The sequence below is a fragment of the Opisthocomus hoazin genome, chromosome Z (assembly GCF_030867145.1).
Source record: "Opisthocomus hoazin isolate bOpiHoa1 chromosome Z, bOpiHoa1.hap1, whole genome shotgun sequence".
NCBI classification, from domain to species: domain Eukaryota; kingdom Metazoa; phylum Chordata; class Aves; order Opisthocomiformes; family Opisthocomidae; genus Opisthocomus; species Opisthocomus hoazin.
The window spans coordinates 19,555,607-19,692,652 of NC_134454.1; the positions used below are offsets into that span (position 1 = coordinate 19,555,607).

At 39.6% G+C, this 137,046-nt stretch overlaps 3 protein-coding genes and 1 long non-coding RNA gene across 11 annotated transcripts; 3 read left to right on the forward strand and 1 right to left on the reverse strand.

Annotated features, from left to right (window-relative positions):
- Positions 1-1,478: 1,478 nt before the first annotated feature.
- Positions 1,479-6,563, forward strand: MLANA (melan-A). Its single transcript, XM_009936032.2, has 4 exons — positions 1,479-1,562; positions 3,863-3,959; positions 5,470-5,571; positions 6,495-6,563. The coding sequence occupies exons 1-4, from the start codon at positions 1,489-1,491 to the stop codon at positions 6,561-6,563; spliced, it is 342 nt and encodes a 113-aa protein (XP_009934334.1). The 5' UTR covers positions 1,479-1,488.
- Positions 6,564-15,152: 8,589 nt separating this feature from the next.
- BRD10 (bromodomain containing 10) lies at positions 15,153-77,514 on the reverse strand. 7 transcript variants are annotated; one of them, XM_075411521.1, is made up of 12 exons: positions 77,495-77,514; positions 76,340-76,977; positions 73,640-73,840; positions 64,985-66,414; positions 50,261-50,284; positions 49,815-49,891; positions 43,983-44,072; positions 41,672-41,751; positions 33,355-33,487; positions 28,826-28,941; positions 24,356-24,543; positions 15,153-22,150 (listed from the first exon to the last, which is right to left on the reverse strand). In XM_075411521.1, exons 2-12 carry the CDS (start codon positions 76,843-76,845, stop codon positions 18,513-18,515), a joined length of 6,483 nt encoding a protein of 2,160 aa, XP_075267636.1. In that variant the 5' UTR covers positions 76,846-76,977; positions 77,495-77,514; the 3' UTR covers positions 15,153-18,512. The 7 variants fall into 7 exon arrangements, with proteins under 7 accessions (XP_075267636.1, XP_075267638.1, XP_075267635.1 ...); XM_075411523.1 differs by lacking the exon at positions 77,495-77,514 and having other exon boundaries at positions 28,899-28,941; positions 33,360-33,487; positions 76,340-77,091; XM_075411520.1 differs by lacking the exon at positions 77,495-77,514 and having other exon boundaries at positions 76,340-77,091.
- Positions 77,515-77,624: 110 nt separating this feature from the next.
- On the forward strand, positions 77,625-78,465 carry LOC142358908 (uncharacterized). The gene is made up of 2 exons (XR_012761941.1): positions 77,625-77,803; positions 78,084-78,465. It is a non-coding gene; the product is annotated as an uncharacterized LOC142358908 (long non-coding RNA).
- A 15,335-nt stretch (positions 78,466-93,800) lies between these two features.
- Positions 93,801-115,687, forward strand: LOC142358829 (uncharacterized). Of its 2 annotated transcripts, XM_075410967.1 has the most exons (8): positions 93,801-93,841; positions 97,614-97,778; positions 99,813-99,935; positions 101,985-102,032; positions 104,504-104,592; positions 106,085-106,177; positions 107,904-108,011; positions 115,499-115,553. In XM_075410967.1, the coding sequence occupies exons 2-7, from the start codon at positions 97,667-97,669 to the stop codon at positions 107,985-107,987; spliced, it is 549 nt and encodes a 182-aa protein (XP_075267082.1). In that variant the 5' UTR covers positions 93,801-93,841; positions 97,614-97,666; the 3' UTR covers positions 107,988-108,011; positions 115,499-115,553. The 2 variants fall into 2 exon arrangements, with proteins under 2 accessions (XP_075267082.1, XP_075267081.1); XM_075410966.1 differs by lacking the exon at positions 107,904-108,011 and having other exon boundaries at positions 115,499-115,687.
- Positions 115,688-137,046: the final 21,359 nt, after the last annotated feature.

A 137,046-nucleotide genomic window follows, 5' to 3' on the forward strand; every position in this document is an offset into this window, starting at 1 on the left:
TGAGTGCAGGCAATTCACGCAAATCCACAGGAAACCGGGCTAGGTTAGCTTTGTGGCCCATGGGACCGACTATTTTGTTGCAGCATTTGCTTACCAGTACAGAATTAAACTGTGCTTGCCCGAATCTGACACTTCTATCACAGCGTAACAGCATCCATCTGTGACTTTTGCTCCAACTATACTAGTTTCCACAGTGTTAACAATGGTGCAAAAACTGTGTGTAAACAAAGCTATAGTTAAACACACGCAGAAACACCAGCCCTCTGTCACAAAATAATCGGCCCTAAATCAAAACATGTTTGAATTTAGAAGCCGTATGCTCACTCTAGGAGCTTCTACTGATTAGGCAGGTAAAACGGTGTTGAGCCATTTCTCAGAGAGTAAGTAATAAATGAAGAAATAACAGATTTTTGAGCTGCTTATTAGGAGGGAAGGATGCAGACTGCAAGAAGAAAACGAAAAGTTGTCTCCTTGCCTCTTTCATGCTAATTAATGAAAGGAATTTAAACCCGTGATAGTCATAAGACAACAGACCAAAGGAAAAAAAAACAGATCAAGCCAAGGAAAAGAAAGCTGTACGTGCCTTTCAGTTAACAGACACAATACAGGTCTGAAGGAGGTAAGATTTGTATTTTTTATTCTACCCAAAATTTTCTGTGTTGCTTCAAAATTGTGCTTCAGAAGAGACTTGACTAAGTGAACTCTGAAAATGTTTTGTCTCCTTGGCTAGAATTCTCTTCAGTAAAGTCACTGGGTTTTATACTCTAGCTGTGCAAGGTAGGTAGATTAGCTGGATACCACCAAGTAGGATCTGTTGTGCTGTTTAAATGACAGAAACATGATTATTTGTGGATTTCTTCTTCACTATATTTGATCAGTTAGATTTTTAACTGGTCAGACGGCTTTTAGCTGGATGATTATTCCCTTAAGACTGGAAATTAAGATTATAATAGAAATTCCTTGCACATCTAAGTATAGATTGTCAGCAGACATAAATTTAGTATAACTATCTGAAAATGCACAGACCTCTGAGAGTTTATGCTGCTTGAAAACCTGGCCCTTAAGCACTTACAGGGAATAACAGAAATAAAGAAACAACTACTTGTAAGGACAATATTATTTTTTCTTCTTCGGAATAGTTTTTCTTTTCCAGGTAAATTGTCTTTCTTTCTATATTCCTGAGAGATTTTACTTCAGAAGTCTGCCATCACTTAGTACCTGAAAAGACTACGTCAAATTCTTCTCTGTTGCACTCGGATGCAAATACCTTGATGTCAGTGGAGCTATTCAAACCTAGACTACAGTTATGGAGTTTTGCCTTAAATTGGGACAGCTGCATATGTATATGGATCTACTTGATTCTGAAGATACCAGATTGTCCTGCCTCCCTAAAATGGTCCCATCAAAATGAAAAAGATAACAAATTATTTATTGCACTGAGGCACTGTATTTCTATCCTGTAGGTTTGAGCAGGACCAAGCTCACAAAATGCCCAGAAGAAACTACCATCCAGACAGGAACTTTTTCAGAGGGAAAGGACACAGCTATCTTGCAGCAGAAGAGTAAGCAAAACTTATGTTAGCATGTAAGCTGGTGAAAAAAATGTACATTGAAAGAAATGTACAAAATAGTATCAGAAAAAGTCACTGTTGTATATAGATGGAGTGCAATTTAGCTATTCTGTAGTTGTCTCTAATGTTTGTCAACGGTTAAGAAAAATCAGAATTGCAGAACTCAAGAATCTACAATTTCATCATATGATCACAAGTCATTAACCTTTGTAATAAAATTACCAGGTTTATTGAGGCTCATTTAGAATTTTCTTTTGAGGCTGTTGCAAGGTGACCTTTGCACTAAGTGTTATCTCCAGATCCACATACCTCTCTTCAGAACCTAAAAGGGACATTGTCTCACCCTGAAGAATACTATAAGTGAAAATTAATGCTGTACAAATGTGACTCTCAGTAAATTGTTTCTGGGTGAGACTCCACTTAAGCAGAACTAATTCAAGCTAATACTTTGTTAATTTTGTCTTACCATTAAATATGTTGGGTCCTGGATTACTAGAGACGCTATTCCACTGGTGATGTTTTATTACTTTAGACAAACATCTCCAGGGTGCTGGGGATATTTGTATGTTGAATGTTCTTCTGGTACTGGTTTACTGGCTCCCAGCCTTGGTGGCTTTTCCCATACACATGCATACTGCAACATAATTATTTCTCCATGTTCATCCCTGGGCAGAGAGAATAAACAAAGAGGAAGGGTTTCTCATAGTCCTTCCAAATCAGTTCACGTCTCCAAAAGAAAAAGCTGGCTAGTCATGTCTCATCATTTGAAACTAAGCATGCTCACCTCTAACAGCCATGAACTGCAGTGGCTGCAACTGTAAGCAGTTTTTCTAGATAGGCGGGGGGAAAAATGACTCTCTCCTTCCAGTACCAGAAGGAGCATGAAAAATGAACATAAACATGCACATGAAAAGCAGAAAGTAGTCTCAAAATGTAGAAAAGGCAGCAGTTGCTTGGAGGAGTAGTCTCTCCAAGTTTTAACTGTGCTGGGGACAGTAAGAAAACCAGTGGAGCCATCTCGTAACTTTGCAGATCAGCTGCAACATGGCTGCACCAGTTCTTGGGTTAAACAGATCTCCAGCCACCACAAAGTCCTGAAGTGCAGGAGCAACTTGCAAGATTCAGGTATTTGTGAAAAAGAAAATTTCTTTCACTCCAAGGGGCTTCATGCTTCAAACAGCACACAGGCATTTCAGACAAAAAGCCTGTTCTGCCACACAAATCTGCTTACATCTTCTTTCAGGCTTCACAGGTCACAAGGAAACACTTTTTTTGTGAGATTCTGAGTCAGTGAAAATGATAGCAAATAGGTATAAGAGATCTCTGGTAAGTCACATACCTCACTCCTCAGTCCCAGGAAAAGCCTGCTGGTAATTACTACAGGGCAACTGGATATGAGATATATAAAATATGTTAGAACGGGTTTATCCCGACTCGTGGTCATTTTCTTTCCTGTCCTCTTTTCCCTTTAAGCATTTTGCAGACTCTTCTATTCCTTAACAGGCAAAGAACAAAAAAAAAGGGAAGTGAATTCTGTATGTCTCAACGGGGAGGATATTAGCACAGGAGGAAGGGTTTTTCTGACTAGGAAACTTGCAATTCCTTTGTCAGCTTGCTTTCTGACAGTGGAACTGTGCTACTTCTCCCAAGCCCGGGGTCAGCAGTGGGAAGGATGCCTTATAGCACAGTCTGCAAAGCCTGCATTCCCTAAAATGACCCACTGACACCAACACTGTGCCTAGTGTGTCACGGAACAACCACTTAAGGATTACAGAGCTCTTGATGAATAATTCAAAGTTTCTTACTCGGGTTTTGAGGTTGTGTAGTGTTTTGTGTATCCAAAAAATCCTGTCACCAGCAGTTGTTGCAATATGATGCAATTAGGATACATTTCTCAATACTTGCTGCTTAGAAAAGTTTAACAAATAAACATGAGCTGTGTCTCTGCAGGGGTGGCGTTTATTTCACATGCTCTTCAAGTAGCACAATGCTGTTTGCTGGATTTACATGCAGGGATTTTTTTAGAAGCAGTAGTCACTGGTACATTATTATCTTCGAAGATAATTCCTCATTTTTAAAACGCTTAAGAACTTGGCAGATAATTTAGCTAACTGCTTAATCTACAGAGACTGGCTGAAGTTACTGATACTTTGTCTATTTTCTGAGGCAGATTCTGCTCCATGCCTTCCTTTGATAAAAGGCTACCGATACCAATTTTGCTCTAACCATTCTTACTCCAGATGAATGCATCTAGTTCTGGTGTTAATTATTTTGTTTTGCTTTCCCAACAGAGCTCTGGGCATTGGACTCTTCATTTTGGTGCTGGCCATTTTACTTATCTTTGGCTGCTGGTATTACAGAAGACGTAGTGGCTATAAAAGTCTGCGGGTAAGCATGGCACCTCACTGTCCAGCATGCCATTATTCTGACAACATATCTTTATTTGTACTACATTAATGCAGAGAACCTCAAATCTGTAATAGGACATCATTACATCAGGGAATATATACGCCGACATATCCACAGGTAAAATCACACAACTGAAGCATGCCTTGCCCTGGAGAACTTGCAGGTCAGGCAAAGGGGTAAAAGGAAGCAGAAGCGCAGGGCGATGAAGGCAGTTGCCGAACTTCGCACAACACATCAGTGCAAAAACTGATCTCTAGGAAGTGTTATATTTAATATTTACACAAACCCAAAATGTGTTCTGTGTATTTTCATTTAAATAAAAATAACATATTCACTACTCATAAGACTTACTCCTAAATAAGGACAGATATAATTAGAGTAAATCTGGGAAGCACAAAAAGAAAAAAGCCTGTTACAAGTAACTAAGTAAATAATATGTTCATGTACAGGTGATGCATGACTTATTTGTACAAAAGTTGACTTGCAGTTTCACGATTTATAAAAAAGCAGGGCAGGTTTGAGGTTTTCTTTCTAAACACTACTTCCAAAAAATTCTACTTTGTGTCTTCTTAAAAAATATTTTTAAAAAAGGTACAATCCTTCTCACAACATCTGTTGTTAGAAGTCTCAAAGCTTTATCTTCAAAGTTCTGCTCTCCTATGAAAGGGGGGCCACTTTTAATCCTTTGAAGTGAAAGCTTTATCCAATGCATTTTACAGTAAATATCTTTCAGTTATCCTAATATTTTGAAAAAGATGTGACCATTTGGAATAAAAACCCATACCTCTCATCAAAGTCAGCAAATCCTTTTCCTTGCTGTTTACTGTTACCTTTCCAGTGATCTATCTAACACGTATATCAACTGGCAGAATACATAAAACCTGAACTTTCATAGTGAAGTGTTGCAAAAATGAAGGTAATACTCAAAAACGCTTCAAAAAGCAAACCAGAATTCTTTCATGCCTGGTTTGTGCGTCATGGTAAAAAGCACAATTTCTTTTTTAATTCCTTTTCATTGCAGATTGCTGCTTTCTGGTTTTGAAACTCAAATTTTTGTTGGGCTTTTTGGCTGGGGGAGAAGTGGTACAGAATGTATACAAAAGAAATGGTGGAAAAATGGAGAAGGAAAAAGTTAGAGACTAGAGAAAGAAATGAGTGGGATATAAATGAGGAAGCATTCAGGTATGTGAGAAGGTGTCAGTTCCTGCAGCCGTTCTGGATCTAAAAAATGTGATCGTCATTTTTCTGTCAATGTAATTGGATAATACTGGAGAGAAAGAGTATGTCTCAGCCGAGACAGCAAAAAGTGGCAGGCAGATCACCTGTCTGACTTGCTGGCACTGTGTCTGGCCCCAACCCCAGATTCTAATACATACTGTAAATGTGCTGTCAAATATTAAATTTAATAATAATAATGACATAATTTGCTCCAGCTTCACATTCTCTTCTTCCTTTCATCTTCTCTGCATTTCTTTATGATCTGTCACAGAGTAAAAGCTCCAGTGTGGGCACAATACGAACCATGGTAGGTGAGGGAACAATACCAGACTGCAAAATAGCTCTGCAGGAGTACAGAAACTTTAATTCTGTGGTAAGTTGCAACTCAAGGTTTCATTTACTTACAACATAATAAGACATGGTAAGACAATTTTAGTTCACAGTCACTCGTTAATGATTACTTTCTTGGGGTGTGCTCTCTAGATTTCATCTTCAATGCCTCTACATTAACTAGCAGCATTTTTAAAAATCTATTATTAAGAATTCTTTTTCTAAAAAATGCTCTCCTTTCACCCACCTTTATTGTTAAGTTGTATGATCATTATGCAACCTATTAGAATGATGTAACACCTGAATGCTGAAATATACTGAATGAACAAACGTCTCCCTAATAGATGTTCTGTCATTATGACAAACAAGAAATGGAGTGTGTCTGTTATACTATACCCTGACAAGGATTGTCAGGGATCATTATAAAACTTCAAGGTTTTAGGTCCTCTGATCATTATGGAAAGATTAACATTCAAAACCATAATTTTAAAAAAGTTAAAATAACTTAATTGATAAATATATGTGTCAAGTTGTAGTGTGGTTAAACACTTTTAGAATAGGAAAAAGGCTAATTTACAACCAGTTTTAAATAAGCTGCCCAAATTGTTAACATTGGAAATAAGACAACGTACCTGCATCAAGACTCTTAAAGAAAAGTTTCAGTATTAGTTTGAATTCTCAATATAAAAAAAAATTTCCTTTTCTTAAAAATTCCTGTCTCTGTAGTTCTGAAAATTCTCTCTTTGGATGAGTTATATGACCAAAATGAATTTAATCTGATGCAAAACCAAAAAACTTTTAGCAAAAACTAACCTTAAAAAAAAAAGACATAATGAAGGAGCTCAGCTATTTTAAGCTGTAGTACTATATCTGATATGAAGGTAAATAGCTCACTGCATCTTTAATGTAATTTTCTTGTACCTCAATTGTTTTTTCAATTTTTCACACCCATTCTGCTTATCATAGGTACCTGATGCTCCACCAGCTTACGACAAAATTACTGCAGATCAGTCACCACCACCTTATTCACCATGATAACACTGAATCTGAAACACTAAACATACTGATTCAATTTCTTCATGCTCCTTCTTAACTTCCTGTACATGCTTAACTTTCTTAAAGGTAAAATAATTTAAAAAAAAATCACATGCTTTCATTAGCAGTTGCTGAAAATTATTCCTGCTTAGTTTACAGAACTGGTTCTTGAAATGCTTCAATAAATCTGAAAGTGCTTTTGTTTTAAGTTTTTCATTTCATGTGATCAGATTAATACACTATACTCATTGGGCATCTTGCATCCGTCATAGATCTACCAAGAGTAAGTATATACCACTGAGTATCAACCAGAGCAGAAAGTGTTGGCACCTTTGTTTTAATCTTCCCCACTTACTCTCCCTTTCTTGAAAAAAGAAATAAATAAAGTATTCCCTAGAATGTAACGTACAAGAATCTGTCATAAAATGGGACAAAACCATTTGACTACATGTCCTGTTACGAAGAGTAACCATTTTCCTCACCAGCAGTTCTACCAGCAGTTCTAAAATTAACTTGCAAAAAGTGACTATGTTTTACAACAGACTCTACTTCACATCACTTGTTTATGTACCAGAAATGAAATAATTACTCATAAAATACGATCCAGGCAACCCAGGAATTTCTGCTTAAAGTCCATATTATTTCATAGTGGTCAATGGAAGTAATGACAATCACTTCTAGTCTCCTTCTGGCAGTCTTGTAAGAAAGGAAAAGACCTCGGTAGATACAGACCTTTACGTGTCATCTGTTTCTAACATGATGAAACAATAGGAGAAAATGTGTGAAGCCCACATTCCTTCAAGAAGACAGAAGACAGCAGACTCCAAGATGTTAATTCTTCCAGGTTGCCAGAACACTATCAGTAACAGAAAACAAAGAATTGATACACATAAAATAGGCTACGTACATTTGACAGTTATTGTTTACTTGCCAGATTATTACTTAAGATTATATGCACATCAACAGATTTCTACACAAGGCCTGATATCTCACAGCAGGAGGCAGCTAAAACAGTACATTTGTTAAACTGAAAAGTAGCTACAGAAGAAAATTATTTTGATAAAACAATTATTAACTGCTATTAGTAAAGAATCTAGTTCTTTGTAACTAAAAAAGCAAACACTAACACCTTAAAAGAAAAAAAAAGTTTTAAATACAAGGTAGATTTACTTGGCTAACATAAACTCCATATGTGCTAATAAATAATGACACAGATTTTAGAAATGTTTCTTTTGCAACAAAAATGTTTATATAGATTAGTAAAATTAGATACTTTTTGGAAGGTAATAAGTATCTGTAACTGGCTGTGAAAGGTTATAATTAATATTTACATAAATTCAGTTTTTATTTGTATTTAGAAATTTAGAGAGAAACTTTAACCTAAAAGGCTGTCTTACACCTGTTGTTTCCAATATACACCTTCAGGGAAAAAATTCTGTGGACTTGTTTAGTGACAAGAAGAATAATACAGAGGAAAAGATACAAAACACCAGTTTATAGCTAGTAAGTGCCAGAGATGTAGAACACAATGGCTGACTAAATTTTTTGCAGAACTGGTAAGCTGAAGCTTGGGGCTAATAATCTTTAGCAACCCCGTACTCTGGGGCAACATCCTTTCAAAAGACTGTGTGGTGCTACAATTGAATGGAATTGACATACACACTCATGGCTGAAAAAAAAAAAGTTATTTCTATAAAGATTAATTACTATAAAGATGTGAAGTGCTTAGAATTAAAAAAGTTTTACTTGATCACACAAGTTTTTCAGTAGTATCAGCACTAAATATGGTACTAGCCATTTCAAAAGCTTGTGAGGTAGTTAACAATGACCAAGTGGAAACATTTTTTTTCCAGAACTACATAAGACCAAGTAGTTGGAACTGCTCAGCAGCCAGAGCTGGAACTATTGAACTTTGACACTAATTTCTAGATACTTAAAGGAGAAGCCCTCTTGAAAACCTATCCTTAGTTTTCAGGAAGTCCTTCAATTTTTCCTCCTTGTGAAAGCAGTATTCTTTCTTTATATTCACAGTCAGACAGTGGTCTCAGATTTTAATTAGTGCATGAAAAGAGCAAGAAATGGAGGTTCATAGAGCACTGTGTTATGTAGGTGGAAGCTTCATCACTTGTGCTAAACGCCTTCACAAATTCAATTTTTCAAGTCTGGCTCTATACCCAACAAGAGTCCACTGGAGAGCCTGGCTGCTGATCCATTAGAAAATATCAATTCCGGGCAGGCCAGAACTTCAAAGCAAGAGACCCGTAATTGCCAAAGTTGCATGCTGCAAGAACTGGCTATGTTACGTACTTTCTGTATTACACTCCTTCACACTGCACTTGACTAAAGACAAGCTAAAACTCTCTAGGATGTCTATCCCATTAAAAAGCAAGAGAAATTTATAGAAACTTTTCAACTACCACACATGTGGAATGTGGTATAGAGTTTTCAGATTTCCAAGAAAGGCTTTCACATTAGACAGTCATATGATCCCAGAGTAATAAATAGTCACCAAAATTTAGATTTATAATTTCTCTGGTATGGTCATGTATGTACAGGGAGGGTGTAAAAGTCAAAGATCTCCTGCTCCTCTTTTTTAACTCTCTGTGCCATCAGGCTGCAACCAGATGCCTTGTATTACAACTATAATTGTCAATAAACATGATCTTTGCACTTCATCTTTTCCCACCAAATGAGCAAACGAAGAAACCCATGGACAATCTGAGTTCTCCCCCAGCTGCTGATGAACAGAGGTGGCTGGTCACAGCTGGATTATGATGCTCAGCTTGCTATGGGTCTGCATGAAACTGCTTCCATCAGAGAAGCAGATACACAATTATTAAAGCTTATCTATCTGTACAAGAGGACCTGAGCAATATCTCTATAGCTATGCATGCAACCCTTACGTGGATACAATGGACAACTTGAAAACCAGGCCTTTCATTAATATAGTGTGTTTTGGTCAGATTGGTAAATTATAATGGCAGTAGCAGTTGCATTGCCTGTGTTTGGATTCCTGGTGTGATCCTGCTGGATACCGTACTTCCTAATGAGGTTACAAGCCTCAATGGAGCCTTAAAAGATTCCAGAATATTGGTCAGCCATCGCAGCCATTGCAAAGGTAAAATGCAGCAGGTCCTGATGAGTGCAATCTTCCTGTCATACTGAACGATGCAGCAAGCACTCACTAGGCCAAGAGCCACAGGGTACGCACCACATATGTCAGAGAGCTATGATAAAAGAAAGTACCAAAGACTTTCCGCAGGAAGCACGTGGTTTCTTAGAGCCTCACCAGTGCAGTGTAACAGGACTGGCATACGCAGCTGGTTGCCGGGTCAATCCAGCGACACTCACCTCAGCAGTCTGTTGACTTAATACCTGCTGCAGCTGGGGATGCAGACAGATTATCTTGGTCTCAAGAACTGTATTAGTATTAACCATATGGCTTGTAATCTTTTAGTTAAATAAAACATTGCTAGCATATTTTGATTCATGTTTACATCTAATATTGGTAAAATATCCGTAACTTTGTTGGTGTATGTCCATGTATTTATTATGTGGCATAAGATTACATTTTCTTGCTTTAAAAGCAAAGTTTTTTCACTTCTCATGTAAAGGAAAAGGTTAATGAGTTCCTCTGTGCTTTGGAGAAGTGGCATTTATTCATTTGTATTTTTCTGTTGACTGCATATTAAACTGTGCAAAAAACTTGAAAGACTGTTGTGTGTTCACATCATTTCATTAAATGTATTTTGTTGCCCAATAGATCTGAAAAGTGCTTGAAGGTTTACAATGTTCTCTTTTGGCCACACATCTGCACTGAACTTTACATATTGTAATAAAGGTAGACTAGCAGCAGTATAAAGTTAAAAAAAGCTATCTACAGCTAGTATCTACACATCCAACACATGCTGACAGCGAAAAAACAGCCTGTGTGCACTTTTTGGAATTGACGCTCTGTATTCTGCATCCTTACGGAATTCTCTGATTTTCACTTTACTTCCTTTTCCCAGAAAATACTTGGCTTAGAGGCAGCTTGGTTTCTAATAAACAGAAAGAACCATTACTTACCTTGCTGCAAAAATCTGGCTGTGCAAGACATTCTGTCCACAAAGGTTCTGCTCTTGGGCCAGTGCAAAAGACCACATTTTTGGGGGTAGCAGTGTTCCTAAATGCCTTGTGCTCACTGGAATATGAAGAGAACCAGAGACTCGTGGGCCCTATTTTACCAGGAAAATATGGCAGAATGCAGAATCCGCTGTGACAACACTATTGACACCTGAGCTACAAGCCACAAGATACTGCCTTCTCTAGTTCTGCCAGAAAACTCTTGCCATGTGATAGTGGTAAATTCCACTCTTGCTTAACTCACATGGGGCCAAAACCTGAACAAGGCTTGAGCAGCAGACATGCCTTCGCATTTCCAAACCATTTTAGTAAAGCCTCAATTACATGTTTGGACCACATTCTTTATTTGCTCCTTCCCTGAGAGGCACACCACATGAGCCGAGTACAAATCAGTACAAGACAAAGAGTGATGGCCTAATATAAATACTTTAGTCTTTCAAAACTAATTTTGTGGGGTCTTTCTAACTCTGCTAGCTTCCATTTCTAGCTGGGAGAAGCAGACTGCTCTGCTGCACATTCACTATGTTTTCTGCTTACACAGAAAAGCAGCCTTCCTTCTTCCCACTTCTTTTTTGAATTTACCTTATCCTCGGCTGCATTCTTGTAGCTATTAGGGAAAACAACTGAACCATTTTTATTGAAGAGTGTTTTCTAAACTTTTGGTTTCTATCAGTTTGTCCTTTCACACTTATCCTGGCCGAAGTAATGGATGTCTGTTTCTGCACACCATCACTTACACCCCAAGTCGCTCTACTGACACTCAGGAGCAAAACAGCTGCCCCTTTTAGACACTGTTCAGTGCTAGATTTACTGTCTGCAGTTGTTTGCAGGAGGAACTTTAGGCTTGTCACCTGGTAACCACATTCAGAAAAATCTTGGAACTGCTTCAGTATTTGCAGTGAAACAACAAAATCGTATGATAAGTGTTGAATATTCCCTGAACATTAATCTCCTGTAGAGGCATCCTTGCAAGGATTAAAAGGTATCAGATGCCTACCTTGTAATAAATTACTCCTATTTCTGTATCTCCAGAATCTTTCTGAACATTTTTGGTGACAACATAGATTTAAAAAGCCTGTCTTCTTGCATTTGTAATCCCCAGGATATGCAGTCCACATGCTCTACACCTCTTGGTTTTTGGCCTCACCAAACAGGAAGAACGACAATGGTATTTCAGTCAATTCCTCATTCAAAACTTCTGCTTTTTAGCAGGATTCATGCACCTCTCCTATCACTTCTTAAGCCAGAAAAGGAATTTTATGCTTTTTTGTCCAATGTTTTTCCGTCTGTCCTTCTCTGAATTACTTCTTGCCTTTTTCCAGTACCCTTTTCTCCGGCTGCAAAATCTGTTCTTTCATGTCACAGACAAGTCCAGGCTGAGTTCACACAATTCTTCTGGAATTACTGTTGGAGGCTGTGTATATATACTGGGGAAAATTAACTCATACTTCATCTATTTCTTGTTCTTTCCACTCCCTATCCATTCTCTACTAGCCACTACAGTGAAATAAATGCCCAGTCCAAGGTGCAGCTCTCACCAGGACTGCATGACTGTACCATTCTATATGCCAAAGTAAGAAACTTAATTATGGGCTGTTTTTTAACAAAAGGTTATGTTTTTGCATCAATTTCCTAGGCTATGGAAGGAGGAAAACACTTTAGGACAGGTCTCCCCCACTTTTTGTGTTTGTCTATCAAAGGTTCTTCTAAGATCACCTTGCAGAAAAGCACTCTACAGGCAAGAACAGTATTTTGAAGGCATAAAATGTGGTTGAACTGCACAATACTGGCCAGACAAACCTCAACCAAATTATTGTAATTATAGCATTGGCATGTTGCTAATATGAATTGACAAGGTTTTTTATAAATAGATGTAAGCAATTCCTTCTTCCCAATATTTAAAATTAAATATAACACTAATACCTGCTTTTTATACTTTGTAAATTGATTCCATCATAATTCCACTCTTTCTTTATTATAACCAAGGCACCCTGTGACTACATAGTAATACCCAATCACTAATCCCTCTTTGATATTCTATTTTACTGCTGCACGTGGTTAAAAAAAGGGAGTGAAGAATGATTCTACAAGTACCAGCACGTTATGTGGACAGGCTCTCAATGTATATGCTGCTACTTAGACGCCCAGGACGTATAAATAGCCAAAATAGTCTGATCTCATACTTGTACATTTACTAGAAGGAATCAGTATGAACAGCTAATTGTCTTCTTTCTGTGACACTGACAAGCAAAGTTCTAAAGCCTGAAGATAATCACAGAAATCACAGTTATAGTGGTTCCTTTCTTATCTTGTTTTCCTGTGTTATTTTTTATAAATGCAACCTGTCCATGCCACTCAGTCTTGAAAACAATTTCACTTTCTGTTAATTTTTCTGTCTTGTAAAAAGTAAGAATAGGGGAAAATAAAGCAGTAATCTAGTTGTCTAACCTTTAGTTATGGATGGGATGCTGGAAGAGGAGTCAGGGGACCAACTACTCTGCTCCCAGTTCTTCCATGTTGCTATGAGAACACTACTTCATTGTCTTCATCTGCAAAAGGTGGAAAATCATATTTATGCACATTTTAATACTTTCTGTGCAATAATTTCAAGAAATATTATAAGCAAATTTTATGTTTCCTTTATTTTGCTTTTACATACCATTTCCATTTAATGTGTTTAGTTCAGCTGAGATTGAAGTAAAAGGTACTGTAAGAACACCAACTTCCTGCAGAACTTCTGGACCCATCATATATGAAACAACAAAGTATCCTGGTTTCCAAGTTTACGCCAGACATCCAGGTATGACTATTGATCAGCAAATTCAGTATTTTGAGAAAATAAGACAAGACGTGTTTATCAAGATCTTGAAATTTGTTTTATGCCACTGTAGTTTCAAGGAAAATATTTAAAACAGAACATAATCTGTGTCACATCTGCAAAAGTGGCCTCTTCAAGAACTCAAAAATTTTTATTTGGGTGCCAATGTGTATAAAATGATCATGCACCTGATATACAGACTTAAGCTTGTATCCTGTGCAGAAAAACAGTGAGAGTTAAAAAATCACCATGTTCAAAATCATTACAGCAGTTTGTCCCTCTGCATTTTCAAGAAAGATAAAACAAACAAAAGTAGGCATTGCACACAGAGAGAAGAGTGCCAGACTTGCACTGATTTCAATAATCTCTTTTAAAGATCGTGTCTTCATAGCCATGATATTCTACAAGTGGTCTTACAGGACGAATGAAATTTATTTTGACATTGCTGTGTATTTGGTTTACACTTGATATAACCATAAAAAAGTTAGTGTAAGACTAAATAATACTCAGAAACCCAACTCCAAAATTTGAAATAATTATTATGAGAGAAAAATCATCATCACACTGCTGACTAGATTCGTAGTGCTTTTAGAACAAGCACTATTCTGATCCCACATGTGAAGGATATAGTAAAACTGGAAAATGTACACACAGCAATGACAGTAACTGATTAGTTCCATGTAAGAAATAATTGAATTGACTATATGTTTTTTTATTCTAGAAAAGGGACAACCAACATGGCAAAGGTCTATGTAGACCACATGGAAAAATGAATAAAGAGCAAAGGCTTATTGCATCTTAAAATATAAATATTATTTGCATCAAATTAAACTAGCAGGTGTCAGGTTTAGAAACAAACAGGAGATTTGTTTACACACTGTGTGAAAAACTTTACCACAGAAGGCTGTGGATGGTAATAATTTACATGTGCTCAAGATGAATGCTACAAAGGATTGGTCAATTTCATCAAGAAAAATACATGGAGAGCTATTAAATTGAAAAAAAAATCACAGCTGGCTGAAGAAGACTGGCTCACACATTAGTGGATACTACGAGAGTATTCAGGCCTGTTATTCTGCTCTTTTGAACTGCTACAGTTGACTGCTGCAAGAGACATGATGCTAGGACAGACGGACCTTTAGCCTGATACAGCATTTACTAATCTTTGAGTTAGTAAACTCACTTCAGGTGCAGCTTAGAGAGAACAGGCTACATGAATTTAAGTCTGTGAACACCTCCTGCTGTTCTGTGAGGAAACAGCCTCATCGTAACAAACATTCATGCTTCAATAAAAATGATTAATTTACTTTAAAACCAATTTGGGCTACTAAAATTATGCACTACCACAAAACATAAGCAAAACCAGCTAAGAAAAAAACTCTGTGATGAGGCTATGAACTCCCTTCAAATGTTAGTTTTTAGTAATTTTCTGACTTACATGGGACAAGTAAGTTTCTCTTCACTTATCAGGAGAATTTTTGCTTCACTTTTCGCATTGTACTCTTTGCTATGTCACACAGTGAAATCACAGTGGGTTTGAATGACTTGACAGTAACACACTTGGTTTGAACAGGTACTTCTATGACTCCTAACACTTGTCAAATTTAATTGCTTCTAGCATGGCAGAGGGAGAATCCCTAGAAGAAAATAGCACCACAAACATGAATGGGTTTGAACAGTGAGGCAAAATCAATGTCATTTTCTACTCAAAGCAAAGTAAAATTACTGTGCAGAGTATGTCCATTTAGGTAAATACCAAATATCTCATCCCAAATGTTAAAAAACTCAAAGTTTTGTATATGATATAGTGTCTGAATATCTGTATGTAATAACTGAAGGGGCCTAAAAGCAAGGCCTTTTACAAGCTCTGAGAAGTTGAACAAGTTTTCTGCAAAGATGGATTTATATATATATTTGTTTATAAATGTAATTAAGTGTCTTTTTAACTTCAAGTAAAGATGCAGATAGTTCTGCTTTTTCATTGTGTCTGTGAATATAATCTACTTTTTAACGGTTCTTTTTGTGCTATAGGTAGCACTATATGCTTGGTACAGAGAAAAAGATACATAGCAAATTGTCAACGGCTATTTACTTTCATTTGAAAGGAAGTCTCACTCTGATATTTATATTGTCGGAGAAGAGTGATGGGAAGAGGAATTTTATTCACAAAAATGGCTAAAGTTTGTTTTTACAAAATAATGAATCATGCAAACCCGTTACATAGCAGTTTGAAGCCTTTCTCCAGTAGGATTTGGAATCTGAACACGTGCCCAGTAGAGAATAAAAGTCCATGAAAATTTTAATCAAATTGAATCACACTTTGCATGTTGCAAAATTTATGCCTGCCAAATTATAAAATATTTATAAAACAATTATATAGTATTATCATACTAGTTCAGAAAATTTCTAATAAATCATTCAGGTAAGTAGCTTGAGTTCTGAGTTCTTCAATTAAGCTCTTCTAACTTTTCTCTTTATTAGAATTAATTATAGCATAAATCTTTGTACTACATTAGCACACAGAAAAATGTCATGCAAGATTTTTTTTCTCCATCCAGGGCACCTGCAATAGTAGAACCTAGTCTTAAATTTTCCAAACAATGTAGACATTCACTCCATAACAAACATAAATAAAAACTAAAAAGGAAAACCAGCCATTGTAACAGAAGAGAAAAATCCAAGTCAGTCAGTCCCAAGGTTCCACCACCGAAATGGAAATGTATTGTTGGTATATGTGGTTTTAGAGTAAGCAAAATGTCCATGAAGAGACTGCCATTTTCTGCCATCTTCCTCTGTTGGAAAAGTAACCTGCAGCATTCAACAGTCAGATTTAAAAAGCCTTAATGTTGTAAACTCTGGCAGGCAGACACCACTTACTACTAAGTGTCTTCAGAATCAATTACCTAACACCTTTAATGAGGAGTGGGCGAAGTGTACCAGGTAGCTTCTTCTAAAATAAAAACAAACCTTCTTTCACCCCGAAACAGCCAGCTTCCTTCTTTCCCAGGCCTGAGATAAGATGGAGATTGCTGATCTAGAGAGAGGCCATTTACCAACTCCAATTTTTCAGTTGTTGCAGAAGGGTAAGGTACCCATGGAAGGCACAAGCCCTTCTTTCCCCCACTTTCCCAGAACTCTAGTTACCTAGTTACCAGATTACTTTTCAGAACATTATGAAGGGCAGCCAACAGAGCGAGTAAGCTGTGGTCTTATTCTTCAACCCCAGATCCAAACTGCCAAACTGCGTATAGCAAACGGGGAAAGGAAGGAGAAAACTTGACAGGATAAGGACCAAAAGCTTAAGCTTTGTCCTGATGAAAATCAGTCTAAGACTGCTGCTAAATACAGATATGTAAGCTTTTATCCCCCTTTGAAGTCATAGCTATTAAAAAGGCAACTAACACTCATGAGTTCTTCTGAAATCTTCTAGTTTCTAAAAAAAACACAAAAAATCCAACACATATAAAGATGTTCAGACTAAAACTAGATCTTCCAAGCAACTAACAGAGACTATGACTTCAGATTCAAAAACAGCACTTGTAAAATCACCATCTTCCACAAAATAAGAGCTGCCTAATGGGCGCCCTTTCTTTATATGCTAAAGTCTTTATATGCTAAGTCTCAAAAGACATCAAAAAACTATTTCCATGAACGCTGCAGCAGGCACATGTGAACTCAGCTGATCTGCAGAAAATAACCCAAGGATTTAATCAGATCAAAAGCTGAATCTAAGCCAACAAATATACACAGCATGAAACCAGAAGGCTCATGTAATATGTGAATTATCCCCACTCAAAGCACTAATAAGGCCTCCTTTAGCACTGTGTGACATTTTAGTACTAGCATTCCAGATAGAACAATTAAAACGTGAAAAAAAAAAGTACAGATCTAGAAAGCACAACTGGTGAAAAAACTGGGTAGCTTGTTATGGCTAGACAGAATACTAAAGAGTGACCTTGTTACAGTTACCAGATATGTGAAAATGCATAAAAGGCTGTAAAAAAGAGAATAATAAATGGTTCAACAGATCTATGAGCTTTATGACAAAACATCATAGTGCTGAACAGCAACCAGTGCGACTTAGACTGGTGTCTTGAGAAACCATTTCTAGCCTTACTACATCACTGGTGATTTTAAGCAATATAACCAAACATTTATTAAGAATGGATGAAGTGTGGATTATCCTGTCCTGTATCAGGAGGACCACCAAGATGGCCTTCCTTCCAAGTCCTATCAAATCATGTGAAATGTAAACCACAACAAAGAGCAGAAGAGACTGAATAATTTCACCCTACTATATATTCCAAAAGCTGAGATGCATCTGCATGAAGTAGGAAGATGTATATATATGTATCCTGCCATGATGTAACAGATATACACATTTTTAAACTATTGCCAGAACAAAGCAGTACAGCAACTTGATTTATTATATGCAGATTCTTCTGCATTGTTGCTAAACAGTACACTGGTCCAAAGTTACGAAAATACTTAAAAAACTATACATTATGTAAACAAAACATAAATAAGACAGCATAGTTCTTTGTACATACAGTTTAGTACAGATTGTTACGAATTAATGAATATGTACAATTCTATACCATAGAATGCATTTTTACAATGCATAAATATTTTTTTTAAAGAAATAAATCAAAAATAAATTTCACAAAGAAAAAGGAGATATATACTGTCATAAACACACTGGCAAACAGTCCATACTGTAAGATGGAACATGTGCAAAGGGCTAGATTTCTCCAAACTAAAATGTTTAATGAACTCATTGGCCATTTCTGACCTTTTTACTAAAGAACACTCTGAAAAGTTTTGACAAACTAAATAAATTTTACTTCCTCCGAAGCCCCACAGGTAAACAGGAAAGAACTGTAATCTGAAGTAATATTGAGTAAATCAACTGTTTCAAACAATGTGAGAAATAATTATTCAATAGTTACAACTTCCAAAGTCAGAAGAATGCCCCAAAATTTCAAAGTGGCTCATTTGCAGTAAATTCAGGATGCAGCTTTGTCAGGTTTATCAATGCAAGATGACTGAGATGGAGGGAAGACAGTGGTAGGATTTCTGCTTGTGCACACAGTAACAGGAGGCAGTGAAGAAGACAGGGAAGAAACTTTTGATGCTGGAGTGTTTATAGCATTCAAAATGGCTCCCTCCGGACTGACCAACAGTTTTTTGATAGAAGTGTCTAAGTGAAACACTGAAGTGTTGCTTGGTAAATGAGAGTTTGGAGGATGAACAGCAGAAACCACAGACGATGTAGCTACAAGATTAACAGGAGATTTTATCACTGAAGACACAGACAGTGTCGCTGCAGACAGTGGAGTACATGAGCTAGCTGGAGTACTAAATATCTGGGGTGTTGCATGTACAACAGGTAAAACATCTGCAGACCCAAAAGAGTTCACGATTTTTGTAGAGCTCTTCAAAGGATGCTTTGATATTTGCCAACTTAATGAATTACTTGGTGCTAGGATGATTTTAGAGGTTATTGGATTAGCAATAGGTACACTTTGAGCCTCTTGACCATGGTTAATAGTTAAAGGAGTCGTCTGTTTTGTATTACAAGAGAGAAGAACAACATGGTTGCCAGCTCCAAGGCCTTGTGGTGGAACAACAAAACAATTACCGTTAATCATTATCTGAGTTCCAGGTGCCAAAGGCACACAGGTGTTAATGACTATTTTCTGTTGAATACAAGGTTCATTCAACTGACCACCTGCCTTGCTTGGTACAGTGGGTGAAGCTGCAGACATCTGAACGGTAGAAGCACAAGTGTAAGCATAACTTTGTTTCTCTGTACTGGGAGGCACCTGCTGGCACTGTAGGGAAGAAAAACTGGGAAAACGAGTAACTTTACTTGTATTTGGTGATGGAGCGGGCAAACTCTGAGGTTTGTGAATACCTGCATTACTTGGCAGAGTAGTTGAAACTCCTGATGACTGAAACTGAAGCAGTGTGGGCACCTGGCTTTTTGGTACTGGAGGAGGAACTGGAATTGCTGCCAACTGAGGAACTGTATGTAACACTTTGGGGGGAGTGGCTACAGATCCAGTCAAACTAATGACTGGCAATTGCAAAGCAGATGCTAAGTTTTGAGGAGATACTGTTGGTTGTGTTGTTGAAATCAGCACAGATGAAGAAAGATGTCCTGTTTTCACAGTTGATATACCCACACTATTTCCAATATTCGATGTACATAGTCGGTTACCCAGAACTGGCCTTATTCTTGAGGGATCATTTCCACCAATTAAGACAGTGGGCCATGTCCCAGAAGTAGAACCACCTGATGTTACCGAAACAGATTCTACACATGCATTTACTGTTGTTACTGTAGAGGTATTTTCAGCTTTTGTTGCAACACATGTAGATGCACTAACGGACACAGCACTTTGGCTCACAAAACCTGGAGCAGGAACCAAAGCACTACTACTTGTCAAAGACAGTGCCAAGGCCATGCTCTTTTTGTCTTCTGCCTTAGAAATGGCAGAGTGCAATATATTAACTGGTGGAGGCTGCTGTGCATTGCCTTTAGTATTTACAATGGTTTGACCTATATTTAGTCCAATTTTCACATCTTTCACTTGAGCAATAGTTGATGATGAATTTATTCTTATTGGTGCTCCTACTGTAGATGGGATCAGAACCAACTGTGGTTGCTCTGTGGCACTAACAAAGGTTTTGCTTAGGGAAGAAGGAAGGTTATGTTTCAATGACTCTGCAACTAGATTGGTGACTGATGGGCCATTGGCAATTTGTGTGTTAATGAAAACCAACTTCTGAGCATTAACACCAGTAGATGCTGGAGAGGGTATAATACTGACTCCTGATGCCCCACAGGGTGATAAAATAGGTGGATTTGTAACTAATGTAAGTTTCTGGACTGGAGCACCACTGATTAAATTTCCGTTTGTTGCTGAATTAGACTCAGATCGTATAGCAGGATGTGTTGTAGTTTTAGTATCACCTTGTTGCTGCACAGAATTTGGAGTTATGACAGTGTTATTTTGTCCAAAGGCAGTAACACTGGCAGGACTGTTTGGAGTTGCTGACATCAAATTGCTGGCTGATGAAATGGAGGATAAAGAAGGAGAGGACACATAGCAGGAGTTTGCTATTACTTGACCCAAAGTGCCCCCAACAGAAGGCTGCTGTAATGTGAATTTGATATTTTTCTCCATTGCCTGGGTAAAATCAGCTGGGAAAGCTGGAATGTTAACAGAAGAAGCTGTTGAGGGGGCAAATCCAGAAAGACATGATTGTCCAGCATATGGGAGACCAGACGTGGCTGTTACTACAGATGGAACAGTAGAGCATGGTAATGATGTGGTTTTTGGCACAAGAAAGGTCTGAAGTTGAGGTGCGTATGTGAAAACTGAACTAGAAGATAAACTACCAGGTAAAATCTGGTCTGGGTTTGTTCGCACTTTAACAATTCCTGTGTTTCCACCTCGTGTTGTGACGAGAATAGATTGTGATTCTCTTATACACACTGTCTTCAGCTCTTGCCTAGTTTCAAAGGAGTCAGTTGTTTGCTGTGAGGCAAGACTATGACAGGCAGAAACAGTGTTTGTAGACCCACTTAAGGTTGTTGCTGGTATCAAAGACTGGCTAGCTGTGGAAAGAGTAGGTGAAGTCAAAGACACATGGAGTGTGGCAGCTGAAACTGTAGTCTTGATTTTGTCAGCTTCAGTTTGGCTCACCTTAATTGTTGACGATAGCAAGTTACCTGCTGGAGTTACAGAAGGCAATGGTTGTGTAGTGTTCACGGGACCAGCCAGTTGTGACAAGTGGATAGTATTCTTGTTAAAAATTGTACTAGGCGACTGAGTGGTAGCATTTGCAGGGCCTGTTACCAGAACAGGTGTTAAAGGAACACTGACATTTGATATTTCTGGTAAAGTTGTACATCGCAGCTCAGATGATTTTTGCTGTAGTGACTGAATGTCCTTGGACACAATTTTTCCTTCCTTCTGCTGAATAAGAAAATTCTTAGGTAAAATAAGAACTTGTTGCATGACTTTTTCTCCAGTTTTAGGATCAATCACAGGTTGCATTTGAATTTTCACAGAGCTGTTGTGAAGATCTATTGGTACACAGTGGCCATTTGGCATTTTGTAAACCATTTGTAAAGGAGCCTTTGAACTGGTCTGGCAGGGTAATACTGGTTTTATCAGTGATGATTCCAAAGATGACAAAAGTGCCTTTTCAGAAGTAGATGAGTTTATGCCTGGGGGAGGTGACAGTTGATTTGTTAAGGTCACTTTGTTCCCAGTATTCTTGGCAAGCAATGCCTGGATGGGTTTGGTCCCTTTCAGATTTGATACTGATGTTGCAGGATCTGTCAAGGAAAAAGATCCTGGAGTTGAGCCTTCAAATTGTTTCAGCTCAGTCAAAGAACTATCTGGCTGCAGGCTACTTTCCACACTCTGGACCACAGCCTCATTAGTGCTCAGCTTAGCTTTCTTTCTTGGTGAAAGCTCATTAATGCTTTGATCCAGACAACTACTTTGCTTGGACTGTCGTTTAACACATTTGGGTAGTGTCTTGTGTATTTCTTTAGAAGCTGATTCTTTTTTCAGAATTCTGTTTTTTCCTGGAGGTAAATTCATCTCTAATAGTTTCATTTCATCTGCAAGGATATTGAAACAGAAAGTGTGTTTTACACATTTGGAACTGATACCTCTATATAACAATTTTACAGTGTCTAGCTAAAGGCAAAACATTAGTTTTCAAGTAGAAGGATATGTGGAAGGAGAATGCCAGCTTCTTTAATGGCATTTGGTCAAGGACCTTCTTCAAAGCAAAAAGGGGACAATATGAAAGGAGGAAGTCATGAACAAGAACATACAGGGACACAAACCTGACCAGTTTCTCCAGCATGGAGGCAGTGAGGAAAACCAAACCTGTTCATTCACACTAATTGATGAAGGCATGTGAGAGTGTGAGAATGTTTATTCTAGCAAAGTTATCTCATCTAGGACCTAGTTAATTGGGAAACTGAAGGAAAAACGGACAAGCGAGGAAAAAAAAAAAAAGACACAGATCTAACATACGATGACAAGAAACAGCCTCACCAGTCACAAGATCTGATGGCTATCGAGAAACTACATGTGCCCCTTCCAGGAAGATCAACCTGGACTTTGCAACTGATATGACTGTAAAGCAGGGAAAATCCTGGACACTGAGCTGTGAGGGATGTGGGAATCAACAGAGCTGTACAAACAACGCAGGGATGTAGAGAGGAAGGGCGAGCTGCAAGGACAGACGAGGAGGTCACAGCCTCTGTGACTGGTGCCAGCGACTGGGGGGGTGAGTGTCTGTACCTTCCCCAAATCCAGTGTGTGTGTGGGCAGTGTGTATGTATTCAGTGGCAAACTTCAAGCCAAACTAGCTGGTGAGCAAGGGGGCCTGGGGTCTGGGCTGGTGTATCAGGTGGACTTGTAAGCGTAGGGTGCCTGTGGGACAACGGTGTGAGGGCTATGTTTCATACCGGGCATTGAGCTGGACCAGCCAGCAAGCAGACCATGTATGAAGTGGGTAAGAGGGCCCAAGATGCAGGCAGGGGTGCTGAGTGGACAGAGGGGTCATGCATTGAGGTTTTGGCAAGGTTCTGGCAAGGTTTTGGCAGTGTGGGGCTGCAGAGAGGCCTCTGTGAGGAGAGGCCAGGAGCTGCCCTGTGCCAGACACGGCTGGCTCCAAAAGAGATCCACTGCAGGACATAGCTGAACTCATCAGCCAAGCTGGTGATGCCTCATGGAAAACGCTGTGCAGAAGAGTCCAACAGTGGGGAGTGAGGAAAAAATGTAGGGGAAACAACCCTGTAAACACTAAGGTCAGTGAAGAAGGAGGGGAAAAAGGTGGTCCAGGCACTGCAGTGGAATGCTCTGCAACTTGTGTAGACCATGGTGAAGCAGGCTGACCTCTTCCCATGGAGGACCATGCTGGAGGAGGTTATCTATGCTGCAGCCTGTTGAGGACCCCATTCCACAGCAGATGAATATGCCCTCAAGGAAGCTGCAGCCTGTGGAGAGCCCACACTGGAGGATGCTCCTGACAGGAACTGTGGTTATAGCAGACCCACTTGGGCAGTCTTATGGTGAAGGACTCTAGCCTTGGAGATGACCCATGGTGAAGCAGTTCGTGGAGGACTGTATCCCATGGAGGGACCCATACTGGAGCACGGCAAAAGTGTGAGGAAGGAGCAGCAGAGACTAAGTGTAATGAACTGACTGCAACCCCCAATCCCCATTCTTCTCTGTGCCACTTGACAGGGAAGGAGGCAGAAGAATTCAGAATGAAGTTGAGCCTGGGAAGAAGGTAGAGATGGGGCCTCGGGAGATGTTTAAGTTTTCGTCTTTGTTTCTCACCATCCTACTCTATTTATAATTGGCAATAAATCAAACTTATTTTCCCCAAATGAGTCTCTTTTGCCTGGGACAGTAACTGGTGATTGATCTCCCTGTCTGTATATCTTGACTCATGAGCTTTCCCCTCTTATTTTCACTCCCTGTCCTGTTAAGGAAAGGGATTGAGAGCAGCTGGGTGGGTGTCTGAGAGCCAGCCAAGGTCAACCCACCATAAACATAAATTCCAAGCAGGCCTACTATGTAATCACAGAAATAGTTAAGCACAAAAATGGCAAAAACTTGCACTAATCGGAATTTTCATCTTGGTCATGCCTGCCCTCTTCTAGTCTACATCTGTCAGACATGCATCACAAGCTATTTCAATATTACCACAGTAGTAGTTAAGGTGAAAAGCAGGACACAAGCTCACATGGAAAAATTAAGCTCCTGAATTAAGTTCAAACTATCAAATTCCAGTAAATGCTTACCATTGTCTGGGTGATCTTTTCTGGGAACGTCCACATGTTCTGCAGACTCTGAAGATTTACCATGTACTACTGCAAAAGAATCTTTGCCAGAATCAACTTCACTTTCATCATTACTCCACAATTCTCTGGTAAATTTATCATGGTCTGGATGTCTTTTAAAGTCATCATAGTCCTTCTTCAATCTAGACCTTGAAAACAACAAAACTAACTTTAGTAAAGAACCACACTGTTTTTAACATTTTTAAATTTGTATTTGCTGTCAAACAAAAAGTTTGTGTAGAATTGCATGTGCTCTTCAAAAAATTTCAGGGTAGCTCTGTCTGCAAGTCTCTAAAACCCAGAAAATGTGAAGTGACAGTAATGTCCTTGCCCTCACCAAAACTGAATTCTATGTCATTAAGTCTCTAACAACAGGCAAAAAGACTGAGTCAAATATGACCTTCACTGTTTTACTGCATACATCTTCTGTTTCTTCCTTCATCTTGCATTGTGACAAATGTAACTGTATGGACTTGAGTATTAACTGCAACAAGTCTACTCTTTTCCTTGAAGGCAACCCCAAGTAGACAAGTAAGGGAATTTTGTTTTTCTTAAATGCATCATGTTTTTGGCCCAGCCATGGGACCGTAATATCACTTTCTCCTTTAAGAAAACTTTGTCTCTTGGTCATTGTAACAGCTGCCCACTGTCATTTCCATAGTTTCACACTCCACTGAAGAATGTGCAAATGATGGAAATACGTAGCCGCTTCACTCCTTTCAACACCGTTCAGAAAAATATCCATGTACCTTGATACTCCTAAACTGCTACATATTTCCACTGTGCCTTCCTCTAAACTATTGTTTAGATGAGATCTAGGGGTTAGTTTAGTGCACAAATACAGTGAACTACAGGATTCAGCTGGCAGTATCCAAAAAAATATCCAGGATTATTATTTAGCAAACAAAGAAATTGATTATCACAATTAGCATCTTGTGTGGAATAGAATCTAGACTCTAGTCTGGATCTAACCCTTACGACATTAAGAATAAGATCTTAAATTTACCCATTATTATGTGTTAAAATAACAGCTGTTTGCATTGAGTGCAGCAAGGGCCAGCTGTGTCTTAAGGGATGGAGAGGGAGGAGCCAAGCATGATGTCACAGCTGGCAAGGTATCACAGAATCACAGAATGGTGGGGGTTGGAAGGGACCTCTGTGGGTCATCTAGTCCAAACCCCCTGCCAAAGCAGGGTCACCTACAGAAGGCTGCACAGGACCTTGTCCAGGCAGGTCTTGAACATCTCCAGAGAAGGAGACTCCACAACCTCCCTGAGCAGCCTGTTCCAGTGCTCCGTCACCCTCAGAGGGAAGAAGTTCTTCCTCATGTTCAGATGGAACTTCCTACGTTTCAGTTTGTGCCCTTTGCCCCTTGTCCTGTCGCTGGGCACCACTGAAAAGAGTTTGGCCCCATCCTCCTGACACCCACCCTTCAGATATTTATAAGCATTTATCAGGTCCCCTCTCAGCCTTCTCTTCTTCAGGTTAAACAAACCCATCTCCCTCAGCCTTTCCTCATAGGAGAGATGCTCCAGTGCCCTCATCATCCTCATAGCCCTCTGCTGGACTCTCACCAGCCAGGACACCATCCCACTGCCCCTGAATGGGGGAGCAGGGCAGGCCTAGGGGTGGTAACTGGGTTCAACCAAGAGCCCAGATCAACAGACAAGTTTCTGGTGCTGAGGCAGGTCTGAGGTCAAGCTGGGAAGTTAGTTCACAGGTTCAGATCAGGATCAGGTCCAGTGATGGCTGCCAGGGTCAGGACCCAGTTGAGTGATTTTGGGCAGGTCCACAGTGATCACACAGGTGCAAGGTCAGTCTGAGGGTCAGTCCAGATCAGCAGGACCCATGGACAGGCAGGGTAACTGCTGGAGTTGAGCTGGAAACTGGCATTCCTATGGCAGAGATTGAAGATTGCAGAATGACCTGAAACAGGGATCCTGGGCCCATGGGCAGGTGATGTTGACAGAGGCCCAGGTGCGGCTCATCAGGGTCAGTAAGACCTGATAGCTTACTCACAGCTTTGACACTCTCACTGACCAAAGACAACCCTGAAGTCTGTATGAAGATGTAGTATGAACGATACTTCGACTCTGCCATTATGATTTTGAGCTTGAAGTCTAGATGCGGAAGAACTATAGAAAGACACTACGGAATCACAGGAGAACAGCAGGGAACCACTACTGTACTAAAGCTTCTGGACGGGAATTTGCTTTTTTTCTTTTGAGAAAATTCTGCTGTGGCGCTAGTCAACAAATGTGATCAGTGGGCACAACTAACCTTTCCTTTTAAACCTTGCTGCTATTTAAACACCATTCAACATCATACTCTGTCATGATTTTGAAAAGACCAGAGGACCTTTCAGAAGGGGGGAAAAAAGGATTTTCATAAAGAGTGCTGCTACTAATTAAAGACAACAAAAAAAGAAGGAAGAAAAACTTCAGACTCTGATTCCATACTGAGGTCTTGCACAGAAGGAAAGAGCTCTGCCCAGCCCTTGACAACCTAGAAGGCCAACACTGTCATTCAATTAGTAGCTGTTGGTAGCTGACTGAGACACCCTACCGACACTGCAACTGCAGCTAGACTTGTAGTGATGCTGCTGTTTACACCAGCATAAGCAATCTTTACTGAATTGCTTTTTCCCTTTCACATGACACCTTTCCTCACCACTGTCATTAGTGCTACCCAGCTGCCTAGCAGATGCATAACGAAGCAGATCAAGACATTGATCTGCCCTCGCTCCACCCATCTCTATTTCCTCCCCACAATTTGTAAAGGTTGTTTTTCAGCTGGAGCTGTTCCCTTGTATACCATGCGTTTGTCCAAACAATTGTCATGGAAATACCTAGGCTAGCATTGCTGAATAAACTAGGGTTACAGCCTAAAACATACATCAGAAAATCAGAAATTATCCTCCACTCTAAGTGCATGCTTCTCTAGCTGCCAGCACACATAACAAGACCCCAGCCACCCAGTTGCAGACCAAAATTTACTCATGTTAGGCACACCTCATATATAATACTTGTACACACTTCACATGACAGTTCTACTTCTGTATTCTATAACCACGTTTAACAAACAAGAACTAACACTAGGCACCAAACCATTACACAGCAGAGTTTACATAAATGATAAGACTGGAAACCCCACATCCTGGAAACTGAAATCCTTTCTAATAGTATTATCTGTCACATTTCCAAAAGGAGTCTGAATTGCTACAGACACGAAGAAATTAATACCTAAGGAAAATGAACATGAACTTGAATAGAAAGGAATAGCAAAAAGCAAAACTTGTACTTTGGTCCATTATTTAAATCAAAATGTTCAACAGCACCTAAATTTCCAAATAAGGATTTTAATTCATGCATGGTGTCCATAAAATGAGCTACTAAGGAACCAACTCTTTGCATTCTGTTTACTGTCTTTGGAGCTATGGCATTGTTTTTTTTTAAACATAATACTTTTTACACTTCTCAGAATTAGTTCTGCACCACTTAACTATGCAAGTTGCTTCCTTCACACTCAACATGTGAGTCCCCATCCCTGGAGGTGTTTAAAAAAATGTGCAGATGTGGCACTTCAGGATATGGTTTAATCGGAATGGTGGTGTTGGGTGGATGGTTGGACTTGATGATCTTAGAGGTCTTTTCCAATCTATGGTTCTACAATTCTATGAACATTTAAGCAACTGCCTAACTTCACCTATCATCAGAGTTCCAGCTCCTAATCATCACTTGCTTTTTAAATGTCTATGTGGCAAAACTCAGGTGTGATTATAGCAACAGCCATATGGCTAACAGACAACAACGGCACCAAGCCTCAAGACACAATGATGATGAGTCAATACTCAGTCTCTCCAGGATTTATAACCTGGGTAGCATCTTCACAGCCATTAATACTTGCCCATACTAGATTAAAATCAGTCACCGCTGATCAACACACCTCATTGCAGATGCATTTCAAATTTACAGCGTTACAAAGACCTCAAAACAACATTTTAAGAATTGCTTTGTGCTGAATTCATAAACAACCAATTTAGGCAGCTTTAGACAGTAAGTAGTCTGAAAAAGTATTCTAAGAAAAGCCCTGGTGTAGTTTTCTAGATACAGGTTTTCAGCATCTCTTAACCAAACAAACAGCCAAACAAATCCTAGCTGCACGGTGATACAACTATTGATAGGCACGCTTAAGGATTCTAGAGCATTTTAGAGGAAAACAATATTAGGGGTTTAAACTCAACTTTATTTAGAGACAGTAAGTCTGGAACGCAAAATAATTCTTCCAACTAAAGCACTGCCAGTGCCTCACTCCTCAAAGTATTTTCAGTTCATTTATTTGAGAAGCCAACTTATTGATTAGTTTTTAAAAGATGAACTTTGTTCTGTTTTCTACCCCATGCACTATTGTTAAAAAAGAGCAGCCAATTACCTGTTTCTTTGAAATGCTTTCATTAGCTTTGGTTCCCATGGTAACAGTTCATTAAGCAGTCGTATCAACGTACCATGCAATTCCTTTACTGCTTGCTTCCGGTGGTACCATCTTCCCTGCAAACATAAATACTATTTATTTATCATTGCATTAGACCTGAATCTTGTTATATTGTATTAGTACTATCCTTGTACACTAATACAGCATATGAGGAAAATAACTGGAAGAAAATATTAGTTAAGTTTCACAGTTACACCTACCCTTAACCTATGTAAGACTTCTAGTTACTTCTAGATACTTCTAGTTTTGTTGTGTGGGGTTTTTTGTTGGGTTTTTTTTGTGTTGGGTTTTTTTGTGTGTGCGTGTGTGTGGTTTTGTTGTTGTTTTTTTTTACACACTACAAAGAGATAAGGTCCTAGTTAAAAAAGCAATACTGCAAGGATGTTCACTTTTTACAGGTCAAACTTAAAACTGAAGCAGAATCCTAAGAACACAGCATGTGCTTAAAATTACTTAAATGAGTAACTAACATAGGTAGTAATCCATTCAAGTCATGGACACCAACCATGTATGCACACTTTATAGTTAGAGATAAAATTTCTATAGAAAATCTTACCAGAATTTGATTTAACATAAGTACTATGATTTAGATTATTTGCAAAAGCAATTTACTACAATTTTCAGGGATAAAACACAAATAGTTTTTGCATTAAATTTTTTGTATTTTATTCACAGTTCTAGAGAAAGGTTTTTTTTAAAAGGCAAGTTTTGCAAATTAGTGATTTATGAAGTAACAGACTATGCAGCAGAGACCAGTTTTCCAACATAAAGGCTTTAAGCCCTTAACTCAAGTGTGTCATTAAAAATGGCTTTCTTTTCCAAACTGATCATCTTATGATCTTCCATGAAGAATGTTTTAATAACTCCAGAAAGGCAGAATGAGGATAAAAGACATTGGCAAATGACAATTAGTGTATATGTATGTATATACAGCACAACCATGGTGGCCATAATGCTGCAGAACACATCTCTCAATGCTCTTAGATACCCCTTGCAAGTATTCCTTCCAAAAACTTTATTCTCTAGTTTATTACATAAAAGACTGAACAATGCATATATATATAATAGCTACAAGAAGCGAAGTGGTATAGTCTAGTACTTCTACCACTCTGCTAATTCTACGCATTTTACGTAACAGAGGATTTTATCTCTTGACTTGTCAGAGAGGATTTAAGACAGTAAAGAGACTATGGTTCCGCAAGAAAAAGAAGCAAGATTTGGGAACTTCATTTATTTCATATACATATTTAGCTTTTGATAGAGTTCATATCCTCCACAGCTTCCTGTGGCCCAGCACACCAAGAAATGTAGGGCAGGAAAAGCTGCATAAACCTTGATGTGGCTGCCTTTCAGCAGTCTACAATAATGTATTTTCTACAGACTTTGGAATAATTTCTTTCTACACATTTCAGCAGAACTCTCCAATATACACCAAGATCAGCCCAGCTGAATCCTTGTTTGAAGACCAGATAAGTATTTTTTTATGGATAATCATTTACACGTTACATAACAAAATGAATAGCCACTCCATCATTCTTCAATTAAAATTACAATAGCAAAGATTTCAAGAAGGAAATTACACCACATATTACCATAAAATGGTTAGTATTGAGCACACAGACAAACCAGCAAACTGTACCCTAATTTCCTTCATTTCTGGCCAGTCATATTTGCACACATAATGTACTGCAGCATAAAACCTGCCACTGAGCAGGGCAACAGAAAACAGCCCTCGTGTATACTGTAGCCTACCAAAGCGTTTGGTATCACCTCCCAATGTTAGCAGTCAACAGAATTAACTGCTAATATGTTAAAGAATATCATGTGCACAGATCTATCTTTCTTGTAAGATACACAAAACATTTCACAGTCATTTTTAAGAGGATGACTTTATATACTACGCAATATTAGTGGACTGTTTCAAAACAAAAATCAAAACGGCAAAAATAAACAATGCCACTACTATCACAATATAGAATATGCTGTACATGCATTTGATATAGCAAAGAATGGGATATGAGGAAACATAGTACTAAAAAGATATAAAAATTATTACAGACTAAAAAACAACATGAAATTATTGATTTCTGAGACTCATTTATCTTTAAATAAGGCTAAGATCTTGGCTTAAGTAGAAAAAAGAGTATTTATGAGCCAGAGAAGTATCAGCTGACCACTGAGTAAACTTTGAAGTGATAACTGTATCATGCATTGAATAGCCAGACACAAGTAGAAGGCTCAGTCAAGAGCAGACCTCAAGATTCTACTGCCTTTATTAACACTTCAAAGAAGGACAAATACAAGTTACTCTTCTCCTTGCTTATAAAAATAAACAAAAAGAATAACCAATCCCCTGTCCCCGAAATTCTAAGAGCTAGTTTTAACAAAGATAGTGTCCACTGGATATAACCTCTGGAAAACTCCACATTTGCTTCCAAACAATTTTAATGCAAGTATTATAGCAACATAATTTAAAAAAAAGAGAAAATTAAATATTTCCCTGTACCCCAGTTGCTCATTTTTCTTCCTGAGGTTTTAGGAGCTGACAATAAACCTGTTAGTGGAAACACATACAAATTTAAGCCATGAGAAGAGTTTTCTTTCCTCAGAAATAGTCAGGACACAGAACAAATACGGGCCAAAACAGACCGAAACAAAGTAAAAGATCCTTAACTTTTAAATTATTGCGGTTCAGTTGGTTTTCTGTGCAAACACATAAGATTTCTGCAAAGCACAAATGATCTGCTATAATTCCTTACATATCAAAATAGTTAAAAGGGACATTAAAAAATGTCTATAACCTTAAGACACATCACTACAAAAATCTTACCTTTCCTATGCAATTTCATTCTCTAACACAGTCTTGTGTTTTTTCCAGTGGAAAAAAAAAATCAGGAATTGATAAAGCCGTGACTTAACTCCCTACTTCAGCATTACATAGCTGCCTACAAATTTCTACAGATAATAATCTTGTCTTTACAAATGTCTGTGTTGCAAACTCTTCTCAGTAATACCAAATGATATAATGCAGGAGAACAGCTAGAAACTGAAGCTTAGGAGGTTCAGGCTGGACCTTAGAAGATATATTTTAATCAGAAACATAGAGCACTAAAACAGGTTGTGCAGAGAAGCTGCTTAATCTCCATTCTTTCTCTCTTGCTTTCAGAACTTGGCTAGTCAGGTCATGGATGGCTTAATGCAGCACTGACAATAGTCCTGCTTCAAGGTGGGGAGACCTTCAAATGCCCCTTTCAACCACTGCCTGTAGGGTTCCTTATGATGAAAGACAAAAGCCTCTGACTACAACCTGATGTGTTATGGGATTAACAAATAAATGGAATGCAACATCTAATCGCACAGAAGGAACGGACCACAGCAGACTAGCCATGACTATTCCACTCAAAGTAATCAAAATACAGATGTTCAGGAAATTCTACAAGGAGTGGTTTAGCGGAACAGCAGGGTTAGTACAAAGGGATAGCTATTACAGCCCAATAGTTCAGTCCTCTCATCAACAAGAGGTCTGTAGAAATGGAGATGTGGATGCACAGCCTTCTGGTGTTTATGAAATCCAGCAAGATTTTATTAGTGGACATGAACTAAAATTATCAAAGTACATCAGCCCAAGACAGTACTTTAGAGATAAAAACATTCTTTCTCTAGAACTGAAGAACTTGCTCTTAACAGATGTATGAAGAAACTGTTCCCCTTCAATTACTTCCCCTAATTCTAAGTTTGACAAGAGCCTGCATTTCTGATTATTTAAATAGAAATCTCTAGTCGCTAACGTGGGTGTGTACTGAGTGATGCTCTCATGTGGTCTGTAATTCACATTCCCAGCACTGCTACTTCTATACCTCGGACCTGACTTCCAGTTACCATTCTGTTCCACGTAGTGACAAACCAAATACTGTTTTCTTCTGGAAATGCAATGTAAGGTATCAACAACAGAACAAAAGAGAAAAAAAGCCTAGACAGAGGACAAGTATAAAATGTTACTTTCAGCTGTGTTAAGTTATAACTAAATTTAAAAAATGCAAACACAATAAAAACGCACTTTAGAAATGCGCTGAATGTTTCCATATAAACACAGAGAGACATTCAACACATTTGCAACTGAAAACTTACCTTTTAAAATAAGGTTTCTGACATCCAGAGCAGCCAGGAAATGCTGACTCCACTCTCCGTGATGCCCCAACATACACTATTCTGGCATACTCATCATGGAACCCCAAAGCAGACTGGAGCCAGGATATAGATATATGGGGTAAGGACTGAACTTTCTAGGGGAGTTTTTGTTTTGTTTTTAAATAAACACACACACACACAACCACAATATTATGCAGTTTTATAAGATTTTCTTTAATCTTTACTTTATATCCCAGGGACATAAAATAAAGGACATTAGAAATCTTATAAAACCATGCAATATTGTTGAAAAGGGGTGGTGGTGGAGGGAGAAAACTTACCTTACCCTTAATAGGCCTGCTCCATTCTGCAGCGGGGTTCTGTGGTATGTGTGACATCACCAGTCTAGCGTTTTCTAGTGATGTCACACAGAGAGGGAGTTGGTGATCTGCAGCTGCTTTGGACATCAGATACCTAAAGAAAAGAGATTGATGACTTTTTCAATTCAGATATGGATTGATATTGAATGTTCATATTACTAATTTATGGGCCAAATACTAGAATTTCAGATACTTACTTCAATGGCAGTTTAGACTGAGTAAGAATGCATGATGAGATTACGTATTCATTCTATACAAACTCATCTATAATTGAAAGTGTTTTCACTTTGAAAATGCTTAAGAGTTATCTTCTACAGTGAAAGTTCCTAAAAGTCTGTACCTTGTATTTTACCTTCAGCAACGTCATTCTGAGTATTATAAATATCTATCAACCGTTAACCTCTGACGTTATTTGAAGCCTACGACTGAACATAGTCTGGAAGAATAACTTGTAGTCAATTATAAAACAAATTCACTCATGACATCTCTTAATCAATGTTATCTTTGAACATTTACCAGGAACTAATGAGAAGTTATCTTCTCAGCCTTTAAACTTTTTTTAAAAAAAACTTCAGTTTGCACTTCCATGACCTAGATATCTGATCACACCAAGCTATATCCTACACTGTTACCCCATACTCTCTTATTAAACATTGCAAAGTAAAAAAAAGTGCTAAATTTCTTGCTACCGAGAGTATCTTTATCTCATAATTTAGTTCATCACTATGAAATGACTTTTCATTCACTTAGCCACATGTTCTGATTTTCTTTAGGCACAATTACTACACAATCATAATTGCATTGATTAATCTACAATATGTATTTTAAAGACAGAAAACACAAAAGCACAGGAGAAAGTTTATTATCAGCATGATCTTACTATCTTTTTGAATCTAACTCAGAACAGCAAAACTATCCAGCACAGAACTGGATAATTTCACTCTTTGTTAGAAGAACTTTCATATCTTAAACTAACTTACACTTCTGTAACTCATGAAGAAAGTGCATGTATGCAGTATCTTTAACTACATCAAGAAATCAATACAGTGTGAAAAGCTGTTCCTGAAGAATAGTCACAAGCAGGTTGAAAGCCTATGGGTAAGAATCAGACAGAGACAACAAAAGGAACCTTGGTCATGGGTGTCTACTACAGGCCGCCTGATTCAGGGAAGCCTACTGACGAAACCTTCTTCTTCCAGCTCCAGGAGGCTTCAGGCTTGCAGTCCCTCATTCTACTGGGGGACTTCAACCACCCCAACATCTGCTGGAAAAGTAGCACGGCAAGCTGTAGCCAATTCAGGAGATTCCCAGAATGCACTGAGGATAACTTTTTAAGCCAGGTAATTGACACTCCTACCTGAAGGGATGCAGTACTGGAACTGATGCTCACCAACGCAAGTGAGCTCATCAGTGACGTCAAGACTGGAGGCAGCCTGGGCTGCAGCGATCATGCATTGGTGGAGTTCACAGTCCTGAGGGATATGGGAAAGGCGAGGAGTATAGTCAGGACCCTAAATTTTAGGAAAGCCAACTTCCAGCTCTTCAAAGAGTTAGTCAGTAGGACCCCCTGGGAAACAGTCCTCAGGGACAAGGACGCAGAACAGAGCTGGCAGGTGGTTAAGGATGCTTTCCATAGAGCACAAGAGCTCTCAGTCCCTAGGTGTAAGAAGTCAGGCAAGGAAGGGAAGAGACCAGCATGGCTGAGCCCAGACCTGCTGGTCAAACTAAAGGGCAAGAGGGAACTGCACAAGCAGTGGAAGCAGGGACTGGCTTCCTGGGAAGAGTATAGGGACACTGCCCACTTGTGTAGGGATGAGGTCAGGAAGGCCAAGGAGCAGCTGGAGCTGAACTTGGCAAGGAATGCTAAAAATAGCTTCTACAGGTATGTCATCCAGAAAAAGAAGGTCGAAGAACACGCACCTGCCCTGATGAGCAAGAATGGCAACCACGTATCAGCAGATGAGGAGAAGGCTGAGGTACTCCACAACTTTTTTGCCTCAGTCTTCACTGGCAACCTCTCTCCTCACCCCTCCCCCGCCGATGGACTGCAAGATGAGGACCAGAGGGGCAAAACCCCTCCCACTGCAAGGGAAGACCAGGTTCAGGACCACCTGAGGAACTTGAACATACACATGTCTATGGGACCTGACGAGATGCATCCCAGAATCCTGAGAGAACTGGCTGATGTAGCTGCCAAGCCACTCCCCATGATATTTGCAAGGTCACAGCAGTCAGGTGAAGTGTCTGGTGACTGGAAAAAAGGAAACATTGTGCCCATTTCTGAAAAGGTAGGAAGGAGGAACCTGGAACTACCGACCCATCAGCCTCACCTATGTGCCTGGGAAGATCAAGGAATAGGTCCTCGTAGAAGCTATGCTAAGGCAGATGGAGGACAGGGAGGTGATGTGAGACAGCCAGCATGGCTTCAGCAAGGGCAAGTCCTGCCTAACCAACCTGCTGGCTTTCTATGATGGCATGACCAGATGAGCAGACAAGGGAACAGCTATGGATGTCATCTATCTGGACTTCTGTAAAGCCTTTGACACAGGCCTTCACAACATCCCTCTCTCTAAATTGGAGAAATATGGATTTGATGGGTGGACTGTTCAGTGGCTAAGGAACTGGTTGGAAGGTTGCAGCCAGATGGTAGTGGTCAAAGGCTAGATGTCCAAACAGATGCCAATGACAAGTGGTGTCCCTCAGTGGTCCATACTGGGACCAGTGCCATTCAACATTTTCATCAATGACTTAGTGAGATCGAGTGCACCCTCAGCAAGTTTGCAGACGACACCAAGCTGAGTGGTGCAGCTGACACACCAGAAGGACAGGATGCCATCCAGAAGGACCTGGACAAGCTCAAGAAGTGGACCTGTGTGAAGCTCATGACGTTCAACAAGGCCAAGTGCAAGGTCCTGCATCTGGGTTGGGGCAACCCCCGCTATCAATACAGGCTGGGGGATGAAGTGATTAAGAGCAGCCCTGAAAGGAAGGACTTAGGGGTACTGGTGGATGAAAAGCTGGACATGAGCCACCAATGTGCGCTGGCAGCCCAGAAAGCCAACTGTATCCTGGGCTGCATCGAACAGTGTGGCCAGCAGGTCAAAGGAGGTGATTCTGCCCCTCTCCTTGGCTCTGGTGAGACCCAACCTGGAGTCCTGCATCCAGCTCTGGAGCCCTCAGCACAAGAAGGACATGGAGCTGTTGGAGCAGGTCCGGAGGAGGGCCACAAAGATGATCTGAGGGCCGGAACACCTCTTTTATGAGGAAAGGATGAGAGAGTTGGGGCTGCTCAGCCTGGAGAAGAGAAGGCTGCAGGGAGAGCTTATAGCAGCCTTTTGGTGCCTGAAGGGAGCCTACAGGAAAGACGGGAAATGTTTTCAACAGGGTTTGTTGCAATAAGACAAGGAGTAATGGCTTTAAACTAAAAGAGGGTAGATTTACACTAGATATAAGGAAGAAATTTTTTACCACAAGGGTGGTGCAACACCTGGAACAGGTTGCCCAGAGAGGTAGTGGAGGTCCCATCCCTGGGAACATTCAAGGCCAGGTTGGACAGGGTTCTGAGCAACGTGGTCTAGTTGAAGATGTCCCTGCTCAATGCACGGGGGTTGGACTAGATGACCTCTAAAGGTCCCTTCCAACCCAAAGCATTGTATGATTCTATTTACAAAAATAACTGTGTCTTTTAAGCTATTACGGATCTTGCTTAACTTCCTTTCATATAGCTGAACTTTGCATCTTCTTAGCTGTGGATATACAAGTATTTCTCTATTCTTCAGCTGAACATCTGAAAATAAGCTGTTTTGTTATAACTGTGTGCTGACAGGAATGCCTTGAATAATATTTTCAAAATCATATACTACATGACCAAAATCCAGTACTGTGAAATGTTCTGAATATACAGTAGTATCTCTATGACAAAATTGTTCCAAAAGAAATGTATGAGTACACATTACATCTTTGATGCAGAATCCACACTTTCTCATTTGGAACTGTAGAAAAGCACAGGATAAAAGTGGCGTAATGAAAGCTTCTTAGCAAACATTTATTGAAGGGCTAGCCACACAAGGAAAGGCATGAAAGATCATTGGAAACTAAGAAAATACTTGTGAAAAAAGCAGACAATATAGACAGAAAAAGAGATAACTGGACAAGCTAAGAAATAGTGAAGACTGGGACAAAAATATTGAAAGCTTGTGAGATAAGCAGAAGACAGAAATATCAGAGAAGAAAAAGCAATTATCGTTGAGAAGATTTCAAAATTTGAAGCCTAAAATTGGCTTTGTTCATTCATATTATACAACTAAATAGCTAGTTGACAACTAAATAGCTGGTTGGATTTCCAAATGCTCCACATGCTCAATCTCTCTTCATAAGCAGAAGAAACTGTATGGATGTAAATGTGTAAATTTCAGACTAAAAATTCAGTATTTTGGGCTCGTATCAGTGGTTTTAAAAGATGCAGGCAAGCCAGAGAGAAGGAATAACGGACTATTTGGAAATTACTAGAGTACAAATCAAATTTTTGGGACAAAGAATGGAAAAAGAGACTATGTTAGATACATTACACACAAAGATCTGCAGTAACACAGAAGCCGATCTGAAATTAAAAGAAAATGTTTCAGCTGCAAGGCTTCAAGCAGGTCTATTAAAATTCTGTTTTCCTAAATATTTATTGGAATAACTCTCTCCTCAACTGCAGTTTAAACCTGCAAATATGCGTGCAAACACGGATTTCTCAGACGATAATATTATTTATTTGGTATACTTTTATGTAAATATGGTAACACAGATGAAAACAAATATAACCAAAAAGTCCTTACATGTGAAAGTTTCAAGCATGGCACATATTTCACTGGGGAGGGAGCGAAGGGGCCAGGAGAAGAGGAGGGAGGAATGGGGAGCAGGAAGTCCACCTCCTGCTGAAAAGTGAAGATGACTTAACCCAGGAATAATTAAGTTTTCACAGGGCCCAAAGGAGAAGTCACAGTAAGTTTTTCCACTTTATTGTTTGTAAAGTTGAGGTCTGATTCACTAAATTATTAGTAAGAGCCCTAATCTATTCTTGATGGTTACATGAATTTCTGCTGAGCATTCTTGAGAAGTCCCTGTACAGTCTTGTCTAAACAAAGCTTCCCTACCAAACATGTTCAAACATACGGCAATATTTCTCATTTCTTTACTGTACACAGAGGAAAAACTTTTATAAACTTTTATTTAGTAAACAAGCTGTTTTGCGTTATTTTTGCCATACATTAACTTTTTTTTTTAGTGTTGCAAATCAATAAACAGAAAACAGTCTATTCTCTTAGTCTAGATACTTCCACTTCCTATGAACAAATTTAACAGCAGCCTGTTTGGAATTTCAAAAAAGCAGACGCAGAAAATATGTTCCATCCTGGACCAATGCATTCCTTCAGATAGCCTCAGTATCCTACAAAATAATTTACGTCTGAGTTTCTAAACATTTCTGATCAGAACTTGCGGGGTTTTAACTCTGAATTTCAGGTGCATTCCAAAATACATATTTCTGCAGGTGGTATGGACTTAAAACTGCAGAAAACCTCAGTCTGCTTTCAGCCTTTCTGACTCACCTGCTTAAACGATATACCAACTCCCAAAGACAGACATTCACCTGTCTTGGGAAGTACAACTGTCCAACTAAAACCTTCAGGAACAACATTAGCAGATTTCAGAACCCAAAACCTTTATAAAGGAGGTTTTAATCTCTTTTACAACTAAATCAAGAACATCAGTGTGTTACAGACCTCTCCAACGCAATAAATTCCTCAATGCATTTTCTCCAAACCCTGATCAGTCATGAATTTGCCTGGTGTCCTTCAACTAAGTAATTCTCCTTCTCCTCACCTTTGTCTGACTTTTCTCTCCCAGTACAGAGAGTCTGGTCTCCTTCTCAGGAAGGTATTACCTTTTATCCATTTTAACCTTGTCAACTTAACTGTAATATCCTGGGCTCCAGCCTCTCTTCTCACTCGCCAGACAGCTATGCACTTACCAATCAGAGTTGCAGGGAATGATTCAAATCCAATGGCGTTACCAAAATAAAGTCTTGCATTTCAGTAACCAAAGAATCTTTCAATGTTCTCTCCAAGACCAGCTATGCTTTAACGTAATCATGACAGGGTCTAGAATTAACTGTCCTTGTCAAAACCCAGTTCAGTTTACAATAAACATGCTTATGGCGAAGTCAACTTGTAAAATGACATCTGAAAAAAATCCCACAGTTCACTATTTCATACCAGTATCTGCAATCCTGTCAGTTTTGTACTACATAATGGCAAGACAGGATTGAAAAGAAAAAAAAAATCAAGTTCTGCTATGATACGCAACAGTTAAATACATCCAACTGATCTACAGAATAGCTTAATCAACAGTTTCACACAAAGAACCAACGACTTCAGCTGAAAAGAGAAGCTGATGATCTGAAAGGCAGTAAAGAGATTTCCATACACTCTGCAACTCACGCTGATTTTACTTGACACAGAAGACAACAGGGGAAAAACGAGATCCAAAATGTCAGAAACTGATAGTTGTTATCTTGTGTGCTGATCAGGACAGAAGGTGCTACTTTACCACCTCTCCTTATAAAAGAGGTTTCATATATTAGACAGAAGTGTTTATGTTATCCTAAATACATCGCCAAAATACTTCACTACCATGTACATTTGTCAAAATTATTTTTTCAGCAATCCCACTGAAAGTAGATTTTTAAGTGGAATTCAGCTACTTTGCATGTCTTGATCAGTTTGCGATTTACAGCAACTTTCTAAGAGTTCACATTCAACTGAACTGCCATGCTTTTATATATAGTCTAAATTTTCATCAGATGTGAGGCAAAAATGCAATAAAATCTCAATAGAATTTTTAGCCAATATGTTCTACTTCAGATTTATAATTGTTTACTGACTGTCTGTAACTTCCCCCACATCTTATCTATGTCAGTATTAGCAACAAAACTGACATAATTTTTGCCAGAATCTATTCTTTTCACTGTAAATTCTTTGGTTTTTCCAATGAATTCAATCTTACTCTACTTTTTAGTCACACTGCTTTAAAGCCACTTAAAGGATGTCACTTCACATGTACTAAGGTGTGTACCAAAGCTCGAAGACATTTTAGATTAGACATTGCTTAGGGAGCCACCCTCCATCCTTTCCCTATACAGTGCCTGGAACATTAGACTCAAGTCCTTCAAGTCCCCTTTCTGCACCTCCCACTTTCTGACTTCTAGTCAGGCACTCAAATAAATAGTAAATCTGACTAACTTATTCCCTCCGCTCCCTCTGGAAATGTGGTGAGGAAATGTTTAGTAGCTGAAGGGATAGACTTCACCTGTACAACTTTACCTCCAACAGAACAGCGCTTTTCCTGTTAAAAGCAGTCCCAGTTTCTTCTGCCCTCAGATGCTGATTCCTGCCCTTACGACCCTTCAGACTGAGGCAGAACACAAGCACAGGTATTTGTGCAACTGCATGATAAATTCACTAGAAATTTGATCTGGGTTACAAACACCTCAGAAGCAGTAAAAAAGTAGTTAGGTTTATTGCAGACTAACTCTTTCACCATGCAGCTGAACAAACAATTTTGCTACCCTTGTCACGGCGTGGCAAAGAAAATATACACTGCCAGAGACACAGAGACAAGGAACTACTTATTTGGCAGCAGTTTTGGCCTATGTCAGTTGAAAACACGTGAAATCGCAGGCTCGCTTCACAACTGTGGCTAGAGTTCAAGCAGTCTGGGAAGAGATAATACTGAGCTGAACTTCTGTTTAAAATTGAAGAACTGAGGTCAAATTTCATTTTCCTCTCTAAAGAGTTATGGTAAACTGGCACTAAGGCAAATCTCATCATTGTTATGACAAACTCGCCAGTAATCAAGCAAAAGTGCAAGACTTTCTAAATGGAAAAATATTACTCATAGCTAATTCAAAACACAATATAGGTGTACGAAACAGTACAGAACCAAGCTGTTTTAATCAATCAAACAGTGAAAAACCTTTCCAACAAGTTTATTATTTCATTATTGTAGGAGAAACTGGTAGTAATGCCTACACTTAAAATTACCCATGGCTTTCCATTACATAACCCTGTTCTAATTTGCTTTTAACTTGCCAGACAAAACTTGTTTGGGCTAAAAATCTCTCACGTCATTTGTTGGCTCAAGCTGATGTTCTGAAAAGTGTCAGATACAACCAGTCAAACTACCTAGAAAATGCGGGAAAACAGTAAGTTTACTCATGTTAAAGAAGTCTTACAGCTCAGCTCTTTCATTACAGCCTCCAGTACTTCCAAGTTCTGGAGAAGGAATTCCTTTTACGTACTCTAGAATGGTCTCCTAGGAAACAAAGGGCAGTTAGGACTAAGAAAAAGGATATACTTCAAAGTCTCAATATAAATTAGACAAGCTGTATTGCTAATATGTGTTAGTATTTAACATAAGCTTTAAAGCTTGCCTTAAGGATTTCTCTCAGTAGCATGTGCTAACAACTACTAAAACTGGAATTACCGAGCAGGTTAGTCACAAAGAAGAAAGATTCCTTCACCTGGGTCACTACTGCAAACAAGCAACAACAACAATAGAAAATGAATACAGTTACCATGAAGTAGTAAGAACACCACCATCGTCAGATCAAAACAGGAAAGAAGTTCATGAGTAGCATCAAAATTAATACCATCATATTAAAATAAGCTTTCACATTAGGTCAAATTTCCATCATCAAATTAGAACAATGTTTTGCTTAATAGACTAGGCACTTCAGAAAAGCTAGCACAAACTCTATTCCTGATGCTTCTGAAAATGCCACTGCCTTTTGTCTCAGAGCTGAAGAGTGAAAACCTGCATGTCCTCCAGTTTTTAAGAGATCTAACCTAACTACACGTGGTGTTAGACATCAAAAATTAAATTCTAACGACTTCCCTTGAAAAGTGAAACCTCATTTTAGCAAGTTAAGTTTATTGACTATTCATCTAATTTAAGATCTATTTGTATGTTTTGAATGTGAATATGAAATTTGCCTGATGATTATTTTTAAAAAGCAATACTTCGCTTTGCTGAAGAAGTGATTGTAAGGAAACAGTAATTAATCCTAGCCTTTTTTTTCTACAGCTAAAATTTCTAACACCACAAGTGTTTAGAGACCCAGAATCATGATCTGACAGACCTATACAAGCACACAGAAAGACTGTCCTTACCTCACAACTTCTGAATGCTGAATGAGTTGTTTCTTACGTCCCCTGTACTTCAGTGTTTGTTTTTAAGATGGTGCGATTAGAACTAAACATAGTATTCCTGCTGAAGTCATGCAACTTATTTACATAATGACATTATCAGATTTCAGTTCAAAGAGCAATTATGACATATTTAGCATTTGTCTACCCTTGAAGAAGTCTTGTTGGTACAGTTTTACCAGTAGTCTAGAAGTCTCACCTCTGCTAAGATTATTGATATGCTGATGTGTACTCTCATTTTTGGCTTCTTCTTCTATTGTTGACATAGCCTTTCTGATAACCTCTTCACAATCTTACCATAAAACCAATTTGCAATTTAGCAACTACAAAATAATTTCAAGTTAAGTCTTGTTTATTTTTCTTTGGATATTTTAACTATTATGCTAAGTGTCTGCACTGAAATATGTCTTTCAGAATCCTAATTTATATTGCCTCTCATCTACCATATCTCCCCTATTCAAATTATTTAAGAATAAATTGTTTCTGCATGAGACTAAAGACCTTCACGGAAATTAGCTGCCTAATTTCTAAGGTATAGAAAAAGCAACATTATTAACTATTCATAGATATGCCACAGAAATGCCTACCAAAGGTTTAATAAACAAAACTGCAATGAAGAAAAATAAGTAATAGGAAGAGCTGGCTGTCGAGGGCCATTTAAATGAGTACTATTTATGTATTTAAAACCATCCACCATCTTGATGAGAATCACTGCCTGCTATAGAACCCCAGATGTGCTGGATTCTCTTGTCTAACCATTATTCTTTTGAGGTTTTCAGCTGCATAGACTGAGTGATCCAGTGTACACTGGTAAAATTTGTATTTCAATCTAGTATCAAAAGCCAGATAGCATGCTTCCCTGTACAACCTACTTGAACAAAAATTAAACAAAGCAAATTTTAATAGCTTACTTGCACACAGAGTTAGGAATTTTAATAAGCAACCTAAGAGTCAGCTCACAATAAGATCTGATCAGCACTGCATAGGCAGATATGAGAAACTCTATCCTGCAATTGCTTGTTGGGTAAGCGTTTGTCCTCAGGGAAGAACAGTCACATGATTAATAGTTCATGAACTAGTCCTTCTAAGGCATTACCACTATCCACATTTCATTTTGGCAGCAAAAAGTGTTAAGACAGTTATTGAATTTACTAATCACAAAAACATTGTGAACAGAATAGCATATACAGAAAAGATTAAGATTACAGTCTCCAGGTTTCAACCTTATGGGGCTTCATGCAGCTACTGAACAGGCATAAAATACTCAATTGACAGGCCTCAGCAAAGAACTGGCACCATTTAATACCCATAGAAGAGAAAGCTTTTAATGTCACATACCGATTTCTTTTTAATGTCCTCCAGATCTTTGAGTTCTTTCTCAATCTTTGTGATTAATTCCCTGAGTTCATCAAGATTAGTGCAAATAAGCTAAAAAACAAATGAACAGAAATACTTGGTAATGTGGGACTTGGAAAATGTACAATGAAGTTAAATAAAATCTAAAAGCACATGTTATTACTTAGTGCCACCATTTGACTTTTATCTTATTGTAGCATTTTTAAATGTAAAAAAATAGGACTTTTAGAAACGAAGAAAATCTAGTAAGAAAATGCATCACTCTTCAGACATAAACCATATATTGGCCTGTAAGCTTCGATTTAAAAATGTGGGTATTTTCTTAAAACTTCTGTGAAAGACAACTACCAAATTTGTCTCAAATACAGTAATGAGCTGGAAAATGACTGAGTACCAATCAACTCCCCAGTGAGTTAGAGTGTACTAGCTTTGGACTATGCTGCAGTTATAGTATCACTACACTTGTTACAACTTTTTCCTGAACCCAGAGTATTCCTGAAAAATAACCCAGCCATGTCTATCAAATCTACCTACCCATGTATGTTTGAAAAAGTATTATATTCTTCTCATTCCTGTCTTTAGAAAACAGCTTTTTACATTTTTCCTTTCAGAATACGGATAATATTTTCTTGAAAAAAATAATCAAAAATAATCCGTATGTTTTGGCTTACCATCATTTAGGGCAATTAAAGACTTAACAAACTGGAAATTATTAAGCTGTTAGGTTCTTTCAGGTTATTGTATGTCAAGACTTGCTTCTTTCTGAACACCCTTAGGTGGAAAGATTTTCATCACTACTGAAAACATGTTGAAATAATGTAAGAAAATCAAATCCAAACAGAAAAAAAAGCACAAAAATGCTTTTATCATACAACTGCTAGTTTTTCCCCCCAAATTGGTAATTCATAACAATATATTTTTACTTCAATTACACAAATTTAAAATTTTAAAAAATTAAATTTAAAAAAACCCCTTTGTATCACTATTAAAACACAGAACTGACACTTTTAGCAAAATACATACATTTCAGAAACCTCTTAATGCATACATGCCATTAGTTTCACAACACTTGTGTACATCTGAGAGCATTGGGGAACTGGAGTGACACAAACTAAAGTTTATAGTGTTCACGTTTATCAAGTTTAAAATAGCAGATGATTAAGGAATTTGGCAGTAGACAATGTTTATAAAATCAACTTGGAAAAGCTTTCCCTCTTAACCCAGAAAATAGTATTACTGTGTGTAACTCTACTAGGTTCAATATGCATGTCGGTCCTGCATTTCAAGAAGTTCCAAATACATCAGATGCAAACTGGAAGCCAGATACTGGCTTTTCTTCTCCCACCTGGCCTGCAAAGAAATCTACGACACTGTATTATCATACAAAAAGATGAAAGTTTGTCACATCAAGCCCTTGACAAAACTCATTAAAGGCACGGATAAAGATTTTCCCTATGCAATTATAATCCACTCCTTTGACTATATACCTGACAACTCAGTTTTTAAATTTCACCCCTGCTTTTTCTTTCCTCCTATGAGACACATTTGGTTCAGTGTACCATGGAAAGCAGAACTATGATCAAAGAAAGATACTGTCTTCATATGCTAGAAGTGGGTGCATTTCTTGCTAGGAACTCACTTCCAGAAAGGCAAGAGTTTGCAAAGAGAAGGATGATTTCACTATTGTTAGCTGAACGTTGTCCTGGAAATACCAACTCTACCTTTGATTCTAGCATAAAAAGCTCCTACGTGTCATCAGACAACTGATGAGGCTAAACTTTTCACAGGTCACAGTCCTGTTTCTCATTTTCAGAACAGTCACTTGAGACATAGGGATCCGATGCACAAAATGTTAGTGTGTACCAATCCAAACTACATCAATGGGAAAAATAATGCAAATACATAAAGTTTAGCTGTCTTAGGGCTGGGGTGACAGGGAAGAGTAATCAAATCTCTATGTCCCAATTTTCATCAAAAGAGGTGTACATTTGAGGCTAATATCTGTGTGTCAATTACCCACAGGTAAAACAATGAAGGTAACAGCAGCTCATCTTAGATGATTTACTGCCAAAATGAATTTAGTATTTGAAATACTCCAGTATTGTACTGAAAACCACTATAAAAAGGTTCAAGAAGAAATTTATATTTCTTCATCCATAGTAGGACTTGAGATGAGGTACTAAAGATGCACATTGATTGGGAAGAAGCTGTTTCTGAAACTTCTCTCACTTGGTTAACATTTCCAATCTTACAGAATGAAGTCAGCATTTTGAAGAAAAGATGACAAGAACAGTAACAAAAAAGTGTAGTGTATTTTGTATGACCATTCTGATACAGAATCTAGCTGCTATTTCTCATAATGAGACTCTATGTTTCAATGTTCTTTGCTCATGGTTGTTATTTGGCTGAACTTAGAAATTCAATTTTCTGCAAACAACACTGCCTTTTAAAATTATTCTGTATGTTTTAACAGCTAAGCTAATGTAAGGGCAAAAAGAAAGGTATTAATGTTACAATCTAATCATTCTGTCACATTCCGATAGCTCACTGCTAGTTTCACATACTGCTCTTGAAGAACATGTCTTCTAATCCTCCATCATGAGAAAATGAATCTCAAGAGAAAAAAAAATGTTTCCTTCACAACTTATCAAAGGTAGTGAAAGATTAGTCCCTGTTCTCTAGAACACTACATGGTGGCTTAAAGATTCAGGTTGTTAATATTTCCATTAATGTACAAGTCATGTAATTAGTTCGGTACATGCCAACTACAATACAGACATTTTTGTATAAGGCACAGTACTTACTACATGGGCTTAATTTTCATACGCAATAAGCATCCTGTTTTCCAACTGAATACAATGGAAGCTTCAGGTATCCAGTATTCTAGTAAATTTTCAAATTTGGTGTTCAACTTTCCTGTTAGGATACAATCTCAGACCTCAGTAATCTCGCAAGGACCCTCACTGACTCCCAGAACAGGAAGTCTTCCCCAATTTTTGTAAACAAAGACAGGAAGACAAGCTCTATTCCAATTTGGCCCTCTCCCATGATCTGCTTCTCAGAATTTATAAATGAAATATTTATCATTATAAAAACCCATCTAAACTGTGGATTTATTCAGAAATACAAACCTAGTAAACTTCCCCAGATCACTGATGCTCCCTCCTTGCGCCCCTTAATTTCAGCCAATCTTTTAGCATAGTTTTTACTCTTTTCAGTGGTTTTTACTCATTTCCTGTGAACCTGCTCTTTTACTGCTGCCATCTCCATGTGGAAAATGCCCAGATAGCCCTCTTTTGAGTTCTGTATTTAATACAGACTATAGCTGATAAAACCAAAACTGTTACTATACAGTTAAATATAAAAACTGATATTAGTCCAGTTCCTTAAAACGTGCGTGTTCCTTTTTTCCTTAGTTATAGCACATGCAGGTCTATATAGCTACATGTGTATACATGTGAGAGGAAAGGAGGAAAGACTGAGACAAAGCACTTGTAACTAAACCTAAACATACTTCATAACTGGAAAAGAAACCCAAAAATCCCACATTAGGGTCCATTCGGTACAGCAATATATTAATGTCATTTCTTTAAAACATTAATAAGCAACTGTAATAACAAGCTTGGAACTCAGAATCTCTTTTAAAAGGAAACATGCAACAGCCAACTCACTCATGATCCATGAAGCTGTAAACTCACTTCTCAAATAATTTTCAAAACATTAAAATCAGGACATGTTTTTTGTGTGTTTTTATTTGGTAAAGAGAATTTAATTTGCATCTGCTTTTGTTTTGGGTTTGGTGGTTTGGTTTTTGTTGTGTTGTTTGTGGGTTTTTTTTCAAAACACCCTTGAGCTAAGAAATTAATATAAAGACTGAAATTCCATACAAAGAAGGAGTTATGTTCACTGACCTATACTTTTACCGCTTTGCCCATGACATTCAAACCACAACAGAGAGCAGAAAATCTGTGCAGTATGTTTCCTCAATAGGTTGTTTAAAAATAGCATTATAAATGTTAGGATTAAGTAGTACAATTATCTCCTGAATGTTTTTGTTAATAATTGATTTTAAAGTATAATTTGGGTCACTGCACAAATTCAAAGATTTATTAATACTAATTTCTCAGCTCTAATGTCAAGTTACGATATTCAGGTAAAGGATCTATACTTAGTTACAGGATCTAGTCTTATGAAATAAAGTGCCTTATGCCTTTTTTTTTTTTTAACATTTGTAGGCTGCAGGCACATAAAACATCTTTTCACTTATTTACTTTCTGTCCAAAAAGCTGATGTTTAGATATGAATAGCAATATTCTTATGGTTATACCCTCCCTGGTATACCTCACAGGGCCTGTATACACTCAAGCTGTCTTACCAAATATTTCATAAATATACTCTCACCTTGCAACTGTTACATAATTACATTAAGTTTGTCCATCCATGTATGTGGAGCAGAGTATCTTGAAATACACCTCATTAGGCTCTAAAACTCTTAGTAGTATTCCAAATATAAATGTTTTAATATTTGCAGACAGAACCTTCTAATAGTCATACCAGTCCTGGCTGTCCTCTTGAAAAAGGGAGACTGAATTGTAAGAAGTTCCCTAATAAGATTAAACTGTTCATACTAATTGATCTTAGCTTCACCTAAAACAGATATAAAGCCTACCTTTGATCAAAAGAGCCAGAATTGTTTTGTTACTTTTTAATTAATATTTTACATAGCCAAATATAGTAGCATTAATTTTACATTTAGATAGATACGTAAATATACAGTTGACCTTCGTTAGATAAAAAGTTGGGCTAAGACACGTTTTAGATGGACTACTTAAATGCAGTAGTTTAATACTGTAAAAAATTATTTCTAACCTAACCGTGTATATCCATGGCATGCCAGTAATGTTCTGGGAGAAAAAAAAATTTTTAGACAGCATACATATTTTTTGGAGCTGCTAAGAAACATTTTAGTCATTAGACCACATTAGAACACATTACCATTAGAACACAGATAAAATTCAGTGTACAATTAAATACCAGTCTTTTCTCAATATTGACTGTTACTGATCAATTTATCACCAGGAATTCTACTAGCTCTACCTAAAATACATCATCATCATGGAATAAATTGATTCAGTGTGAGAGTTTTACAAAACAGCCATGATTTAATATGGGTCTATTGCTCAGAATAGCACAGACTGCTTTCTTAAAAAAGAAAAAAATATTATAGCCAAAGCAGAACTTCAGTCCCAGCAGGCATGCATACATAAACTGTACTGTAACACTTCTATTACAGTGCCACAAAATCACATTACCATTATTTGCACTCTTTTCTTAGTTCTTTCTGGTCTAAAGGTCACATGCAGATAAGGGGTAAAAGTTGCAAACAAGGTAAGCACAGGAGCCTACAAATTTTTTGCAAGTCCTTCAGTAAAACAAGCAGATTTCAATTCAAGGACCATGATGTCACACCTCATACAAAACCCAAGTAATTTTATCCCAGAAAATTGTATCTACCTTAAAAATTCCATGAAGAACTCCTGCTTTTACAGGCTTTGTCAAGTAACAGATTTATCTGGGATCTTAAACAATACTGTGAAACAGTGTGTAAGCTGCACATAATAAAAAATGCTAAAATATTCTCTAAAAAGAAAAGGTGAAATGCACTTTTAAAAACACTATCAGATTAAACCTTTTGAACTAGCAGGCAGCAATTCATCCTTGATTAGGATTTCCAAGGTCTCAATCAGAAACTAAAGGACTTATTTTACAGACATTCAGATTTCAAGTGCTTAAAACAAAATTAAAATAATTTACCTGAAATTCTGGTATGGCAGACTTTGTGACACCTTTCCTCTTCTTTGTGATTGCTTTTTTAGATACCGATTTTTTTCCTTGTAAGATTAAAAGAGAAAAGCTTCATAATGTTTGTTGTACTTCATTAATAAAACCAAATTACATACAGACTTCAAAGTTAAACTATAACTAACAGATGGCTGACAGTCAGTCACGTAAACATGATGAATCAGAACTAGACTCCACAAAAGCAAACATTAAACTACAAGTATCTGTGTAGGGCAGTTGGGGGCAGGAGGCAGGAGGACAAATAGGGGAAAAAAAAGAAAAAAAAAGAACAAACCCATTATAATGCCCATAATACATCACCTAAAAATTTAAGTCATAAATGAAACATCCACACCACTGTTCTGAAAGGAGTGAAATCCAGAACTCAGGCCACAAACTTAAGAAACAGAGCATCTTACCTGCAAGATTTGTTCTCTCTGACACTGTAAAGTGAACCACACATTAGGGTCTGGGACCTCTGCATCTTATAATGAAAAACACCCTAAAAGCACAAGCAATATCTAGGAATCCCCGAATGAACATACTGAAGTTACCAATGAAATCAGATTACTGATTTGTTTTTTCTGGCTGTGGCAAAACTGAACATTTTAGAAGAAAGCAAACACCTTCCTATAATGCCCTTCACACCCAACTGTGCTACACAAGAACATGGATGTAACTAAAAACCTCCTTGAAGCCAACGCAAGTGCTTTGTTGCCTATAGTATCAGGGTTCACAAGTCACATACATTTCGCAAATCAGTTACGTCACCAAGTATATATGCAAGATGGTGGAGTGTCCTACAATGTTATTTCAGCATTCACATAGTAAACTGAAATTAGCCCACTTTTGACCTGTTCATTGAGACCAAAGCCACCTCTCTAAGATTACCACTGTGCTCACATTCTGGAGTCCTAAACAATTATTAACCTTTAGAAAAAAAAAAAAAATCATACAAAGTATGTGGAATTTGTTATCAAATATAATCATCACATGCACTTGATAATAACACAAACACAGGCAGATCTGATATTAATGAAAATATTGGCAGGAATTGCATTTAGTTTTTTCCTAATAGATGCTTACTTATGTGCGCAAATGTGTATGTACTTATACATACACCTATTCATAGATGCTTAGGCATCTATATTTTCCATTTATTACACTATCCTATTTTCAGTTTATTACACTGTGAGTTTCCTGAACATCTTACCTGAAATAAAGCACACTTTAGAGACAGGGCACAGGGCTTGAAGGATCTAAATTTGAAACTCCACATACTGAACACATAACAAAATTTAAAGAGCCCTCAACTACCAAAAATAAACACTCATAGATTTCACACTACAGAACAAGTGCTAAAACAGATAAGCATGTAATTAGAACAATGACCCAAATGTTTTGACACTGGGCAAAAAAGTCAACATTTTTGTTACATATTTTATGAACACATTTCTGCATTGAAAACATAATTGCTCCTAGTGAGAAGAGTACAGTGTTTTTAATGAACTAAAGCAGACATCTAATACAAGCTTTCTTGATAAAGTGACTCAAAAAGAAATCTGCTCATATGGTGGTTCCTTGTTACAGCTCTGTAAGAGAATGTTATCTGGCAAAATCATGAAGGGATAAAAACATGGGGCAGCTAGACTATCTTGCTTTACAAGAAGCAAGATTTGAACATGATTAAAATAAAAATTTTCATTTTATTTTTTTCACATACTTTTCAGCAAATAATTATTTGCATATTTTCAGCATCAGGTGCTGTATGATGCAGGGCACTTCAAAAAAATAACAGAGTTAACAGAAATATACTCTGCTCCCTAGTATTTCCTTCTGAAAAAGGGTGAAAATATTGTTAGGAAGAATTATAATTAATTACTAAAAAAAAGACAGTAAATATTTATTTCTTTGCAGCAGCATTTGAAAAGCATGCAGTAAGGAAGACATGGGCTAACAGACAAAACAAGAATTAAAAAAAAAAAAAAGAAGACCAGAAGCACCAGGAAAATGAGCCTTACTTTCTGTGTAAACTGAATCAAGGAAAAGAGCATGCTAACTAGAATATAAGTACCATAAGACTTACACAATTCCCAGGCTCACATCTGCCATGAACTGCCAAGACTACACCTGTACTGCGCAGCATCACAGTCTCTTTCCCACCTTGTGACTATACACACCAGAAGTCTTATGGTGCAGGCACATTATCACACACCAAAAAAACAAGGAAACACTAGAGATATTTGCACAACGGGAGAGAATTAATATACACAGCAAACTAACTTTGGTAAACTCATCTTCTACCTTAACAACATCCTTACAAAATACCAAATTGAAATTCAAAAGAAGTTATAGCAACAATACTGATAACCTCTCTCTCTTAAAAAAAAAGTTACCTCTCGGTTTCAAAACATAGTATTTCTCATTTGCCAAGTTTTAAACAAAAAATTTTCTTTAATAGCTTTTCCAGGAAAACCCTCCTAAGATAATAAAGGAAAACTTCTATGTAGTGTTCCTGAGACAATGCAGCTGCACCTATGTCCAGTTCCCAAACTGATTTTAGTACCTAAAAATATTCCAATTCACTTACCTTTAAGCAGCAAAACCTTTGGATAAAATTAACCAAGGATGATATTACCACAATAAAAATCTATCGAGATCTGCTAGTTTAGATTCTCAGACCACAAGCTGACACATTCAGCAAAACCAACAGCAATGGTAAGGGATGTCAGCCCCCACCAGGTTCCTGCTACCAGCCCTGTCATATGTAGCATAACGATGGGAACGCTTCAGCTGTGCCACCACAGAGCAGTCACTTAGCTTCAGCTGCCAGGCTGAGGTGGGCATAGATTCTGTATGGAGGGTAAAATCACTAAGGGGCTGAGGAGACACTGTGAGTGGCAACATCTCAAACCACTCCACTGAGGTGTGCTAAAGCTACTTTGCCCATAACCCTAGGTAAAGAGATTATGTAAAGTGGCTTAAATTACTTACACCAGCAGATGAAGGAATGTTTCTGACAGCAGCTAGATGTACTTCCAATCAGAGCACACTGTACCTTTCAGACCATAGTCAATGTACAACTGTATTTAATTGCTGAGTGAAAGCAATTAGAGTTAGAAAAACACATCTAAGATATGATGAAGAAAAAAGTAAGTATTTCTAATAATGAAGTTCATATGCATTATCTCCCAGGTCACCTATCCCAATTCAGCACATCCTGCTCGTTTCACCACCTCTCGGTCCCTGGCTTTTACTAGCCACAATTTATAAACCACTCTAAGAAGAGATCCACACATCGACAAAATAATAATTTCAGTACAAAAATTCTCAGAGGGGGAAGGGAGAATGGTGGAACAATAAATACATTTTCATCTTTAGAGGTCTTCAAGTCACAGCTGACCTGATCTGGTGATTGTGACATTCCTGCTTCAAACAAGGAACCAGACTAGATGACCTCCAGATGTTCCTTCCAATCAGCTTTTCTATGGCTCTGTGACTCTCTAAAATATTGCCTTGCACAGTATACATACATTACTAACAAATACACAGGAATCAGTAACTCAGAACTGAACTGCACAGAAGGAAGATAAATCAGATAATGCTTCTGTCCAACCCCTTTCTTTACACTTCTCCCTAATTATGTAAGAATAAAATGAGAAAAACACTCCATCAAAACAGACTGAGAGTTTCCCAAACTAAAACAAGAAGTCCAAAGAAAATCATGATCTTGACATAGCTGAAAAGGCCTTCTCCTTCAACAGCTGCAATTACATAAAACCTGTTGCTAGGCCTACCACCTTGAGGCACTAGAGATGGCCTCCCTATCCAGTGACAGCTACAACACTAAACTATTTTTTTTGTGGAGTAGAGAAATACTTACTTGGACAATATTTGATAAATGTTTTATAAATATTGATAAATAAATATTGATTTATTCTTATTCCTGTTTCCACTATAAGGCAATACGTGTAATAAAGATTAAAGTTTTACTTTCTTTTGATATAGAATCCTAGAATAGAATTATAGAATCATTAAGGTTGGAAAAGACCTCTAAGATCATCAAGTCCAACCGTCAACCCAACACCACCATACCTACTAAACCATGTACTGAAGTGCCACATCTACACATTTTTTAAACACCTCCAGGATGGTGACCCCACCACTTCCCTGGGCAGCCTGTTCCAAGGCTTGATCACTCTTTCAGTAAAGAAATTTTTTCTAATGTCCAGTCTAAACCTCCCCTGATGCAACTTGCAGCCATTGCCTCTCGTCTCATCACTAGTTAGTTGGGAGAGGAGACCAACACCAGCCTCACTATAACCACCTTTCAGGTAGTTGTAGAGAGCAATAACGTCCCCTCCCAGCCTCCTCTTTTCCAGACTAAACAGACCAAGTTCCTTCAGCCATTCCTCACAGGACTTGTTCTCCACACCCCTCACCAGCCTTGTAACTCTTCTCTGGACACCCTCCAGCACCTCAGTGTCCTTCTTGTAGTGAGGCGCCCAAAACTGAACACAGTACTCAAGATGCGGCCTCACCAGTGCCGAGTACAGGAGCATGATCACCTCCCTGGCCACACTATTCCTGATACAAGCCAGGATGGCATTGGCCTTCTTGGCCACCTGAGCACACTGCTGGCTCATGTTTAGCCGGCTGTCGACCAACACTCCAAGGTCCTTTTCTGCTGGGCAGCTTTCCAGCCATTCCTCCCCAAGCCTGTAGCGTTGCACGGGGTTGTTGGGACCCAAGTGCAGGACCCAGCACTTGGCCTTGTTGAACCTCATATGACTGACCTCACCCATCAATCCAGGCTGTCCAGATCCCTCTCTAGTTCAATTTCAAATATAGTCAACACTTCTTTGGGAAGAAAAAAGAGCCTTTATTCCCCCTTGCCAGAATTATAAAATAACATTATTTAATTTAAAAAACTGTTTTGTATTCAAATACATACACATCAAAACTGTATTAAAAAGTCTACTTTGTTGCAATGGAACAGTTCTAAAGCTACCAAATATCAGCCTATATTAGTCCTGTGTAACCTCACATTCACTGAATAACATGATTCTAATGTGCCGCAATTACTAATTATGTTTCCACACCCACTACCTTTTCCAACAGGCTCCACACCTCAGCTGGGCTCCAGTTCAGAGGGGAGGAGACTACGAGACATCTTACCTTGGACAGAAGTTGTAACCATTATCTCTTTTCCCCTCCCACGCTGCAGGAGAGGATCCGCTCTTTTTATACCACCTCCAATACTGACAGAGCGCTAAGCTGTTTCTGAGATGAGGGAGGAGACAACCACAGACAGTTAAGGCAAGAGCCCTTCCACGTTCAGTGGATGAATCACAACTGCGCAACAAATAAACAGCCTTTTCATTCTCTACCACAGAATAAGGGAAAATACCAATCTTTTCATTCTTTAAGCAAACTACAACAGATCTTATCCTAAATTAAACTAAAATTCAGTTAACTGTGGATATAAAACAAAACTGTTTATTGATTTGAGGTCGTATTTCTCTCCAGCAACATACTACCAACCTATACCTAGAGCTGGCAGTGTCAGAGCCCAAAAGCTCAATCTGCACATTTCCTGCTGAAACAAACCACTTCGAAATTACATTGAAACAAGAACACTGTCAAAATGCGTACAATCTGCAGTAAAGGACAGTGTGGTTGTATAACAGTTTAGCTATCACACCTTCGTTTTTTCTGAATGAAAACTAAGTAAGATATAGGTTTTCCACACTAAACGAGCAAGATCTTACTCATCTGCCAAAAAAGCTGGACTTGGTTTAACACAAACTGACACAAGTAACATTAACGTGGATACTGCCCTGTCCACCCAGTGTTTGATGCTTGAAGGATGATGACGATGGGAACTTACATAGTGAGCATTAGCATAAGACACTAACAGAGGTTAGCGTAAGCACTAAAGTGAATGTGAAACAAATGCCATACTGAGAAAAGCTGATTTCAAAGTAAGTGAACGTCGTATTGGAAAGCACTGAAATATTCGCACTGTTTGAAATAGTGTATTCCAGGTTTCATGTATGACTCAGTCTCAGGGTAAAGACAGTACTTTACCTAACAAATCAAAACTAAACAAAAATAGATTAGTAAAATAATTCAAAGGTGAACAATTTTTACATGACTACTTTTTCATCTTTTTATGCTAAACAATAGGTGGAACAGAACAAATATGACTTCCCTGAATTAATACTGTTTTGAGTTATCATTTGTTCTAATCTCAATTCCAAGAGATTGGATTATTTAATACTTTCAACTGACAGTTTAGAGCTGGTTTTTATCAATTTTCCCTCTACATATTTAGAATTGTGATCAAGTAATTTGTCAAACAAACTCATCACTGAAAGTAAAAAACAAATCCAGATCCACAGACCTTTCACACTTATTCCTTTTAAATAACACCACTGCTGGAACACTTCTGTTCTAAGATTCACTGCAAATCAACATTTTAGTAGCCAAGAGCCCCTTAGCAATCTCTGAGAAAATTCTTGTATGTTATTTACGTTCAGCAGGTCCAGAAGACGTCTAGCTGCCATGTGTTTTCCTTTCAGGCCAAAACGAATTCCACAAATGTTATCACTGAATAGATGTACAGGCAATTAATAAGGAAACATAAAAACCAGGGCCTGGACACTAATTATGAGATTCCAAAAAACCAACTGAGGAGATTAGATGCAACTAAACCAGAAGGCATCTCAAGTTGGTCTTGCCATCTGAGGGTGAAGAAAGGGAAATAATAAATGGTATTTCAGACCTCTTCTAGTCCTATTTTAGAGGCACAGAAACATAGACAAATAAAACACTAAGCCACAGAAATGCTCTTGACATTTGTAAACTACCTCAGCAAGGACAAGACAACCTATCTGTACGTTATCGTAACATAAATGTGTTCCAGCATGCTCCAGTTCCTCCCTGAAATCTCTGTACACCATGCACACAGCATGGGCCATAAGCAGGAGGAATTAGAGATCCATGTGTGGTTGCAGGGCCATGACCTCATTGCAATCACAAAGACATGGTGGGACAGCTCGCATGACTGGAATGCCGTCATGGATGGCTACAGACACTTTAGGAAAGACAGGCCAACAAGGAGAGGTGGTGGAGTTGCTCTACATGTGAGGGAGCAACTGGAATGCATTGAGCTTGGCCTGGGGGTGGATGAAGAACGAGTCGAGAGGTTATGGGTTAGCATTAAGGGGCAGGCTCATATGGGTGACATAGTTGTGGGTGTTTACTACAGGCCATCTGACCAGGAAGAGGAAGTTGATGCGGCCTTCTACAGGCAGCTGAAAGTAGTCTCACCGTCACAGGCCCTGGTTCTCACGGGGGACTTCAACCACCCTGACATCTGCTGGGAAGACCACACAGCTAGGCACACACAGTCCTGGAGGTTCCTGCAGAACATCGATGATAACTTTCTGATGCAGGTGGTGGAGGAGCCAATGAGGAGAGGCATATTACTGAACCTTGCATTGACAAAGAGGAACTGGTTAAGGATGTGTAAGTTGGGGGTAGCCGTAACCATGAAATGGTGGAGTTCAGGATCTTGCATGGAGGAAGCAGGGCAATAAGTAGCATCAAAACCTTGGACTTCAGGAAAACTAACTTTGGTCTCTTCAAGGACCTACTTGGAGGAATCCCATGGGTCAGGGGTCTAGAAGGTAGGGGGGTCCAAGAGAGCTGGAAGCTGTTTAAGCATCACTTCCTCCATGCTCAGGATCGGTGCATACCCCTGAGCCAGAAATCTAGAAAAGAAGGCAGGAGACCTGCATGGATGAGCAAGAAGATTCTAGCGGAACTCACATGGAACAGAAAGGTCTACGGAATATGGAAAGAGGAACAGACCACTTGGGAAGAATACAGGAATGTTGTCAGAGCATGCAGGAATGCAACGAGGAAGGCCAAGGCCCACCTGGAACTGAAGCTGGCAAGGGATGTCAAAGACAACAAGAAGGGCTTCTTCAACTACATCAGCAGCAAATGTAAGACCAGAGAAAATGTGGGGCCGCTGCTGAATGAGATGGGTGCCCTGGTGACAAAGGATGCGGGGAAGGCAGAGCTACTGAATGCCTTCTTTGCTTCAGTTTTTAGTGCTAAGGCCGGCCCTCAGGAATCCCAGGCCCTGGAGGTAACAGAGGAAGCCTGCAGAAAGGATGACCTTCCCTTGGTCAAGGATTGTGTGAGACATCACTTAAGCAATCTGGACGTCCACAAATCCATGGGCCCTGATGGAATGCACCCATGAGTGCTGAGGGAGCTGCCCGACATCATTGCTGAGCCCCTCTCCATCATCTCTGAAAGGTCCTGCAGGACAGGAGAAGTGCCTGAGGACTGGAGATAAGCCAATGTCACTCCAATCTTTAAAAAGGGCAAGAAGGAGGACCCAGGGAAATACAGGCCGGTCAGCCTTACCTCCATCCCAGGAAAGCTGATGGAGCAGCTCATTCTGAAGGTCATCTCTAAGCAACTGCAGGAAAAGAAGTTAATCAGGAGTAGTCAACATGGATTCACCAAGGGGAAATCATGCTTGACCGATGTGATAACTTTCTACAACGGCGTGACTGGCTGGGTAGATGAGGGGAGAGCAGTGCATGTTGCCTCCCTTGACTTCAGCAAGGCTTTTGGCACTGTCTCCCATAACATCCTCACAGGCAGGCTCAGGAAGTGTGGGCTGGATGAATGGACAATGAGGTGGATTGAGAGCTGGCTGAATGGCAGAGCTCAGAGGGTTGGGATCAACAGCACAGAGTCTAGTTGGAGGCCGGTAACTAGTGGTGTCCCCCAGGGGTCAGGACTGGGCCCAGTCTTACTCAGCTTCCTCACCAGTGTCCTGGATGAAGGGACAGAGTGTACCCTCAGCAAGTTTGTTGATGACACCAAACTGGGAGGAGTGGTAGATACACCAGAAGGCTGTGCTGCCATTCAGCAAGACCTGGACAAGCTGGAGAGTTGGGCAGAGAGGAACCTGATGAGGTTCAACACGGGCAAGTGCAGGGTCCTACACCTGGAGAGGAACAACCCCATGCACCAGTACAGGCTTGGGGTGGACCTGCTGGAAAGCGGCTCTATGGAGAGGGACCTGGGTGTCCTGGTGGATGACAGGTTGACCATGAGCCAGCAGTGTGCCCTTGTTGCCAAGAAGGCCAATGGGATCCTGGGGTGCATTAGGAGGAGTGTGGCCAGCAGGTGGAGGGAGGTTCTCCTCCTCCTCTACTCTGCCCTAGTGAGGCCCCATCTGGAGTACTGTGCTCAGTTCTGGGCTCCCCAGTTCATGAAAGATGAGGAACTACTGGAGAGTCCAGCGGAGGGCTACGAGGATGGTGAGGGGACTGGAACATCTCCCCTACGAGGAAAGGCTAAGGGAGCTGGGGTTGTTCAGCCTGAAGAACAGAAGGCTGAGAGGGCACCTTATAAATAACTATAAGTATCTTAAGGGTGGGTGTCAGAGTCTCTTCAGTGGTGCCCAGCGACAGGACAAGGGGCAGCAGGCACAAACTGAAGCATAGGAAGTTCCATCTGAACATGAGGAAGAACTTCTTCCCTCTGAGGGTGATGGAGCACTGGAACAGGCTGCCCAGAGAGGTTGTGGATTCTCCTTCTCTGGAGAGATTCAGAACATGCCTGGACGAGGTCCTGTGCAACCTGCTCTAGGTGACCCTGCTTTGGCAGGGAGGTTGGACCAGATGATCCACAGAGGTCTCTTCCAACCCGTACCACTCTGTGAAATAATTCTGACTTGAAAACAGGAACATTTTTACAGATCTAGTAAAACTTTTAGTTACGAGCTATGATATTTGAGTCCTCGCGGCTCCTCTTGAAGAACAAAAGTAATGTCAATCTGTGCTTCAAATTATAAAGTGACAACATAGAGCAATTTTTAATAAAAATTGATTTTAATATAATTTTTAATGAAAATGCAATTTTTACTGCATATGCAGCAGAGCCTCATTCCCCTAGATGGGGAAACGGATCTTTCTGACATCAAACACTAACTCACTAGTATTTCACATGGTAAAATAAAGTCAAGTTAGCCCCCTCCAACTGCAAGAATTCCTGTTTTCCCATTACATTCTTGCAGCAATTTCACTGTTCTCAAATTGAGAAACTGGCCTGAATTTTCCTGTTCACAAATTTGTAAGACATTTCATGCCTTTCAAAGATCTGGCAGTTACTGAGCATGTCTTCTTTTCTCTTTATTCTCCTGATCTTCTACCTTGCTACCAACAGCTCCTCTTTTAGAACATATAACGTGCGATAATCTGGAAAACAAAGCATTACTATAGACTTTTGAAGCTTCCACACTGACATGGCATATACTTTTATACAGGTCTGAACAAGTGCATTAATAATGTTGATTTACAGAACACTGTCAGTAAACCCAATAAAACCTCAGTGGTACATGTTTCTCAAGATATTGACACAGCAGCTTAATACATTGAGTACATTTTTACTACTCGGTAGAATACCACATTCAATATTTTCAACATGGTTAACAGGCTGTTCCAGATCCAGAGGCTAGACAACACTACAGTGACTGTTTTACAACTTCGAGGACAAAAGTGAAGATTAAATTTCCAAGGACAGGACACCAGACACTACAAAACTGCTACCAGGCTGTTAAATTAATTTTTTCACATTCAAGCAATGCTTGATTTCATACACAAAACATAATGGTACTCTAAACTATATTTGACAGTATATCTTACTTCTTTAAGCAGGTGGAGTGCTACCACTCTTTCAGAGCACAAGTAGAGAGTACAGAATTTACATCAAGGTTCTTCTAAAGGTGTGTTTTCTGCACCAATTGGAATATGAGAGATTCAACTCACACTTGCTTCCACCTCTGCTTCAGGCACATCACAGTTATTTCAAGTAGCCTCTGGTCCCTCCTATTCTCTCACCCCTATGCATGTTCTGAATTTCATCCAATTCCTGTTTCAAGCACGCAATCACAGAATTCTCATGCTTTTGTACTATGCCTTGCACTGCAGTCTCTGTTGTACCCCACGATTTACTTCAGCATAGTTGTCTTAATCCAAATCCAGCCAGCCTATCACCATTGTCACAGTCCAATTCAAGGTTTTATAGCCTAATTTATCAAGCTCCAGTAATAAAATAATATTTCAAATGAATGTGTAGCATGCAAGCTGTTTAGAGAACTACTCTCTCTATTTCCATTATATCCAGCACAAGTCTGTCAACAATACTGACACAGAACACTGTCACAATGACAATCACCACATAGTTTCAGAGACATAGATTCAAAAAAGTGGTTACATCTTCCTTTTCATAACTTGTAAGGAAACCTTGTAACTATGGCAATGCTCACGACATGGCTGTGTTCTCCAGTCAGTTTTGCTCACAATAGTTACGGGAAGTTTTCAGCTAAAAACTGCACAACCAGTCTATATTCATTAACAGTATCTCTTGGGTACCACTGCTACAGCAAGTCAGGAAAGTGCAAATCATCTCAACAGAAACATGAACTATGACTCAAAGTTATATTTAGCTGCCTTGGAGAACCAATAGTGGAAAAAAAAAATCACCTTGTTAAAAAACAAGGAAAAGTACTCACTTTTACAATTCTGATGAACTCTTCTACCTCCTCTGCTTTTTAAAGAACATTGTAAAGTGCCATTATGGCTATGATCAGGTTTAAATCAAGTGCTTTTGTGAATTCAGAACAATTTTACCAAATCTCTTTCTCTGTTCTACACTGTAAGGGTATCTTTAAACAAGATAAAATTTCAGATGAGCTTTGAGAAATACTGCTTAGCCTTAAACATCATGAAATATTACAAAAAAATAAGGCATTAGCATGAATTCAATCCAATCCTATCCATTTCCACTTAAAAGCTACAGGACTAACAGACACTTAACAAGCATAGGAAGAAAAAATCTTGCTCATAATACTGTAATGTTTTAGGAAAATTTTCTCCAGCGAGGTAAAAATTTGCAATGAACAAGTAGTCAGAATAAAAAGGGAAATGTCTCAAAATACTAAGAGATAAAGGACAAGAGAGTACCAAAAGAAATAGGATCCTTCATATCACACTCAGGACAATGCCTGCCACCTTCAGATTAGAAAGAATGTTGTACATCCTCCACCTGAATGGAAACAAACATGCTGCCTGCGCATCACTTAGACTACCAGATCCAGCAGATCAAGTAGTTCGAGGCACGGGAAAAGTGAAAGTGGAGAAGAAGAATTTCCATCATTTCTCACTGAACAGACACATGACATCTCCATGTGCAGTTAGGGTTGCAAAACTGTGCAAACATCCCTAGAATGCATGACAGAAAACGTTATTACTCATTTCTGGATTTCCACCTGCACTGACACATCTCCTTCCTGTCTGTCAACGAAAGGGAGTAATGTGTTCTCTGATGATGAAAATATGTAAAATTAAAACCTAAGTTCCAATGATTAATGGCATCTGGTACTGGTCTACAGTTACAGATACATATTCTTAACAAAACTATACACTAATTATTTTCTATATTAAATTATCTCTGATAATGTTAAGCTCCTTATGACACAATAAGGAATTGGAAAAACAGAGGTCCGTGGCATTCTACTGCTGAGTTTACCATCCAGTCATCTAAAACTACAGATTAAAACAGAAAGAACAACTATTTTAACTGCTGTGTTTTTAGTGCTATGGAACACTAGCTTGTTTTATAATAAGCTTCTGGAACATATTTAGGTCCTAAAATATATTCTAATAAAGCTCAGTATAAAGCGCAAAGGACGGTAATTGGATAAATAATCTCCATTATAATTCTGTATCAGATCAGCATTAGATGAGCCTTGGTATTAAGATATTACAAAACCCAAACTTTGTTTACATCTTCAGAAAACAAAACAAACTTATTGCAAGAAATGGAGATCACATAATAGCCATACAGGTCAATATATGTAAGGTAACTGGGATAATGAAAAGCCAGAGATTTCCGTTTTCACTGTAGCATCCATGTGCCTTATAAAAGATACAAAAAGGAAACTGAGTGAAGGAAAGTTCTCTCTTGATTCCAGTTTTATTAATGAGCCTAATTTCCACTGTGTCAATCAAAAGACAGGAATTTCAAGCGGAAAACACTGCCTGTATTTAGATAGTGCAGTTGAGCATATTACAGTAAGCACTAAAATTTCCACTAACAGTGCAGAATTTAGTCTCGAATCTACTCAAGACTAAAAATTCTTTAATGTTACAGACTAAAAATTAGAAATTAAAAATATTATAATTTTCACTGAAATAACATAGAATATATTTTTGTTATAAATACAATCATTGTGATAGCTATTCACAACGCATTTCAATTAAAAAAGCTTAAAACTCACATGCCAGTATTTACAGTTCTTCTAACAGCACTTCAAAATTTATCTCTTTTCACCTTTAGAACAAAACATAATTTGGCTCCATAAAAAAATCCTGAGAACATACTATTAAGTATATCAAGTGTCAAGATGGAGGCAAATGGGCAGCTTTTTTGAACTTTGTTAGTTTTATGACACACAAACGAAAAGTGGTTATCACAGTAAACACCACCTCTGTCAATGAACTTCAAAAGCTGCTTTCAAATATTGCCAGTCTGTTTTGCCAACAGTGGTTGTCTTTCAAAACAATAATCTATTAGAAAATTATACATGCTATTCTATGCGCATTGCTTGATTCACAGAATGTACATTTTCAAGCATGTGTCATAAAATGAGGGTTACAATGAAGATTATGACCTATTTTAAATATTTACACAGAAAAATAAAGGACACTTGGTCACCAGGTTTTTTCCCCAATAGTTCTCTAAACTAAAAATTCCTTATTTGCAATTTGGGTTATTATTAATTTTGTTGTCATTTGGTTTTAAGAAGCATGAAAACACTGATACATTTGGAGAGTCAACAGTCACAAAAGTACATGTAAAATACATTACTTTTGCTAGCTACTACATATATGAACTTCAGCTGTAACTCTTAGAATTTATGTTTAGATGTGGGCATTGACATTTTTCAGAAGGAAGAGTTTGTGATTTATATGGTAAGACATTTCTCTGGGTATTCTGCGCAAATATTCGGGATCTAAACATTATTTATTTTCTTTGCTTTAGATTTCCACTCAACTTCTAGCTAAAATGCACTGGCATCAGATCTCTGAATTCTCTTACTCTTTAGACAGGGTAATCTGTTTTGTTACACAGATTTTTGGTTTTGGCGCTCTGCTTTTCAGCTGAAATCCAGACCTTACCTGTCAATCTACACTTCTGAAAATAAGCCTGTTGCATCAAAAAACATGATGTTTGAAGATGTCTGCTACAATCTGGCACAGATAGTTTAGCCCATGACTCAACAGGATAGCAGATCAAGCTTTATGGTGCTTCACATGACATCACAAATACTACAACTACCTGACAATTTGAACAGATTTAACAACTTCATAACTTCACTTTTTAAAAATTATTTTAAAATTTTCCAGTTAACTGAAACCTGGATCGTGTATCACCTATATGAAACACTTAAGCAGATGCTGCCCACATCTGTAATAAAAATGCCATCTGCATAAATTCTGTATCTCAATTGTAGCACTAAACAGAAATGGGATCAGGCCTGCAGTCAAAGCAGTACTGTTTGGTGACATAAGACTGAACAGCTCCAGTACAAATTATTTTAGATTCATGATCTCATGTTATTACTCTGTGTTTATTTGTAATTTGGATAATATTATCAGAAAGGGGAGAAATACTTCAACAATTGCTATGACGTAAGACAGCACAAAACAATGTCAAGCTACGTTCTCTGATGATACCAGTTAGTCAAATTCATTCTCCTAAGTATTTTCTGCAACAAACAAACTCTTCAAACGAATTATGTTCTCTAAAGATAGACTGTGCAAATGAATCATGGTTTAATAAGCTGATCAGCCTGTTTTACATGCCTCTGTTACTGAAAGGGAAAATTTGAAACTAAAATTAACATCAGAAAAGTCTAATGCAATAAGGCTGTCCTGTTTCACAAAACAAAATGTAGACTAATCAGCTAAGAAAATAATTAAAAGAAAAAGTCAGTAAAGTCAGTATCCTCCTAATTTTGACCACAGGTAAAAATGTCAACTTACCAGACTTGTGCTTCTTGTGTTTTGCTTTCTTTTTAATTATAAACAACTTGTTCTGGATCTCAGACTTGTAAGATTTGAATGGATGAAGATGAATCTCACGCTTTCTTTGCAAGTCATCAAGTTTTCTCTGTAGGTTTTCATTTAGAATATCCTTCAGCTTCTTTTTTTTCTTTTTCTTCTTTTTTGCCCGCAACTTATTTAGTTTCTTCTTATTTCGCAGAGTGTTCTCTAGCGTTGTTTCTTCAGCAGATTCGTGGTAATTTATGTCTTGTTTGTCATTATGAGTGCCATTGACATGCACTTGGCAAGCTTTTAGTGTGTTCTCCTTGAACGGAGTGATCTCAGCTTTTACGCTGCCCATTTCAGCACAACCTTGTCGATTCTCCACAGCCCTTATTTCTCCTGAACTAGGGTGACCACCCATACCAACAGCCTCTCCTGAACTAATCAAATCCCTCAAGTTCTCTTTGTAACAACCAGTTTTTTTGATGTCGCAGACTCTTGAAGTCTTGATTTCACAGTTAATCTCCTCTGTAGTGACCCTAAAGCTACCTATATGTGGGATTTTTTCTGGACAGGTAACAACAGAGTCCATACTCTTCTCTACTTCTGTCTTGGAATGATTTAGCAGCTCTTCTCCACCACCAGAACTGACCTCCTCATTGTTTTTGCTTACATAAGCATGTTTTACTTTCTCCGATTTAATACGTGAAACTTTTCTAACTTTGATGGGAGGAGACGGGAATTCAGGAGCCTGAAAAGGTTTTTGTTTGTAAATCCGAACATCTGCACCGCAGAACTGTGGAAAATGAACATATGCATTCTCCAAGTAGTCATAACCAAGAATTACTTCTCTGCATTCATGGATAGGCTGACCTAGCACTGCATCCTGAACATCCTTTTGTGTTTCATACACGAAATCACAGAGACCTTTCAGCAGCCACACTTTTTGGTAGAATGATAGCTCATGAAATGGCTTTTCCTCCAAGGGATTAACTTCTCCAAGTACTTTGAAAAACTGTGGACACAATCCAAGTTTTTCTGCAGAGCTATTAGGATTGTCAGTCTGCCCTACAACATTATACCAGTGTTGTACTTTCTGTCTGAGTGCTGCTTCCCAAGTCCTGTAAGAAAGCGTAGGCCTGCGATGTAATGTAGATCTGCGATGAGGAGGACTTAACAAAGAAGTCATTATTTTAGATAAAAAAGCATTACACTGAGGCATCAGAAGACAACGTTCCAATTCATAGAATACTATTTCAGGTAAATTTAAAATCTGTTGTGCTAAACACAGAAAATGACCAATAGCTGGAATCTCCCACATTGTCTCCATCCTCGTAGGTGCTGCTTGAGCTAAAAGTGACTTTTCCCATTCTTCTATTTCTTTCTGACTCGCTTCTTCTGCTTCTTTTCTTTCTTGCTCTCTCAGCCTATTAAAAGAAAGTTCATGAAAATTCAGGTATCAGGTGAACAAAAAGAAACTGGGGAGAAAAAACACAGAACTACAGCACGACAAACATACTGATCTTGAAGTATTAAAGAACACAGTACATAAAGTTCTAATTCAGTTTGTCTTACTTCGGATTACACAACATATCACTGCACCAAAATGGGAAATCATAGTCGCTTATTTCTATTACCACTCGTTTAAAAAAGGGGAAAAAGTAAGAAAAAAACCTGGCTGATATTGGGTGGTTTCCATTCTTCTTAAAAATGTATTCCCTTCCCAGTCCCTTTTTGGCAAGATTAAATATTTCCAACAAACTACCCACATAAAAATCTCTGAAAACAAATTCCAGATACGTGTTGCTTTCAAATGGTTGCCCTGCAGCTTGTGTCACCTACCTTGTAACTCCCTTCCTCATTACACAAGTCTACATGCCTAACTGTTAAGTGCTTCTTTCACATACAAAAACCATTTTCCCTCCCACCCATACGCGTATTACTACTTGATTTGCAATGGTGGTCAAAAAGGAAACAAATATCAGGATGGATGAAGAATGTGATGGAAAATAACATCAGAAATAAAATGTCATTACATTAATAAATGGTTTGCCCTCACCTGAAAAACTGTATTCAGTTCTGGTCCCCCTATCTAAAAAAAGGATAGAGCAGAAATAGTGGGTATTCAGAGAAAGAGGTTATCAGTAATCAGAGGCCTGTAAAAACTTCTGAAAAATCTGGGACTCTAGACAAAACACTAGCAAGAGGAAAATATGACACCAATATACAAAACTAATATGATAGACTGGGAACGTCTATTTACTTTTATTTGCAAATTCATCATGAAATTTAAAGGCAACAAGTTTAAGAGGAACAAATGCTTCCAATTCAGATAATCAATCATGCATATCTTACCATCTAACTTACTAGAACACAGGATATATTAATTTAGTTCCAACGTGAAAAATAGGACATCTGCATGAATCACAGGAACATCAAGGGTTACCAGTACACAGGAAGGATTTTTCTTTAATGTTGCAATGGTAAACTAACAGTTTTGCCTCAAGGCATGACCAGATTCCAAAAGATAGGATTAGGATACCACTGTACTTACAGGAGAATTTTTCTAGAGCTCATCCAAAGCTTCTCCTACCTTTTTATCTGAAGCTTCTATCACTGACCACTTCTAGAAACAATCACCTGCGTATATCACTGATGTGAGCTGTTACTGGAATTTACACGTCCTTATTTCCAGATTGCTAACCTCCAATTTTATTTCTTCGTATACAAGTAGCAAATAAATGCCACGGACCCATTCAAAGCATCAATGCTTTGCAAATTCAGCCAAAGAGTAATGGTATATTAAAATATTTGTTTTGACAACATGAAGCTAATAGTGGCTGCTAGCATGAAGAATGTGTATTTGAAGCATTAAGTATTGACTAGGTATCTCAATAACGTAAAAAATGTGACAAACCTATCTTAGCCCACATTTTAGTATCAATGCAGGAAAACTACGCCATGACCACAAACTTAAAATTTGCATCCTCTGTGTATGCAAAATGACATATAATACAGTACGATTTCACTGAATGCTTTATCTTATATAATTAAATTTCAAGTAACTTGTAACTATAATTCGAACAGAAAATGTTAATACTACATATATGCATCCTTGTTATTTATGTACCTATCAAACACAGAAAGGCAGATTCATGTAAAGTAAAATTAAAATGTAAAAGCAAACAGGTCAGTAAATTCTCAGCTTCACTCTACCAATGCAGCATTAATTTAACCATGTAATGGATGGGATCTAAAGACAAAATCTCACTCTGCAGCACTAATTTAAACATATAATGAATGTGGTCTAACAACAAAATCCTATTTGCCATTCTAGGTGAATAAACCAGTAAATTCAATACTACTTGCATAGGTAAAGTGAGAATTTTTTAAACTCTGACTTCTGTTCCATTTCCATGTGTTAATACTGCATTAATATATTAAACAAAAATAAAGAACTTAAAAGTGGGGCAGAAGGAGAAAAGATAGTAAGTAAAAAGTGTTCCCAAAAAAATTTCAAAACACTCCTGCATCACACTCCCTTGCTCCTCCTAATCATAAAACATACTTCCAAATAACCTGCTGTCTCCAAAAGGTGTGAACTCTACTAAATAGTATGGAAATAAGCTTAAATATTAATAGATAGACCATGAGACACAACATTTGTAGAAACAACCACATTTCAGTATTGTTTAATAAAAACACAGGCTGCAGAAGATCTAAAAATATTGTCTTTGCAAGAAGTTTCAAATTATCATCAATTAATAATTTAAACTAAGGATAGAATTCTCGAAATAGACACAATACCCTAGAGTCATCTCTGTCTTGTACCTCATAAAATGACATTATTATACTTAAAGATCTTTTTTTAGAACAAAAACATATGTTGTTCCACTTGCAAAAAGTTTGCCTTTTTTTTTTAAAGCTATCATTTTATTGCAATATCTGTAGTCACTCCATTCTCAGTTGACATTACAGAGAAAATGTAAATAATAGCACACTTTCATATTTTCATTAGTGAGGTCTTTCTACCAGCTGCCCATCTTTTGGAGGGCATAGCTTTTTCCTAGTCAGTTTTTTTGAGAGGGAGGAGGGGTTTGAAGAGGGGAGAGGAGGTGGGGCAAGGGAGCAAGCATAGGGGGTGGAGAGAAAGAGGGAGAAGCATTTCATATTGCGCAGGACAGATATCCTTACACTGATAAATTCTCTGGACAAATATATTTGGCTTTTATGCTGGCAGCCATTGTAAAAAAATGTTGTTTCATACTTTCATCTAAATTTATCAGTAATATGTTTGCAGACATGTATTGCATTTACAGTAATAACACAAACCTATTCTAAGGTCTAGACTAACAAAGGACAAACATATTCCTAGAACACGTCTGCAGCAGTTGTTTTGCAGCTCGAGTGGATAAAAGCATGGCACCTGACATTAAAACTCAGTGGACACACTCCCCAAGTAGAGACACCACCTATAACAGAAACTAAATGTAACTCCCCACCTTCCTCATCATTTCCTCCCTTAACACAGCAGACACATCTCACCAGCTAATTCCTTCTCACTTGCAGCAACAGATTTCACTTGGAAGGGGGAGTAGGCAAAGACTAGATTGTACTGTTTTCCCCTCACTTACCACATCTAACCCACTTAAGTGTCGAGTAATTTTTCACAAGTTAAAGGTAAGGCATTGGAATTCTGACGACAAGGTACAGAGAACTGTTTTTAATTCTACAAGAACTTGTTTCTACAAACTTTCTTTTAAAAAATAAACTAGACAGCTACATACCAAATAGCAATATTGTGCATTATTCTAAATCAAATCAAGATTTAACAAACATAATTAAATTTGGAGATGCCCATGTGACCTTAATTCTGTATCCATAATGTCTGACACCATATTATGACATAGTCTTATTTTCTATGGGACCCAGTTCATTCCATACTCACACTGCCCTCATAAAAGGCAAAAATGACTGTATAAGCATATCTCATTCTAGAATTTACTAATGTAAATGACTAAATTGCAATCAGAATTGAATTTTTTAAATATTTTAATGAACACGTCTTAAACTTGATCCAGGATGACGTTTTCAGAAATGGTAAAGACACAGAGCTGCCTAGCATGATTTTCAACAAGCCAAAAGTCGTAGACACCTAATTCCTACTGAAATCAACCAGTTAATTACCTGTCACTCACAGGTGGCTTTAAAAATTTCAGTAGGAATCTACCTCTGTGTTTCAGTATCTAAATAGACAAGCATTTCCAATTATATAGTAATTCCACAATTATTTATTGTTAACTAACATGTAAGCTAGTATGCATATTGATATGTTACTTAATTAGCATGCAACCAAGCAGCTGAGTAGAATCTCATGGAAATGCAAGTAATAATAATAAAAAAGATATTCAATATTGTGATAATCAGAACAACTGAACAAAAAGGAAAGCTTATAAACAAGACTGACAAGAAAAGTAAATCAGATGTTGGTATACACCTACTTGGGGGGGGGAAGTGCTTTTGCTGCTGTACAGAAACTAGTAGCTGCAAAATAGTGGTATCAGCTTTGCAAAGGCATCTCAGTTTTCACATGTCAAGTCTACCATGCTGAATGTATCACTTGAGGGACGTTATAAAACAAGAAAAAAAGAAATAGATTGTGCAAGAAATGGATAAATCACAAGCAAGAAAAAAAGAACTCTCTACAAAGGATACCTATATAACAAAAATAATAAAAGAATTTGGAATACAATTTCCATTAAGTAAACTATGGAAAAGCAGATAAAAACCACACTTCAGGACATTGTTCCAGAATACGCAGTTGGAAAAAAGCTTGTAAAATCAATTTCAAAGATTTTGAGGGAAAAAACCCTAAAACTATTTTAAAGATTTAATTTGCTGCAGTTCTTTCCACTCATCACAAGATGCCTGCGTCTTTTAAGAGTATCTACGTATCTGAAGCAAGGGATTAGACATTAACTTGGACTTCAACAGGCAATTTCTTTAGGTACGAGGCTAAGTTTCGTAGCAAGGTACTTGCATTTGCAACCTGACTTATCCGGGGCTGAAAGTACGTAACTCCTAGTGAGGCAGCAAACAGTCTAAACCAAGATAAATACTAGCCAGGAAGTACACATATGCTGAGTGGTCATCTGAATGGCCAGAAAGTGAGCACTCTTTTACATTCCTGATAACTCATCTGCAAGTTAGGTGAAGAGCAGGTATTGCCTATCCAAAGACAACTGATTTGCCAGCACACAAGCTAGTTATACTACCACACTACACATGATTTTATGGTGAAAATCAGCAGCAGAGCAAGGTCAGGAGGAAGGCAAAGTTCAGTACTGTAGAAATTAAAATCCTAAATAGTTTACCCACTCATTTGAGTTGACCATCACAGTCATTCATAATTATACTCTGACACAGGATAGCCTATATTATAGCAACAGATTTGGACATTCATTCTTTTACAACTGTAATGAAAGCCAAAGTGAAACAATCAATAATAATAATCAATAAAGTAATCTGTATCCACTAAAGTAGCGCTTCAGTTCTAAGAATACCGTTTATACCATTAATTCTACCAGGATACATCAAAACAAATTGGAATTCTGCATTAACATTTTGTGACCTGAAAAGGATGTGGTAATTGTTTAGAATCACATATTGTTACTTCAATTTTCCTTGCAGATTTAGTATAAGGCTTAAAAAAGTATAAATGCAATTTCAGTCCGTCAAACTTCATTTTTATTAAAAAAAAAGAACAGTGAGTGAAAGCCAAATTCAGTAATGAAAATGCATATCTGCCAATGAACAAAGAGCGTAGCTCTACAGAATACTGCAATGGGTTACCAAACAGATGGCACTGTGCACTCCAATTAAACGACAAAAGTCTGCAGTCTTTCATGTAGTTTTGAAAGTACCTATCCTGTGCCAACTCAGTGTGTCAGTTTTCTAAAAGACTAAGAAGCTGAATAACAATTTTCTCTTTTTAACAGATAACAATAGATTCAATGTAATCTGTATTTTAGCAATAATCCAAAGTAAATTTTGGAATTTGTAATACATTTTTGAATAAAAATAGCATCCCATCTTAGTGTTGCAAGTATGTACATTTATATATCAAACACTTTGAAAATTTTTATATGATGTATCATATGATCTTCACTGCTAATGTATTACTAATTTTACAGGCCTTCCAAGTATTCTTCATAAAATAACTCTACAATAAACTTTTGGAACACTTGCATTTTGGTGAGCTAGGAAACAATTGGTAAAGAGGGGTCCAAGTTACTCTGACAACGTGGTGGATCCATTGGGAAATAAGTAAAGAACGCATCTGAAGCATGTTTATTTAAGGAGGTCAACAGAGTCAAATATTCAACCAGCTATCTACTGACACAGAGTTTTATTTCTTCCTAATATGTGAAATAGTTCCAAATCTAAGGGAACAGGGAGGCAAGCTAGTTATGATCTTTTTCTTTTATTGTAGAACATTGTGTAGAATCAATCACCGTGGAGTAACCTTTGCACTGATTCTGGGACTTTTGAGTATATCCAGATACATGGATTAAACTGTTAATTACTATAGTTTTGCAGCAACATGCTTAGAACTGGCATATGAAAGCAAAAATTTTTATTTGATTGGGTAATATGTGTTACTGACTATGGATCAATTAAAATCCAATCAAAATGTCATTTTTCATAACTGTGTTATCAAGTTCAGAGATCTAGAACACAGTGTTGAACACAAATCAAGAGATTTTTACTAGAGAAGCAATAACCCTAGTGATCTTTGCTTTTTTGTAACATGTGAAGTGGATTAGAAGAAGAAATATTCACTCATTTGCAGGGAAAAAGCACTGGCTAGCACTCAAGTCAGCCAAAACTGTATGGCTTCAAATTTGCTGAAGATGAAGGTTACCTGCAAAATCAGACCGAACTGATTATATATGGGAAAAACTTCCAATACCGTAAACTTTGAAAAAAGCTGGAAATTAAATTTAGCTTCTTAAAACTAATACTGTCATGCTCCATGTTCAGACGCAGTCTCTCAAGTTCTTGTTGAATGACTGGAATTAAACACCTCTTAAATTTATGAAAACCACAAAATCCCATAGAATTCATTACACATATATTCTAAATTTGTTACCTAACTGACAAGCTGAAATGTCACATCAGTGAGTTAACAGGAATGGCACTGTAGAGATAATGTGCTTCTGGCCATCAGTGAGGGAAGCAGCAACAAGATCACAGAATTCGACTATAGTTAAGCATTCTGGTAGTTTTTGATCTAATTGTTGCATGAAAAACAGTCCAAGGAAAGGTATGATAAACCGTGACTGAACTAACAGGAAACTGCTGTGGATGCTTTCAGTTACTATTAAAAGTTTCACAACCCTAAAATAACAGCAGCCTTAATTTATTTTAAAGCTTACATGACTTTTGCAATTTTTCAAGCAGGTGGTATATCGAAAAATAATTCCTTGCTTTGTGGATGCACTGTCTTGAAGTCTTCAGTTCATTCATGAACTTAAGACAAAGAGCACCACAACATTTATTTACCTAAAAAAGCCTTAAGGAGCCAGCCTCTGTGGAGAATTAGGAAGATGTCATTATTTAAAACCAAAACAAAACAGGTTTTCCTATTACCTCTTTTCCTCTTTTGCTCTCAGCTGTTCCTCTTGTCTTAGAACCTGAACCATCACAGACTCAAACATGCCTGTTGACAAGCCCACTAAATTGCGAGGAGTGGAACGACGTCTTGTTGAAATGCACGCTGTTCCTTTTTCATCTTCCAGCCCATAGCATCCTCTAGACATTACTGCTATGGATGTTTTCTCTCTTAAATGCCTAAAAGAAAAAAGCAAGCCAATCCACAATTACAATTTCCCTCACCAATGGCAGTTCAGTGACTACACTACCCATCACAGATCAAGCACATTTACTCATAAAAAAGAAGTTACTTTTCACCTGCCATTTTTTCCACTTTGAAAGTTTGTTTACAAAATTTTAAACTTAAAACCAATATGCTAACATGAGGTGTGTCTTCACATATGTTAAAAATGGTGGATATTTATGTTAAGTAACCAAATACTATTTGAATTTCCCACATTAACCCATAAATATTTGGAAAGAAAATACTTCCACAAGGTCTGAGACAAGAAACTATAATTTTTAGAGAACACCTAAAAATAATGGTTGGGGTGGGGTGCTAAACAGCAGTTTAGTTTCATTAAAAAAATCAAAAAAGATGAAAAGCAAAACACTACAAATTTGGTTGTAATGTTATGTTTCATTTTATAGTGTTTCTAAGTACTCCCACAAGAAGTAACACTATCACACAGCCTCAGAAAACATTTGAGGGGAGGGGGAAAGAATCCAACCTCCATTCAAAAGCAACCTTCCCTTCTCAGGTGATTTTCTGTGGTTTGTAACATCTGAAAATCATACAACCAATATTGAGTCACTTGATGGGGATCACTGAGCTAAATACTGCTCTGTATTGAAGCAAGAAAGATTATTCCAAGAAGTAGTTCTTGAATTTCATCTTAAAATAAATTTAGTTCTGTCAGACACTTAAACCTGTCTGATCAAAAATTGTAAGAGAACTTTGAGACTTCTAGATTCCATAATCCTTTCCATACATAGTTCTCTAACTTTTACCAAGCTAGTGTACACAGACATACTGAAAAAAATCTTTGCAAATCTCTGACGAGTTAATGTAAGAGACATTCACTATATGCTGAGGTAGGATGATTTTTTAGCCAGTTCAATATTCCTTAATATTTATTTGAACAAAGACTGTGCATTTGTGAAAGAATGACAACAGCAATTGAATTTTTTTAGTCAATACACATACTGGTATTTGATGATATGGTACATAAATTGACTTCACTGTCTTGCAGAGTTTCTAATGAAATGAGCATTCTCAGCTCCTACCAAATCCAATAAGCAGTCATGTAATTCAGCAAAGAGCCTTTAACAAAATGCCCTTCAATTCATTACAGTTGAGATGTCACAGTCACATAATGTACAGAAATGAACTTAGCACAAATCTTCCAAGCTGCATCTAGTTAGCTATTTATTTGTCAGCAGTAACTCTTTAAGTCAGGAATTCTGATTTGTTTTTTTGTTGGTTTTTTTTTTTTTTTTGCTTGTTGGTTGGGTTTTTTTGTAGTTTTTAAGTTTTACTCAAGCAAACTAGCAACATCCATGCCCCATTAGGTTCAGCTCCTTCCCTTCCACTGCCAAACTGTCCCAAAACTGCTGTTAGGCAAAACCAGTTTCAACTATGGTGTTGCTGCACCAATAGGGAATACATTCACTGTGGCTTACTCAGCTGAGTTCTGCACAACACTCCTCAAGCGTTCCTACTACACAAGCAAGGTTCTTCTTAGCAGCTGGCGGCTAACGCTCTGTGTCACACGTTTAGGGCTGACAGACATGCACAGCTTTATGCATTTCCTAATGCTGCTCCTTCTTCACCTTCACCCTTTGCCAAAAAATCCTCTTGGTTATTACATGCAAAATACTATGTCACTCAGAAGACAGGAGGATCTTTTATTGTAAGAAGCCCCAGTCATCACGGTTTTCTGAATATGACTAGACTAAGCCCATGTCAAACTCCCAAGAAAGCATGTATTTCAGTTGTGATTTAGACTGGGCTTTCTGCTATACAGCTTGACAGCTTTCTATGATTCCGCTGCTTTGGCTGATAAACAAGTTCTTGCAAGGGACTTATATTTAAACATCTCACAATTTCCATTTTGCCATGCAAGACTACAGCACGCGAAGCATTATCTTTCATTTTATGATTCCCCAAAAATATTCCAACATTACACTACCCATTTCAAAGCAGCTAGTTGAAGATTTTATTCCTACTTATTTTAAAGACAGTAAAAATTTCACAGACTATAAAAGTCACAATTTTAAAGAGCCAGTTGTTTATGCACAGTTTGGGTAGTTTCACTTGCTTTTCACAGCACAAAATAAAGAAAGGGGCATTTGACATCTTGTCTAAACAAGTGTGCCTCCATGTTCATAAAAGGCTTCTTTCACAAGCAAAATCGTAGCCAGGAAATGCTGTGCCCTATTTTGCATTTTGGTATTTTTGGGTTTGGAATCTCCAAAGCATTTTGAATTAAGATGTGAATAGTTCCCAGTAGGAGACGTTCCTCTTTGCGGAAGTAATTGAGGGTTCGAGGATTTTGTATGGGAACCATTCAAATGCATTTTAAGTTTTTAAAAAACTATTCAAACGGTATTTTTTTACATAAAGAGACATGCCGTCCTGTTCCAATTTATGTAAACAGCATCTGGCAGGGCCCCCATAGAGTTTTCCACACCTACCGGGACAGCAGCGCCAGCTTCTGTTCCAGGATCATCTCCAGCTTCTGGGCCTGTTTGGAGAGCCAGTGATCTACACCGTGCAGCCGGTAACAGGTCTCCAGCATCAGCCGGAAGTCACCCACGAAATCAGCGATCCCTGCGTACTGCCCACTGGTAAATTTCTCTTCCATCTTCAACAGCCCCATTCCAGCTGGCGACTGCTGGACGCAGTGACTGCTGTTACGACCCGAGAGGGAGCCAGGTCCTTCTTCCCTGACGGACGCCTGATCCCCGTGGGGCTTCAAAAACGGTGCTGTCAGAGGCCGGTACTTCTCCGTGAGAAACTCGCGCAAGATGCGGTATCCCTGCTGCAGCTCGGGATTCAGGCTCTGCTCCCAGGAGCAGCCGTCGCTATTTCCTCCCGCATCGTCTCCCTCCTTGTCCGGCTCCTCCTCCCCGCACCGCAGGCAGCTAGCCGCGGGCCGGTCCGCAGAAAGCTCTCCGCCCGCGGGCTCCGCCGAGTCCATGTCTCCCACCCCGCGGACGCAGAGGGCCTCGCCGGCTCCAGGGGTGCTGCTGGCCCCGGGCCGGCTCTCCGGCAGCAGCTACGGACCGCCGCGCTGCCCCTCACCCAGCCGCCGAGCCGACATCGGGCTCACCTGCGCACAGAGACACGAATCAGCCCCGCGTCCCGCTCCCCCGCGGCGGCCTCAGCCCTGCCCCCGGCTGCCGGGAGGCGGGGGCCGCGGCTGCCGGGGAGGAGGCAGCGGCCGGCCGCCGGCTGGGTCCGCCTCTCCCCGCCGCCGGCCGCCCCCGGCCTTCGCCTGGCGCGACCGGGCCCGGGCCCGGGCCCGCCCGCGGACCGCGCCCTCGCCCTCAGGGGCCGCCCCCGGCGGCGGCAGGCAGCGGCGCGTCCTGCATCCCGCCGTCCTCGACCCCTCCCCGCCCGCGGCCCCCCCCCGCCGTGGCGGGGCCTCCTCTCCCCCGCGGCCCCCTCCTGAAGAGAGGAGGAGCGGGCAGCGGGCGCCGTCCCCTCGCGGGCCGCCCCCGGCCAGCGCCTCCCCTCCTCGCCTCACAGCGCGGCGGGAGGCGGCAGCGGCGGCAGAAGGCAGGGGGCGGGGCGGCGGCCGCCGGCGGCCCGGGAGAGGGGCGAGGGGAAGCGACGCAGCGTCTCACCTAGCGCGCATGCGCCCGAGTGGCGGCGGCGCGCCGATGGTGTCGGGCGCCAGGTGGGGTGGCGTCATCAGAGGGCGCGTGGCGGAGGGCGGGACGCGGGAAGGGAGGCCGAGGGCGCTTACGCTGCCGGCGGCGGGCGTTGGTGCGCAGGCGCGGGGGAGGCCGGGCCGTGCTCCCTGCGGAGGGAGCGGGGGGGTCCGCGGGCCCTGACCCTGCCTTCGCTCGGCGCGGTTCTCAGGACAGAGGCGGAGGAGCAGCCAGCGGTCACACCAGGGCGTGAACGGGGCCGTGCTCCTGATAGAGGGGATTGTAAGAAACGTGAAACTGTAACAAAAAAGCCTTAATATTTTCTAGTTTTTAGTAGTCTTTAGTACTGTAACTTGTGTTCCTGCATGCATAGTGATCTAACGATGTAACTGTTACACTAATCCCTGTTTTCTCATTAAGGAATGTAGCGGAAGGACATGGGCACAAGCTATCACTTAGTCGTTAGACAAAATAATTAAGTGAAACAAAAGTGGTCTTGGTTCTCAGCAAATAATTGGGATAATTATGGGATTAAAGAGACTCCTAAATAATTCTACTCCAGACAGCTCGGCCTTGGGAGGGCAAATGCGCCAAGCTACAGAGATAAGGAGGCACCAAGAGAGCAACAAGACCGAAGCAAAACAACCTGAAGGACATGGTGGACGTGATCCTGGAACTGAGTTTGCGCAGAGACAAATGTCAATCAGTGAACAGCGTGATGAAGAGGATGGGCCTTCATCTTGGGACTCCCGAAGACTACCCAAAGATGCTAACAGACATGCGTGAAAGATATTTACATATGCTAGTTAGTTCCTAGAAATATAATGAATATTTACATGTCTGATTGTATTTAACCTGAAGCAACAGGGTGTCTGGTGCGCACGTTTGGAGGAGAAATCCCCCGTGTGCCCGTCGCCGCAATAAAGAATACCTGCTTAACCATATACATTGTACTGTTAGGTTTTTTCCTACCGGATCTTCGAATCACTCCTGCGCTGTGCAGGGGAGGTTTCCCCTAAGGGCGCTCAAATATTTTCAGACATGACCAAGAGTGGCCTCCAGTGACATTGGCCAGCACCCTCAGCGCTTGTGGGTGCACTCCGTTAAGTCCAAAGGGCTTGTTTGCATCCATCTTCTTTAAAAGTTCACCAGCTGGATCTCTCTCTGCTGAGGATGTCTTCATTGTGCCTCACTGAAAATCTCCACTGAAATCAAGACAACTGAAAAAAAAGAGAAGAACGGATCTGTTGTTAAAGATACAGCATGGCCTCCCTTTGTGTAACTTCTAGTACGATAATGTAAGTTTCTGGAAGGTCACGTTGTATTGTGTCCCACTCCCACTCTCTTTTGAGGTGAACCCTACTCTCCTTTGGAATAGAAAGGCTAAAGCAGCAGTTAATGATGTGACTCAGTTTTGCATGTAAGAATGAGAAGCTGCTGTAGTCCAAGCAGATATCCTGGCAGCCTCCAGGTTTCCCTCCGTAGGCAGTGAAAGCTTGTGGCTGGTAACGCCACTGGGTAGTGCAGCACATTGCTGTGCAGTGGACCGCTTTTGCTGAACCCCCTCTGTGGACCTGTGTCCCCCCTGGCAAGAGAAGAGAGCGCAACTTTTGTGATCTCGAGTTCAAGAGACATCATCCTCTGTTATTTCTGGAAGCACCAAAAATGATGTAACCTATAATGAGTGAAAAACAATGGCAGTAACATTCAGGGCGTGGGGGGCAAGGGGGGGGAGGTGTTGAAGGAGTTCCGTCGCAAACGTTCAGCAGTTGAGGTGAAGAAGTTCAAAAGCATAGACTGAACACCTGTTGCACTGCTTACCTGAGGATTTGGATGTTTTGTGAGTGGAAGCTGCTGGAAATGATGTTGAGCACTGCTGGGGGTGCGCCGGTGGTCCTGTCAGGCCTGCCCTTAAGTGCCCTGCAGGCCTGCTCACCCCTGCAACAACATACTGAGGGACGTTGCCCGGACTGTGGGGGCCCCATGGTGCTATTAAGTATTAAGTACCTGCGAGACAATTATTTGTGTGGGCGGTTTTGACCTTATCCCCTCAAACACCTATAACTGAAAAGCGTACGGTGCCTTGCTAAGAGACATAATGAATGTAAGAGGGGTCGGGGGCAAGGGAATCAATTTTTTTTTGATCAAGCCTCTACTTTTATAGGGGCATTCTTGTCTGTCCTGCAAGGTAACTTTCTGCAGAGATCTTCCCAGAGACCTTGCTTATGACACCATCTCTATGGGAATAAATCAGCCTTTGCAACATAAAGAAATGTAGAACTACCCCCCTGTTGTTACTTCACTTCCTCATTTCTAAGGACATCAGGAAATTTCTGTCTGCTTCATCCCCATTTGGTCACCACTAGCTTTCATAAATGCTTCTGATGCCATGAAAAGCCAGAATTGAAGACTCAGTAGAGGGCTATTGAGCAGGTATTCTTTATTGCGGCGCCGGGCACACGGGGGATCTCTCCTCCAAACGTGTGCACCAAACACCCTGTCATTTCAGGTTAAATACAATCACAATACACATACTCATTATATTTCCGAGAAATGCTTAGCATATTCATTACTTTTCCAATAACTAATTAGCATATGTTCATGTCTTTCACACATGTCTGTTAGCGTCCTCGGGTGGTCTTTGGGGGTCCTAAGATGAAGGCTTGTACTCCTCATCACAGCGTCCACTGGCTGACCTTTGTTTCTGTGCAAACTCAGTTCTAAGATCATGTAAACTGTGTCCTTCCAGGCTGTTTGCTCCGATCTTGTTGCTCTCTTGGTGCCTCTATCTCTGTAGCTTGGTACATCTGCCCTCCCAAGGCTGAGCTGTCTGGGGTAGAATTATTTAGGAGCCTCTCTATCTTAAAGCTTTCCTGTCTTCTCAAAACAGCAAGGATCTACTTTAGTTTAATTACAATCCCTCTGGTAAGTGGAAATTTTATATTTATGGGTATCACTTCTGTCAAGCTGTTGTTGCAGAAGGGGCCTGAGCGGAGGCCGAAGGTGTAGCACCCAGCTCGCAGTGCTACGCTGTGCTAGGACAGAAGTTTGGGACCCAAAAGGTTAGCAAAGGCTGGCTATAGACCTGTTTTTCAATCCCAGTCTGCAAAGCCCCGGTACAGCCTGTGCTCAAAGGTTGATCCCCAAGGTCCTGCCATCTCTCCTGGTCACTTACTGATATTATAGCTTTTATCCTCCAAAACCTCCTCTTGAACTGCAGACTCCAAAGCAATGAGGTCAGATGCCTCAGTGTGCAGGGTGTGGTACTGGAGCAGAGGCTGCAGCATGCCTGCACATCAGAGGGAGGTGATCCAGCCTGAAGGAGAGCCATGCATTGAGACCTTTGCGATCCATGCAACGGTTAACCTGAGTGTAGCCATGTACGGCGTGACCTTCAGGCCTGTGTTGTGCTGTGAATAATCCATGGCCACAGGAAAAGGCCAGCCAACGCACTGTTAGAGGAGCCAGTGGGCAGTTCCCACACTGTACTGGCAACCGCCTCCATGAACTTGCCTTTATCTAAAAGTGCATCAAGAAGTTATCATGTGAATATCCTTTCTGTTTGACAGTAGAAATGATGAATAGAGTTGTTTTCTTTTAAGAAAACCCTATTATAGCTTGAATGACCACAATGGGGTACCCCTTTCACAGACTGGGTCTTCATGGGATGCCCTTATCAGAGGCCCATTTGATGCTGCACTACTCATGGTTCGCAGCATCTGAAATGCTGTAAGATAACAGTTCTATTTTTCTTTATGGTGTTAACTCTAATAAATTGCATGTGAAATTAGAAGTTTCAGAGTCCGAATGCCTTTGTTACTGGGACTACAGTGGACCAGCATGTCCTGGTGCGAAACAGAGGGAATACTGTCTTGTGTTTTCTTTGATAACTTATCTTAGGATGAGTGTTCAGCTGGACTAATTCCCGCTCCACGCTGAAGGTGGAGAATCGTCATTGGGGCAGCAGAAGTGGTGGAGGGCTTCCTGCAACATACGTGGAGACTAAATCAGCTGTGGAAAAAGCATGACTGAGGATGACGGAAAGCAGCCAGCCAAGTTACAGTGGGAATTTCTAGTATAAATTAAGTAAAAGTAGGTTAGACTGGCAGCTGTTTTAGCAACTTTGTGGCTTTTGGATGTTCAGCCGGCAACACTCGCTTTCTGGTGCTGCTGGGTCAATCAGATGGAAAAATTCGTCCATGCAACACTCTTAGGCCTCTCCCCACAGGACACTGAGGCAGTGGCTTCCCTGCTCCCTTCAACCCTTGGCCTAAGACCAAGTAAGGCCACGGGTCTTCACATGTCTTCAGATCAGCCCTGCTCTGGATTAAAAAGGATCAGCTCTCCAGTAATCTTCGAGATAAGGCTTTTCTTTCTCCAGGACTGTGAATGTCACTGTCCTGCATTCCAGCCCCACGGAGAGGTGTGTTGCTTGCAGCCTCCCCACTGCGGGACCTGCTGGCAGCCAGACGCTTCGCAAGAAGTCTGATAGCCATGGGAAACAGCAGAGCTAAAGACAGCTTTGCAAGACCATGGACAGTCCAACTATTTCAGCTGCACCAAACGCATAACGTTGGAGGAGTGAAGGAGTTACAGGTCCTGTTCTTGCTTGGGTACTGTGGCACTGCAGCTCTTGTTAGGGAGCGCTCTGCCCAGCGTGCCTTGCTGTGTCTCTCTGCTCCTGGCTAACCTTCTGCTCCCTGATGCTTAGATTATACTGATCTACATGTGCTTGTGATTGCCCAAAATGTGGGAGGGGCACTTCTTTCTCCCTGAAATACAACTTCACAAAGACTAGACATGGCAACAGTAAAGTTGATTTGACTTGTGTCAGCTGAGCAGTCACCATCTTTCCAGCTGCTGAAAAGCTCTCAATGTACAGGTGCCTGTTATGATTTCTTTGAGGTGTCTGTCTGCTTAATGAAAGAAAAAGCATTTGTAGTCTCTGCAATGTGCAGCTTGGTGATGTGGAGAGAGACTATAATAAACTGAAAGCCTGTATCTGTTTTCCACTTCTTTTGCGTTCCAAAAAGTTAGAATTTTCGTTCAATGATCATCCTTTGAAAGTGTTTTATAGGTCTCCCCTGCAAGACAGGACTGAGATAACATGGATGGTTATATCATATGCTGCGTATCTAAGTAAATAAGAGCAGTTGTTTTCAATGTATGTTTAGCTTTTAACTCCAGTTTTTTTTTGAAGAAGGGCTTGTTTGCCTGGAGGCTCATTTATACTTTCTTCAGCAATGCCAGGTAGCTTAATAAAAGTTGTTACTTTTTGCTATGCATCTGGCCTTGCCTTGAGGCTATGAGAACTTGTAGTCAGAATTCTGCATATGGTTCATAGACTAGTACCTGAGAAGCCACAATATGTGATGTCCGTAGATTTTGGTGTGATAACATCTCAGCTATATTCAGGTCTGCCTTAGAAAACAGATCTTTTAGTCTATGGTAATGAAAGAAATACAGATATCAAGGTAACGCTTTGAAATTAAAATTGCAGTGAAGAATGGGGCCACATATGACAAAACAAGATAATATCCTTCATTGGGAGCTGTGACTTGTATCACAAAATATTTGAAAGAGGATATTTTTTCTAATTATGCAATCAAAGAAGCATAAAACAACAATAAAAAATGCCTTGAATTATGCTGGAGAACAGATCATTGTGTCTATCTACACCAACTTTAATGTTTTTTTTTGTCTTCTGTAATGAGAAAGTGCATTGCATTTAAGGAATCCTGTAGCATACTATCTATGTATTTCCTAAGTCTTGCCACACGAGTGCACTGTTGAATAAAAACCGTACCCCCTTCCTGCTTTAAGTTAGAGGTAGTACTCTGTTTCGATGTCACCAGGATATAACTGCTGGAGCAAAAGCAAACAAACTTTAGAAAATATGTAACAGGGATAAAATAGAGTGATGTTTTGCCACATTCAGTATTAATAATAGGACCTGTGACCCACATATCAGAAAAAAATATTATTCAGAATAAATAGAGCTGGTAACACTTCAATGAAGCTTCTTCTTATTTGTCTCCATACATCTGAATTTGATATGCAATTTTTTCACAATGTCATTATACAGATTTACATCTTTCTTAATCATAAAAAATAATTGCAGATGTGCATCTGCATGATGTTCTGTAAGACAATGTTACACTAAATGAGCCCCTCTGCCTTTATGGCAAGAAATTTTGCAGTTATTGTTATCCACAGTGTCTGAGGTGTTCAGGGAAAAGTGAGGGAGAAAGGTGAGATATGCTTGAGAAAAAATTTTCTTCTGCATTCAGTTAACAAAGGACACAATGATCTGTAAAGGAATAGAGATAACTATCAGACATGACCAATACCCTTTACCTCTGATATGATTGTTGGGCAAGGGAACATTAACAGGTCATGGAGGTCAAATTCAGGGATCTAAAGTTAAAAGAGTATTTTAGGCTGACTGTGAAAGCATCTGGAATTTCTGCAGACACCCATTGACAATGTAAGTATTTAGTCTCTTCCTGAAACTTCGTATTGGTATTACAAAGATTTTATGGTGTGCCCTAACCTGATACTTTGCCTTTACATTTGCTCTCAAACTGAAATTAGTGTTATCAGACCACAGAGGAGCAGCTAGTGGCTACAAATATACATATATAGAGTAAGATTAATTACTAGGCAAAACTCAAATGTTTTAACTCCCTGAGTTCCTTGCGGTCATTGTCTGTATACAACAACAGATTATATGTGTGTTCTCAGATATTTACACGTAATTATCAGAGAATGTGTAAAATATTTTTAAAGAACCACTGCTTAGATCTTCCTCCCACCTAGGGATACAGCACTACTTTTTATTGCTAATGCTGTCCTCATTGCCAATTAGATATGCAAGCTGAGAGAAAACAGAGAAAGCATCCTTGAATTTTACACTTTAGAGACATTTCCCCTTTTCTGAGTTCTCAAAGCTGTAAGCTGTTTTGCACCAAAAGTTCTGCAGCAAATAGTGCTGAAAAACTCAGTTCTCCCTAAAATAAGTCATTCTCAGCAACTTAAAGCAGAAGTAAAATTTTTACAATGTGTTGCAATGTGTCAAAAATCCATTCACTTACAAAGACCATGAATATTTAATTTTTATTACACATTTGGCTTATTATGACGTGTTATGATTCATAATCCGGTTATGATGTCTTTTTAGAACTAGAGAAGGAATAAAGCAATTGAACAAATTTGAATGTTTTTTCTTGATTCCAGATTGCCTTTGAAGCCCACTGCATGAGCTACTTACTTCTGATTAGAATGCTAAACCAGACTGCTTCTGAAGAGCAGTGTGATGGCACTTGCCATCTTTATTTTATTTTAAAAGTTTAAACTTTTGTGTTCTTTCCCATTTCTACACTTTATAACTCACTTACCTAGTACCACCTACTCTTTCTCCATAACACTGCACCAAAATTATTTTTTTGTCACCTAAATGTGTGAAAGGCAGAACAAAGATGTAGCTCTAACATTGGCACCTGAACAGTAAATCTAGTCTCAGCTGGTTCCCTGTGAACTGATGTGTACTATGTGACGTTACTGTGCTGCATTATCTTCACATCCTTAAACCTTCCCTCATTCCCTCCCCTACCTTCTACTGAGAACTAGGCAAGAGTGTCACAGTCCTGTGACTGATTCACCTACATACATGCTCGCTGGCATCACAGATGCAAAAATAACTTAGGCTGTGAATGCTAAAAGGTGGCAGATAATGGCTGCATATTGAGGTGGTGATGGGTACATGAAAATGATCTTTGAAACTCTGAAGCATAAGCGTGCTACCTGCGAGCTGCAATTGATACGAGCTGGCTGTAAATTTTGGTAGTATCTGGACAAAAGAAAAGTGACATGTCCTGAAACCTCTGATTAATAAAGAGACAAAACCACCAGTTAGGAGGCAGATCATGCGTTGTGCTTCTGCACATATACTGAGGACTTGAGGCCCCGGAAGGAAGATCTGCCTCCAAAAAGAAGGGTTCCTGAATAGAACTGGTCTCAGAAAAATGGAAAGGGGCCCAGAAAGAGGAAGGTGAAATCATGATTGGAGAAAGATCCTGGAAGTGGAGAAGGTCCTGGAGATCAGAGAGCTGTGTGGACATGAATGCCGTGGGATGCTCAGGGACCTTGCCTAGTAACAGCCGAGACTGGAGGCTGCAGGAGGTGGCACAGCAGGAACCAACATGATTTTCTGCCTGACCATCCCAGACCAGGAGGAAACTTCCTGTAGAGGAGGCAGGTTGAGACCTCTAGCAACGTGATGTCAGTGAGTGATTGTGCCAGATAATCAAGTAGGGTAAAATCTCTAATGTCTTTGGTTCCAAAACAAACTCCAGTGTTCAGATCCACTGTGTGTTGCTGTGTAGTGTGTTGCACCCGGACAGCTGGATAGCCAGTACATACAGGCTGATAACTAGGTCCTTAGCCAAAGAGAAAGGATAACTGTTGAGCCTAAGCTGCGTTTTTTCATTCAGGACCCTATGTCAGTCTGTCATTCAGCCACTGATGCTCACAAAACTTGGAAGAATGTGTATTTTTTCCCACTAAGCTTCCGTCTTCCATGCCGTCACCAAACTTGGTCAAAATTATCCAGTGGGTTTGAAAGTGATTGGAGAGGACAGACAGACAGACAGCACAAGTGCATAAGCCTCAGTTCCTTAGAAAATCAGGGTGGCAGGAACTTAGTAATCTCCAACACTGCATTTTTCTCTTCTCTCTGTAATTGTGCAACACAAGGAAGGCAACCACAAAATTGCTTCATACAAACTTAACATTTACTTATCACAGAATCACAGCATGTTAGGGATTGGAAGGGACCTCTGTGGGTCATCTAGTCCAAGGTTTTGCAATTATACTTTGCTATGTCTAATTGCAGAGCTGAGACTTGTTTTTCCTTGTCCTGGTATTACAGAAACGGCAGTTATTTGCTTTTCCCATTGCTGATGAGTGGAGAAAAAATACAATTTGAACAGCGAAGAGAGATTTCGAGAGATGCTAGATACGGGCATTAAAAGTACACAAAGAGGCAATGTTTAGATGACTAAAACATTTGCTCAATTCACTGCCCATTCAGTTCCTTTATAATCATTAACTGTAAAGACCAAGTTCTACAGTATCTGAGAAGACGTATCACAGGCCAGGGCTAAAGCTGCAGTCACCCAGATATGAATGTCTGCTTCTGACAGGGGAAAAGAGAACTCCTCCAAATATGTTCACATTATCAACAATGCTACACGATGCCTTATATGTCTCTGTGCCTGGTGGCTGGTGTCAAACAAAAGAAACTGTGGCAGTGCTTAGTCACCTTACACATTGAACACACATACAAGACAACACTTGTATTCTACTCTACCAGTCCACCAATGAAGAATGCTGGAAATGTATCTATGAAAAAGATGATCTTTATTTCTGGATAGCTAGAAATACTGATGCTTGTTCTGGAGTGTTTTCACAAAAGATGTAGGAATCCATCAGTAAAATTTGGTTGAAATGCAATTGTCTTCCGTTTCATCCAACTACATCTGTTCTGTACATCTGTTTTGACTCTACATTCAAAGAAAAAACACCATTATTTCCAAACGCGAAATTTAAAAAAGTCAGAGTAAATAAATGAATCAATCAATATATAAACAATTAATATTTTTCTTAATATTACTTTCACAGAATCACAGGATAGTTGAAGACCTCTGGAGGTCTGTTGCCTCCACGCCTCCATGGTCAAATCAGGGGCAAATAGAATAGCTTGCTCAGGCCTTTGTTGAATTTTGAATATTTTCCAGGATGGAGGCTCTACAACCTCTCCAGACAACCTGTTCCAGTTCTGCCAAGCTGCTTTCCAGACAATCAGGCCCAAGGCTGTGCTGGTGAGGGGTGTCATTCCTTCCCAGGTGCAGCACTTTGCATTTCCCTTTGTTGAACTCCATTAAGTTCTTGTCTGTCCATTTCTCCAGCTTGTCAAGGTCCCTCTGAGTGGCAGCGTCCGGTGTATCCATCTGGTGTATCAGCCACTCCTCCCAGTTCTGAGTTGCTTGCAAGCTTCCTGAGGGAGGAACTCTGCCCTACCATTGAGATCTTTAATTGAAGATGTTAAACAGTACTAGCCCCTCTATCAGCCCTGGGGTACACCATGAGTGACTGGCCTCCAAGGTGGACTTTATGCCACTGATTACAACCATCTAAACCTGGCACCAGTTTTAAACCACCTCACTCTCCACTTATGTAGTTCATATTTCATCAGTTTGTCAATACGTATGCAATGGAAGACTGTTCAAAATCTTACTAAAGTCAAGATAAACAGCATCCACTGCTCTCCTGTGATCCACTGTGCCAGTCATCTCATCGCAGAACACTATCAGGTTTGTCAGGCATGATTTACACTTCATGAATCCATGCTGACTACTCCACATCACCTTCTTGTCCTTTGTATAGTGTAGAAATGGTTTCCAGTATTATTTGTTTCACCTTCTCTGGGATCAAGGTGAAGCTGACTGGTCAGTACTTCCCACAATCCTTCCCAACCTGCTTGGTGGTAGGAGTGGCATTTGCTCTCTTACAGTCCTCAGGAACCTCTCCCAGTTGCCATGACTTTTCAGACATGACCAAGAGTGGCCTCCAGTGACATTGGCCAGCACCCTCAGCGCTTGTGGGTGCACTCCGTTAAGTCCAAAGGGCTTGTTTGCATCCATCTTCTTTAAAAGTTCACCAGCTGGATCTCTCTCTGCTGAGGATGTCTTCATTGTGCCTCACTGAAAATCTCCACTGAAATCAAGACAACTGAAAAAAAAGAGAAGAACGGATCTGTTGTTAAAGATACAGCATGGCCTCCCTTTGTGTAACTTCTAGTACGATAATGTAAGTTTCTGGAAGGTCACGTTGTATTGTGTCCCACTCCCACTCTCTTTTGAGGTGAACCCTACTCTCCTTTGGAATAGAAAGGCTAAAGCAGCAGTTAATGATGTGACTCAGTTTTGCATGTAAGAATGAGAAGCTGCTGTAGTCCAAGCAGATATCCTGGCAGCCTCCAGGTTTCCCTCCGTAGGCAGTGAAAGCTTGTGGCTGGTAACGCCACTGGGTAGTGCAGCACATTGCTGTGCAGTGGACCGCTTTTGCTGAACCCCCTCTGTGGACCTGTGTCCCCCCTGGCAAGAGAAGAGAGCGCAACTTTTGTGATCTCGAGTTCAAGAGACATCATCCTCTGTTATTTCTGGAAGCACCAAAAATGATGTAACCTATAATGAGTGAAAAACAATGGCAGTAACATTCAGGGTAAGAACTCTAGACTTTAAGAAATGTTAAAAAATAGTAAAATGGCATTGGAGCAGAAATAGTTTCTGTTCATACAGCGCTTGTTTTCACTGTTGTGTGTGTGTTTCTAAGAACAGAGGTTTCTCAGGAAATGGTAGACTTTGCAGCAGTGGTCAACATAGGCATTACAAAGTCATTAGTCTTCTGTTGTAATACAGAAACACATGGATGTTTAATTAAGTGCCCACTGTTTTGAGTAGTAGAAAGCTTCGCTGTACAGTAGAACAGAATTATTTAATGACAGTTTGGAAGTGCTGGGAGCAATAGATAGGCTACAGTAGACTCCATTTAGTCCTATATATGTCTTTGGCATGCCATGTAAACAGGATGTGAAGTAAGATAAATTTGACTGTTACAGGCTGATGTTAAAAGGTTCTTGGAATATTAAAAAACCTGGAAGTTTCCAAGAATAAAAAATGTATCGATACATTGCCATGCCAGTTTGTTTCAGTAAGATGCTAAATATATTCACACTGGTATCTTCATGCCTTTTGGGGAGAAAGACCTCAATGTGAAGAGAAAGAGGAACTTCTCAAACAAACAAAAATGTGTTGTGGTATAATGAAAAAACAATCTGTATTCTGTAATAGTAAGTCACTGGATTTTAGACTAGAAACTCTGTATTCAAAAAAAGAGCAAGTATTTTTGACCTGACATCTCCAAAATCTGAAAATCCTATCTTTATATCTGTGTTAATGTTTTCAATCACTTTCACTGAAAATGTTTTGGATAGACTTTCTTTAGAATATTAGTATTTGTGATCAAACTTTTCCCCCGTATAAATCTGGCAATACACTGGAGTCAGAATTAGAAATAAGTTTTTATATCTGATCTTATTTCTGATACAGTCCATTGGCTATGTTTCAGTTTTGTTCCAGCTTGAGAGTCTTTTGAATTAGGTGTCCTGCAAATTGTTTTCAGATTAACTGGCTGATAAAGTTTAGTTGCTGGTATTTACTGTGTGCTCAACATTACTTATGCAATAGCATGTGGTACCAGGAAACATCTTCCTCCTTCTCATTGCTTCAAGTACTGACTTCTTTGCAGATTAATGCAGAATCACAGAATCACAGAATGTTAGGGGTTGGAAGGGACCTCTCTGGGTCATCTGGTCCAACCCCCCTGCCAAAGCAAGGTCACTTACAGCAGGCTGCACAGGACTGCATCCAGGTGAGTCTTGAATATCTCCAGAGAAGGAGACTCCACAACCTCCCTGGGCAGCCTGTTCCAGGGCTCCGTCACCCTCAGAGGGAAGAAGTTCTTCCTCATGTTCAGATGGAACTTCCTATGCTTCAGTTTCTGCCCATTGCCCCTTGTCCTGTCGCTGGGCACCACTGAAAAGAGTCTGGCCCCATCCTCCTGACACCCAACCTTCAGATATTTATAAGCATTTATTAGGTCCCCTCGTAGCCTTCTCGTCTTTAGACTGAACAAGCCCAGCTCCCTCAGCCTCTCCTCATAGGAGAGATGCTCCTGTCCCATCATTGTCCTCGTAGCCCTCCGCTGGACTCTCTCCTGTAGCTCCTCATCTTTCTTGAACTGGGGAGCCCAGAACTGGACAGAGTACTCCAGATGGGGCCTCACTAGGGCAGAGTAGAGGAGAAGAAGAACTCCCTCTACCTGCTGGCCACACTCCTCCTAATGCACCCCAGGATCCCATTGGCCTTCCTGGCAGCCAGGGCACGCTGCTGGCTCATGGTCAACCTGTCGTCCACCAGGACACCCAGGTCCCTCTCCACAGAGCTGCTCTCCAGCAGGTCCGTCCCAAGCCTGTACTGGTGCATGGGGTTGTTCCTACCCAGGTGAAGGACCCTGCACTTGCCCGTGTTGAACCTCATCAGGTTCCTCTGCGCCCAACTCTCCAGCCTGTCCAGGTCTCATTGAATGGCAGCACAGCCTTCTGGTGTATCAGCCACTCCTCCCAGTTTGGTGTCATCAGCAAACTTGCTGAGGGTACACTCTAACTCTTCATCCAGGTCGTTGATGAAGAAGTTAAACAAGGCTGGGCCAAGCACTGACCCCTGAGGGACACCACTAGTTACCGGCCTCCAACTACACTCAGCGCCGCTGATGACAACCCTCTGAGTTCTGCCATTCAGCCAGTTCTCAATCCACCTCCCTGACCACTCATCCAGCCCACACTTCCTGACCTTGCCTAGGAGGATGTTATGGGAGACTGTGTCAAAAGCCTTGCTGAAGTCTAGGTAGACAACATCCATGGCTCTCCCTTCGTCTACCCAGCCAGTCACACCATCGTAGAAAGGTATCAGATTGGTCAGGCGTGATTTCCCCTTGGTGAATCCATGTTGACTACTCCTGATAACCTTCTTTTCCTTCACTTGCTTGATGATGACCTCCAGGATAAGCTGCTCCATCACCTTTCCCGGGATGGAGGTGAGGCTGACCGGCCTGTAGTTCCCTGGGTCCTCCTTCTTGCCCTTTTTGAAGATTGGAGTGACATTGGCCTTTCTCCAGTCCTCGGGCACCTGTCCTGTTCTCCAGGACCTTTCAAAGATGGTGGAGAGTGGCTCAGCAATACCCTTTAACCTAAAAAAAAAACCCACCAAAACAGTTTTAGGCACTTGTTTTCCTTGTTACTTTCCATGCCAATAATTGTACTAAAACTAATTTTGTAGTAATTATGTTGATGTTTTTCTCCATATGACTGTTTTTTAAAGGCTATTGCCTTTCAAGATTATTTAATGTGAGACACTTATTTGAATTAGAAGAAAATTTTGAAGATATGTGCACTGATGGACTGGACCTATTGTTGTAACTGTAGGGATACAGTTATTACTGTGGTCTGCAGCTGATGAGATACATTGACTGTAATTGTGAAACTAGGAGAATAAAATATACAAGAAAGCAGAGAGACAGAGTGACAGAAAGGGAAAGGGAGATGTAGGTGCCAATAAGGAGAGAGAAAGAGAGATGGAGGGAGGGCAGGGGAGGGAGAGACAGACAGAGAGACAATGGAAGATGCTTCCCACCGACCAGTCAGGAAGAGAAGGGTGTGGGGCTCCCCAGAGGAGTGTCCTCCTCCTGCTCCCTCTCCACTGGAGCTGGTGGTCCCCCCTAACAGTACTTTTCCTTTGATATCTTGGTATTTTTCATCACGACCTGCACAAATTCCCCATTGGTTGTTCCTGCTTTTGGTGCTGGTGTTGCTGACGGGAGCATGCGCTGGTCAAGGAAGGTGCTGCACAGCTGGTTCATTGCTGAGCTTTCTGCCAACACTAAACTTTGGGATATAGTAAACTAAAATCTCTGTTTATTGCTGAAGACCACTACTGGTCTGGATTTAGAAAGACTCCTTAGATCCAGAAAAGCTCAATGACATAGTCAATTACACTCTAAACAACAACGAAGTTTAAAATAAACTGTAAAGGCTAAGATGGAAGGTTGGCTGCAATGTGGATGCGTTCTTAGTATTTACGTGGCTTAAACTACCCAGATTGTCCCAATTACAATCAGTTTAAAATTGTTTCTTTTTGTGGCTGCTGCTGTCATATGTTATTATTTAACCATTCTACAGTAGAGCATTATGTGTTCATACAGTTTATCTTTTAAAATAAAAAACATGTCCTGTGCTTTGGCTGTAGGGACCACAGACACTTCACTTAAACCTGGAATGCTACCTCATGGCCCGGGAACAGATACAGCCTGTAAGGATGGTTCATGTGACATGCAGTCTACACCTTGCAGTCCACCTGCTCCTTAACAAAAAACACAGCTGCTGAAGTGTCATCAGACCTTGACCCAGTGTAGCCTCTGAGCAACTGTATTAAAAAAAGAACGGTTTTGGTGGATCACATATTTTTCAGTGCATTTGTGCTGTACTGAAATGAGTCTTATGTCATGACGTTTAGAACCCTTCCCACATTTTTCTGTCTGCTGGAGTAATAGCCACAGACTTGAGATTTCGAAGTTTCACATTGCTTTGCCACTAAATATATCTGTTAATAAAGTCTTTCTACTGACCTGATATACTACCAGTGCCCAATGAGGGCTTAATGAACTAAAAAATACTTTTCCTAATCCAAACACAGGTAAAATATAGAACTTTCTTAACATAGTATACAAATTCTAGATATAAGCAGTAGCTCCTTGATTTTAAGAAAACTCTGGCAAAAAGAATTACTCATCATTGTATTAGAGGAGTTTCATTATTTCAGTGAGGTATATAAAAGTGTGATTCACTCTTTGAAAAATGCGATGTTTGCTTATTAAAACAAGATTAGTCTGTAGGAACAGAGAGGACCAATAGGTGAGTGAAGGGTTAGGAATGTACGTAGGCAGATGGATAAAGCTGACTAAGCATGCCAAATGTGATAATGAAAGAGCTAGTTCCTGTATGATAAAAAACATTATCTGGGCTTTATCAGCAAAGAAGTACAGCATATCCACTTTAACTAGGTTCACTCATATCATAAGCAAACCTGCTATTGCCATTGGTTTAATGCCTGCAAAGCCCGCCTAATAGCTGGGTAAATGTTTAAGCAGTTAACTTATTTCAAGCTCCTGGCAACTGAGGTTACACTCCTATTTTTAATATGTCTATATTACCATAAACCCAGCACCTGCCGTTGCATCAGCCTTGGAAGGAATGTCAGATAGCAAGAACAGTATCAGTGACGTAAAGTTGTAGAACAGTATTTATGGGTATATTCAGGGCTTGCACAGAATTAATGGTTAAAAATTTGCATGCAGTTCCGGGGAGGACAGCTTCTGTGGCATCTTAGAGAAACAGATGTTTTAAAGTTGTTTTTACTATTTCCAGCACTCCTGGAATTCCAGCAGCAGTTAGAGCCATGAGAATAGTGGTGGAAGTGAGTGACTGCAGAGATCGAGAAGATCAGGTCCATGTCAGACTTTTCTTTTATTCGGGGGTTTGGCTTCCTGCCATGTGTTCAGGCAATAAATTGGCTGTAGCAGAGCTGCTTCTAGCATTCTGCTGAGTAGAAGTATCCCAGCAGAGACAATAGCAGGCAAAATAAGGTAAGCAAGAGTGGAAGATTACAGGAGGGTTTAAAATTGGCTTCAATTTAAGATTATTTTATCAGACTGCTTTTTTAGATTCTAACAAATAATGAGTTTTTCAGTTGACTTTAAAGTTTTCTTCTGAAATATCTTCCTTAGTCTAGTTTATGTCTATTTTTATATATTCCTATACCTAGTATAGATTTTGTAAACGCTGTCTGATTTGAAAGAGACAATAACCTCATTGTTTATTAGCTACAGGATGACAAATGTTCTCTTTAACCCACTGTTAAATTGTAGCAAACTTAGAAAAATTTCTTCTGTTCTTTGGGAGCAGGACTGACAGCTTCAACCCAATACACTTGACAAAAACAGTTCTGATCCTTTACAGTCTGAGAGGTTCCCTGTTATGAATGTACCCATATAGTATGAGATAATATTTGGATCATACCACTGTGTGAATAAGCTCCAAAATTTTAAATTCTGTTTTCGTGTAGTGAATTTGATTTAGTTTTATGATCATATGTGTCTGGGGTCTAATTGGAAGAAAGAATAATGATTAAGAACAAATGAGATCACTAAGGGGGCAAGGGAAGCTATAGAACATTTTCTTTGCTGCCTTCATATAAATGAATTGATATGGTCTATGTAGCAGGAAAAATTTTCAAACTCCCTGTGCTTCTAGGGTGATCTTGTTACCATTGGCCACAAATGTGCTTAAGTATATCTGATTTCAGCAGTTTAAAGAGCTATAGCTGGAGTTTTCTGCTTCCTTTGTACTTAGCTTAGATGCAAAACAAACCCAAGTTTCCAAAACAGTGTTTGACTAGGTCTGCAGCCAAGAACAGCATCCAGCTCTTCCTTGCCCCCTTCAAGCCGTGTATAACTTACGAAAGAGAGAAAAGAATTGAAGAAATGGACATAGGGAGAGACACATAACGAAAGAATTGAAGAAGTGGACATAGGGAGAGACACATAACATTAAAAACTATCAGCAAGAATGAAAGAAGTGGAGCAGATGACATTCATGTAAGAACAGGGCATGAGAGGAAAGGCTTATTGAAATGGAAGTATTTATATGTCACTCAGTCTTAAGGGACGTGTGAGGAAATTCAAGCTAGGGAGGCTTTTGTTATTTATTGTATAGAGCTTTATTTGTTCTGGAGAGCTAACAGAGGTGAAGTTTGTTCAAACAAGCCAAAATACTTAAGTACAGTCCTTCAGAACTTCAAGATTACCTGTGTGTATTTCTCCATAGAAAATTTTCTATTAATTTATCCACTTCCTAAATATGCTTCTGAAAATTTCTTTGAACTGGCCTGCCCTCTTCAGGAATGCTTCAGGGTCTTGACCTTTAATCATCCTTCTTCTTTTTGTACAGTAGTGGGTATAAATAACACAGATGCAAGACTGAATCTAGATGCTTTGCATGGTATCACATTAATTCTCAAAAAAAAAAATCATTAAACATTTAGGACTATCTCAATATAAATTGGCATTAGTAACTTAGTAAATGCAGTGCATGAAGGGCAAATCCAGCAGAAGACAATTCCCTGACTGCTTCACTGTGTATAAAAATCAGGCACTGGGATCTTCAGAACTTCTGATCAACTGCATCCAAACTAGAATTGCACTTATGTTTTCAGTAGGAATGTTCTGTAAGGGATCAAATGTCTGTTCTTCAGCATCCTAGGTCTAATGAAGCCTTGATGCTCGGCTAATGCTGAACACCTAGGACACCAATGCCTCTCAGGATCCACAATCTGCTACCACTGCCCACATACTTTGCAGAGCCCGATTCAGTTAGATGTTTGCAGAGGTCAGGTCCCAGTTAGGACTTAGTGGAAAACCACAAAGGGTCTTTTCTTTTGTTTAGCATCCTCAGTGATAAAGCCATTTCAGCAAAAGGAAGAAGACCCTGCCTTTACCTTATAGCTCTGACAACAAGTTATCAGACATTTGAAAAACGAGACATCTTTGCTAGGAAGAATAAATTATTTCTTTCTAATAAATGTTTCACTTCTCAGTGGCCTAACTGAATGTTTAGTTATGACTAAAGAGCTAAAGAGGCTGAAAAGACCCTTAGTTAGCCTTTGTTGGCTAGTAACAAGAGAATTGCCAGGGATGGAAGTCTTTCATTACTACAATTTCACGTAAATATTTAATGTGAAATTCTGCATCAGTGAACTGAACCAGTCCAGAAGATGGAACTCACCTCTGCTGGGTGAATTCACAAATCGTTCAGTGTCAGAACCACAGAATCACAGAATCACAGAATCACAGAATAGTAGGGGTTGGAAGGGACCTCTGTGGGTCATCTAGTCCAACCCTCCTGCCGAAGCAGGGTCACCTACAGCAGGCTGCACAGGACCTTGTCCAGGCGGGTCTTGAATATCTCCAGAGAATGAGACTCCACAACCTCCCTGGGCAGCCTGTTCCAGTGCTCCGTCACCCTCAGAGGGAAGAAGTTCTTCCTCATGTTCAGACGGAACTTCCTGTGCTTCAGTTTGTGCCCATTGCCCCTTGTCCTGTCACTGGGCACCACTGAAAAGAGCTTGGCCCCATCCTCCTGACACCCACCCTTGAGATATTTATAAGCATTTATTAGGTCCCCTCGCAGCCTTCTCTTCTTCAGGCTGAACAAGCCCATGATCTCTCCTGTCTAACTGATACTAAGCTATTCTGTGCAAAGCTGCGCGGGGCTAAAATTATACCCATCTTTGGCAGGTTCATTCCCCAGGGTACCAGACAAAATGAAGGCTCATTGTTTTCTTTGGTCTGCACTTGCCATAAACACTTGTGATAAACAGGTGACTTCATCATGAGAGCATGCAGACTTGAAAATTGCAGTTTCCCCTTCTTCAAACCAAAGTAAGGTCCTTAGGTTTTCTAAAATGCAGTGATTTAAGCTGCATCCTGAGGATATCTTATTAGTTGCCTGGGTGGTTCCTCAGTCAACATAGTTCCTATTCTTAGCCACCAACCTCTTCTTAGGATATCTAGCCTAGGTAATGCTTAAATCCTTTTCATCTATCCTTCAGCAACTGAAGAGCATTATTTTTTTGTAAATATAGTCAGAAGTACAACTTCATTTGAAAAATGCAGAGCACATTGAAATTATTGAATGTAAAGGAAACATTAATCATATGAAAATATGAGTAGTTCATAATGGTTGGAAATGCTTTTTTTTTTCCTGGTCACTTGTGATATGCCTCAAGAATTCTAATATACTCCTCAAATTCCCAAACTCCAGTCCTCGTTCCTGAGATAACGTTTCGTGAACCTTGGTTTAAGATTGCAGTCTGGCTGCATGTCTTTACTGGAAGTCAGACTGTGCTGTGTTGAAGGTAGCATCATGTCCAATCACTTATGAACACTTTGAAAATTATCTTAGATTGTGTTCTGAAGGACAAAAAGAATATGATTTTGCAATCCAGCTAGGAAAGTGTAGCTAGCTTCCTATGATTGAGAAGCATGAATAAATTAAATTGAAGTCACATAAGCTGCTTACATTTTATCTAACGGGAAATTTTAAAAAATATATTCCTTCTACACAAATGTATCTGTGATAACCTGCATCTTAGTGGAAGTGTAGACAGATAACTGATTTTCTGTCACTGGAAACACACTGTTTTTGCCTTGGAAGACACAAGTTTGGGTCCTGCAAGCAGTCAAACAATTGTTTTTACCCTGCTTCCTTTAGCTGTCATTTATCAAAATTATACTCTTTGCAAACTCATTTCTCAACCGAAACATCAAGTATTGTGATGAATTCTAACTCCTTGTTTAGGACTGCAAAAGAGAGGCAACTCAGGTTATCAGGATTTCTTGAGTGCTTCCGCAATGCTGCTCCGCTCAGGCCGCAGAAAGCCCTATGAAGTGTCTGTCCGTGGAAGGCAGTCTGCTAAGAGGAAACGTCAGCTGAGATCTGTGAAAACAGCTTCTGGAGAGTCAGGTAACTCTTTGCTGAGTGGCAGGTATGTTTGTAATCTTGGAAAGATGATTCCGGTCCAAGGCAGAAGCCAACCCAATTAAGTATCTGGAAGTACTTATCTATAATAAGGTCAAAAATGAAAGTACTTGGAGGAACAAAAAATGAAAGCTGCCTTTAAAACAACTAGTACAGGAACAGTCCTCAAAATAGTGACATTAGATTTTTCACACCACCAAATTCAGACTGGTAATTCCTAAAGCACATCTGTACCTCCCTGGAAGAGAGCAAAAGACGCAACAAGCCTGCCAAACGTTTTATCTTGGGCACTGTGCTAGTTCTTGTAATTCTAGTTAAAAGTAGAATTCTTAGACTATAACTGTTAAAGTATAACAATTTAAAAAATGTTTGCTGTGTTGACTATTGTAGTTGTTGTCCTGTTGCTTTTCAGAGCAACCCATCTTTTTCCCGGAAGCCCGATGGCCTGAGCTGCCAGGCCTTTGGAGAGCAGGCGCAGGTCAGCCATGCACATGCCAACAGCCCAGCACGGGGCTTGCCGGGCCCGCCACGCCTGGAGGGCGCGACATGGGGTGTCTGGGTCTCTGTGCATCGCCCGTCGGTGCGACACAGGCAGTCAGGCTGTGTATGCATCGCCTGTTCATGTGACTTGGGCTGTCAGGGTGTGCCTGCATCACCCGTCGGTGCGACTCGAGATGTCAGGGTGTGCATACATAGCCTGTTGATGTGACTTGGGATGTCAGGGTGTGCCTGCATTACCTGTCGGTGCGACTTGGGCTGCCGGGGTGTGCGTGCAGATTTTCTGCTCATCCTAAACAGGGTGGAAAGAAAGTTCTATGTTTTTTCAGAATGTCTGCTTGAATATGGATGTTTTGGAGGATATAAACTGAGTAAGAACACTTCTGGTGAAGTCAAGCATTCCCAGAACATTATGTCACTGCTGGTGCATTTTGAATATCCTGTTGTTTTACTTGCCTAATTGTTCTGGCAAAGAAAGGTCTCTATCTTACAGCGTACCTTGGAGGTCTTTGTTGTCTCAGAATTATCTTAACTGAATTTGAAAGTAGCAAAGCTAAACAACGTTCAGCCTAACAGAATCAGAATTGTGCCTTATAGTCTTATTCTGTAGGTGTCTGACACCCAAGTGGCTGGATCTGCATCCTTCTGACATCCAGAACGGCACAGTTGTGCTCAGTAGAGATAGGGGACAATTTCCTTCCTGACAGCTTTTAGCCATGAAGACCAGTTTTTTTTTCAGTAAGAGATGTCAGGTCCCCAAAATAAATGCTGCTATTTTAGGTAGCCATTTGCACTTTAATCTAAAACTCTTGTCTATACACAGATCAAACTTTGAAAGTGCAAAATTTGGAAACAGGCAAGTACTTATCTGTGAAATAAAGGAAACTAGTCTAGAAACAGTATGTTGTAAAGATACTTTCCTTACTTCACCTCTTCTTCAGAATGAAAACTTATAACTTAACTCTGTGTTTTTCACATCTCTCCCTGTGTTCAGTCAGGCTCCTGTGCACAACCTTGCTCTGGCTCCGGCTCCCCATAAGGTGCTCTCCCCCACTGTAAGACTACTCATTCACCAGCCAACTGCTAATGTAGGCCCTCTCTCTTGTGTTCAGACTCCTCCCATCCCCATTAGTGTCTTTCAACACAGCTATCTGGAGGCTGTCCACAATGCGCTTTCTTACGCTATCCCTCAGGCTTGGGTTGGAAGCCATTTTTTCAAGCACAAGTTTTTGCACATGTTAACTCTCCAAAAGGTACAGCATGCATCTCTTCTTCTCTCTCAGATAATCTTCAAGCAAAGAAATTTTTTGCTTTCCTTCTTCACACCACCATCAAGCCCAAAAAACAGCTGTCTAAGCCCACTGTATTATTTTCATTACATGTTGGCTATACTGTTCGTAGTTGAAATGCACATAGATTATCAAGCAAAGATTGCTGTAAAACTACAATTGATCTTTTTATTATGGAATTTTACCATTTTTCTATTCCTAGTAAAATTAATTGTAACTCATTTTTGATTAGCATTTAGTCTGCGAGAAACATTGAAATGCTATATACTGACTGAAGATTCAAAAACAGTGCATTTTGACATAGATGAAGATGGTCATCATGAAATATCAACCAAGGATTCACAATCCCATGAAGGTAGTGTCCTTTTTAGACCAAAACTCACCAACCATATGTGTAATGCTATAGGATGTTTTAAAATGTACTATTATATGCATTGTGTTCAGTTTTGGGGCCTTCACTACAAGGAGGACATTCAGGTGCTGAAGCGGGTCCAAAGAATAGTGATGAGGCTGGTGAAGGGGCTATAGAACAAGTCTTACGGGAAGCCACTGAGGCAAGTAGGGGGGTTTAGCCTGGAGAAGAGGAGGCTGAGGGGAGACCTTAACGCTCTCTACAACTACCTGAAGGGAAGTTGTACTGAGGCGGGTGTCGGTCCCTTCTCTCAGGTAACTAGTGATAGGACGAGAGGCAATGGTCTCAAGTTGCACCAGGGGATGTTCAGATTGGATATTAGGAAAAATTTCTTCATTGAAAGTGTTGTCAAGCCTTGGAACAGGCTACCCAGGGAAGTGGTTGAGGCCGCATCCCTGGACGTACTTAAAAGATGTGTAGATGTGGCACTTAGGGACATGGTTTAGTGGCAGACCTGGCACTTAGCTGAATGGTTGGACTTGATCTTAAAGGTCTCTTCCAACCTAAATGATTCTATGATTATATGTTTTCTGTAGATGTAACATTATATTGCATGTTTGTGAATATTCATAATGATATAAGCAAACTTTTATTCCTGTCTGCAGTAGATACATAATATATGTAAATGATCAGAAGATTATTTTACTCACTCCCATTTGAGTTAAAGGGAAGTCTAGGTGCTTAGCTATTAAGACAGTGAAAACAAAGATAATCCTCAGAGACAAGGGCAAAATGGAGAAAAATAGAGAATATTTTGCAGTTTTCAGGAGTATTATATTTTTTACAGAACTCTTATTTCAAATGGGCCTTCTCTAATGGACACCAAAAATGATATCACAATTAACGTTACAGAAGTAGTTGTTAGAGGGTATTCTTTTGGTAGAGAAAGGGCAAATAACAACAACAAATGCAATTATTCTAGAATTATAAATTTTTCAGATATATGAAAGTAGGGACAAAAAACAATAAACCATATTTCTAACTGAAATACAGGAAAAAGTTGAAATCTGTAAGATAGCTATCAACTTACTGAAACTTTATGTCTTACAAAACCCCAGCTTTTACAGGAATGATAAGTCCATTATATATGCTTCAGATAAAGATATAGAAAGACTTGACTGATATATTTATAACTAAATTAGTGTTGTTTTTATTTTATAAAATTGTGAATAATGACAGCTGCGCTGATAAGGTATTTAAGCATGCTTTGTATCTTTTGAAGTATCTTTTGCTTGATAACTTCACAGAATTTTGAAGTAACTCATACAATTAGTATTGCTAATTTATGAACAGAACCAAAACTTGTATGGGTGCACAACAGACACAGTTTGTGACTAGATTCATAGTCTGAAAATCGTGATGTAGAAGATACTGATGTTACTGGAAGAAAAAGAAAAAAAAAGAAATGCAATGTGATATTCTTGTATATGTAAACACAAGAACCACAATCATAAATTCATGATGATACAGTTAGGACAGCATCATATTAGGAACCATCTGGATGTTTGTGACTTTGATCTGAAGTGGGTGATGCTTTCCCCAGATAGCTGGCTACATGATTCATGCTGATGTTAGAAAAGCCAGAAACACCCTGCTATTGCAGGATTTACTTTCCAGTCTCGTACATTTTATATCAGGGTTCTCACAACTGCTGCCAAAGACATTCAGGCTTCTCTTTGATAGCATTTTAGGCCTTACAGCTCATTACTGACCTCTGTTTTCTCAGATGCATTCTCTTTTGCAAAAGGTAATTAATCAATCAATGCATTTATTAGACTCAGACTTCAGAGTACCTGTTCACAAGTCTAACTCTACAGTCCTATGGGGTTATATGAATTCAGAGACCTGCAGGAAAAAGACTGATGCATATTGCTATTACACACTCTTTCTCAGATTATGTGTTAAAACAATTCTTTAAATTGTTTGTGATTTTTAAATTTGAAGAATGTAACTACCTAATTCCATATATTTGTTAAATATCTCCTGTTTCAGATATTGCATGGTTAAGCATGTTCACAAGGAATGAACCAGCAGTTACTGGTAAGACTTCTGTGAGAATAAAAGGTATTATTCTTTTTGTTAGGGTCTGGTTTTGACGAGAGTTTGAGCGCAGGAAAAGAAGTTAGTAATGTTTTGTACGTAGACTTGACACTAGAAGTAACATATTGTGCAAGAATTTAATTTAGGTCAGGTTGCTGGACAATTCTAAAAATGAAAGAGCCTATCTGTGTTCCATAAGAAGAAATCTTCGAAGTCACAAAATTTGCCTTAGCTAGTTGTAAGTAATGGCTTGGACTGAAGAAAAATGTATATGAGGAAATAGAATGTATACAAGCTAGAAAATCCAATATTTTAAAAAGTGTGCGCTCTGTTGCTGGCGTATGGGTCTTAGCTAGCAAAGGCCTGTTGCAGCAGGAAAGGAAAAACAAGAAGAAATGGATATGAAGAAAGAGGAGACACATTTTTTGAACTTTCATAATGTGAGCATAAGAAATAATTTGGAACATCAAAGCTATATTAATTCCAGGTATTCCAGTAGAGGAGAAATGTATTCCAATTTCAACCATAAAAGGCTGCTATAATAGATGAGAGCAAATATCCGTCTGGTCCAGGACTCCACCCTGAACAATGGCCAAATGAGGATTTCTAGGTAACAGTATAAAATATTGATACCCTTCCAAACACCAGTGCTTTGCATTTCAGAGACACCCCAAGCAATAAGTAGTTTCTCATATTTAGTTAATTTCAAAGAATTTCCTTTTCATGAATTTGTAAAATTGCACCTTAGGCTCTGATAAGGTTTTAGTAACCAGGGAGGCTAGGTAATTCATCCAAAGGTCATCAGAGAGTGGAAATATCATGCATGAAATCATGGAAAGATTCCTTATGTTCCTTGCCATTCACTGTGTGCCTGACAGGCCACTTCTCACATTTTTCAGAGGCGACAGGGAAAGTCAGACTGCTTCAGATTTACTCAGACTAAGCAATGTATAAGCAAGTATCAATAAACTCTATAGACGGAGAAAGCCAAGGATAGTTAGGGTGTAACTCAAATTGACATACATCCTTGGTCAACTTCTCCTGCATCCCTCTTTTGTTGCCATTCTTACCTCTAAGTCAGAACACTCTTAACTTGGATATGAAATCTCTTGCCTGCTGATGTGCCTCTTCAGTGCTACAGCTGAAGCTGGACAATAGTGGCTGAGGCAATCTAAACTGATGTCACAAAAAGTAATAAAAATGGCAGAATTTTAGACCTTCTACATTCTACCTTATTTATCTGAATACATATGTAAACTGAGTAAAATACACTAGGCTGAAGTGTGTCTCAATTATTAACAAGGATTTTAATGCTATTTTCATGCTGTAGCTGGCTCAGACAAAATTCCTTTAGAAGACTTTCAAAAAAGCATTACAGTTAGGGTAAGTTCGGGCAACTAAAATCAGGGCCAGGATTAGAGCAGCTAAAATCAGTCAGGTGGGATGAATACGTTCTGCTGATTCCAAATATCCTTCAAAAGCTAAAAAATATCTTTGGTAATAAAAAAAAAAAAAATCTCCTGAACTGCAACTGATAATGCATAATTACCTAATCTCCATAAAATTTGTATTCAGTTGCTGCAGAGATGGACATATAGATCAACTGCCACTTTCTTTTATATTTTTTGTCTTAAACAGTACACCTGAGATATTTTTAAAAGCACAAGTGGTGTTATTTTGAAGCAGTCAGATAGTTATAGCATCACTGGCTAGTTTTTAATGTCACAGGCTTTGCTAGGTAATGCTCTTGTATGCCGTATCAGTTGATAAAGGTTCCCTTAACTTACTTACTTTTTGCTGAGGCCTTGAAGTACCAAAACATAATGAATATTGTCAGTTTATCAGGCTGGGGAGTATCCTGTATTATTGATATACTATTATTTCCTGCAGCTGAAAAAACAGTATTATCTCAAAAGAGAGTAAATCCAGTGCCCCCTCACTTATAATAGTGGAAGGACTTTGACCTAGAAAACATACAGAAAATAAAAGTGACATGTACATAGTCAGATATTTTACATAAACGTGTATTACATGCATGTGTTAACTACTAATATGATGTTGTTCATAGTAAGTATATTAATATATAACTGATATTCCATACATTAACTATAAATAGAGAAATAAAGTATATATGTGGCAAATTTAAAGTATCTTAAAGCCATAGACTTTAAATATTTTACAGAAGACAATGGTATCAAGAATGATTATTTTTATGCCTGTGCCTTTATTAGGTGTTCAAAAAACCTGTAGATGTGGCACTTTGCGACATGGTTTAGCAGGCATGGTGGTGCTAGGGTGACAGTTGGACTTGATGATCTTAGAGGTCTTTTCCAACTTTAATGACTCTGTGATTCTGTGATTCTATCGACGTAAAGTGAATCTAAATGTTGTCTCTCTATAAAATATTTTCAGCTGTGCTTCATTTACAGTGATATACATTTTATTACAATATTCTCCTCTACGTAAAACAGATTCTAAAAATTTGGTGATCCTCACACAAAGATCGAAGCTTAATGAATTTGTCCTACTGTGCAAGGGTAAGAAGCAGCTCTCTCTGAAGGTAAGAAGTTTATTTCCTTTGTAACTTGTGGGTGCTCTTTCTTACTATAGGACAATTTTCCCCACAGACCTTTTGAAATTAATTTTCCTTTTCTTACCACGTTCCACATTTCACAACCTCTTACTGTCTGCCTCTGTTGTGTCTGGGGAAATATTTAAAGTAGGTTATTGCAAAAATTGTTGGGTTAAGTAGTTGACTACTGTTGCTAGAAGACAGTCAAGGATGTTGGGTTCCCGTCTCTGTGGAGGGAGACTGGGCTTCTTAACCAGAAACCATGCAGGAGATAAAAAGCGAGGAAGAAGCAGAAATGCTGCCTTGGAAAGAAAGGAGTTTAACCGGGAATTATTTTTTCCTAATTGACCAAAATGGCAAGGAATGTGATGAAAAGAAAATACAGCTGAACATAGTATCCTGTTTTAAACATTTACCATCTATTGCCAGAGCATTCTCATTCTCTTCAGTCTTGTGAAGGCTTTTATATGGTAGAAAGAGCAGGCAAGGCTAGCTTTCCCTACTGGAGGGTTATAACCTTTACTGAACTCTGAGGAAGAAAGTTATGTTGGAATTTACCCTCTAAAACAGGGCAAAGGTCTAAGATGCTCTGTTTACATGTTATGTTGAGATAAACAATGAGCCTTCATCTAACGCTGGCCATGCGTGATGGTGTAAATTGCCAAATGCTTCTTCAAATTTACTCTTTAGTGTTTTTCATTTGTTTTTCATTCACAGATGACTTCCCGTAAAATCTGTTTCCTGAAATTATCTGGGGAAATGTATGTTGCAAGACACATTAATTATATTCATAGCCTATTATTCCACTGGGATTTTCCCTTCTGTCCTTGAAACAGCAATAATTTTAAAAGGATTTTTCTGGTTTGGAGATTATCTTTTAATAAATGAATTGTTTGAAAGGTGTTCCATTAAATCAGGGAAAAAACTGAGTGTTGAGCCCTAATGGATTTTACTTCCCAATTACCTATTTTAAAGTACCAAGTTATACCAGATTATGTTTCTTGACATGATTAAAAGCAGTTCTTAACTGAAAATGGGGTAAGACATATTTAGTGTCTCCCAAATATGTAAAAAACTTGGAAAGATCATGGATTTTTTCTTCTTTCAGCAGAATACAAACAATTTTCTTAATTTCAGCAGGAATTCTGATATGAAAGATGACAAGGCTCCTTATCTGTGATAAAGTTTTGGTGTTCTGTTACAACATGGTTCAGTTTTGGCTGCATTGCAAAATAGAATCTGAGCATTAAACAGTTTGAAGGACTGCCTTTGTTATTTGCTTTCAACCTGATTCATATTCTGTTGCAAATGGTGAAAGAGGAATATAGTTATCAACATATTCATCTTGGATAATTTGAATGTCACCATTAATGGACTTGATTAAAAAAGAGAGTTTTCTTTAGGATTAATACTACATTTGGTGGATTAAAAGAGCAAAATATGAAGACAAAATTACCAATCTGTGTGCTTGTAAATACAGGTCTTAAAAGCATCTTGTTCAGAGCCAGATTATCCTCCAGTGGAAAGCTGCAACATGAAAACATGCAACCATGAAAATCCTGACTTCAAACAGGTATATAATCATGATCAAACAAAAAAAGACATGTGTGTGAGAGAGTGTATATGCAAACACAGGTGTAAAAAAAGTGCAGCTAAATGCACCCTGCTGTTACTCATTAAGTGACTGTTTGCTTTCCTACTTCAGCTGATTTTTAGTCCTTTCCTCAGAAAAAGGCAAATAAGAACTCTACATACTTTTGACTTGACTTGTATGTATGAGTACTTCCTTCAACCTAGAGGCAAAATATCTGACTTTCAATTAAAACATGAAAAATAGAGATATATCCCATATTATTATGCTTATATAAAATGCAGGTAGATACAAAGTAGTTTTCACCTCGTACAAATTCTTAGACAATATCTAGAAAATCTGCATGAGTGTATTAGCAGATCTAGAAGGGTCGGATTACAAGAGTAATGATGTTTTTAAGAAATAGTGAATCCACAGGCAAAAACTTCTGGGAATTAATAAAAGCATAAAAGAGATACATTTAATTTAATATAAATAACAAAGTAAAAGTAAGCAGTCCCTGAAGTACTTTCAGACTGAATTCTGTATCAGCAGATAGTTATAAATCAGGAGTAATGCATTGTGTATAGAAATACAGGTAGCCAGGTGGTTTCTTAACACATTTTTGTGACCAAAGCTTGATTTTGTTGGCTCTTTTCTAGGTTGAAATGATAAAATATTGTGAACACAAGAAGGAAACTACTTTAATTGTTCTATAAGATATCTTAGGCAGACATTATAACCTAGAGAAAATGAAAAACTAAGGAAATATATTGTTAGGGTTGCAGATTTACTATACAGGGGCATTGAAAAGACACTTTCCAATTTCAGTGAGCAAAACTAAAGCTATCTGGGATCAGATGGCTTTCAGAACTTCATAATAGTGAATATGAAACACTGAAAACTTAGAATTCCCAGCCTAACATTTCTAACATTGCTAACATTTCTCCTAAATCAGAAAGGAATTCTGGTAACTTGAAATGACAAGAAGTTTCTTGTTTGAAGTCAGTTCTGAAATGGTCTTTCAAAGGCATGAGCTACAGTACTTTTTTTTTTTTTTTTTCAATAATTAACAAACAAATCTCCTGCATACTGGGCCTGGAAAATCCAAATGGGTCCTTCAGTTGAAGTTCCTACTGAGGCACTTACTTGCCACGAATATTCCTTGGCTCTGCATGGAAGGAGAAAGATACAAAGCTTAGGAAATATATAGGGCAACTTCTAGTACCCTTCTTGTATGATGTGAACTATCACAGTCATATTGCATTCTTCAAAAATGTATTTCATATGCTTTTTTGTAGAAGAAGATATGCCTTTTTCTGTGGATCTGTTCATAGGGAAAGAATTAGTGTCTTGATGGCTGCAAGTTTTGAGGGACAGGTGGAAAGAAGAGCTGTAACAGTTGCCTGTAGTGCCTGTTCATCACTGTGGGTTTCTAAACAGATAATTAAAATGAAAAATTCATTCTGAGAACCCATTCATTACCTAACAAGACAGGCAGTGATCTACTCATCATAGTTTCTTGCCAATACCTTCAAGGACAAGAAAAAAAAAAGTCACTTATTTGTGTGAGAAATCAGCAGCCTGAACGTGAACCACATCCAGTTAGGCCAACAGGCAAAATCATTGTTAAGTCTGAATGATGAGATTCTTAATAAAGCCGCTAGAATGAGTGCACTGACAAGGAAATAATTTCTGGTGTGCTGAATTAAGCCTCCATTGTCCTTAGGATGAAGAAGTGTGGGAGTGGTTGACTGAGATGGAGAAATACTTCTCATGGCCAATGACAAAGCTATGTGGTGCTGCAATGTGATATTTAGTCTGCTAGCATTTAACAGTAAGTCTTAAAGACAGGCATTTTCCTTTTTTATTGCAAGGCTGCCAGCTGAATTACCAAAACCATGACAATCTGTGGAGCCTGCTGTTACACAGCAGAAAGAGTTGCATATAGTGGTGTAAATTTCCATTTCTGTAACCAAGGCTTACGGAGACACAGTTCACAATGTTTATTAAAACATCTTTTATTAATTAGGCTGTTATTATCATAATAAAATGATAACAGCTTGTATCAGCAAATAATAATTTATAATAACATCTTATTCTGATAAAGGATGAAGTCCGGAAGGTAACACAGATCACAGCCAATATTTATCGCAGCACTGTGCTGATAAGAGCAGAAAACTGCATCGTACATACAGTTCATGGCCCATGCAGTGCACATACTCATGGTTACCCAGCTGGAGCAGCAGCTGAGAGGCCAGCCCCAGCAGTTCACTTATAAGCAAGCTTACATTTACTGATAACTGTAATTATTTTAACTCTGTAATAAAGCATGCTTGTCATAGTTAATAATATCATACAATAAAATGCAGTTAACAACATAACTGGATGAATGAAGAGATACAGAACAGTATTTCTGTTTAGCTCCACCACAGAAAATGTTTTCGCAAGTATCTCCCCATAACACACTGACAATGATGGGATGTTTCCCACCCCTTATGTATATAATTGTCCCACCAGCCAATATGGTCTCTTTTAGCACAAGTAAGCTTACATTTACAAACTTTGTCACACGATGTAGCCCCCACACAGGAAAGAGTTCATCCCAGTCATTTCTGATAAAAACAGCATATGATTATAATGTTGAAATGAGTTTTATTTAGCATTCACTGTTGATACTAATGGCTTGATATGACTCGGAGTTCTCAACTAGGCTGCTTCTGTTTCATGCCCTTATCTTCTTTCAGACTGTCTCAGAAATTAGCAGTTTTCTTAGAAGTCTGGACCAAAATTATGCTGCCATGTAGTGTCAGAGCTGGGCCTGTATCCTTGGGACTCAGGCAGCTAAACAGATCATTGTAGGAGGGAGTACAGGGGGAACAGATAGTAGAGGGCAAATTGCCAATGAGATTTGTTCACATTCTGTGTTGTTACATGTATGTATAGGTTTTTAATGTTCTCATTTTACCATTTTCATTATTTATGTATAAATTTTTACCATTTCTTTTTTACTTTTTCAGAAGTACAGGGTTTAGTGATTATATGTTGGTTATCAGAGAAGTATGTATCTGTAGTATCTCCCTTCAGTGTTATTTCTGTTCTGGTTCAACTATAATATTTTACTATTCATGATACATTACCACCCTCAGGCCTTTGCATATGTATACTTAACCATCCCAATGCATACTTAACCCTCTCAGCTCTTATTAAGTACTAGCAGAACTCAGTTTTTTCTGTTTCAAACCTTCCTTTCCTTTCTCAGTTGATAGTCCTTCTAAATTTCTTCTTAACACATTTGCTTAAAAGATTACCGAAGTTGGCAATTTTATTGCTAGATCTGGCTGCTCTTCTTCAAGTTGTTGTCCCTTTGCAGATAATGCAGCATTGTTAGGTTAGTATAACTGGACAGCATTTTCCTAAAACTTTGACTGGAATTCCCCAGCCTGGGTTGACTGAGATCTGAAGGGCCACAACTCCCAAAGCTCCGTTAAGAGCTTGATCCGTTTGGCAGCAGAGTGCGGGCCACAGTTTGCTTTCATGTGGAGGGTTGTCCAATACACCGGGAACTGACAGCCCCAGGGCTGGAAGCACAGCCCTAACGTTTGTCAGGACGGGACCAGCTGTGAAAAAACAAACACTGAGCGGTGTTGGCCCCAGTCCGCAGCCAAGCACACAGACGGACCCTCACTCAATCCCTCTCCCCGCCAGTGGGACGGGGGAGAGGAAGGCAACAGCAGAATTGAGGAAACTTGCGAGTCAAGATAAAGACAGTCTAATATGTGAAGGTCAGAAAAAACCCGAAGTGATGCAAAAGTACTTACATCCCCCGACAAGCAGATCAATTGCCCAACCAATGCAGGTTGGCGGGGATGAGATCGCAGAGAGAAGTCCCAAGGCCATCAAAAGGGACTTCAGGGCACTGGGGCAACTGGTTGAGGGATCAGGGGCACAGGTGGAGTTCTCCTCCATCCCATCAGTGGCAGGGAACAGCATTGAGAGGGGCAGGAAAACTCATCTGGTTAACAGGTGGCTCAGGGACTGGTGCCATCGGTCAAATTTTGGCTTCTTTGATCACGGGGACATGTACACAGCACCTGGCCTGCTGGTGACAGGCGGAGTGCAGCTATCTCAAAGGGGAAAAAGGATTCTTGGCCATGAGCTGGCGGGGCTCATTGAGAGGGCTTTAAACTAGGTTCAAAGGGGGAAGCGGACATCGCCCAGCTTAGTAGGGATGAGCCCAGGCTTGGCGTGCCAGGGCCAGGGGTGAGATTGACAGCCCAGCTCAAGTGTGTCTATACCAATGCATGTAGCATGGGCAATAAACAGGAGGAGCTGGAAGCCACTGTACAGCAGGATGGCTACGACTTGGTTGCCATCACAGAAATGTGGTGGGACAACTTGCATGACTGGCATGCTGTAATGGATGGCTACAGACTCTCTTTAGGAAAGACAGGCCAACAAGGAGAGGTGGTGGAGTTGCTCTACATGTGAGGGAGCAACTGGAATGCATTGAGCTTTGCCTGGGGTCAGATGAAGAAGGAGTTGAGAGCTTATGGGTTAGAATTAAGGGACAGGCTTACATGGGTAACATTACTGTGGGTGTCTACTACAGGCCACCTGACCAGGAGGAGGAAGTTGATGAGGCCTTCTACAGGCAGCTGCAAGCAGCCTCACAGTCACAGGCCCTGGTTCTCATGGGGGACTTCAACCACCCTGACATCAGCTGGGAAGACCATACAGCTAGGCAGGCGCAATCCAGGAGGTTCCTACAGAGCATCGATGATAACTTTCTGATGCAAGTGGTGGAGGAACCAACAAGGAAAGGCGCTCTGCTGGACATTGTATTAACAAACAAGGAGGGACTGGTTGAGGATGTGAAGGTTGGAGGTAGACTCGGTTGCAGTGACCATGAAATGGTTGAGTTCAGGATCCTGCGTGGAGGAAGCAGGGCAGTAAGTAGGATCAAAACCTTGGACCTCAGGAGGGCTGACATTGCCCTCTTCAAGGAGCTACTGGGAGGAATCTCGTGGGCCAGGGCTCTCGAAGGCAGGGGGGTCCAAGAGTGCTGGTTGCTGTTTAAGCGTCACTTCCTCCACACTCAGCAGCGGTGCATCCCCCTGAGAACGAAATCGAGCAAAGGAGGCAGGAGACCTGCATGGTTAAACAAGGAGCTTCTAGCGGAGCTCAAGTGGAACAGAAAGGTCCATGGAATGTGGAAAGAGGGACAGGCCACTTGGGAAGAGTACAGGAATGTCACCAGAACATGCAGGGATGTGATGAGGAAGGACAATGCCCACCTGGAATTGAAGCTGGCAAGGGATGTCAAAAACAACAAGAAGGGCTTCTTCAACTACATCAGCAGCAAAAGGAAGACTAGGGACAATGTGGGGCCGCTGCTGAATGAGGTGGATGACCTGGTGACAGAGGATGAAGAGAAGGCAGAGCTACTGAATGCCTTCTTTGCTTCAGTCTTCAGTGCCAAGGCAGGCCCTCAGGAATCACAGGCCCCGGAGGTAAGAGAAGAAGCCTACAGAGAGGATGACTTTCCCTTGGTCGAGGAGGACTGTGTGAGGGATCGCTTAAGCGATCTGAACGCCCACAAATCCATGGGCCCCAATGGAATGCACCCACGAGTGCTGAGGGAGCTGGCGGATGACATTGCTGAGCCACTCTCCATCATCTTTGAAAGGTCCTGGAGGACAGGAGAGGTGCCCGAGGACTGGAGAAAGGCCAATGTCACTCCAATCTTCAAAAAGGGAAAGAAGGAGGACCCAGGGAACTACAGGCCAGTCAGCCTCTCCTCCATCCCGGGAAAGGTGATGGAGCAGCTTATCCTGGAGGTCATCATCAAGCAAGTGGAGGAAAAGAAGTTAATCAGGAGTAGTCAACATGGATTCACCAAGGGGAAATCATGCCTGACCAATCTGATACCTTTCTACGATGATGTGACTGGCTGGGTAGATGAAGGGAGAGCCATGGATGTTGTCTACCTAGACTTCAGCAAGGCTTTTGACACAGTCTCCCATAACATCCTCCTAGGCAAGGTCAGGAAGTGTGGGCTGGATGAGTGGTCAGGGAGGTGGACTGAGAACTGGCTGAATGGCAGAACTCAGTTGTCATCAGCGGCGCCGAGTCAAGTTGGAGGCCGCTAACTAGTGGTGTCCCCCAGGGGTCAGTACTGGGCCCAGTCTTGTTTAGCTTCTTCATCAATGACCTGGATGATGAGTTAGAGTGTACCCTCAACAAGTTTGCTGATGATACCAAACTGGGAGGAGTGGTAGATACACCAGAAGGCTGTGCTGCCATTCAGCGAGACCTGGACAGGCTGGAAAGTTGGGCGCAGAGGAACCTGATGAGGTTGAACACGGGCAAGTGCAGGGTCCTGCACCTGGGTAGGAACAACCCCATGTACCAGTACAGGCTTGGGGTGGAGCTGCTGGAGAGCAGCTCTGTGGAGAGGGACCTGGGTGTCCTGGTGGACGACAGGTTGACCATGAGCCAGCAGCGTGCCCTGGCTGCCAGGAAGGCCAATGGGATCCTGGGATGCATTAGGAGGAGTGTGTCCAGCAGGTCGAGGGAAATTCTCCTTCCCCTCTACACTGCCCTAGTGAGGCCCCATCTGGAGTACTCTGTCCAGTTCTGGGCTCCCCAGTTCAAGAAAGATGAGGAGCTACAGGAGAGAGTCCAGCGGAGGGCTACGAGGATAATGATGGGACTGGAGCATCTCTCCTACGAGGAGAGGCTGAGGGAGCTGGGCTTGTTCAGCCTGAAGATGAGAAGGCTGCAAGGGGACCTAATAAATGCTTACAAATACCTGAAGGGTGGGTGTCAGGAGGATGGGGCCAGACCCTTTTCAGTGGTGCCCAGCGACAGGACAAGGGGCAATGGGCACAAACCGAAGCACAGAAAGTTCCGTCTGAACATGAGGAAGAACTTCTTCCCTCTGAGGGTGACGGAGCACTGGAACAGGCTGCCCAGGGAGGTTGTGGAGTCTCCTTCTCTGGAGATGTTCAAGACCTGCCTGGACAAGGTCTTGTGCAGCCTGCTGTAGGTGACCCTGCTTCGGCAGGGGGTTTGGACCAGATGACCCACAGAGGTCCCTTCCAACCCCTACCATTCTGTGATTCTGTGATTCTGTCTCTGAGCAACAGCCACCTTGGAAGCAAACCCCCCCCCCCGCCCCGTTCTTCCTCTATGGCAGTCGTTATGGCTGACCATGGCGTTACATGGCATGGAGTATCCCTTTGGCCAGTCCAGGATAGCTGTCCCAGCTGTGTCCCCTCCCAGCCTCTTGCCCACCCCCAGTCTAATTGCTGGGGCAGAGTGGGAATGAGAGAAGGTCTTGATGCTGTGCATGCACCGCTCAGCAACAGTCAAAACACTGGTGTGTCATCAACCCTGTATTAGACACAAATCCAAAGTGCCATATGATTAATTTGTAATATTTCCCAAGGTTCGTAGCTTCTTTGATGCAACTGAGGTGGCAGCTCAGTTTTACTAGTCTGCTTATCATCATTGTACGACTCATCCAGTTTTTGATCATGTGTTCATTTCCTTGTTTCATCTGAGGCAAAATGCAGATTTTAGTGTGCCTTACACTAATTTGTGGAAAATGTCGTGATGATATAAGATGTCTTGTTCTGTTTCAGCTGGCCTTCATATGTGTTCCATGCTATCTTTCAGCTGCTTCCTGGTTTAGAGTGCAGCAGCTGAACTTAGCCTGAGGTTATGGTCATTGTGCCTTATTCACACTGACTTTAAATAATTTTGAGCCTATTTATTTTAGAACTTGGATACTACTCTCTCACACCTTTCTCTGTAGCTCCCATCAGTAACATATTGTTCCATAAGACAATGTTTTTTTCTTTAACCAGTGGAGACAGTATTTGTAGCATTTTTCTAACATGAGCATACATATGCTATCGCAAACGCATTGTGAAATACCTCTGGGACATGGGTAAAGGTGTATTTTTTTTTTTATTAAATGTGAAACCTGACCTACAAATTGGTCCTTCATTTAATGCAATGGCAAAGAAACAGTCAGATCTATAACTGAAAACCATTTGTTTTTTTCTTGGAACTTGCAAATGACCTTTTTTGTCATGCCTGCTGCCATAGGAGCTGTCCTCAGGATGAACTTTGTCTGGCAGTAGTCCACCATATTCTCCAGGTTTTCTTATCAGCCTTCTTAACGGGCCATAATAGGAAATCATCACATGTCATTGCAAAATACATGGTTCTTCAACGACCTGCTGCAACCTCTGGCTCTAGCAATGTTTGGATATGCTTCTACATCCAGCTCCTTTTTCTTCTCCCAGTCACACAATGCCATTCCCCAAATCATCTTCCTTTGATGGCTCTCCATCTAATTTTCCACCATTTCATGGAGATACAGGAGGTGTTTTTAAATTTCGCCAACGCCAGCCGTGTGCTCGGGAGCAGGGGCTCGTACCAGGGCTTTCCAGGCTGCTGTGCACAAAGTCGCGCATGGGGTCCCTCATTGCAGTAGGTCCGCTGGCATGTGCTGGCTGCCCTGTAGTCTTTGTCCACCTAGAGCAGCCGCTGCCTTCTTGGAGGTGGTGTGGGTGACACAACCCGCCATGGGTGCCACTGTGTGCTGCAGCCCTTGGGCAGGTTCAGCAGCTCCTTCGTACCCTGATTTTATCAGTTTTTGCAGATTTGACAGGGCTACTAGTCGCCAGGGCTTATGGTTTTGGAGGCTACCTCTCAGCACATACTCTTCCTCTCTCTGGCATGGTGTTTTCTGGTAACTGTTTCTCCATCCTCACCCTGAGGAGCCTAGAGAACACAAACACATCTACACACACAGACGGGCTGTTTTGACAATAGCCATTCCTCCAAAGATGGATTTTAATAAAAGTGTATTGGAAACTCGAGATGTACAAAAAAATCACAGATAATAAAACAGTTGTTTAGGAGTAACTGGTACTGTAACATTCTAATTTTACTCCAAAAGAGGCAAGAAAAACTGTGGATTGACATTTTGTTGCTAGTGGCAGTTGACAAGGCAGGCCTGTGGTAAGAAAATAACCATATGAGAATACTAAATTATCCCAATAACGGGTATACTGCAGACGAAAACTGTGCTGGTCTTTTTGTGATGCAAAGGAATGCAGCTGTGGTTCTGGAAATACTCAGTCCTTTGAGGGAGACAGGTATTATTTAATTGGTATATATGTGTCATTGGAGAAAAGCATTCAAAATATAACAAGCCAGCAACATACATAAGTTTTTGTCACATGAAACCCTATGAAAAGACTTTAAAAATATAACATATGTTCTTTACTTTTTGTATTTTCTTAGCTGAGTGAAGATAATTACTTTTTCATCATGCATTACCAAGGAGATTCAGTGCAGTTCCAATGCTATGAAGACAGACGTTACTACCTATATGTGAATGACGACTCACTTGATATTCGCAAGCCGGAAAACAAAGAACCCAACGAGGACAAAAATTTTTACTTCAGGGTGTCATATTTACAGGAAAACTAACTTGTCTACCTTTCAGTGGCTCAAGTGTCCATACAACTACTATAATAAGGTAACAGAAGAGAAAGGAGGTTGAGATCAACTAATTTCCATTTTGGCTTAATTTTTACTTTTTTTGTAATTTCTTGAGTCACCATTTTGCATGAGTAACATCCTTCATTTCTGCACTTTCAATAGGAAAAGAGAAAGGCCAAGTTTGAAAAACGTACCAGCTGGTCAGTCTCTTTGTGTCTTACCCGCACAATTATGGTTTTAAGGACCTGAATTCTTCCGGAAGGGGAAAAGTACACAGGGGATATTTTGAAGATGGGGATAAAAAAGGAAGCATACATGTATATGAAATACAAGGCACAGTTAGCTCTCCATGTGACAAACATTTTACTTCTTAAAAAATGCCTTTTAGGAGCTCATCTGTCCTCGAGAAGAGAACTTTTAGAAGTCATTAAATGCATATGTGCATGTCCTGACTGACTGACTGACTGACTGACTTAGGGAAATGAGTAGAAAAGGTGTCTCAGGTCTAACTGAGAACAAAGGAAGAGGCTGAAGGTTAGGCAGAAGGTCTTTCTGCCTCTGTAGCTCCAAGTCAACCCACATAATCCATTATACAATTTCAGTGCCTGTCCAGCACAGCAGGTCTCTAAGAAAATGTACACAGAGCATCAGAGTCACAACGTGCAGGCAGAGGGAGGGAGAGAGGCGCATTAACAGTTGCCTGTGAACACCGGCAGAAAATTGCTCTGACATACTGAATCATAGAGGGAAATGCAATCGTGTTCAGCTGCAAAGCAGAGTGCAGAACAACACCTGAAAAATAGCTGAATGTTCAAAATGACTGAAGAAAATAAACACTTAAGTGCTTATGTGGGGTACACTGGATGAGCAATAAGAGTACCTGCCTTTTAGCAGCAAGGTCTGTCAGTGTGCAATGGAAGATGCTGACACTTACACAGCCATAGGCCATACCCTGCAAGGCGCTAAACACTTGAAATACAAGAGGGGACAAACCAAAAGCATACACAGGATCAGCAGGTGGTTAGGATCCGGCTCTCCACTGCTGCGCATAGAGTCCCACTGTGATTTAGTGGCAATTTTCTTTGATGCAAGTCATTTGGGAGTGTATGTGTATAAATGATAGGCATGATGCACCTGTAGCAAGAGTTTGCTGCTTAGTTGCAGTGGAACTACCTGCAAGCTACATAGCACTTACAGAATTGTTCTGTGTAAATGTAATGAACAACAAATACCTGAAATAGGAATACTAATGTCAGTCAATCACACTTGCAATAAGGCAAGCATCTATAGTAGACCAAAATCCAAAGGCCTGTGAGACCTTAAAAGATATTTTTTCCCTGCTACTAGCAGTGTGAGGTTTCACTGCTGGGTTTGTTGTATTCTTCAAATAGTGAAAATCATTCTGTTGCTTCCCGTGCTGACTGAACAGAACAGAACTTCTGAGTATTTCCCAAATAATGCTTACAACTTCTGGATCTGTTAAGTGTTCAGTGAAGTCAGTGTGGAGGAAAAGAACCCAAGTTCTAGATATTGACTTCAGCATACATTACGCTAGAATTAAATTATTTTAGCACTATCTATTGTTTTGCACAATAAATAAATTCAGCTATGTTTCAGGTACAATAATTTCAGTAACTGGTACACTAACGCTTCATAGTCATACATTTGCTATTGGTAACACGATCACTTTACTAAATTACAGAACTTGCTGTCTAGATGGTAAGTTGATGAAACAATGACAACACATCATAAAGCTCATACAAAGAAGGCTAATGAAATCAGCATTGCTGAGGTCAGCAAAAAGTAACACTGACCTCAGTGAATTTTGTATTTATTTTATAGTTAAAACTTTAATTATGGTTATATGCAGAATTCTGTACTTTTACCATCTACCTTAAAAATAAGATTTTTTAAACAATTTAAAGGACAGAAGCCCTTATGGAAAGCAGTAGTGGTAATTTTGTAGAGTTTCAGATTTGAGACAGAAGATAGCAAGGTCATTTGACAATTTTTCTCAGAAAACACAATAAATTCAGCCAGCTTTGTAATTATAAATATACATAGATATACAAGTTACCAATTTCTGGATCCAAGTCTTTTCTGGATTCTATTTTGCTCATACAAACTTTCCAGACTGACATTTTCAAATTCTCACTGATCTGAGTGTTTCGTGAATGGTGGAGTTTTTATTTTGTGAGATGGAATGCATGTAGGAATTTCATTTAAAAACAGAAAATGAAAGCCAGTGAGTCTTTTAGAGAAATATAGCCTCTAACACTTTACAATACAAAAAACATTTATCCAACATTTCTAACAGTTGAATATAAAATATAATTACTATTTTGCAGTTTATTTTCAAAACAGTACTGATATTCTTTAACTTTTACTTAGCAGATGTAATAATTATTAAAATACTAATACAAATATTTTGCTCTTATTTTTCTCCTCTTCAAAAGCTGTGCCTTAAAGAAAATACTGTGTTCTGTTAGTTGCAGAACAATTTAATGCAAGTATTCTTCATATACAGCTTCTAGTACTTTGACCATATTTGTGAGTTGTTAGAATAAAACTTGTGAGAAGAACATCAGTAACTATAAAGAATGTGATCCTTATGCTAGTTCATCTGACAAAAGTTAACCATAATAACGTATGTAAAAGAGGGGACCATATCTTCTGAGTATCTATGTGATAATTTTTCAGGAAACCAGGGTTCTTTCAATCATGGAGAAGGGAATGGCCGTGTACCGTAAAAAAACATATCACTTACAGTAAAAATCACTGAAGACTGGTAAAAGAACGACTGCATTAAAGTGTGAGTTTAGGAACTATTATCACATGTTACAGCAAGAGACCGGCAGTCAGCCTTCTAGCCCTGAAATATGTGCCTAGTATACACCTTCATTACGGGCAGCCAAAAGAACTAGAAATTAGAATTAGAAATTGTCAGTGCAATGAATGCTTTTACAGGTTAAACAAAACATAACAATCTAACATCAGTGCAATTGCAACAGTACTAAAGCTTGCAAGTAATCCAAATCAAGCAGTTTCTATTAAGGATCTTTTGTTATACAACACATCAATAGACAAAGACTGATTTATGCCTCTTCACTGCTGTGACGTTCTCACCCTTCCAATCAGTCATAGTTTGAAGTCAAGGGCCCTTTTTGCTTAGATGGCATGATGTGGTGATGCTGCCATTACAATAGATATAATAATATGTATGTAACTCCTAGTTTCCCGCAAATTTAGGCAGAAGAGTATTCTGTCCTGAGTGTTGCTGCTTGTAGATATACGTGGCATGAACTTTGAAGTAGAAGGTGGGTATAAACAGAGATTTTTTTAATATCTTGGTTTTGTTTATATTTGTCACTAATTTGTCTAACCAAAGACATCATGGGCAGGCTGAATTCCTCTGACATTTGTGTGTTTTAAACACAACTCCTCATACCGCCTGAATATATGAAGAGCTGTAGAGCAGCACATTCTCTATCAGCTCCTGTCTTCATTGCTTCTGGCAAATTACACGGGCTAACTCGTAAGACTGCAGCTGTGGATGCGCAGCTCTGACATTAACACACAGTTCATTGACGCCGTCCTTATCTAGCACCATCTCGTGGACTTCCACCGCAGAACAGTAGTAACCTTCCACCCGGGTTTTATCACATCAGCAACCTACAAAGACGTTCTCAGCAGCTGAAAACAAAAAATGTCTTTCTTTTTCCAAATCCTGATATTTATTTCCATCTGATATAGGGCCTAGATATCTTGTGTCTGGAATGACTGAAGGGGGCAGCCAAGCAGGTCAAGGAAAGAAAACTTTCCCTTCTTCTTCGGTATTTGCAAGGCGGTATTTGCAGTACTATGTTTGGTTTTGGGCTTTGCAGTGCATACTGGAGCAAGGCTGAGCAAAGGGATGAGGATGGTTAGGAGGATGGAGCATTTGAGGAGGCGAGGCTAGAGCGGCAGGGTTTATTTAGTCTGGAGATGAGAAGGGTGAGTCTTCACCTAGCTGAAGGGGGATTGTAGAGAAAACGGAACCAAACTGTCCTTAGATGTGCACAGCATAAGGACAACAGGCAGTAGTCACAAGCTGTAGCAAGGGAAATGTTGACTGCCTGTAAAGAAAAAAAAAAGAGATAAGGATATGTAGGAATTAGAACAGGTTTTGTGATTATAAAGTGTCCATCTTTGGAGTTTTTCAAAATTCAGCTGGACTAGGCTCTGTGCAACCTCATCTAACGCTGAAGGCAAGCCTGGTTTGAGCAGGTGGTTTGACAAAATGACCTCCAGGGGTTCTTTCTAATGTACATTATATTGTGATTCTATGATTCAAAGGCAGCTTCAGTGTCATAGAACTCACAGACTATTGAATCCAGAGAGAAAAGTATTCAATACAACCTTACACAAACCTACAGAAGAACCACACAAAAGCAAATAAAAGAAATCCTATTAGTTTCATCCCACAGCACAACGTTTTCATGACTACATGTAGGCTTGAGCCCAAGGAAATATATTCAGTGTGAGAAAAAATGTCGTTAACAAATGAAAGATTCCCTGTTGATCTCCAGAAAACTCGTATCAAAACACATGGGGCATTTCAAAGCAGAAAACGGTATAAGGAGAAAGAGGCTTTGTTTAGAAAATAAAAGTAATTGCAATATAATTATCAGGTGAATTTAAAAGCTACTGTCATTTTACCTAATTGTTTCTGGTGCAGTTTTTCTTGCAATAACAGCCTTCTCAATACCTGAATGATCTCAGGAAATACAGTAAGCACATCTCATAGGACTGAAGTGTGGTCAGTTCTGTGAGGACTCCCTCCACCCCAACAGCCTCCCCCCCCCTCCCCCAGCTATTAAAAGTAATAAATAAACCATGATTTTATTAAAGAAATCAGAATGTACATTAGGTATTCTAATAATGTTAAAAATTAAAAGATCTAATACACCTAGCTACAAGTGTCACGTTAATTCCAGAAGTTATACAAATTACTACCGGAATAATTAATTCCTGTAATAAATAGATTTTTCTTTCATAGACATTGAAGTTGTGGCTGACAGGCATAATATTTTCTGTAACACTAAGACTACTCTGTTAGGCACTACACCAGCAAAACCGACACTTTCATTGCTTTCTCTTAAAAATATTTACAAAGAGAAAGCAACTAGATTTCCAGTATTCTAGTCAAGTTGGTGTAGTGGGCTTCAAACCTAACTGTTGTCAATGCAAGTAACTGAAGTGATTAGCAGACACTGATAAGAAGAACTAAAATGTCATTTAATGTATCTTTGCTGCCAGTTTGTTTGTAAAGGGATTCTAAGTGGTTTTACAGAGACTGAATATGGGCAGTACCTGAAAAAAAGGGTGAGAAAGTCTAGAAAAGGGATTAAAATTGGAGAGAAAAATACAGAGGAAGAGAACAGATGAGAACAGAAAGACACAGTATGGAAAGCAGAAAGATAAACAAGAAAACAGTTAGCTAAAAGGTGTAAAATGGAGAGGGATAAAGAAAAAGTTTGAAAATGAAACACAGAAAGAACAGTGTGATTCTATGTGCATTCCTTCCTCCCTCTAGAAAACTAACAAATAGCAGAATAAACTACACTAACCCTGGGTAAAAATCTGTATTTCTCGCTGAGCAGAGGACAATGACTTGAAATCTCTGTATCAGTCCCACAGCTCTTTTATCATAGTACCAATAATTTCCCAAATGAGTGCAAATCCCAGTTCAAAGAAGTCATAAAGAAATGTTTAAACAGATTCTTTTACCCCTGTGCTCACCTCTGGCCCCAGGTTCTTCTATGGTTGTACAGGGAGCTGCAAATGAGATAGAGTAACTGAAATGGTGCCCTGAGGTGTATTTGTAAGATAACCGGTCTGTGCTCATACACAACAGAAATTAAATCTATTGTCTGTTGTTTGAAGCTTTAGCTCCTCAGTACACATCATGTTAGCTGTCTAAATGGCCTATCAAATTACTTTTTTCTATATGAGAAGAAATGCAGAAAAAAAAATTAAATATGGCTATCGATACCTGTGGGGCGCTTACGTTTTTGCTATTTCGAAAGTCATATGTTCTTTATTATTTGCTGCAGCTTTACTACAGAGTTTACAGGCTCTCTCAGTCTAGCTTTGTCTTCATTTTTTTGGATAGCTTAGAAACACAGAAAATAGTTAATTAGTAATTAATTATGAATTTGCTTTGGTTTCAGCCTGAGCTTCTGTATATAAAACTGTTATTTAGAAATAGGGGATATATCATTCAAAGTACAGTTTTAGAAGACCCATACATTCTGACCTTTGCTGCTTCCTTTAATGGCTGCTCCACATTTTCTATCTGAAATTAATTTAATATTTTCTTTGTAATTCTGTAATTCTCTTGAATACGGTCATACTAAATACTAGACTATTAGTCATACTGATACATTAGTACTAAACGTATTAAAAACTGCCATATGTTGACAGTTAACATTATAAACAAATGTGTTCTGTATTTACAAAGTTACGCAATCTTTGCTGACCAAATTTCACTCTTAAGATAAGCCTTAGAAAGATTTTGTGGGTTTGGCTCAAGAGTACCGAAATTAATATTTCACCGTGTCACACTGAGGTGCTTTTGCTATAACTTGTTTTTCCAAAACTGTTTTATCAAGATGGTAAAAACTAGCTATGCTTTTAAAGACTATCTGACAAAGTATCTAGAGGCATTTCAATATCTGGACAGAACTCATTCTTCTCGATTATCATTTAAATGAATCTAATAATTAACAGGGATTATTGCTCAGTCTTTTTGAAACTGGAGCTTACAAAGTGTAATCTGGATGTAGCACAAAACCCAGTTCTTGCAGTAGATGAAAACAAGAACTTAAAGATTTGCTCCTGATGATCAAATGGTTCTCAAGATCAGCCATGAATTAGACAAAAAGTGATGATGTGCATCACAAGTGATGAGTAACATGTCTGAGTTCTCCCGGCTTTGAGCAGCAGAGCTGACTACACGATTTCTGGAGGTCTCTTCCAACGTCAGTTACTCAGTGATAACTGTTGGTGATTCTATTCTGTCAGAGAAACTTATGCCAGGAAAAATCTTTTCTGGAAGCAGTATTAGGAACATGGAAATGGGATAAAAATACTTTGATTGAGAATAAAACATTTGTTTGTATGAAATTTTCTTTTCAGAAGGACACTGAGCTAAATCCTCAAATATGAACCCTAAGTAACCTCTTTGTTCGTAGATTATATTATTGTAAGAGTTCTACAACATCTGCTTAATTCTTTGTCCAGTGTTGTCAGTATTGCATTATCTACTTTTTTTAGAGGTAACTGAAAAATTCATTCTGACAACAGTAGCTGTACGACCTGTACTAAAACTGCAAATATAGCTCAATAACTCTCATTGTATTCATATACCTTCCCAAGGTATTACTGGATATGTATCATGCTCCAAATGTATTGATTGGGTGGAAACCCACTGTAATTTTTCCACTTATTCCACATCTTAGAACTGTAAATACGCAAAATAGTTGAAGTTGTGGTATTGTAAACAGTGACATAGTCTGCATTGGTATAGCCTGCAATAGCACTTCACAATCCCACAGTACTTTATGAATCAAAATTTTGTAAAATATTAACATGCAATAAAGGTGAATACAAATTTTATTGTGTACATTTTAAATAGAGCAAACCAGAGACAGAAAAATGACTTAGCCGAGACCAGGCAATAGCAAATGGCAAAGCCAGAGTTCTAACTCATGGTTCCAAGTCCTGCACACATTTCTCCAGTATTGTTCTAGTGCTGAATTGCAGCTTTGTGGTATGTCTGACATCCACACACATTCTCACAGCTAAATAGTAGGATGCCAACAGATCTTCCATAACTATCAGAGCATGAACACTTTACAGTACGAACTTCAAAGCAAAACAAAGCAAAGAGTCTTGCAAAAGTACCAGTCGGGATTGATTTTGACCTTTTAGTATTGAAAAGCTTTTTCCAAAACTGAAAATCCTTTTAAGTTTTTTATTCTAATGAAGCATTCCAAGTTCCTGACAGGAAGCTAGAAAGGACTTCAACCTGAATATTGAACTTAGTTTTAACAGATGAGATTATCTACAGTGTTTAGGTATATGTGTGCTACATAAATCTCAAGAAGTTTAACAAATTTTAACTGTGGACACAGATGTGCAAGCATTGTGTTATAAAGTTTCATATATGATTATAATTGTCAGAAATTGCTTAGAAATAGAAACATTATCTGCCTTTACTGTAATGCAGCGATTTATATATATATATATACACATTCAGACACCAGAGAACTGGCAAGTTTAACAGAAGACTCATAAATGCTTTTTAGAATGCATCTGAAATTTGCTATCAAATTCGTATTTCTAATTATAATCTGTTTTGGCAAACTCCATTGAAGTAAACCTGATCTCTCCTTCCAAATGCAGCTTCTTTTATTTTCAGAGAGAGAGAGGAGAATAATCTATTGCAAACCTTTATCGTGGGTCTTTATTAAGCTCTTACACTCCAGAAGATTTTGGTCAACATATTTAGGTTAACATGACTGTGAGACCTACAAAAGAACATTCTGGAATTTGCACTTATTTTTATTAAAAAGTGGAGATACCATTTTGAGGCACTAATAACAGACATTTGGAAGAAGAAATGGCAGATAACCTGCCGGGGAGCAGCAAGGGTCAGCCTCTCTGCAAGGGAAAGTGAGCCAACGTTAAATAAAAGCAGTCAAGCACTCAGTGAGGGGAATAGATTGCCGACGGGGATTACAGAGAAAGAGGGTTACAGGCTTCTAACGGCAATTACAGCCTGCTGATGTGTTCAAGGGCCCTGCCACCATATCCCTTACAGAGACATAAAAAGATATTTGGTTTATTATAAAAGAATCAGTTTATTAAGTCAAAGCGTATTTAATGTGCCTTGCTTTATTACACATATTTCTATTTCTATAATCCTTTTTTGCTTTAAATTTAGCCATAAATTTAACCTACGTATATTTGTCTTAAGTCTGTTACGGTGTACTTTTTAATAGGTGACAAAGATCAGGAAAAATGAGCTAACTTTATGCAGCTTTCCCCTTGATTACTAAAAACACATTTAAAGCTTTGATAGCTTTGAACTGACAATTTAGAAATACAGACACACTGTATCTTCCCTATAGGCCATCTGCAAACCTAAGTGGCAGTATATTTAGCTTCACACTGAAGTCAGTATATCTTGGGCTTCAGTCCTGTTGTCTTTATGGCATGACAGGGTCCAGTATCTTTACAGGCAAACAGATGATACGACAATGTTCTCTTTCGTCTTTTAGTCGTCTGTTCAATTTCCGAAAGCACTACTTTACTTCATGACGATGAACTAATCTTTTCATTTACAACCTAAGATTAATTTTAATATATTTGTCAACATTTTTCAGCTTCTATCTGTCAATACCCTAAACCTAGTTACATGACTTGAAGTTGACTTGAAATTTAATTTCATAGGGCCAGGAATTTACCATGGATTGCTGAAAGCGATGAGCTACCTGTGTAAACACAGAACAACCACAGAAAAGGGAGGGATCAGCTGAGTCATAAAGTCTGGTTGTGAAATTGGAGGCATAATAGACATTTAGTTTCTAGCCATTCAGCCCAGAAGCACTTTTACTCCCTATGCTTCCCTTCAAATCACAAAATGCTTTAAAATCCACAAAATGTACAATGCTTTATAGCAGAGAGCAGGTCAAACACAGGAATACACTATAACCCTTATCCTTTCTTGCCTGTAATCCTATTCTCTCTATCATTTGTTACACTCTCCTATCATGTCTTACTTTAAACAGAAATCTAAACACACTCTGTTTGAATAACTTCTCAGTGAGGTCCCAGTTCTGACTATGGATCCTTAATCCCTAAATAAATACAATGAACAATTTACTCTTCTAAAAACTCTAGTAATAAGATTTATTTTTAACAGTAAGGATGAAGTAGGCTGTTGACAAGCAATTCTCTTGCTACCAACATGGAGCTACTTTGTGGGCAATTCTGTAGTACTAGTGCAGAACAGCTACTGTTTACCTAACAAGTTGCTGATAAGAGAATCCACAGGCATATTGGTGTAATTCAATTGTTAAACCCAATTATACACCTTATCACAGTGGGATATGCATTTGGCAGATGAAGAGATTGTTAGCTGTACACCGAGATGCTAATTTATAAATGGTTAATATGCAAACAATGTCATTACATAAATCCATTCTGTGTGTTACTTAACAGTCGACGAAGGCCAAAAGCATTTTGATGAAGGCATTTTTGGGAGTGAAGGCAAAGAGATTGCAATGTAGGCTATGATCTGAGATTTAACAGTGGCACCGGTGATGCTTTTTAGCCAGTCCCCACCTCCCTGCACCATCCTTTCCATAGTTATCATGCCCATCTTGTTGCTGGCATTTGGACAGTTTCTGTTTGTGTTCAGCACAAAGAAAATAAAGATATTACTAAGGTGATTTGTGGTAAAGATGTGGTGGTAATGAACTCCGTTGTCCCTAATGGAAGGCATGTCCCTGAGTCCTCTACACTCCACTGCTGAACTGTAAAATTCACCTGCATTTAAAGATGCTAAATGTGACCGTACTGCTGAACGCAGTGGTACTGCTGAACTGTAAGTTTCTGTGGGTTATGCTTCAGCTTGTGTTAGAACACCAATGTTTTTCACGCTGCTCTTACTTTGGCCTAAAATAGGCCAAATCACCCATCACACTTTTAGAAAAGTGGTGCACACTAGTAATGCACAAGCGCCTGAAATCATTAAAAAAGAAGCACATCAGTTTCTGGGCCAGATTGACCAGGGTGAAGTGGCAGGGAGGAGCTGGCATTAGAAAACAGTGGCTCTGAGGTTTTTTGTTCGGAACCTACTAATGTTGGCAGAGGCAGACTCTAGAAAGGCTTTAGGGCTACTGTGAATTACAGTTTCTCAGATCTCCCAGTAACTGCTCTGCTTCTTGGACAGTTGCCAAAATACAGTGAAGACTGTATTTCAATCCTCTTCTGTTTGAATGGATCTTTAACATAACAACAAGAGAATAACTTCCCTTAAAACAAGAATATACAGTGCTAAAGCCTCATGTTTGGCGGAAGAAGGTCAGAGGGAGATGTAAAACCTGCAAGTAATTTTAACTCGTGTTTTGAAATCCATTTACTTTGAAAATAGGCCCCTAGCTGGAATATGAGCTCATGGACTCAAAATTTAATCTCAGAAATAAAGTAGCTCTTTCTCAGGGTGCACTATGAAAATGCTTTGCACTCTCCAGTAACGTGTAGGATCAGCAAACAGATTAATCAAACACAGGTTGGTGCTGCCTCATAACCAAAGTCTGGTTTATTATAAAAGGTGTTGCTACTATACGCAACACTTTTGGCAAACTCCATTGAAGTAAACCTGATCTCTCCTTCCGAATGCAGGCTCTTTTATTTTCAGAGAGAGAGAGGAGAATAATCTATTGCAAACCTTTATCGTGGGTCTTTATTAAGCTCTTACACTCCAGAAGATTTTGGAGTGTAATTCCACCTCACTGTTAACAACTGTGCGGGAAGATCATAAAAAACCTGAATCCTTAGACGGAAAGATACACCTCTTTCTGCAGGACTGTTTTACATTCTCATCTAGCGGTTTAGTTTCTATAAAGGTGTTGCGCATATAGTAGCTATGAATCCTAGAACATACTGATACATTTCTAACAGTAAAAATAAGCCTATGAAATACATTCTATAACAGAGCAGTCATTTTAGTTTGAGTATTTTATTTATCAGCCCCACTATGGAAAATGATTACATGTTCTTACCATTTTTTAAAAACCTGTTATTATATTCTGAAGTCAGACTTCTTCACCACCCCCAGACCTTTACAAACATGTGCAAGAAGGATACGTTTTGGATTGCTTCCTCTCAGTTCTGCTGGAAATCAATACAGAAGGTCTGTTTGTTGATCTTTCCTCCCCCAACATATAAAAAAGCCCAGTGTTGGCAAGAAACTGTATTATTCTAGCCAATACTACAAAAAATAAAAAAAAAAGACTAGAAACAGACAAACAACAAACAAGGAGGCCAAGGAATAAAATTACCATGAGAAAAGCAAGCACCATTTTCTATCTGGTTTGAGTTAGCAGGAAACGTGGCATGCATCGTATACTATATCAGGTCTGAAAGCCTTGTCTTATAGCAGCATGAACTGTTTTGCCAGCATTGACTAAATTATCAAATTGTTCCTTTTAACTAAGTGGATGTTATTGACAATTCCTTAACATTTGCTTTTAAATGTAGTTATTTTGCAGAAAATATCTTTTCAAACAGCCTAAACTGGATTTTATTGGACTGATAGAAAGAAAGGACAAAATAAAATGGCACTGTTTTATTCAAAATACAGAACTGGACTTCCTGTGAGATAATTAGGTGAAATATGGTCACTTTGCAGCATATTTCAAGATGTTCTGGACTTACAGTATAGTTAGATAACTTTGGGAGGCAGACTAGATAACTTTGGTGCAGAGGATCCTGACACATGACTTTCTACCTCACTTTGTCTGAATGAGGGAATTCAGCACAGGATTGCATTGTGCACCTTTGAATCAACACATGCACAGCTCTGTCCAAATGCGATCCATACCTATTGCAATAACTATTATGAAAGTATTGCTCTTCCTGATGACAGGGATCAGCCTGCGTGCTGTGGTTTTCTTACAGAAAGGCAGTTTCCAGTTTGAACTTGCAGAATACCAGCAAACCACCTGAGCTGGATGTGGAAGTAATTTGGTGGTCATGTAAAGAACAGGGATCAAACTGCACAGAGGAATAGCACTTGCTCAGTTCTCCATTCCCAAACTACAGGGCAGTAAAAAGCTGAAAAAGGAGGAGTGTTTCTCCTGCGAGATTTGATTTTCAAGTGCTTTAATTTCTCAATGAAAATAAATTATTAATATTAGCATAAACACAAAAAGAGTTATCCAATCCAGTCTTCCTCCTGAAATGTAAAATAACTGCATTTTGAATGCAATAGAATCAAACACATTTTCAGAAACTAAAGGGGTGCTCCTCAAAAAGTCCAAGATTCAGCTGGAACAGCAGAAAAACATGACTGTTAACAATTTAACACAATTCTGAGCGAAGCTTTCAGCCAACACAGAAGGAGATAAATTGTATCCAACAATGTTGTTTATGTGTCCAACAGGCAAATTTGCATAGGCATGTATGACAAAATCCACAGGAGGAAATTGCTGACCAAACCAATGTAAGGCTTTGTAATGCTATGTTAGCCAGAGCTATAGTTCATACACTACAGCATTAAGAAATGATACCCTGCATAACTGCGTATGTAGTTCTCAGCTTTGTATGTGCATTTTTTTTAGACCCATGAGAGACTTACGGACTTCCAGACTCTGTAGTAAAGTAAATAAAGAAGTTTACAAGAGTGATTAAAACATTCTTAAAGCTTTCAAATTTTTACATCAAAAAGACAGTGAAGTAACAAATATTATTAATGACATTTATTATTGTATGCATAATACAAGAAAATTAAATTTTATCAACATGACCTTGACATATTTTTGTTCATTGTGGAACTACATCAACTATTTGACATTGTAACCTGGCTAAATTCAGAACTTTTTCACATACTTACCTAGACAACTCATGAAGATTATCCGAAATTTTCTTTGCTTACCTTGTAGTAAAAGGTGAATTAAAAAAGACAAAGTCCTTGAAGTTGCCTGAGATATAAAACTTAAGGACACACTTACTTCATAAACTACACTTACTGTTAATATCAGGTGAGCTTCAGCAAAGGATGCTGTTTTATACTGCCAGTTTTTAATGGTGATCAGAAGAGAAACACGCCTCAGAGGAGCATACCATACAGGAAGGAATAAAAATTTGAAAGCCATCTCTGGTTTTGCGCTGCATTCTTCTTACTTTTTCAATTAATAGTTGCTCAGTTGCATGCTTCACTAACTTTGCGATTATATCTAACATTATAACTATTTAAGTGATTCTTTGCCAAGAAACAAAGTGTTTTTACCAAAGATCAATCCCTGATCATGTTTTGATCAGTAAGAATGATGGGAAAAATCTACTATGTGCTAGGTTATTGGGAATGAAGAGAAATCTTAATTTTCTTTTCAATTAACATTTTTTTCCAGGCTTAGGAAAGACTGGCAATTTCTCCTCACTCCTTGAGCTATAATCTCATATTTTCTAGATTGCAGATCTCGTGCTGCTATGGCAGTAAGACTCATATTTTCCATTGCTTTTCAGTTTACTCTGGTAAGTGAACAAATCATATAGAAATCATCTGTAAATCTTCTGTAAGAATCTTTGAAAATAATCTAAATAAATCTCTAGCAAGAATTCAGAAACTTTTTAAGTTCAGTTAAAATATCACAGAATCATAGAACCACAGAATGGTTTGGGCTTGAAGGGACCTTATATGTCACCTAGTTCCACCCCACCCTGCTGTGGGCAGGGACACCTTCCACTAGACCAGGTTGCTCAGAGCCCATCCAACCTGGCCTTGAACACTGCCAGGGAGGGGGCAGCCACAGCTTCTCTGGGCAACCTGTGCAGGTGCCTCACTTGCTTATCACATGCTTTAAACTTACTTATCACACACTTCAAGCTAAAAACATTAGGATTAAATGGTATTTCAGAATAGAAATCAAAGGGAAGAATGAATATCCTCCAACCTCATTCATTTTTATGTGATACATTTCCGTTTCCATTACGTAAACTGAAAAAAATATGAAGCTTGGTGTTCACGGTTTAAGTGAATGAGTATTCTAGAAAATGCAGCTCCATACTCTGATTTTCAAAGACTTTCACGGTTTTGGGAAAATTAGTTCTTTACACAAAAGTTAAAGGAATTTGGCATTTAATAGTACAAGCAGGTTTTGGGACAAAAGGACAACACCTAACATCTTGCAACCAAAAAGGCAGAAAAAGCTGACACATTATAGATTCGTCTTGGCTGTGTGTTTCACAGCCGTCCACGGGATGGCTCCCTTACCGCTCTCTGGTTTCGCATTTCCTTCAGCACCGCATTTCCACGCTGCAACTGCCAGTTCCACTGCCTCGGGAAACTTTGCTCAGAAGAAATGAAAAAATATCTCCGTTTCTGGTCCTCTGGTTTGCACGTGCAAGGTGTCCTCCCAAAGCCATGAACTTCAGTTTTCTGTACAAAAAAGTGGCTGACAACCTGTGAGTGTAAAAGATGGTGGAATGGTTATATATATAGCAGCCACCCCCCCCCCCCCCCCCCATACCCACAGAGTATACTGGCAAATAATTAAAATTAATTGGGTTAGATTCTGGCACTGAGGTCCAACAACTATTTTATTGAATATTGTAATGCCACTATAGTATTCAACCTTTATTCTATTTTTTTTCCAGTCTTAATGGTTTTAATACATTATAGTTACTATCTGATACGTTGAATATGTCACTCTGTGTGTGCTGAATGTAATGGACATGTAAGTGTGTGCACCACGGGGATTTCAAAAATGTATTTTTTTTTTCAGAAATGAAGGATGGCAGCCATGGTGTACACACTGCTGATAGTTTTATATCACCGGACATAGAAACGCTCAGAATGCCATCACAGCAAACAGGATCACAGTCACTTACACCAGGTCAATTAACCAGCTGGAAGAACTGTCTTACATTGCCTTTAGGAAGTGGTACTTTATTATACTTAGACAGGGATTTTAGTTAAAGAAAACTTCAACCTATTTACTGCAAACTGCCAGATTCCACAAAAAAAACGAGAAAAGCCCCCTGAATAGCCAGCTCAGCTACAGAGGTAGGCTGAGCTTGGTTTGTAACTCCTTTAACAGAGCAGATTGCTTAGAGAATGAAGTAAGATAACTGAAGACGCATACAGAGAATAAATGTTATAACACAAACAGAGGCAGAATCTTGTGTACCTGCCTACAGTTGTGTCAATGCATAATGAATACAAATTCAGCCAATGTCTTTATCTATACTTGTACAGAACAGCTGAAGCAACAGTGATGAGACTTGATTCTTACATGAAATGAAGTTATTTCTTTTCCAATGTGGAATAGGCAATCTTTAGAATAAATCAGGACTAAGTTCCAGAGGCTCACAGGCAGAAAAAAAACAGAGGAGGTCCAGCAATGGGATGCAAGATATGGGACCAAGAATGCAGGTATATTTTGTCCTCTCTGTATGGAACAATGTGCTTGTTCTACTAAAAGGCTCCAATACCCATCTTACCACAAAAGGCTGTTACGATACTTGCACTTCTAGCTGAGATGTTTTTAAGTAGTGTAAGGTCAGTTGAATTGTACACCTATTCTTTGATATTTTTGAGGGCTGAGTCTGTTGTGGCTCTAGCTATGAATACTGGTCATGTAAATAACATTACATACAGCTATGAAAGTTTCATATATTTATAATTTATAATCAGGAAGTAGAACAAAGTTCAGAGACCTTGTGCACAAGCAGTCATCAAAATAGCCATTAGTTAACAAAACAGTGTGCTTAATTTTCTCTCTCATAGATTTTTTTTAAATTGGGCTGTCATGGTTGGCGTAGTAATATGCTTTAAATGGAATGGAATGGAATGGAATGGAATGGAATAGAATAGAATAGAATAGAATAGAATAGAATAGAATAGAATAGAATAGAATAGAATAGAATAGAACAGAGTAGGCTATTTCAGTTGGAAGAGACCTGCAATGATCATCTAGTCCAATTGCCTGACCACTTCAGAGCTGAACAAAAGTCAAAGCATGTTGTTAGGGGCATTGTCCAAATGCCTCAAACACTGACATCTCCCACTAGACCAGGTTGCTCAAAGCCCCATCCAACCTGGCCTTGAACACTTCCAGGGAGGGGGCATTGGCTACACCTCTAGGAAGCCTGTTCCAGGGTTTGACGCCCTCTTTGTGAAGAACTGTTTCCTAATGTCCAGTCTGAACCTTCGCTGGTGCAGCTTTGAGCCTTTCCCACGTCCTGTCACTGGCAGTACTGAGACAGTTAAATATTTAAGTCATATAGGACAATTATATTTCTATTTCAAGGACAATCCCCAATTTAATTTGCACAACCACTGGAGTGTTAATACACCATGGCCCTGGGAGAGGAATCTCCCTTCTCCTAACTCTCAGCTGAAAATATGTGTCCTGCAAAGATGACATCTGCAATCCCATCTAATGCTGATACTAGTTTGAGCAACTGCAAACATTGCTCTATTCCATATGCAGTTTCCTGTGTTTTTCTTAGCTTCCAGTTATATTAAAGTTGTTGCCCTAAAGCCCAGTACATGTGGCATGCAATTGTTTGTAATGGGACACAGCCTTTGTGTTAAGCTCACAACGCACGCCTCAGGACTTGCCTGGTTTTATTCTGGCCTACCTGGAGTTCTGCTTCAGTTTGTTCTGTTCTATGAACAATTGTCTAACTCTTTTGGTAACTATCTAGTTAGATAGTTTCCTATTACCTATCATTGTATTATATTTTACCTAGGTGACTGTTACCTATTACTGTATTACACTTCACCTTTTGCTTAGCATTGCACTGCCGTGTGCTGTAATGCCTACTGTCCTGCTCAGGTTGCAGCCTACTGTAACAAACCGTTGCCTTTTGGAACTAACAGATGGCAACAGTAAGTCATTATTTCCTGTAGGATGAAGTATCTATGACCGTATAATAAAACACAGCACTGAGGGCTAGAGAAATCAGATGATAGCAGAGGCCTAGGCACGGAATGACAGTGGGGTCCTCTGGCTATAAGCAGCTCACCAGTCTGTTACTGGTCACTAAAGGAGCGCAGTCTTGGGAGCTGTGTAAAACCAGTCTTAGTGGTAACAGAAGAAAGAATAACTAGCTACCATACGTAAATTGCATCTTACAGTAAATTTTGATGTACCCTGGACTTGAGGTCTGAGGAAGAAAGAACAATGTATAAAATACATTAACAAGCATATAAGAGTGATTCCAAACAGACCCTAAAGTGAGGAGAAATCATCAGCAGAAACATTTTGCTCCTGCTAGCAAGGAGGGGGAAGAAACCCTACCATCAATATCATGCTCCTCTCAGTGACAGACTCGAGATGAAACCTCCAAAATGAAGCCGTTAATGTTTCATACTCAGAGGGTCAGTGGAAAGGTTAGCATGCAATCAAATACAGGGGTAGATACTAGAAAATTTGCCTATATCAGTTTTAACTGCACATTGTCTGAACTATAAGTGGTGATACACATTTAAATGAACTAATATTAATTCTTGATTAAGAATTCACTGGGACTATTGGGATTTTAATTAGACTAACAGTAGATTCTTGGCTGAACATACAAGGAATGTTCTTTGGCTCACAACTGCAGAATTTGTGCAGTTGCATGAGGGAGATTGGAACTCCTCTGTAACTTGGGTACAACAAATTGATAATAAAATACATACATATATATACAGACGTAAAAACTCCTGATATGCCCCAAGAAATTTCATCTTGCAAAAGATGGCTTAGAAGAATGGAATTGGTAACAACAGCATCCCTTGACATCCGAATATATTCTTGATTTGTTTTGTTAAAAAAAGCGAACTTTGTCTATATCTTTGAAAGAAATGAAACAAGCCTTTGTTTTTAGAAGTTAGTTCCAGTAACTAAGTGGGGATCCAGAATTAGCTGTTTGAGCTGTTCATATTTTCTGTGAAACAGAATTTAAGATTTCCCTTACTGTTTCTGTCTTTCTAGATCTAGACAAACTGTCCATACCAAATTTAAATCGCTCCCTACTCATCATGTTGCCTGTTTTGGATGTCCTTCCTGGACATCTAATTTTAGCATGCAATGTGCAGTTAGTTTAAATGCTTCACTCGCAGGTCTAAGTTCAACTCCAGAAGTGCTAGGTATTGTATTGCTGTGAGGTTACTTCCACTTACTCTACTCATCATTACAAAGGTCTAGCTGTTTAACCAGAAGTTTTGTGCTGCTGAGCGATTCCAGTGAACTACTGGCACAAGACAGCCCTCCAACTTTCTCATAGGCCTCTGGGATAGCCACAAAGGACAAGAATGTTCTGCATTTTCTGTGTAATTTCATTTAGAAATGCCTTGCACATTGCTAGTTTGTGTACAGTTCATGAATCATTTTTCTGATGGATAGTCAGGAATAGAAATATTTCTAAAAAGATAAACTCTATTGCCAGTAAAAACTACTCAATAAAATTTTAAAGCTTTTCAAGAGGTAAAATAGTTAGTCACCTTCTTTACAGCTATAATCTGTTAGTTTTTAGATAACTCACATTTGTAGCTAAAGCCACAAAAGACCCAGTCCTGGACTTGGCAGGGGATGCAAAGAATACGAGCTTCTATAGGTATGTCAGCCAGAAAAGGAAGGTCAAAGAAAGTGTACTCTCCCTGGTGAACACAACTGGCAAGCTGGTAACAACAGAGGAGGAGAAGGCTGAGGTACTTGACAATATTTTTGCCTCAGTCTTCACTGGAAACTTCTCTTCCTACACCTCTCAAGTGGATGGACCTCAAGGCAGGGACTGGCAGAGCGAAGTCCCTCCCACTGGAGGAGATCAGGTTTGAGACCACCTGAGGAACCTGAATATACACATGCCCATGGGACCTGACGAGGTGAATCCCAGAGTACCGAGGGAATTGGCTGGTGTCATTGCCAAGCCACTCTCCATCATATTTGAAAAGTCATGGTAGTCAGGGGAAGTCCCTGGTGGCTGGAAAAAGGGAAACACTACACACATTTTTAAAAAGGGTAGAAAGGAGCGTCCTGGGAGCTACCAACCTGTCAGCCTCACCTCTGTGCCTGGGAAGATCATGGAACAGATCCTCCTAGAAGCCATGCTAAGGCATACGGAGGACACGGAGGTGATTCGAGACAGCCAGCATGGCTTCACCAAGGGCAGGTCCTGCCTGACGCACCTGGTGGCTTTCTATGATGGAATGACATCAGCGGACAAGGGAAGAGCTACACATCATCTATCCGGATTTCTGTGAGGCCTTTGACACAGTCCGCCACAACATCCTTCTCTCTAAACTGGAGAGATATGGGTTTGATGGCTGGACTGTTCGGTGGATAAGGAATTGTTTAGATGATCGCATCCAGAGAGTTAATGGTTAATGGCTCAACGATTGGATGGAGGTCAGTGATGGGTGGTATTCCTCAGGGGTCTGTAATAGGATGAGTACTGTTTCATATCTTCATCAACAACATAGATGGTGGTATCGAGTGCACCCTCAGCCAGTTTGCAGACAACACCAAGTTGAGTGGTGTAGCTGACACACCTGAGGGATGGGATGCATCCAGAGGGACCTGGACAAGCTTGAGAAGTGGGCCCATGTGAACCTCATAACATTCAACAAGGCCAAGTGCAAGGTCCTACACACGGGTCAGGGTAACCCCCGATATCAATACAGACTGGGGGATGAAGGGCTTCAGAGCAGCTCTCCCGAGAAGGACTTGAGGGTACTGGTGGATGAAAAGCTGGACATGAGCCACCAATGTGCGCTGGCAGCCCAGAAAGCCAACGGTATCCTGGGCTGCATCAGAAGCAGTGTGGCCAGCAGGTCAAAGGAGGGGATTCTGCCCCTCTCCTCGGCTCTGCTGAGACCCCACCTGGAGTCCTGCATCCAGCTCTGGAGCCCCCAGCACAGGAAAAAATTGGACCTGTTGGAGTGGGTCCAGAGGAGGGCCACAAAAATGATCAGAGGGCTGGAGCACCTCTCCTATGAGGGAAGGCTGAGAGAGTTGGGGCTGTTCAGCCGGGAGAAGTCTCCAGGGAGACCTTACTGCAGCCTTTCAGTACTTAAAGTGGGCTTGTAAGAGAGACGGACTTTTTAGTAGGGCCTGTAGCAATAGGACGAGGGGTAATGGCTTTAAACTAAAAGATGGTAGATTCAGACTGAATATAAGGAAGAAATTCTTTACTATGAGGGTGGTGAAAGACTGGAACAGGTTGCCCAGAGAAGCTGTGGATTCTGCCTCTCTGGAAGCGTTCAAAGTCAGGTTGGATGGGGCTCTGAGCAGCCTGAGCTGGTTGAAGACGTCCCCGCTCACTGCAGGGATATTGGACTAGATGACATTCAAAGGTCCTTTCCAACCCAAACTATTCTAAGATTCTGCAAAAACATACAAGAATAGCCATAGTGTAATTCAGCTGACCTTATATTACTTACATGTTTGCAGGACTTAAGTCTTTTTTTAGTAGACATCCTCTTCATTTTGATTGCTGTTTATTTCCTGACACTGAAGTTTACAAACTGATACTGTAGTGACAAACTGATATGAAAGACATTCTGGTTCCTTTGCTAACTTGCA

What these genes read in the sequence shown, in the direction of transcription:
- MLANA (XM_009936032.2), top strand. Translation starts at nt 1,489, where the DNA reads ATGCCCAGAAGAAACTACCATCCAGACAGGAACTTTTTCAGAGGGAAA. An exon ending in AGCTATCTTGCAGCAGAAGA is followed by an intron (nt 1,563 to 3,862) that starts GTAAGCAAAACT and finishes CTTTCCCAACAG; the next exon opens with AGCTCTGGGCATTGGACTCT. An exon ending in ACAGAAACTTTAATTCTGTG is followed by an intron (nt 5,572 to 6,494) that starts GTAAGTTGCAAC and finishes TGCTTATCATAG; the next exon opens with GTACCTGATGCTCCACCAGC.
- BRD10 (XM_075411521.1), bottom strand. Translation starts at nt 76,845, where the DNA reads ATGGACTCGGCGGAGCCCGCGGGCGGAGAGCTTTCTGCGGACCGGCCC. An exon ending in AAGCTGGCGCTGCTGTCCCG is followed by an intron (nt 73,841 to 76,339) that starts GTAGGTGTGGAA and finishes TTTTTCTTTTAG; the next exon opens with GCATTTAAGAGAGAAAACAT. An exon ending in AAAAGATCACCCAGACAATG is followed by an intron (nt 22,151 to 24,355) that starts GTAAGCATTTAC and finishes ATATCCTTGCAG; the next exon opens with ATGAAATGAAACTATTAGAG.
- LOC142358829 (XM_075410966.1), top strand. Translation starts at nt 97,667, where the DNA reads ATGCTGCTCCGCTCAGGCCGCAGAAAGCCCTATGAAGTGTCTGTCCGT. An exon ending in AACAGCTTCTGGAGAGTCAG is followed by an intron (nt 97,779 to 99,812) that starts GTAACTCTTTGC and finishes ATTTTTGATTAG; the next exon opens with CATTTAGTCTGCGAGAAACA. An exon ending in AGAAGCAGCTCTCTCTGAAG is followed by an intron (nt 104,593 to 106,084) that starts GTAAGAAGTTTA and finishes TTGTAAATACAG; the next exon opens with GTCTTAAAAGCATCTTGTTC.